Source organism: Pezoporus occidentalis, unplaced genomic scaffold (genome assembly GCF_034315485.1).
Source record: "Pezoporus occidentalis ecotype Australia unplaced genomic scaffold, CSIRO_AGI_Poc_V1 ctg68, whole genome shotgun sequence".
NCBI lineage: Eukaryota > Metazoa > Chordata > Aves > Psittaciformes > Psittacidae > Pezoporus > Pezoporus occidentalis.
In genome coordinates this window covers 3,689,713-3,813,544 of record NW_026916030.1, presented here as the reverse complement: position 1 = coordinate 3,813,544, position 123,832 = coordinate 3,689,713, and the positions used below count along the sequence as shown (strand labels likewise).

The following is a 123,832-nucleotide window of genomic DNA, read 5'->3' as shown; positions in this document are numbered from 1 at the left end:
TTGTTTACAGAAGGGCTGCAGGGGTCGGATGCTGTCCCTACAGCATCCCTGGCCCCACAGAACTGCTGGGCTATGGCTGTCCTGGGCACAGCACTGGCTGCCCTCATCCCCCCAGCTTAGTCACTGCATCCCACGCTCCGCAATAGGAAGCATCATGCCTTGCACATGTGGGAGCTGGAGCAAGCATAGCAACACATCTCTGGTGTCGAAGCCAGAGTGAGGCAAGTGGTCAAGTTCATTAGGCATTTATCTACAGACAACAAGAGTAGCTTGCTGCAAATGAGAAGCTAGTGAGAAACTCAGCACTCTATGTCTCTAGCACATCCAGGGTCTCCAGCCTTGTTTGGGAATGGGCAAGCAAGACTGGGAACAGCTCCTAAGCACTCAGACATAGCCACAGCTCTGCTGGGGAGCCAAAGGCTCCTACACAACAGTGCCTGGATGGAGCAGCACCGCACACACAAGGACCACGGGCACACCCCAGCACCCACAGAGCAAACCTCTCCTCCCCCAACAACTGCACAGTAATTTAAGGGCCCCCTTACAGCAGTAATGATATTCTGGGTGAAGGCTGATGCTTCTCTAACAGCTTATGGTAAATATGGTGTATGTTGTCAGGGTAAGATTTATCCTTTCCTTTCATTCTACCAGCTGTCAAATGTGTTTGATTTTTCTCAAGCTTTGAGTGTAGCAGGAATTTAGCCAATAAATACAACTGATGATGATTTTCACTTCGGTTTCAAGCATCTGCCATTCATAACAAAGCCTGATTAAAAATGTAAGAAGATTATTTTTAGTTTTAGAATGTGGCAGAGCCTTGCTGCAAAACATGGTGTGAGGCATGAATAATTAACTTGGAGAAAATCAAGGTATATCCAGCCCCATAAAGCCAATGAGCGAATCCTCCCCGGAGCGCTGCCTGTGCCCTGTGTGCAGCGCAGGGTAGCAGACGTGCCTCCTGCACAACAGCCTGTTCCTCAGCTCTCATTGAGATCTGTGCTTTTTCTGTGCCTGATTGCCAGCAAGTTGCAAGTTAGTGACTCCCTGCCCCGTGAACAACTTCAGTTTGGGTTTACAGCCTATGAATCCTTTGGAAAGAGGAGGAGGAAATGCAAGAGCCACTCTCCAGGTGGTGGCAGAAGGAGACAGGGCTGCTGGAATTCAGTTTTTCTCTCCATAGGGCTTGGTGGCTCTGCATAGAGAGAGGCTCCCCTGTCTGCCTCTCTCTATTTTCACAGGGTGGATGTTAAAAAGTGCTTTTCCTAGAAGCTGTGCAGCAGGTAGGAAGCTGTGCCACAGAGCGAGGGCTGTGCCAGGAGCCAGTGGGCAATCCCATGGCATGATGCAGGAGATGCTGTGAGAAGACAAAAGATGGTGACAGGGCTGCAGCCCTGACTCTGGTGGTGGCTGCTTTTATGCCTGTCATACTGTTTACTCCCAAATGTTAAGTATATGAAGAGGTAAACAATGAGGGTTGGTTGTTTTAGGGATTCACTTACTTTTACTCATGTTACAAAACCACCTCTTGTCTCTTGGAAGGAGTTGACATCGACAGGACTGAATTGTCTGATAATAAATTTATCAAGATGTTAATGATCATCAGCTTCTCTGTGTACTACTTGGCAAAATCACTACAGGTCTTCCTATTAGCTGGAGCTGCTACCCATTTAGGGCTTGCTTTGAAATTTTATCTTTCCATCTTGTTTTCTGTTTCCTCTTTTTTTTTTCCCTTTTTCAGAGACCTCATCTGTTTGCCAGCATTCTCTGATCAACATCTCTCATGTGTTTCCTATTAAGGCTATGATGTGTCTAGCCATTTTACTTCTCCTGCCCTTTTAAGTGGTGTCAGTCTTTTTGCTTTGCTACTAGTTGCCTTTTATCTCTGCAGTCTCCAATTCTCAGCGCACATCATTACCTAACTCTTGAACTATCTTTCTCTTACTCACTATGACAAATCTCAGAGGCCTGTGGCAAACCCTTGCCAGGATGTAGCTAACGATGCTTGACCGGCCATCAGGAGAGGTGGCTTCCCATTAAAAGTCAGAAACTCCCTGATTTTGTGACTTCAGCTGTGGATGCGGGTGTCTGCCAGGCATCTCTGGTGCTGGGCATCATCTGAGCATAAGCTCTTTGCTAAACTTCAAATGTCTATTGGGACCACAGCACAGAAACCTGCATTCCTCCTGCCAGCGCAAGCTGCTGGTGGATGTGGCACTGGGGATGGCAGCTCTGCCAACCCATGGGTGCTCAATCCTGTCCTCAGTTCCCCAGACTCCAGGGTGTCAGGGTCTGCTCCATAGCAGGGTAGCACACTCAGCTAGCTTGGGAACTCGAGATGCACCTGAAGGCTGGAGCCCCCAGAGACCTTGCTTATAAAAGGAAAACTCCATCAAACATTATCCAGGATTGATCAGGGGGGTCCTTATGGCCCCATGAGCTCTCAGAGTGTGAGAATCGAGGTGTCTAGTTTGGCTAGTCCCTATGCTTTCATGATTATTGTTGTTCCAGGCTTTTTCTCACTGCTTTCCTGCATGGTGCACAGTGTACAATCACCTTAATGTCTGGCTCATTTATTTATATTTCACACTGCATTTAGTTCGAAAGTGGTTGTCACTAATGATCCACAGACACCACCACAGAGCACCACATAAGCTCAATCTGTAACTGACTATGGATAGTGTTATCCTACACCGTTACTAAGAATAGCCTCTAACTATAATAACCAAACCCCAGACTCAAGGGCCTCCCTCATCTCCAATGACTGGTAATCTTTCCATCCCAGCTGTCACAGCCCTTCTAGTGGCATTAGGCTCTGACACTCTGCCAGGGACTGTCCCTGAGCTTGCAGGTGTTATCTGGTATCCGCATGGACAGGATTATTACAGGGCTCATCTGCAGGCAGGGGACGTACGTTACCAGCCGCTGTCTCTGCAAGTCCATGGGACCATGCCAGAGAAATCAGACACTGGCATTCCCTGACTCCCAAAGCAATGCAAGGCTGGGAACTCAGCTGGTAGCACACAGCAGTAGAACAGGCAAGAGGCCACATGCATGGCTCCTCATGAGGCTGCTGGTGATGGACTCAAGGTCACCTTTCACAGGCTGGCAGAAGTGAGCAGAAGGCTCAAAATCATGACTTGGAGTTAATACAGCAGCTTTTCCCATGCCCTTTGCAAAGTAGTGCACTCTCCTGAGTAGGATGGTGTTTTATAGCCAAGGTGCTGGATATCGCTTAGAATCAGCTAAAATTCAGTCAAAACATGGTTGGGTTTTTTCTCAATTCTGAATTGAGAAAAAATTATGAAAAAAATCTTCATTAAGATAATTTCAGCATAACCCCATTTGTTTTTCTCACACTAAATTATAAATTAAAAAGGCATCTAAAATCCAAACGCAACAACAATTTTAGAGCTTTATTTCTGAAGGAAATCATAAAAATCCAATCAGAACTGACATTTTCCACAATGAAATTAGTTTAAAAAAAATCTTTTGCAAAATCCTGCTTCTGGCATTACTTGAGTTCTAACAGCTCGGTTACAAATGCCCAATTCAGAAAATGCCCAATTCAGAAAATGAAGAGAAAGCATTCTGTGAACAAGTCCCTGTCATGCTTACACTGGTACTTTCCTTCCACTGACATGAGCCAGCACTTTCTAAGCAGCCTTGTGTGAATGACAACTGATGGATCTCCTGCTGCAGCTACCCACGAGGGATGCACATAAAATCATGCTGCTGGTTCATGTGCTGAGAGCTGGTTGCTGCTGTGGGAAGCTGCAGGAGAACCCCAAAGGTTGTGACAGCATCAAAAAGCTTGTGTTGCTCTGGGTTGGTAACAGCTTATTTGCACGCTTCATTCTGAAAGCAAAGACCTTCCCCTCTGTCCATAGTTGTATTGGAATCCTGCCCCCGTAACTCAGTCACCGGTGAGGCTGTCACCACTTGTCCTGCAGCAGCTCGGGGCCATGCTACACCCATGGGAGCTATTGCTGCAGTGTTAGCACACATAACTCTCAGCAATCCCCTCCTGCTCCTGGAAAGGGCTTCTGTCCCCTGCACAGCAACACCGCAAGAGGATGAGCCTGCAAAGTCCCACCACCCATGGCCAGGGATGACTGCACACCAGCATCCCTGCTTGCCATAGGGACCAGATCTGAGCCAGGCCTGCTCAATGCACCCCTGCCTCTGCTCCCCACGCAGCCCCACAGAGAGGGCTCCTGGATGGGTCTGCAATTACACCTTCTTCTGCGCCAGCATTCCCAGCTTCAGGAGCCCAGGAAATCTCCTTTGAGAATACCCAGCACACCACAGCAACTTGCCATTTCACCTGGCACCCCTCACTGCCTTCTCCCTTCTTATGAACTTGCCAAGCTTGTGCTTTAAGGATTCACAGATACTAAAGTGGTAATTGGAGTAAAAGCACAGACCTGCTTTTGCTCTAGTTGGAATAAAATCCACTCATTACTCCTTGGAAAAAACCCCAAAGCTTTCTATTTTTATAGGAATAGGAGTAAGTGAAGTAGAAGGCAGCAGATAGCCTCTTTGCATGGCTCTGTCTTTAGTGGGCAAGTGCCCTTAGTTTCACCATGCACCTGGGTGTGCAAAGCCTCTGGCATTTCTCACAATGCCACAGGAAGGGCTGCACAGTGACACCGAGGACGCTGAGAAATCACAAGACAGTCCTCATTTCTCAAGTGCAAAGTGAGTGATAACTGCTTCAGAATTCAGCCCCATACACTGAACCAGAAAGGTGTTCCAGCTCAGTTTTCCAGGGGGTATGAAAAGGATTTCCTGCAGTGTGGTTCATTCAACTCACTTTTCATAAGCTAGTTTTCAACAACATCATCCAAAAGCCATTAGTTTCATTGTATGTATCATGCAGGGTTATTTAGTAGGTCAGAAGGAAAATTTAAATGGACAGGTGCTTTAAATTACAAGATGGTGGAGGTGGTTAATAAAAAAATACTAGAAAACATTGGTAACCTTATTTGGGGCTTGAAGTGGGTTCTGTAACTGATGGGCAAATGGCTTGGAGAAACACCGAGATCTGTCAGAAGTGGTAGGTTCAAAACACGTTCAGGAAATCAAGCTGCTCCCCAGAGATCAGAGTGCAGTGTGTGCTTCCCAGACTTCACGCACCTTTAAAACTATTTATTTCCTCTTGGATATTTGCACCGTGGGGACAGTTAATTACATGACGTGAATGTCCTTTATGTGTGACAAGAGAGAAACCTCAAAACACTTGTATTTCTTGTCATGACCTGAAAGGTGTGAGAACCGCGGTGGGCTGCCTCCAGGTACACTGCAGTTGAGATGGGGAGGGACCAAACCCATCTCTGCACTTGTGTCTTGACTGCACAGACATGAGGAAGGAAGAGGAGACTGTCCCAGTCTCAGGGTGCTGTAGCCCATAACCCACCTCCATCCTGCTCAGAGTATCCAGCTTGTACGAAGACTGTGTAACAGGTTCTACCATCTAACAAGAATGAAGCAAAAGGTTTCTTGCAGCTGAGCATCTGTGGTGTGCACTGGCCACCCAGCAAACGACCTCAGCAACAGCATATGGATATAGCACATACACAAAGGCAGAGCGGGGCCATGATACAAGGACACAGGCACACACATGTGCCACTGTACACACAAGGGATGTAACCACTCAGAAATCCAACCAACGTCAGTGAGACAGCTCAAGATGAGAGGTACTCACACAAAGGAGGAAAACACAGGAAGGATTTAACTGGGAGATGATTTAATTATTCTATACATTGGAGGCTACTTATGGAGATGTCTACTGAAAGATCGGTGCTTGTAACTCGCTTATGTATACAGCATGAAAGAAGGGAGAGTCTGGTTTGTATAAGCATTCCCCAACATCACCACATCTTATCTGATTCCTTTGGCTCAGAGATCAGGCTGGAAACCTAATGGGAGTCAACTGCTTTCCAAGATGCTTGATATTTCCTAATTATTCCAGGTTGGAAACATGTCAACAGTTAGAGCAGAGATGCTTCAGTATCTATTAATTCCTGGCCAGATTCAGGCTGTTCCTCTGTTTTGAAACTCAGGGCACAGGAGGAAGGAGGAAAGCAATTAAGTTGAAGGAAAAACAGTGCAGCAGGTAGTAACAGAAATGGGCAAATCACTGAAAGCATGACTGGCAGCCAGGACAGCAAAAGGTTTGGGCTGCCCCTCTGTTGCTTTCCACCCTGACCAGGACAGCTCAGGACCAGGGAATCCCCCCAACAGGGTTAAAGACTCACAAACCCCTTCCACACATGTGCTCTGCAGGAAGCTCTCCAGCTTCAAATGCTATTCCCTTCATCTTTATTTGTCTACAGTTTGTCTTGTGGGACTGCAGAAAGCTTAGCATTTTCAACTAGTTCTGTTGCTGTTGCTCCAACCTAACTGCCCTAGCAAAGGCCAAGCCTAAACCTTGTTAGGATCTAACCTTGAGGCTGTGCAGAGAGGAAGTCATGAACAACAGGAAATAAAAGGAACAAACCCCAGTATTTTTCTGCCTTGGACACCCTGGTGATGTAGCCTCAGATGATGATGATGTGCAGCCAGTGTTTAGGTTAAAGGAGAGGATTACTGTCTGAGCCCCAGAAAGCGAGGCTGCGTGCTCTGTGCTTCATTAGACCACTCATCCTGCGAGACATGCTCCGGACTGCATGACTTGCAGTCACTGGAAATTCCAGCTTTCTTCTTTTTCCTCTGCATCTTTCCCCCCTGTGTGCATAGTTTGCATGCCAGGGGATGAGCTCTCTGCCTGCATGCTTTCCTGACTGTTTGGTTTGTGGACATGAAAAGATTGAACAACTTGTGCCAAGGCGTCATGGAAACTTCTGAACTAATGCTGCAGGAGAACATGGTGGTTTGGGCTTTGGTCTGGAAAAGACACATGCATGCATATTATGATATGGTATAGCATGCCTAATGTCACCTCCTTTCTAGCAAGAAAGGATGGAAGAATCTATAGGATGCCTTTGCTTCAAGCAGTGCAGTGTATATATGTCATTATGCAGACAACACATACTTTAGAAATGGATACTACATGCTGCCAAAACAACAAACGCATTCTGTACCCAAGAAAGCAGCAGTTTAGTCTGCCGTGGTGAGCCAAATCCCTCTGCTGCCTGGTTATTTGGGGTTCTGATGGCATTGGTGAATTGATTTGAAGCTTGAACATACAGTCTAGTTGTGAGATGCTAAACACAGACTTCAATCTTACTGAGATGCATCACAATAAGATGAAAGGGAAACGCCATTGAGGATTGTATGGTTTTGAGGAGTAAATATGCTTTAGAAGCCAAACTTTGCTTATTTCACCCCTTCTAGAAACCTATTGAAAAAACTGTGATATTAAATAGTTGAGAAAGGCAGAATTTGGCCTGGAATCTGGATCTCATATCTGAGGTTTTTAAAATCAAAGGAACAGACACAGTAAAATAAAATCAGCCTTTTAAAATGAAGGAATAACACACACAATTTTCTAGTGAGCCCCTTCTAACACTGATTCTGACTTCTACTCTTATTGCAGGAAAAACAATTCCATTATTGCAATGGAACTGGTCAGTGTTGCCAGAAACAAACTGCAATCTACCCTAGAACTATATTTGTTCCTAATGAAGCTTGAAAATAACATTTCCTTCTTAACTACTCAACTCTGGGGATAACTTTCCCACCTTCAGATTTTAAACATCCTGAATATAACTCGTACTTTTGCTTTCACATCTAAATGTACTAGCATGTGTCAGATCCCCAGATATCATCTACTTTACATCAGTAATTCAATGCTGCTGTGAATACTGAAAACTTTCAGCTATGTCTGTGAAAAAGCAGGCAGTATGCTGGAGTTTTAATGCTGTTTTAGTGTCAGGTGTAACCTGAAGGGCTAATTCCTTTCTATGAGGTCTCACACAGCTGATTTTAACACAGGGACAGATTCTGAATCTGTCTCTAGGGATGCTGTGACCTGCTGGCTGCTCCTCACCAGTGCTGGTCCTGCCTGTCCCATGGACTCAGGAAGCACTTTCCCTAGGCTGGGAGCACCCAGGATGCCCCTATGGCTCAGCCGCTGCCTTGCCAACCTCAAAGCTGCACCCTGGGAGTGTCCCCTGCTGTCTCAATCCCTTTTCCCCCATCAGATTTACACAACCACACTAGATGTTCCTACTCTGATCAAAGAGCTCGAGCTGCTCTCATGAGAGCAGTAAATGAGGCATCATGAACATGACCAATTATGAAACTGGCAACACTGTTGGGCAAACTCCAGCACCTGCAGCTGGGGTTGGCCTGTGCCTGTCTCCAGCACTGATGAACAAGATGGAATGAAAAGGAAAGGCAGGGCACCCGCAGGGCTGCCCCATGCTGTGGGTGCCATTACGGTGCAGGGGGGGAAAAAGGGTGGCCCCTAAGGACAAAGCCAGTGGTGAGATCTGCTCCCAGTCCTCACCTATCACCCCAGTCATGCCACAGCAGAAGTAGCCATCACCCTGACAGTGAGCCCATCTGCCTGGCCTCAGGGCATAGAGATTTCACAAGGTTTTCATTAAACTTAGTGTGCAGGAGTAAAACCCAAGCAGATTACACGTAGGCACAGATACTGCCCTGGGCAGCATCCTGACATGTTTCAAAGTGAGCCTAAACTAACATGGGATCATACATGTGTTTTGAATGTTTCTGGCATTTCTGTAGCGTGCTCACAGTGTTTGTACTACTGAACTACAGCTTCCTTCTTTGGGGAAAATAAGAACATCAGGTATTCCTCTGAGCTAACACAAGCAGAAAAACAAGTCAGATGCATTTTGCATCCTGATGGTATTTAACTGAAAGGCTCAAGCTATCAGGAAAGTGCAGCTTTGGGTCTGCTCACTGCAACCACCCAGCATGGATTCGTGGCTGAAAAGGGACCTGTTCTCTGGTCACACTGCACCACCACAGCAGCAGGGCAGATGCTGTGAGCTGAGAGACAAGGGATGTTAGAAACCATCCTGTCTGATAAGAAAGAGGGTTTTAAGCTATTTCAGTTGGGGTTCAAACATGAACAATGAAGCTAAGTCTCTGAAGTTTCCCAGGTTAAAATCTGACATGGGAACTTTAGTGTGCAGAAGAGAAGAGGAAAAAACCTCAGTCTATATATTTTCCTATGTTTTATCCTCAGAAAATGATTTGGAAAATCTAGCTTCAGCTTTCACTGATTTCTGCACTGATTTGGATAAGTTACACTTGCATTAAGGTGAACCTGTGCCTCATCTAGACTTGAAACTACCACAGAAAGCAGTGTTTGCCCTGTCTTTTGTTATGGTAGAAAAGCTTTGTTACTCTTACTACTACTACTACTAAATTATGTCTTATTTCAGTGCATTTGGTGTGGTTGGTCTCCTAGCTCCACATGCCAGGTAGAAGTTGTTGAAACTTTGGTTAAATAGTTTGTTTTCCTTTTCTTTGTTGTAGTTGTTGAAACATTCACCATTATGTTACACTTCCTGAGAGAAAACATCCTGATTTTCACAAAACATTACTCTGAAATGAACAACCAGCACTGCTCAAAATGCTGCATTTACATTTTGCATTGTCATGCAGCCAGTCAAATAGCCTTAAACAAAGGAAAATAGGTGCAAGAGTAGCTGCTATTTTTCTGTTTTTTAAAAGCAAACAACAAAAAAATATTACTTCCTCTCCCAGTTTTCCTCATGGAAAAGGGAAAGAAATGAGACCGTTCTTCCACTTCTTTTCTGCAAGTTTCTCTTCCTCACTAAGTATCCAAAAGGAGAACACAAGTAAAAATGCAGTAAAAATGATTTTGAAAATGAGAGATTAATCCTTAATACAAATTTTATAGTAATAAAGCCCTATCACAAAATGTATATTCCTGCACAAGAATTACTTGAATGTAACAGGATGCTCTTAAAAAAATTTTCTTATGGCAAATGGTTAGATGGGGGGGGGGGGGGGGGGGTGTTTGTCTGAACAATCATCTGAGGTGGTTTTATTCCAAGCATAAAGCATCCTCTGCTTTCAAGCATCCTCTCCTGTCTGGGTGCCTATGAGTGGTCTGAACCCTGCCACCCTCTCCACACCCCACTGTGGTCCTTCAAGTCCTTAGCACTGGATGACAATCCCATGCCTGTGTCATGGGATGGAAAGAGGGTAAAAGGCGATTTAGAAGCAGGGAGCCGGCACACAAATCCCAGACAAGGAGAACAGCAGCTATCCTGCCAATAGCACTAGATTGGTACCTTCATTGCACAAGAAAGCATCTTATGTACAAGAAACCTTGTCTCTCTTATTCCAGTAGTATTGCAACTGTAAAAATCACACCTACGAAATTTTATATCAGATGGATTAAGAGGAATTCACTTCAGTAAAACTTGATGAGAGTAAATCTTGCAGTTTTATGGTGTTTATATGTGAATTTTCTGTTCTCTTGATGACTGTTTCTTGCTCGCAACCAGAGCTCAAACTTGCACTGAGCTGGCACATGATAGTGACTAAGTACATCACCAGCCTGTTGTGGCTTAAGGCAGAAGCCAACCCCAGGGCAGCTTAAGCCAGCAAAGTTCATCCAAGGAGGAACAGCCTCAAATGAATGGTTTTCAATCTGCCTCATTCAAAAAGGCCCCCAAACAGTGAAATCCAGAGCCCTCAGACTTGGTTTTGTGTATCAAGCTAAAAATAAACCTAAAATTGAAACGAAGGATCGGGTGAAATCAGTTAATTTTGCCTGGTTTCCATCCAAAGCTTCAAAGCCACTCAGGTCATACCAAAACTCACACAGGTTCACCAAGAGCTCACCTGGTTTCCAGTTTCAGTGTCAAAGTCCTGCATAGCTTTATAGGAATCCCAATTAAATCTTGAGTGAATCCCTTGTGAAGCCCTAACTATAATACTACTATATTCTGCCTTTTTTAAATGCCTATACCCAAATTACTGCCAAATCAAGGCATCTATAAGGATTGGAAACACTTCAATTATTTAAGAGTACATGCACAGTGGAGAGTCAATTAAAATCACTGACGTGGGGTTTTTTTGTGTTGTAAGTGTTTCCATTTGGAAGCAATTCAACCTGAATTCTAGCAAAGCCCTTCCGAACATATTGAACTGATTTAAGGAGTTTGCATCCAAAAAATCTAAAATTCAAACAATGAAAAAAAAGAGGTTAAAAGGCACATTAATGGTTGTTTATAAATCATGCCCTCAAATGTTAAGAAAACACACTACCTTCCTTAGGAGAATAAAAGAACATACAGTAGATGCACAGATGTGGGCAGGGGATTAGGTGAGGCCACTGTGTTCTCACTTGTCTCTATGGGGACAGCCGGAAGCATGGCCATGCCATCAACCTGCTGGAACCCATTTTTGGGAGATACGTTAAACCCACATCACTTCTGCTATTCTAACATCTCATTTCCAGACCAGTTGAAAGCAAGCTCCACCAAGACAGAGCCTGAATCCAAGAGGATAGTATTAGCACACCTGAACAGTGGTTTTCTTTCTTCCCTTTGCGTGCACTTATGGAAAATGAAAGGGATCTGCTTTCATCTGCCTGAAAACAACAATTTCCTATGAAAGATCTTTAGCCCTGGGGGTGCTGTGAATATCTCTGCCCCTCCCCATCAATATTCTTTTGCCTGCACAAATGCAAAAAATTGGGGCAGCCCTCAGGCTATTAATACTTCTCCAAAGGTTTCTCTCAGAACAAAAAACAAAAGCATAAAGAACGCCCCTAGTGACTGCTGCACATTATGTATGAAAAATCCAGAGACTTCCCAGAATTGCTCCAAATTCAACCCCCCCTGGGGAAACAGGCCTTGTTTTATAACTAGCACTGGAGCTGGTGACTCTGAAAGGGGTGGAGGCACACACGCAGAGACACAGGAAGAGATGGAATTGAGGGAATTCACCCACAGGCTGCGAAGGGGAGGGAGAAAAGGAGGGACACGGGGAATGATCACAGACCTGCTCCGGAGCTCATAGCAAGTGATATCTGTGCCTTTTACTCACAGCTCTTCCCCATGGGCACCATCCCTACTACTCCCAGGGCTGTATCAGCATGCTGCCAGAGGGACTGGGCAGGCAGGAGGGCAGTGTCTGCTCTGACAGAGCAAGACAGAGGTGCATGTCAAGGGCTGCCCTTGTTCTTCGGACTGGGAATGTTCGCTGTTTCCAACAACTGTCTTGGTGCTCCTGGCACCATTGGAAATTAGGGACCAAGACTTCTGGGGTCCCAAAATTAGAGGCAGCTTGGAAAATGTGCCTGTGGTTAAATAAGTGACTCCCATGGCAAGCACAGCAAAGCCTCCATCTCTCACTTATGCCCTTCATGCAAACACAGTTTTTGCTTACACACATCTTAAGCTGCTGCTAGGCATTCTGCTGACACCTTTGTGTCTATTTGTGCCTCCTGCAGAGCTGCATAATTACCTTTCTAACAAAAAACACTGATGGAAGCTTGAGGAAAACTCAATGCTTTTCTTGTTCAGTTCTCCCTGTAAGTACATTTCATTACACATGAGGACAGATGCACAGGGAATCACCCCTGCACTGGGACAAGGAGCCCTGTTCCCTGTGCATCCAGCTGCTCCCTTCCTGTTAGGCAGCTCTGCCTTGGTCCTACCTGCTAGCATTGTAGCAGGCAGGTCACCATGCTCCCCAAACCCCTTGCATCAGTAAGAGCCGCAGTACCTCCACAGACATGTGCTTCTAGTGTTAACAAAACCGCTGCCGAGACCTCCAAATCCCTCCTGCATGCAGAATGCCATTACCAGAGCAGTCAGGAGACAGCTCAGCTCCCTCTGTCTGGCTACAGCACTCCTCTTCCTTTCCATAGTGTTTCTCCACTGGAACTTTGCTTTTCTCACAGCTTGATGAGTGGAGGAGTGACTTCCTTTAAGGGTATCCTGAAAAGACCAAAGCTGCAATTCCCCCCCTATTTCTTTGCTCCCATCTTCTCCCATCCCTTACCTTTCTACTTATCATCAAAAGAGGGACATTTCTCCCCAAAAGAATAAAACAGCAATCTGCAAACTGATAGTTTGCAAATCATCATTGCAAACAATGGTGTAGTGGGCTACCGGCACCAGCAGACCCTCACAGCTCCAAAGGTCTTTGCAGTGGGATGTTCTGCCTCGTGATATCCCAAACTGGGCTAGCTAGGATTTAACACATGGAAGATGGAGGTCCCCATGGTTTCAGTGCTTCAGGCACGTGTTTACTCTTGAGACAGGCTCACCAACAGCTTACCAACAGCTCTGCTTACAAAGCGGTTGTTTCATAGCTGGGATCAGAAAACCACTGAAAACTCACTTTGTGGTGGATTTCCTGGGAAAATCCCATGGTTTCTGAACAGGAGATGCCTAAGCCAAGCCCTGAAACCCCCTGTGATTTGGCATGACAAACAGGGACAGCTACAGCACTGGGTGATGCTTCTGCGTGTGCATAACCCCTACCAAGACACCGGGGCCATCCTGCTGTGCAAGAGCCACGAGCAAACATCATGCCTGTGCTGAGTCTAGCACAGCGCAGACCTCGGCTCTTTAATCTGCTCCCCTCCTCCTCGCTGTTATTTATAACTGTTTAAAGCACCTATTGAGCCCTGTCTGTAAAAGGCCTGGGTGCTTTTTGATCATGCCATGAATCTTTTCCTCACAGACTTCTCCTGGACCTACGCCGTTTCCCTGCAGAGCTGCACACACTTCTGTTCTTTTCAGAGGAGGAGTCCCAGGCGAGGATTACGGAGCTATAAAAGCGGAAGCGGGCTGCTTGGCAGAGCATTCCTTGAGATTTGCCAGCCTAAGCGCACAGATGTTTCTCAGATGGGTGAATTTGGAAATGAAGATCTACGTGGCATCTGTCAAAGGGCTGGTGTTTCTGATCTGTGACAAACACTGCACAGGATCCTGTCTGTCCTGCCAGGCTAAGGCTGCACACAGCAGATCTGCCCCTCGCTGGAGCTAATCTCAAGTAATTTATTAATCTTCTTGTGCACACTCGTTTGTACCTCATAATTCTCTTGTCCATAATGAAAAATTATCTCTTGTTGCAGTTGTCCTTCCAGAGCCAAGGAGACCTGCAGCAAAGGCACCCAAATGCTTTTGGGATGATAGACCACCCCTTAACTACATGTTTGTCTGTACAGTAATCCTCCATGTGCCTCAAGGCCTTGGAGGGAGGTGTTTCTGAACTGTAGCTGCAGCAGCTTTCTCAAGGAGTTTCTCACAGAGGAGATGGGCTGCTGTTCTGTCAGACCCCAGCAGCACACCCAGTGCCTGCTGCTGCAGGAGAGGGAGCTTTTGGGTCTCCAACCAGTCTCACATTTACTCCTCCCAATGGTCTTGTTCTCACTGAGGCACAGGCATTCACCCCAAGCTACTCAAGTGGTGACCACACTCAAGGCTGAATCACTGCTTGGGGCTGATATGGTGTTTAGGGTCCAGGGCAAGGGCAAAATGGGTACAACAGAGGAAACCTGTGCTGCGCCCACTAGAGGGCTTCCCCTTGGTCCCCCCACTGCTGAGGGTCCTGTGGGTCCTATCCAGCAAGCTGGAATGTGCCTAGAGCTTTCATCTGCTCCCAGAGCTGGTTTGCTCAGGGAGAGGGCAGCACCTCCTGCTTCACCTCTCACAAGCACAATGAGAAAACTGCTTCAGTAGGTTCCCTGCTCTGAGCTACAGGCAGGGGCACAGCAGATGAAAAGGATGTACAAACACCAGAACACATTTGCTCACGGCGAATCCCGAACCATAATTCTTCACTTTGGAGTACGCAATAAAAACCCAACTGCAAAGTGCTTACAGTTGTTGTCATATTCAGTAAATCACAAAAGAAAGAGAAAAGAATTAGGCTACAGGTTTCTGAGGAGTTATGAATAATGGATTGTCAGCCTCAGTTCAGGCCCATGCTAAAAGTCTTTTTAACTAATGCATTAACTCTTTCGCTGCTCCTGCAGATGAAAGCATTAGGGTCACAAGATGTTACAGCTTCAACATCCTGCTCCATTTCATGCAGATATATTGTAGGCGCCTGTTGGACCCAACTCGCCTTTCTACAGTGAGATTTCACATTCGGAGCTGCTGAGTGTTAATTAATCATTAGAGTATTGCAGAAAATCAGAGGGAACTCAAGTGCCTACATAAAAGTCTGCCAAAAGTCATCAAATGAAGCAACCATGAAAACAGGAAAAGGACTACTGCTAATCCCTCATAATGATAACTCAGCCTGCAACATGCAGTGTTTGCACAGAGGCTAAAATAATAATAATTATCTGTAGTTGTTATCCAATGCTTTGTCCTCAAACAGTGCTGCTGAAGGGCTCCTGTGGTATACTTCAGGATGGCTTTATATCTGCTGATGAGACAAACACCCACAATGAAGAGAATTCCAGTCCTGCCTATGCCCTACCCGCATGACCTCTGGTGTAGCCTCGCACCATGGGCTGTAGGAGCAGTGGACACGTCTCTGCCTTTGCTGGGCTAAAGCTCAAACAGATCCACTGCCCCGAGAGCCCAGTTCTGTGCCCTTGGCTGCAGTGAGGAAATGGGCGACTTCCAGCAGCAGGTGAGGAGATGAGAGCTTCCTAAGGTGACCTTGCCTGGCTGCTTGTTTCTCACTGTTGGAAACCCCATTAGCTTCCTGGAGCCCCTGAATGCTGGTGTCCTGCACTGCAGAGCCTGCCTGCTCCCTTCAGGAAGCCAAAAGGCAGCCATGCAAGCAAGGGTGAGCAGGGGCCTGCTGCCAAGCAAGCATACCAGACAGCACGTCTGACCTCAGCAGTACTGATTAACATGGACATGACTGTCTGCAGAACGTCTAGCAAAGACCAGTGCTGAATTTCATTCATAAACATTTTTTAAGAGGCATAAATCCATCTGTGAGCCTACCAAGACTCGCACTGTGTTCACTGCCCTCCTTCCCCATAAGTCAGCCTGAGCACTGGGCAGGTACCAGTAGCAGAGGTGATGTCTGCTTGGTACCACTCCCCTCCAACCACCCAGAACCCCACATGTGCCTTCAGCAGTGTCAGTAAACACATTAAATATTAAAATAGTATACTGGCAATAGTAAATTGCCATTGAGGTTTTGACCTCACACACTCTTTGATCAGGGGATAATAAACATTTACAAACTGGATTTAGTGAGGAACAGGCCCTTCAGTGTCAAGTGCCTCTGCTCTAGACCACACTCTCACAGCTGAAGAAACCCACAATATGTTTTTATTTCTCTTATATCTTTATGTCTTTGACCTGCCAGAGTTCATTCTCCAAGTGTTACAAAGGACCACAGTTAAAGACAGATGTGGCTAATAGGAAGAGATGCTCAGAGCCCCATGCAATGGAATATGGGGAGCTTGGAAAGGCCACCCCAACTGATAGGTCACAAAGGATGCAGCTGCAGGATGAAGTGATGACTCCAGCTGAACAACTGTCCCTGGTGCTAAAGTAATTTCTGATTTTGAAGAGTACTTACACCGCTATTGTAAAGGCTGCTGAAGAAGCAGCTGCTTGGACTGTCATTAAGGGCTCGATCACTGAGGCTTGGTAACTTGGTACCTCTCACCTGCATCCTCCAGCCAACAGCATCACCTGTCCTTGCACGTTTGGGAAAGGAGCAAAACTGCCCAGCCTCTGGTTCATTGATAGAAACGGGGATCCCGGCACTCATAACTGGGAGACAAACCCGGACGTGTGCCACGACTGCTTTCAGGTGGCTTCTTCCATCAGAGCAGCATCAGCGCGGCTCCGCGGGGCGCTTGGGCAGTTCACCCGACAGGCGGTCAGAGAACGCCTCCAGAGCCCTGCCGAGCAGACTGCAGAGGAACGCGCGGGTACCAGATCGCCGTGGCGCGCTGCATTCGTTACTGGGGGCTATCGCAACAGCCGGTGCTCCTCCGGAGGACCCCCCTGGGCCGGGGCTGTGCAATGGGAGCGGGTGTCCCGTGTCCCTCACCGCATTCTCCTAGCCCATCACCGCACTTCGCGGCTCCTCCTCTCCCGCAGCACCTCCACCCCGGCCCCGACGCAGCCGTCCCGCCTCTGCCACCTAGCGGCCGGTCCGCGACATGCACCGCGCCGCAGCTGTCACCGCTCCTGTGCCGTGCGGAGCCGGGTCCCTACGGACGTCCCCTCCGCACGCCCGCCAGCACAGGAGGATGCGGGAAGAGCAGAGGGAATCCCCCGCCCTGCCCTTAGCTCCCATGGGAAGACGAACTGAAGTTCTACCCACATCGTTCCCCCCCCGCACACGTTGGGATGAGAAGGGGCTGTGGCGAGTTATGAGCACAAAACTATTCTCCCACATCACAAGTAAAAAAATCATAGTAAATCAAAGACAAAACTAAGACCACCCAAACCAAAGTTGTACGGAAAATGTTCCGTTCATTCGTGTTTAAGTTGCAGTTCCCTTCCCTGGCAGCTTTACAGGTACACAGGGAGATTTATGCACATTCAAATCTTGCCTCTCCTCCTCCCTTCACTGCTCTCAGAGCCTCAGAAGAGGCCTTCTGATGAACCACAAGATGTGTGTTATCACATTGAGAATCACCCTGTATCATGTTAGGAATCAGCTCACAATTTATAGGAGGGCTTTAGGCTCCCACAGGTCCCACATTGGCCTGGCTGTGGTCAGTGCTAGAGAACTGCCTGGATGCAGGAGATCCACTGATGGATACACCGAGCAGCATGGGGGTCCCAGCCCACTGGGGGTAGGCAGGATGGATGCCCTGTGCTGGGGGCTGAAATGTCTGGCTCCTAAAGGCTGCTGGGCTACAGAGCCTGCACCCAAACAGCTCTTCTTGGTAAGCAGCTGCCCCTGAGAATCGTGTCCTGCTGGACTACATATCAGCCTTAGCACCCTGGCTCACTGAAGGGTCCCAGATCACCTTGCGCCACAAATGAAAGTATTTTTGAGACCGACAATTTGAGATTCCTCTCAAAACTGAGATTTGAGATGGAATTTTGAGATTCCTCTCTTGGGACGGACAGAGAAATGAGAACAATAAAGTACCCTGCATTTAGCACAGCTGCCAAGACCTTGATCCCTGGCCATGGGGCTGCCTGGAGTGACACACATGGGAGCACCAGCATACAGCTATCGAGGGTCATGATATTCTTTCATGGCTCATTTCCCACCCAGAGGTTAGTGAGCACTGGATATAGGAGTTGAGGGGAACCATCAGACATTTCTCTAGCCTCTGATCTTCCACACAGGCCTTTAGCTTCAGTTATCATGGACAAAGTTAGACACAAACCAAGTCTCCTCCTCATCCACTAAAGCACAAGTGTTAGTGTCCTTTCCTCAGGGATACCCCCGGTCAGATGAACACTAAGAAAGCCTAGCACCTCTCTGACAGAAGGTTAACAAGATGTCCATCTAGCCAGATGTTACCTCCAGCCCATGCAGCCCCAGCTGCAGGTGCCAAACTGAACCTGCAGCAGAGACTTGGCAGAACCCACCCAGCAGCATCACTCAGGAACAGGTACTGCATAAAGCAATCTAATAGGCAACATATGCAATTATTATTACTTATACCATGCTAGAAGCATGCATGCTGCTTTACAGATTAATAAAGGGAAATTCTTTGCCACTGTGGTTTGCAATTGTAGAGATGCTGCAGTGGGAATCAGTAGAAATAATTAATACAGCTGGTATAGGAGAAAGTGGAAACACATGTTCTGTCTGCAGCATACAGTACTCCCACTAAAGTTATGTTATTTATCTCTAGGTACAGGTACAGAACTGTTCTAAGACCATATTCCTGGCAAATATATCTGCTAGTAAGCACCTATGAATTTTCATCCCTGTGGCTGTTTGGGCTCAGTGGTGCTGTGATCCCCTAAGTGAGACAGGGCTGGTCCAGTACCTTAAGATGGTCAGGACACCCCTCTCTGTTTGTAAAAGGCAGGGACGGTATTTCACACTGGAAGCCAACAGCTAAAGCAGAACTCCAAGGAATATCAGACTTGCAAACCCAAACTGATTTGGGGTTTAATTATTAGTAATTTTTACAAATTCAATGAATAAAATATTCCAAAATAGACCCCACACATGTCAGCAGCTGATGGTGCAGAGTCTAATCCAGCCTGGCTGTTAATATCCGAGTGACGCATTGGTCATTCTTATTCATTGTGATGTTCATTAGTACCTGGGGAATTCATTACTAAACACATACAGGTTACCTCCATTGTAGCTACTGGAAGAAACAGGCACTTCTGTCCTCAGTTATATATTTTACAACTGCAGTGACATCAGTAAAAGGCATTTTTTGGATGGGGTTTCAAACTGGAAAGTCAAGGCAAAGCTTAGATGCTGCAGTTGTGAGAAACTGCCACAAATACCTTCAGCAGAGCTGGATATTAAAACCTGTGAGCTTGTTTGGTCAGAGCAAAGTAATAAACCACTATGTTCAATCACATTGGAATGCAAGGGCTGCAGTGAGCATGGTGATGCCTCAGTGCTGCCATGCCCCTTCCATCCGCTGCTCCATGCAAACTTCCCAGCAAAAAAATCTGCAGGAAAAGTAAACTCTCATGCAGAGAATACACAAAACAAAGTTGCAAAGAGCAGCAATGACCAAAAACTAATCATTGTGACACTTCAGCATGTATGAGCGCAGAACAAGAGACCTGTTGCTGAGAGGCAAAGGGCAGCTGGGCTAAATTAGCTGAGCAAGTTTGAGTCTGGATAGTGTCATTAGGAGAAAAGCAGAACTATGCCATAAACTCTAATGAATGCATTAATGGATGGCTTGTGCCTCTCAAAAGGGGAAAAAACGGTTTAAATAAAGTTATTAACACAGCCCACCTGTGTTTGGCTCTTGGACTATGTTGTTTAAATAGCCCATTAACTCTTGGAGTAACTAATCTTGAAAGTGAATATAGCCTTTCTGAAGTAGACATTTAACTACATTCATATAATTCAATTAGATTGAGCATTCTTAGTCCAAAGCCAGTATTCTATGCTTTCATCTCTAATGGTGCACAGCAAACTCTGTTAACACAGTGTTAAAAAAGGAAAATTTGTATTTGTAATGGTAGCCAAAAAGAAATTGTTGGACTGAACCCTGAAATATAACACGAAATTTAAGTGGTGTGAGTTGGCATTATTATAATAATACAGATTTTAAGGCTGTATTTTATTCTAAAATCAGTATTACACAAGGGAGCCGAGTTTCATGGCTCTGCCTTAAAGCCCAAAGGAAAAGTAATGATTCTTTTTAAACTGATATGGAGGCAAAGCTTTTTTTTGTGGGTACCAGAGCTCACACTAGTTCAGAGACAATACCCTGGACTGCTTCTGCTTGGGTTTTTTGGGGGTCAAGGGAGAAGAGGAGGGAGGCAAGGAAGAAGAAAAACAAGTCACGGCCTGAACAAGTTCAACCAGTTAATAAATAGTTAAAACAAATTCATTAGGAAACAGGAATTTTATAGATTTAGTTAAAGGTTTCTTCCTATTTATGTCACTGAGAAATGATAAAATTCCTTTTATCACTCTACAACTTGTTAATGTTTTACCCCAGGACCACTTCATCTGTAATAAACATCTTAACAAAATATGCATCCCTAGGGAGGAACCGTTAATTTCCTTAAGGCCTCACACATGTAATAGGTTTTTATTGCATGCAGGTGCTTTGTGAAATTGCATTGACTTGTAATAAACGTCCAGTAAAGAGCAGGTAGCACCTAAAAGGGGGAAGTGTTTGTGCACCTGTCTGAGGAGAGACTTAACACACCCTAATCCTCCACGGGCTTCTTCTGACTGCACATCACCGAGACTCACCTTCTGCTGCCTCTAATCACTGCAAGGTAAATGCTTGGATTTTTACAGTTGTGTTTAGCCAGCTTAACAAATCAATGCTAAGTGAATTTAATATATATTCAAAGATATTTATTGCTGCTTTGGTTAAAATTGCAGCATAAATTACAATCAAACACACTCTAAAGGGCAGGGGAAATAACGCATGGCAGATTTTCCTTTTCGTTTGTAGGAAGTTGTCTGTGTAAGGCTCTTAATGGAATTAATATGTTTTATTAAACTGTTCAGAATTAAGTATAAAGAAAGTTTAATGTAATTAAAGGTATTTCAACAAGGATAGCTTTGACTAAAGTGTTTAATTTTGAGACATTGTTTTTCAAAGCCTATTTGAACAAAGATGCACCAATTATTTTCCATGGATGCTTACTGAAAAGGTCTATTTTACCTGTCACAGTAATTAACCAGAATGAAAACTGTGTTTCAAGGCATCTAGCAGCAGCATGTATCTATACTGAAGCTCTTTCTGGCTCAAACAATCACTTTGCCAATTCTCAGTGCTCCATTGGAACACTCGCAATACCTGTGAGCATGGAGATTGCTCCCCCTCCTAACCTAGAGGGATGCAATCGGTATGGACAAGAGTCACGGAAAATCAGGGGGTTTGTGTTTTTTTTAAATCACCATTTGAGGCAATACAACAGATTTTGTACCTTTGAGGAATTTCTGAGTTTAGTTACAAAGTCCAGAGCTCACCCTGTTCTTCAGTAAAAATCTCTGCTTATTTCCTTTCTCTCCCCCCCTCTATTTTTATCCTTTCTAAATACAATTCCTCAGTGACGGGAGGTCAGGCAAAATTGCACTAGAAGCCAAATAAATGGTTCTGGGGATCTCAAATAGCTCGGATTAGAAATCGTTGAGATGAGATGGGATCAAATGCCTCAGTCTGAAACTGCCAAGGCTACAGGGTACCAGAAGCCACTTGCAAAGGGCACTGGTACAAGCACTCGATGCACCCCTTGGTGAAACACAGGACAAACTTTTCCAAGGGCTCCTGAGACACTTAAAATCCAAGTTTAGTTCAATTTTTCACCCAAGTGCATAGGAGAGAGCCTTTCGACCTGTAACAGGGTTATTACTAAAACACCCAAGATGCTTTTTTTCATTTCAAATTTGGACATTTTGGAAAACATATGCAAGATTAAGAACTTAAACATTTTGACTAGCCCAGACAGAAGGACATGCACTCCACAGTCCAAAGCATCACCCGAAACAATTATTAATGACTGAAGCATTTAAGCTCAGCAAAAGCCTGCAAGAATCTGACAAGTATTTTAGGTGTGTTTAATTAAAAAAAATACCTACTTTTCACCAACACCTTCCTGAACTGGGTACAGAAAGTGAAAACTCAGCTGTGATGTTATTGAAGTCAAGAATAACAACAAATGAATATACTAAAATGAATTCTGACTTCTTGAGGGGAAGGTAAACTTACTCATTGCTGAGTTATAAGAAAACTATTCCTATTGAAGTGATTAAAAGAGACAAATTTAAAGTGAATAAATAATAAGGGGGGAAAATGAAGTAAAAATTATTTAAAAGCAAATACTGAAACGGTGAATTCTGAAGAAAATCTCCTGGAATTTAAAAGGCAGAGGAAAAACAAAGAAACAATAAGTAACCTCACACCTGAGCTAAGATGGCAAAGAAATAAATAGCACTGCAGAAATCAGGAAAGCATTTAAACACATAAGTCACTCATCCGCAGCCCCATTAAGCTGGCAGGGGCTGTGCACACACAGAGGGCTCTGCTAGAGCCAGGTCCTTGGCTCTGACCCCTGCGGAACACCACATGCCCAAGAAAGCTGATGAATTATACGCACAGCATCTACGAGGGCTCATTAGAACATATTGCACCGGGCTGCAGAGGCAGGAGGTCCTGGTGTGCAGGGGGTGGTGGGTGAGCAAATGGGGGGATGCTGTTGGGATGCTGAGAGGCTTTGGGGGGTCTCCTACAGCGGGTGATGCTGGGGATGCGGCTGTGCAAAGGGGCTTGAGGGCTAGTCACTCTATACTTCGATGCGTTGGGGCACTGCTCTCCTGTCTCAGGCTCAGCCAGGCCAAGTGGGGAGAGCCAAGAGCTGGCTATCTGGGGCTTTTGGCCAGGAAAATCCACCAGTGCTGGTGATGGAGCTGGAGAAGGGGCAGCTCAGATGTACATCATCACTGTGCTGGCAGTCCCACTCTGTCCTGGGAAGGGGTGAGTGGTGGAGCAGGGGGTGCTGGGGGGATCCTGCTCTCCCCAGCTGGGATGGGTGAGAAATGACTCCCAGGACCGAGCCCTGCTCAGCTTGAGCAGTGTCCTGTGCTGAGTGTGGTGCGCTGAAGCAGAGACAGGCCAGTAGGACCTAACGATGAAAGGAAAAGAAAGCCTGTATCGTCAGTAGGCAGCATTTCGGCAATTCTTTGCCCCCAGAATGATCCTAAGAGTATTTCTCTCCACTTGAGCAGCCCCTGGAGGCATCTCCAGGCTGTGCCGTGCAGCCCCTCTCCCGCATCAAGCCACAGTGAGACGAGCAGGCAGCCGGCACCCCAGGAGCACTACGCGGCATTTACTGTGATTCCTAGGGAGAAAACCCCCTATTCCTGCTGGTTGCTGGCTCAAACTCACCTCCTTTTCCCCCACGCCCCCCCCCCCCCCCCCAGGATTTCATTCTAAACCACTGGCACTAGAACAGAGCATGGCTGTCACGGAGCAAAGCGACGGAGCCAGCCCCAGCACGACGAGAAGGGCAGAGTGGTGCACCGTGTGTGACGGGGCCGACAGCAGCAACACGCGCTTCCTGTGGCTCTGAAGAGCTGCTTTTTAAAGGGGTCAAATAGTAGGAATGAGCATCTTCAAAGAGAGAGGATTTATAGATACTGCCAGGTCCCAGGCTTTGCCCATCGGGGCTGTAAGCAGATGGATGTGCTTCCTTCCCTCCAAATCTCAGCTCTATATCTCATGGAGCTGCCCTGAGAGCTGCTATTGCCGAATCCCACTGATTGCCATTGCAAATATTCCCTAGGAAAAGCCTGACGCAGCATCTTTGTTTTCCAAAGGGAAAATGACAAACCAACCAAGGAAAAGGCAGCCCCCCTCAGTACCGAGGAAAAAAATAGAGACAGGAGTCATAGAGGCAAATGTAATTAGGCAACATATGAGAAGATTCAAAAAAGTTCAAAAGAATATGAGAAAGGAAATGTATAAAAAGTAAATAAAACACATTGTTTAAAAATGTTTCATATTAGACTTCCCCTATAAACATTTTACTTTTTATTTTATAGATTTCATGCTATTCTAATCAACTTTATTTTTGTAACTTCACAACTGAAACTGTAAACCTTACAGCCTGTTTTCACATTTCTGGTGTGTCCTGTCAGTCTTTTATATCTCTCGAGATGGGGGGAAAATAAAGTCAATGAAGTGAGCCAAAAAATTCTAATTTCAAAACTTTTATAGAAATTTCTCCTGAAGAAACTCAGGCACCACATCATGGAAAGATCATAAAGGTTTGGTGAAAACAGTTCCAACTCCCAGACAAATCAAAGACTAAATAGTTTACTATTGCTTATGAAGAGCATGTAAACTTGTAAAGGATATTAATGAAGGTGTAAACTCTTACTGAGGAAAAACAAATCTTTGCTGTAGAGGACTGGGGTATTAAAAGAAAGCAAACACAACACCTCATCTGCCATGCCTTAAACCGCACCAGAACATCGGAATTAGAGAAGCCAGGTAATCTAAAAACCAATTTAGAGATGCAAGGCTTTTGCTGGCCTGCAGTCATCTGGATGAAGGTCCCATCTCATCTTTACAATCAAAGAGTTAACTCTGATGTCCCAGCACACAAATAAGTAAATGTGGGATAATTAGGAAACAAATTCTGCAAACATCTTGAAAGGGGCTGGAGACCTTTGATCTTTATAGAAAAGAAAACATTACAATACAGTCTAGCTTTTGGGGTCTGCACACATTTTATACCAAGGCAGAGGATGGTATCTTTCTTAAAAATCAAGTAACACCTAATTCCATCATACCCTAATTATCTTAACTGATTTCATATGTCTAAAGGTATTTCACCAAAAGATTAGAGTAGAAAGAGGGACTGACAAAATAATTAAATATGCAATTTGCCAAGCTTGGGCAATATGGCTTTGAAATCACCTTTTCAGGAAGTTTTACAGCTTGTTCATTGACATATATATTGCAGCCTTCAGATTCTTATTTAAGCTCTTTTGATTACTTTAATGGATTAATACCTGAGTACCATCAATGTAAAGTCTAATACTCAAGCCTGTTTCTAATTTGCCAAAAGTTGCACCAGTTTCCTTTTGGTGTTATGATAAGAAAAAAAAAAATAATAATCTGTATCTTGATACATTTATTTATTTTAAAAATCATGAAATTCCTTCATCCAGAAGAGCTCTGTGAACACAGAAGTAGGCCTCTGTCTGGTGTCCTTTCTGGTTACATGAAGTGCTTTCATGTTTTCTAAGGTTTTGGTGACCTAACCAACATACACACCACCATCAATATAGGCTGGTTTTACCAAAAGAGCGCAGATTCACTGCTTTAATCCTTTCAGATGTATTTTGGGTGAAAAAACTTGTAAATGAGTTCATGTCTGCAGCCCTCACCACTGCACCATTTGGAAGGGCACGCCTATCCTGGTGCCCCAGCCAAGAGGTCCAGCTCCATAACCATTGCCCGCTCTTCCCTTCTGCCCCAAGGATGCTCTCACTCCCAAAGCCACCACATCCCCTGCACAGGCAACACCAAGGCAGGAAGACGGCCTCGACACATTTCCAGGTCTGATTTCCAGCCAGCTGCAGGGGAGGACATTTCTCTGTCCACATCAATGACAATATTCCTACTTCTCCAAATCTTTAATGATGCAAAGTTTCCACCTAGGATCTGTGACCTGCTAATAGAAGCCATGAAAAGCAACCACAAGAGGTCAAAGCAAGAGTTGTCCCACCAAGACTCTCTGATACCGGCCAAAGCAGAGCACTACATCCCATGGACTTCCCCAAGACACAGGTGGGTTCTGCATCTAGCAGCCCTCCGACAGCTTCTTCCCTCCCAGCTCCCATCACAACCTGTGGTAACACAGTTCACAGTACAGCAACACGCTGTGTGAAGAACCACCTTCCTCAGCTTGCTTTGCACAGCACAAGACAGAAATGACCAGCATGTGCCTTCCATAAGCACACAGTTCACCGGCCAGGCATGGCTCTTCCACCCAGCCGAGGCACAGCAGGAACATCACTGGAGTTGGAAGACATTGTAAGGAAATAAAGTGAAAATACATATCTGAAGAGTTCAATGATTCGGTCGGGGACACCCAGAAACATCACTATTCAGACACAATTCGAGCATGATCCAACCAATTGTGCAGCAGGGAAAAGGCGGCCATTTTCACCTCAAGCAGTAAAGCTCACTTCACCCAATTCACCCACTGAGCTTTCTCGCTCTGCCCCGAGTACACACAGCCAACCATCCAAAACGTCTCGGGAAGCAAATCTCCTTTGAACACTTGGTTACAAACCTTGCTGGGTACCCAGTCACCAGCCATGGGCACTGTAAGTGTTCCTACAGCCCAGGCCAGTGCAACCAGGGCTGACCCAGCTTCTCCTCCCACAGCCCCCACCATCTCCAGTTCAAGTTTTGTGAAACCAAAAGGACAAAACAAGCTTTAAACACTTAAATAGACAAGAAACTCAAGCTTAGAAACACTCTGGGCACTGGAAAGGGCTTCAACCACTTCTCCAGAAGCCGACACTTGTTCTTTAACAGTCTTCCTGGAGATTTAACACCACAATCCAACCCAAACCAGCCCAACCTTCGCCTCTTCCCAAACAATTCCAACATAATCACAAACTTCCTCTGAAAGATGAGAAAACAGAGCAGGTACTCACCGTTTGGGAGAAGACGCAGGCAGGAGCGGCCCTCACGCAGCCACTTTAACACCAAAAATGGCGGCTAATTGGCTCCCCGCCTCAGAGATAACTCGTAATGGCTCCCCTTCAGGTGCGTCCAATTAGTGTCAGCCGGAGCCGCGGGCTCACACCTGCTTCATCTGCTCCGTGCACGGTCACTCCGGTTCAGTGGGACCCCTGGGTGCAGCGTGCCAGCGCCCTTCATCCTCCTCCACAAACAGACCCGGCCCGGGTTCCTGCCGTTGTTTTCCCATGTTTATCGTTCCTCCGTTACACGTTATCATCCGAGGCCATCAGAACTGACCCAGGATGGAGAAAGGGCACTTGCTGACCGCAAACACGTGTGCGGTGCTCTCGGCTCTGGGTTACTTGCAGGTCTGGGAGCAGGGGACAGAGCAGAGCTGCTGGGCTCTGGTCCTTGCTGCCCGTAGGGCACTGCTCTCCCTGCTGAGGAAGCAGAGGGTCCGCAGGGTGAGCACTGACCTGGCTTCTCCTCTTCCAGGGCAGAGGAATGGGTCTGGCCGTGCCGGGATGCGGTGCCCGAGGGCTCCTCACCCTGTGTGCAGCAGGAGGAAACGGGGCTGGGACGCTGGGATGCCACCAGCACAGGGGCTCCAGGGCTGTTCGCCTGCACCTCTTGGGCTGAGTCCCCACTGAGGGCAGCCTGAGTTTGGATGAGCAGGACCGGTGCTGCTGCCGTGATGCTGCCTGCTGTGATGCCCATCATTGCTGCACATGGGTGGCTCTGCCTGTGCCATGGCCTGGAGAGTACAGGCTGCCAACAAAGACTGTCCCTTCAGCAGGGCTGGGAAAGCAGGAAAAGAATAGCGCTGCCTTGACACAGAGACACAGTTCAGGGCCTGTTTGTTTATTAGTGCCCATCAAGTTTTGCCAAGTGACACACATTAGGATTAAACACATAAGTGATGTCAGAAATGTTCCCTGGAAGCCACAGTTCAGCAGACATCTTTAAAAATAACTAATTGAACCACAACCGAAAGACACCAAACTGACCCAGTCCTTTCCCCTCCTTAAAATCAGGTACATACACTATATTTCAGGGTCAATTTATCACAACATGCCCCTTCCTCACTGGTGCATAGCAAAAGCGAGTGCACAGGCATATTTATAGCACTCACTGCTTATCAGATGGTATAAATATGTCCGTGCTAAAATAAATCAGGACGCGGATGTGAAGCTCAGTGACCCACAGCGAGAAGGAACTGTTGATGAGCATCCGGACTACGGAGCCTCTCCTGTGGGCATGGACAGGGTGAGCTCCCCTTGGCAGGGCAGAGCAGGGCTGCTGAACACTTCGGTAGGGAATGGCCACCTTGTTTGCTTTCATATTTTGCATCAAGGAGCAGACGGAGAGGATTAAAAGGAGCCTTCTCTGTATTCTCTTATTCTGAGCATTCCCCTGTAGCTGTTTAACCAACTGCATTTTGGATATAATGAAGATCCCCCAGACAAGGGTTTGTCTCAGTTTATCCTAGTCAGGTCTTGGACCTGCCTCCTGTGACATAGAATCATAGAACAGTTAGGGTTGGAAAGGACCTTAAGATCATCCAGTTCCAACCCCCTGCCATGGGCAGGGGCACCTCACACTAAACCATCTCACCCAAGCTTCGTCCAACCTGGTCTTGAACACTGCCAGGGTTAGATATCAGTGATAAGGCACTGGTTGAGGCATGTCATGCTCCTCTGCTGAGCTATAGAAATACTAACTGGTTCTCTTAAACTTCTAGCTGTCACTAAGTTACTCTAATCTCCTTGGCACTGTTGTCCACATTCTGAACATCCCTGCAGCTGAAAAACCCCAAGGAAGCTTCCAGATAATATGGGATTACATAAAAAAAAACCAACAAATTGGGTTCTCCATTAGATATTGCTTTTAGGAGAGTAGTATTTAGTGCATCCCCAGGTACAGAAATAGGCCCAGCAGTGCACAGGAGAGGTGCAGGGAGACTTTGGATTCAGGGTTCTTTCTTGCTCAATTGACCATCTTGCATCCCCTGCAGCCTTGGGAAATTTAAGGTTTGCCAAACTGAGAATACAAACCTAATGATGGGAAAATTGGTTTCATTTTTAAACAGCAAAAGATAATAACTCACAAATCAGCAGGAGGCTTGGGGCAGAGCTGCCGGCAGTGATAAGCAAAAGACTCACAGAAACTGCACATATTTGGTGGGTTAAGAAGACAACTTAGCAAGCAAAAATGTCAGCAAACACACCAAGATAGAGCTGTTATGTTTCCTTACGGGGAGCATTTAAGATAATGCCCACTCCTGTGCCTGGACAGTTGGGGCCTTCTAAGAATAAACTGATTAAAGAACATTTTGCAACCTATAAACCTGGTGCAGTTTAAAAGAAGTCTTTTAACCTTGGAGGTCTTATTTTCCTTAATAAGAAGTTGGGAAGCCCTTGCTCTCCCCAGTTTGATCAGCTCATTAACAGACTGACAATACCTCAGGAGCTGCTGATACTCAATGCTTTAATAATAACATCTGCTGACTTCCTCAGGGCCCTTTCAGAAGAAATTAGGTGCAGGTTTGCATGCCAAAGAGAGCGGGGATGTCATGAATCTGCATCCAGCTGGGAAAACCAGACATAGCCACACAGTCACCGCCCAAGCAAGCCCTGGCCAGGGGAGGCAGGTTTTGTCTCCCTCCCTTTGTACCAAGAGCATAAACCGGGATTGCAGCGCCTGCTCCACGGGCCCCCCAGCCCCGAGCATCACCCTGTGTGAGAGCCGGGAGGGGGGAACCACCAAAAGGGCTGGTAACTGCTGTGGGATTTTTTTAATCTAGTTTCCTATGAAAACAAGGTTCCTGTGATCCCTGTGTGCTTGTCTGTCTGCCTGTCCTGCCCAATAACTTTGAACTCTTTTCTTTACTGATTTGAACCAGATTTCGCAGAGAGGTAGAAGTCTCAAGGATAATTAAGTTCCGAAAAGTTTCATAGAAGGAGGCATTTGGGCAGAAAGAGGAATTTAGAGTTAGAACAGGCAAAAAGAGTTTGCATTAAGGGCTTTGAGTCCATCGTCTGGCTTCTGCCGCCTGCGACAGGTCAGTGCCGGGAGACTGTGGGAAAAGTCTTATGTATAGGTGGGAAGAGCAGGAAATCTCTGTGTAATTCAGTTAAAAATCAGTTGCAGGGAACCACCTCCATTACCCCCAGTGAAACAAACTGACCCTCACGTATCCCCAAAGCTTGTCCTTGGGTTTTGCCAGCAGCGTGGCCCCAGCGATGGTTTTGCCCCAGTCAGGGATGGACTCGTTAGTCACTATGAAATAGAGAGGTGCACGCACTGGAGCCCAGTCGCTGCTTCTCTTGTTCATTGCAATCCATGTGGCGCAGCCCTTCTGCTCCCAACGCAGTCAGAGGGAGGTGGGGTTACAGGGCAGTGGGTTCTGTGCCGCTCGGGCTGTTTGTGACCTGGGGAGGTAAGAAAAGCGTTGTTCTAGAATCCCAACCTGGTTCGGGTTGGAAAGGACCCTAAAGCTCATCCAGTTCCAACTCCTGCCACACGCAGCGACCCCTTCCACTAGAGCAGCTTGCTCCAAGCCCCTGTGTCCAACCTGGCCTTGAACACTGCCAGGGATGGGGCAGCCACAGCCTCTCTGTGCCAGTGCCTCAGCACCCTTATAGTGAAGAAATGAGCCCAATTTAGCAGCGAGTCTTGGTGTGCTGTCATCAGGTCCCTACCCAGTGCATCTTGCCATAGCACTCATGCTACATCCTCCAGTGCCTGTGCCACACACCCTGACCAAGGCCTCAGGTGCTCCTACCGGACACGGTACAGGAACAGCAATATCAGGCTTCTTCCACTACGTTCAGACACTCCTGCTGGAAGCATTTCCCTGGCAGGGAAATGACCTGAAATGACCTTCTCGGGCTCCCTGTTTTCTTGACACTTCAGTGACTCTGCAGGCACCATCCCCCAGCTTCCCGCAATCCCACACATCCCAAATCCCAACCCTTTGCCGTGACCGTGGGAACAGCCCACTAGTGTGCTCCCAGAGGCAGGGCATCGCTGCACTCCCCACCCCACAGAGCCTCAGTTGTACCCCGACTGCTCCCATGAGTGATTAACAAAGACTTAGACCTGGGACAACACGGCCCTCCCAGGCCTCACCTGTTTCCCCTTTAGGAAGTTTTCCTAATATCCATGTGGATTTTCCTTGTTACCATTTAAACCCTGCACTTCCAGTGCTAAGGAGAGGAGACCCATGGAGGATTATGGGCCCATTAACAAGGAAGTGTGTCCCTCCTCAGCCTCTTCAGCTGATGCTCCAGCAGCTCTGCACGTCCAGCACCATCCCATGGCCTGGGCACCCCTAGGTCAGGAACATTAAACCCGCCACAAACCCACCCAAACCTGGCCTAATCAAACACACATCCCTGCTCTTGGAAACCAGTAAAACGTTTTAAAGTTGAAAAGAAGATTTTGGTTTTTTGCTTGGCAAAATTTGGTCAGTTTGGTCCAAAAAACCCCTTTTCTAGATAATTAGTATCCTTACTGTTCCACACCAGATTAGTTTAAATTCTAAAGCTATAAACCATAAGCAAACCTCAGGCAGACTCACCTGTTTGATATAGGTGTGAAGCTGTCTAAGAGAAGAGCACAGCCTCTTCTTGTCCTTGCTGCAGCCAGGACCAGGCAATGCCAGGGAGCATGAACCCTGAACCAGGCAGGGCTGTGGCACTCAGCAGGGGCTCTGCAGCCTCAGAGGGCACTGGGCTCTCTCCACCTCTTCTCTCCCTCCTCCATTTCCCAAATGCTGGATGAACCAGTTTGCTGATTTTTTTCAGTGAGAACCAACAGTAAAATTTACTTAAAATTTAACTCTTTCTTTTTTTTTTTAATATCCTCTAAACTACAGATTTAGAGGAAAAAAAAGGTACCAGTTCCTCGAGGACAGAGGTAACCCATGGGGTTTCACAGCAGCGTTTTCTTCACAGGTCAGTTTATGATCACTCTGTGAATGATCCATGTAATTCCCAGGGCTTCACACTGCACTGGCCAAAACCAATTGTGTAGGAAACTGCCCAGCATCGATTATCCCTTCCTGTGTAGTACCTTCCCTGCTCCGTAGCACCAGGAATTCCGGACTGTGTACGAAACACGTGTTATCTGATTCCAGGTTTCTTCACTCACCCGTGTCTGTTTTGGAGGAACCCCTGAGGATTTGCTTTGGTCCTGTTGAACAATGGGTGTTAAATTGGGGCCTTAAAACATATAACTGTAGCTAACCTGTCAGCTGAGCATAGAGCGCTTAAAGGCCCATTCCCATAAAAGAGGATTACCTGGAGTTTGGTTTGGACTTCTTTTACCAGCATCACATATTGGCGAGTGGCAGAGAGCTCCTTTGCATGTACAGGCATAGAAAGCTACGATACAGGATGGTCTCCATCGTAGGAATTGGTGGGAAGGCTGTAAAACAGTATCTGGCAGAGCAGCTGGATGAATACTCAGTTTAATTTCAGATCCAACACTCACAAGTCAAACTACAAAGTGGTCCCGCTTGGGTTTTGGTTGAATCGAGTGGAATTCTAGAGGTCAGATTTCATCCTCAGCAGAAGTTTGTCACGAGACTTCCAGCATTTCTGGGGGGAAAAACCCCAGCCTAGAACCCCGTTTCCTCCAGGGAATTGCACTGGGTTTGATCAGGCTTTTTCTCCTTGACACATCGCCCATTGTATTAACTTCTGCTTTGCTTTAAAAAGAGGCATCTACCGTTTTGCTTCCCTGAAGAAGCTCATAATGTTATAATTCAAGTGTCAGGACAGATTAGGTTAAATGTACTGTGTGATTCCCAAAGGAAAACAAACTTCCAAACATACTCTATTTGCCTTGTTACATGTCATGGATTGCATTAGAGCTGAACATGTAATTCTGTCGCCTAATGTGTTAAAGTTGGCATGAATTTTATTCTCTGTGCAAGGTGAGAAATTACTTAGCTAACAAAACATTTCGTTTCCCCCTCTTTGCGTTCCTGCTTTATGAGATTCTGAATGTGACATTTTCACAAAAAATCCCTGCACTTATTTGTGAAAAATGTATATTAAAACCAAAACACATCAAATGGAAAGAAATCACAGATGGTTTTATTCACAAGCAGTAGAATTAATGGCCCTCCCTACTCTTTATAAATATTGGAAGCAGATGAGTTCATTACTATTTCACTCTAATAAAGAAAACCTGCTTTATTTTGACAAGACATCTACTTATCTCGTGTTTCTACCGAATAATAAATCTATTTGCTTTGAAAAAGAAAGGAAAGGTGATCGATAAACAAAAACCGGCCTGGAAAGTTTGTCAGTGAAGAAAAACCAACCCCCAAACATCTCCATTTGGGGAGAGTGCAGAAACAGAGCTTGATGGATTTTGAAATGTCACTAATTTCCAGCACAGAAAGTTTTGAGATGTTTACTTTGTGGTTGTCTTCAATTTTTACATCTTTCAACAAAGCAAGCAGAAAAGTGAAAACATCTGAAACGGCTTTTGAAAAGAAAAGAGTCAGCACAAGCGGGATAAAGCTGTGGGCTCCTTTATCTTCAAGAAATCTGCACACATGGAGCGGAGTTTAGGACTCCCTTTTTGTTTAACTCTGCATTCAAACACTTCCCAGTTCACAATCCCGGCTACGCCGTTTGCCAGGCCTTCAAAGTACCACTGGCAGCCTTTCCTGCGCTGGGATAAAACATCTTACCCTAGGGAAGCAAAAGCTGAGTCATTTTTAACCCCAAACAACATTCACTGATGTGGTCATCTTGTTAGTCATGGAAATCCTGTGTTAGCTCTATTTATGCTTCTTTCAACACTTATTAACCAAGAAGCGGGGAGGCTTCATTTTAAACTGCAGAAGATGTTTATCCTCTCCAGGGCCATGACAATCAGTTACATGGCTTATCCATCATTCCAGAGAAAGGAAAAGAGTTTGAGAAACTCCCCAGGCAAGTTAATTTTTAAAGCTGTAGGAGGGAGAGGGGGAAAAGAAAACAAACACCACCACCAAGCCACAGGCACACAAAGCCCAACACAACCCTCTAACGCCGCAGGGACCGCGGCTGGCTCCTGCCAGCCCTTGCGCCTGCTGCTTCCCCCTTTGACAAAAGGAGGATTTCCCTGGGGCAGGAATGGCCAACCAGACACCTCGCTGGGGACAAACGGCTGCTTGGCACCAGAAAACCCCTTTGTTTGTCCAACAAGGAACAAATGCAGGAGGAGGAAGTGAAATAGCAGAGATATCCAGGTGAGGGGCGAAGGATGGTTCAGTGGATGGATTTATGTTATCCTAACAAAGGAAATGCTGTTCAGGCACTGGTTCGGCCTCTGATGGCACCGAGGAATGTGGCAGGTGAGGCTCTGGGTTTTCTTTCTGTCTGTTTTTATCATCTCCACCAATCTGTGTTTTTGAACAGCAGGTCGATGCTCCAGCTTCGGTCCGTGAGCAACACACCTCCAGCCAAAGCACCACACAGTATCTGGAGGGGCTGACAGGGGTAGGCAGGGAAAAGGGGGGAGGATGCCTTTGCTTCCCCAGGCTTTGAGCATTGCTGTTGCTCCTCACGATGGAGATCCCCTTCCAGCTCATCACCACTAAAAGCAGCTCTTTAGGTTACTGCTGTTTTGGGAGAAAAACTGCAGAAACAGCACAGAGATATGGTGAAGCAGTAATATATTTTAAACATTCAATAATTACCCCAGAAGTCTGAGCAGCTGAATTAGGAAATACGAAAAGCAAAACAAGGGCTGGGGATGAGGCTCTTCCCTGGCAGGCATGCCTGGAAGCTCGGCTGTATTCCCAGGCAGCGGATGTGCAGCCCCATGCCATTTCCCATGCCACAGATCCGAGCCCATGTCCCGTGGCAGCAGCTAAATAGGCAGAAGTGGCTTTGATGTCCGCAGGCATCACTCTCTTGGCGATGGCTCCGAGGCAGCTCACATGCCTGCGAGCTGGTGTGCAGGACAGGCCCACTCTGGTTTATGTCCCCCCTGCGCCGTTTCCTCCCTGGCCGGGATATTCAATCAGGTGCTGGTGACGGCTCCCACAGCAGCTCCAAGATGCAGTTCCTTAGGTTTTGGTGGAACAAGTGGTACTCACTTTGAAAAGGAGGTTATAAAAACATGTGCCTGAAGAGAATGTCGGGAACTTGGGTATTAATCTCCTTTAATTCAAAGACCACTCAAAATAAGTGAGACAGAAATATTGGCTGGGGTGAGAGAAGATGCCAGAGGTCGCATTGTGCACCACCAGCTTGGGTCAGGTCCACAAGAATAAGTTAGCACAAAGAAAAACAATTTTCAGTTTTAATGCTGTGCTATCGGCCTCTCTCTAGCTGAGAAGTCTGCTTCCCCTCCCACGGCTTACTGCCACTGGCCATGTGGGTACCTGTCTGCAAGGACACCAGCCCGGCAGCCACTGCAGCAGGACCCCACGGGAAGGGCTCTGTGACCAGCACAGTCCCCGCACCAGGTTTTGCCCTGTCCTGCCCATAATGAGGCATCTCCCCACTGGCCAAAGGAACTTCACCCCCTGGCACCGCATGAACAGCAGGCACCAGCTCCCATCGCTCGAGCTGAAGCCTGCCCCAGCAGCATCCCTGCAGTGCTCTTAGACCACTCAGTGCTCGGCAGAGTGCCAGAAAAGCAAGGCCACGCAGGACACATCTGTCATAAAAGCACAACACCTCCCTTGCAGCTCACGCTTCCACCCTTAACTGCCTCTCTTAAAACACGGCTGTATTTCAGAGTTAATCATAAAAACCCTCTTTATTTCTGCAGAATCCCACTTTATAATATTTCTAAGACATAAGACCATGGAGTCCTGAGCTAGGCAGAGCCACTCAGCCTGCAGCAACTCTCCCTCCCCATCCATGCACAGCCTCTGTCCCATCAGCTCCAAGACACAGTGCTGCTGGGGTGGGGAAAGCCCTGCCTGAGGTGGGGAGGTGTGAAACACCATGCAAGGTGCATGCCGCTGTCACCCACTGCATGCTGCTGTGATCTACTGCATGTGGCTGCAGTGGTCCATTGCTGCTCCCAGCAAGAGCCACCCTGAACTGCAGTGGCACCAGCATCCCTGGCATGGGGCAGTATGCTGGTACAGAAGGGCTGGGGGAGGAGCAGTCATGCAACCAGTGTGCACATGTTAAAAACAACACAGAAAGCTGATGCTGACAAGTCAAACCTGCAACAGCTTTTCCAAGCTGAGGCCAACTCCATGACTTTAACTTGACTTCCTCCTAATTACATGCAATGCAAATTTTGCAGCTGATATAATTATGAGTGACTAAAGTTGTTAAACTTCATAGAGGATAAACAAGGTGTTTCACTGATGCTGCTGTCACTTACTATAGTGGCATACTTACTGAGACATGCATTTGGGACATGGCCTGTGAGGAAGCCACGTGTGGTCCCTGGCTCCAGAAAACGCTGAAGTTAAGCTATTTCGAGTTCTGTGTTTTGACTTTGCAGCACACCTTCTGAGAGAGACATTGTGGACAGACATTCCACAGCTTTTTACATCTCATTTCCAAGGACAAAACCCACACATTACCTACAGGGTGATGATGCTGTCACCTCTCAAGCTGACCCCTCAGATCCATGGACAGACTGTAGCTGCTTTGGTCAGCCAAGAGACCAGCCAGGGCCACAGGCAATCACTGCTGTTCACCAGGAAGTTGAAGCTTCACAGCCCCTCGTCCAACTCTAGTGATGCTTCTGCTCCCATTTCTTTATTCTTTCTGTGCCTGGAATCAGGTCCCATCTTTTGCAGCATCCTTGGCCTTCCTGGGCAGCTTGAGAGCAGAGGAAAAGGCATCTCTGGTCTTGGCACTCACATCCCACCAAAACTGTGCAAGGAGGGTTTTAAACTTCTTAAACTCCAAATTTAAGACACAAAGTACAGAGAATAAACTGATTAAAACGAGTTTTATTTAACAAATTATATTAAGAATACAGACTAAGTTATCACACAATGAAACTTCCCTTTGTAAAATACAGGAGGGTCATCTAAAATAAATATAAAACGTAGTAACATTCATAAGATTAATGCACAGTAAATTCACTTCCAATAACCCAACAAAATGCATAGCATCTTAGAAAAACACTTTGCAACTGCATAAAAGGTTTCTCTGTTCCATTTGCAGGATGACATTTAAACCTGTTGCTGTTAGGAGACGATTTCACAATAAACAATCAGAATATCCAAACGGTTTGGTTTCCCTGTATGGAACGAATTGAGCAGCACCTTACTGAGCTTTTCCATGCGCAGGGGAGCACCCTCCCTGCTGCTGTCAGAGTGGGATGGCTCGGGATAACCAACACCGAGGCCGCTCTGCTGCCGGCAATCCCTGCCTGTTCGGCAAGGCTCGAAGGCTGAGGTAATTATGTGAATACAGCGAGACTCCATTGGGAAGAGAGGGATGGGCTTCCCAGGGAGCTGCTCTGCCAGCACCCATGGGATGCACCCATGGCCACCCTGGCCATGCTCCTAGGGATGCTTTGGGAGAGTGGCTGGGGGCAGAGCCCATGTCGCCTGAGGGCAATGGGGAGGCGAAGGCCAATGTGGGACCGACTCCAAAGGTGCCACATCCCATTGTTCCTCCCCCAGGTTGATCTTTAGGGCTGCACTGAAGGTGCCCAGACCTGCGGACGCATGCCCTTGCCACCAGTGTCCACATGGCACATGTCAGGCTCTTCTCTGGGCTCTGTGGGGTGTGGACTCATCTGGATTGCTCAGGGAACTGGGGGGGAACAGGGGTGGGTGTGAAACCAAACAAGCCCAACGCTACAGACCGACAACAACCTCTCACTACACAGGAGGCTCACGGGGGATCCTCTTCTACAAACACACCGCGGGCAAACTCGGTGACAGTCACAGGAAAAAAGCTTGACAAAGTTTATTCCTATGGAACTACAGCTATGGAGATGCTCCCCCAGGGAAGGCACCTGCTACGACTGTTCACACTTGAATTGTATCACAAAGTTCACACTCTACATTATTTTCTGGACTAATTTCTTGCCTTTCCATTGTTAACACATCAGACAGCACAGCCTGGCCTGGATGGCCCACGAGTCATCTCAATACGTGACCTGCTCTTTGCCGTGAGAAATCCAGGAGGCAGCGTGTCACCACTAATTCACATCAGAAGGTGTATTTTACAGTAAGCAAACCCCTCACTGCTGCTTTGCTGTCTCTGTTGCAGATATACGATAATTCAGCAAACTAATTTCTCCATCAGCCCCAAGATTAAGACACCTAGAGGGTAGTTCTGTTCTAGAAATAGAGGCAAGGTAGCCAAGCACATCTGGTAAAGCTCTGCAAATCCACTTCTGCTGCTTTCCACTGACTCATCCCTTCCCTTATGCTCCAGAAGGTTTCTCCACAGCCAGACACCAACATCAGGCTCTCTGAGTAGTTACTGCCTGGGCTGATGCTACCACAGCACCTTTTGGACAGGGAGGGAGGGAGATGCAGAGGGATGCTGGTACTGGCTATGGCACATGCCAACAGGGAGGACTTGTGAGGATACAAGGACCAGCCTTGCAGTGAGTTGCTGTGAGTATAAAACTTCACGGAACAGCAAATAAAACCTGCCTGTGGAAACACTGACCTGATGCCCAAGATCTCGGGAATTCAGAGGTGCAATAAAAAAGCTTCCTATAATGACTGGACTGAGCAGATGACACACACAGCAGCCACCCTGCACTGCATATCTCGCTGGGCTTCCAAACAGCTCTCTCCCTTTGGAAATGCCCAGCCTTCAGTAGCCAGCCAACTCAGAAGCTGTAGCTCTTTGCTCTAAACACCTCTACTGCATTTGTACCACAGAAACTGCTTTTGTACTATTCCTGCTTACAGTACAGGGTATTCTTGCAGTGCCACAGTGCAGAAACACACTGTGAAGATCAAACTGACCTCTCAAGTATCTTTGCAGATGCACCTCTGAAGCAGCTCAGCTAGGCCAGTGTAAGAAGAGTGAGAACCAACTCTACAAATATATCCTGAAGATTTCTTAGATGCTTGTCCCAGCTGCACATCCCATCAGTGTTTTGAGCCATCCAGTGTTTCTTGTAGGTACTGAAGAGAAAGCTGAGCTCACCATCTCTAGGAAGGCTGAGCACACATAATTTGCTATAAACATTATTAAAGCACCAATTTAATCTACTGCTGCTCTGTAAGCTGAATCTCACAGTAAGGACTTGAGGCTATGGACCCATTATTCTGAGATGTTCCCACTGATCGCAGCTATCCAAACCTGCTCCTCCTGGAGTGCTCCAGCTGCTCCATGGTCAGCCCTGCCCTTGGTGTGGGAAGATGTGGCTTGAGGAAAAGCTCCTGGCAGCCCTCTTCCCACCTCCCAGTGCCAGGAACTGCCCCTGGAGCTCTGCAGACTCTGCACTGGCTGCCCTGCACCTACCTGCAGTCCTTGCTCCTGCACCACCAGGAACAGGAAATGTCTCTGCAGCTCCTTCAGCCCAAAGCCACAAGGAATGCATTGCTGCAGAGGGCTTCTACCTACCTGCAATGCCCACTAAGCCACAGGAGAAGCCCTAAACGGGTACCACAGAAAACTACAGAACAAATTACAAGCAGAAAAATAGGAAGACAAAAGATGGATGAGATGGGCATAGTACTACAGCATGGAGTGGATTTGAACTTCAAGTGAACCTGAGCTGAATGACCAGGCTGCCATGGTATGTTCATTTGTCGATGTCGGCATCATCAATCTAGCCTTTGTGAAGCTTGGCAGTGAGGTCTGGCTTTTCTTTCCTGCAGGATAAATAAGGACTAAAAGTGGTGCTGCAACCTCCAAGTAAAAGAGCACTTCCAGGGGGTCACCAACGCTCCGGAGCTGGTGCAAATGGGATAGCTTTGAGTCTTTTGCTCAAATACAAGAAGACACCTGCAACCACATGAGCCTCTGCTTCCCAATGGCAAAGCCTTGCCTTACAGAGGCAGTTTCAGAAAACAATTTACCTGACTGGAAGAAGTTGAAGCAAAGACTTGAAATGAGTCTGTCCAGAGTGGTATGGATTTTGTGCTCATTATTCCAGCAATACAGCATGGTGCCTTAAACCCAGAAATGAATCTTTGGACAAGAAATATTTTACATATGTACAAATAAAACATACAAGCTGACAGTACAAAACCTAGTCACCATTAGTGTTAGTCACCATTCTGGCCAGCTAGAAAAAGCAAGATCAATCAAAAGCAGTGCAAAGCAGGTCAGGGCATACGTACGACCCAGACTGAGAGCGACAACACTGTTATTTGTTACTATGGCAATTGCATTTCAATAGGGTTAGGTAATCAGTATTTTACAATATAAAAAATCGGTATGTTTGAACACTTACTTAAAAAATGCCATTTTGCTGCCATGATGTAGCTTTGTTCTACAGCAGAGACTTGAGAAAGCAGCATGGAGTCAGATGGGCACTTCTAAATAACTTATTACAGCAACAGACTTCTCCAAGACATGCATTTGACTCAGGAGCGAGCTAAGGTCAGCGATCACAAGGAGGCTGAGGTCAGGGTTTAATGCATCCCACTCTCATCCTGCACTACGTCAGAGTTCAGTGCTTCCCCGTGAGCACACGAGGGAACAGGCACATCTCTTTTGTTTTAGCAGCTAGCGGGGCAAGTATCAGAAAGCTGTCCAAAGTGACAGGCAGGTGACAGCATCCAAGTTGTCAGCAGAGCTCCAGCTCTGCAGGAAGCATGGCTGGGGGTCAGCTGGAGCTGCCAGCATCCAGCCCAGAAAGAAAGACAGGATGTTCGTCACTCTTGGTCTGGACAGATACAGGGACACCCTGTGCAAAGCAGAGGTGCTTCCCCTCAGGAACAGCAGTGCAGCTTCTGCTCTCTGCACCCCTTTGTCTTGCCAGGGGACAGAGCCCAAGGCAAGTCTGAGCAAGCGACCCCAGCTCTGCCAGCTGTAACAGAGCCAAGTGATCGCATCCTGGGTTGATCCCGGCCATGGTGGAGCTCTGTGTGCCCAGACCTTGCTGGAGGCAGACAGGGCATCTGCTGTGGCTCAGTGCTGCCTGCTGCAAGGCGTTGAGAGCCCATCAGCTCCATGTCAGCTTGGGCACGCTGCTCATGGGCTCATGGATTAACCAGCCATACAGTTTGTTCTTCCTTACTTTTAGGGCTCGCTGCTGAGCATTTCTTGATGGTTCACGAGCTCACGGCTCGCTGTTCGCAGCACTTTGATACAGCTCTGGTTTTTAACACTGTCCTGCAGCAATGGGTATGAAGAGGGGATGACTGAGGGGCTGCCTCAGGTTCCAAGTCACATACTCACATGGAGAGGAGCCCGCAGCAGCGAGGGAGGGTGAGGGCAGCTGCCAAAGGGTTGTGCAGTCCCAAGGCGTGGAGCAGTGTGTGCAGGAGGAGGTGGTGCAGCGCAGGGAGGGCGGCGATGCCCGGGCGAGCGGAGGTCTGGGATGGCCCCGGTGCCACATCCTGCTCAGTAGTATGCACGCACATCCCGCTCCAGCGCCGGCCGTCCCGCTCAGGACTGCGGGACCGGCGGGCACCGCGTGGGGCTGGGTGGCAGCCGGGCTGCCGCGCTCTGCTCCGTCCGGAAGCTGTAGTCGTACTGTGGGCAAAGCAAGAGAGGGAACCGTGGAGCGCAGCCTGGGGCAGCGTGTGCGGCCACGCTCCCCAGCCCATGCCAGGACAGCACAACAAGCAGAAGAACGAGGTAAGAACTGGGCCCGGCAGCACCCAGAGCTGTGATCTCCCCGGGTGAGCATGCCAGCATTACCTGACTCCACGGTGGTAACTGGATCCATTCCCTCCCCTAAAACCCAGCCTACACAACACCCTAAACACCAGCATTAATACAGACATGACCACATGCATCCTGCACATAAAGCAGCTAGTCAGAAAGGCTCCTTTTTTGCCGTCCTTGCTCACACAAGCTGGTACCACAATTAACATTGTTGGTTTGGCGAGGTGGGTGAAAACTCCTGTATACATGTCCCTGCTCTCCACAGATGTCCCTGCAGTGGATGGACGCAGCCGTGCAGGCCTGGTTGCTGCAGCACACGCCGTAGCAGTGCCATCTCGTGGCACCTGCTGGGCCGTACCCCGACAGCCCCTGGTCACCCTGGATGCTGCTGTGGTCCCTCACCATGCCATAGCATCCCCAGGAGAGGATGATGCTGCAGTGGCTGTCCCATGTTGGCTGCTGGGAGTGATGCCCTGGGGCAGCTTGGGCACCCAGGCCTGCACACACACTGCTCTGCCTATGGACAGTCCTCCCCTGTGTCTCCATGTCCCGTTTGTGGCTTCTGGGATGTCACCAAGATGTTCCCTTGGACCAGGCCCATTTGTCACAGCTCCTCACCAGCCAGCCTAGGGCATGGGACATGCTTCCAGTGGTACAACCCCAAAAACTCAGTGACTTTGCCAGTGCCTGACCCCGGCCCTGTGCATGGAGTGAAGCCACAGGGATGGCCGGGCTGGCTGCTCCAGGGATGTTGATGCTAAGAGCCCCAGGCACTGTGCGAGGGCCTCATGCTGAGCTGGACCAGCACCTCCACTGGCTCCCAGCAGACGCGGCATTGGCCTTCCCAGCTTCAATGCTGAATCCATCCTGGGTCTCCGAGCCCGCTGCGGGGCGAGCGAGGCCACCGGCGCTCCCTCTTCCATCACCACCGGGAACACGGAGCCCGAAGTCACCAAAGCGGCCGCTCCACGGGGGCACCAGCGGGGCCTGCAGGGAGGCGCGGGGCCGGCAGAGGGCGCGCGGGGACCGCGGCGGGACCCGGAGGCACCGGAGGCACCGGGGCCCGGAGCGGCGGCCGGGGGAGCACATCCCGGTGCATCCTTGGCCCCCGAGTCATCCCCCTTCCGGCCGCCGTTCAACGGGCAAACGCGTCTTCATTAAGTGCACCTCAATGTCAGGATGTCGCAGCGAGCAGCACCAGCCCCGAGCTAAACACGCAATAAGCCTCATTTTTCAACACACAAACACATAAAGATGTCAGCTCAAACTGTTTACTAATTAACACTTAAAAAGACACAAATTAGATATGCGTGGCTAAGAGCAATTATAATCAAGACGAATTTCTCTAGTCATTTGGGAACTGAAAAAAATGCCTAATTGCTGGAACCAATGTTTTAAAAACTGAAATCATGCCAGTTAGCAAATATGTTCATTTAAAGAACATTTCATGTGACTACACTCTGGAGAACTGACTACAAACATGAGAACAAGGAAAAATATTTCTGTATAAAATTAAAATTTTAAGCTCCCTTAGATTTACAACTTCTTCTTTGAACATATTTGCAAGGAGCAGCCCATGAAAACTTGTAGCGACTAAGTGGTTAAACGAACTGCCTCCCTTGTCAGTTTAAAAGGAATGATTAATATTAGATGCTCACTCTGCTCACTAGCCTCTCTCCACACTTTTGCTCAATGCCAGCCTAAGATGAAGATGGGGCACACACCATGAGCACAGGAGGCCCACGGCAGCCCAATGGCTGCCAACGGTACCCACAGCCACATGGGACAGCAGCATCTGCTACCAACAGAGCCATGAACAGTCCCAGCGCCTGCACTGCTCTGCACCATACAGAGGCTGCCTCGCCTGCCGGGTGACATTCCCCATGCCAGGAAAAGCAGAAGAGCCAGCAGCAGCACTGCCAGAGCTCTGCTCCGCTCCATCCTACATCCACCAAAACAGCCGTAAGCAACCGATGCCTGCAGTTTAAACCTGACATCACCCACTGGGCTTCACCACCTTGCACACCACCACTTCACTCGCTCCTCAGGGCACAGCAGTGCAATCCCGGCACACAAGATCCTGACTTCAGGAACAGCCTGCATGTGCAGTACAGGATTTGAGCCTGTTCTCAACAGTTTTCCTGGAAGTCTTTTCATTCAGCTTGCCTCGCAGCTTGGAGGATGGGTGCATGAATCTGCAAATGTGGCGACAGAGAACAATAACTCTTGGAATTCTTTGGGAATACTTTTTTTTTTGCAAGGCATCTAGCTCCAGGGAGAATGTTCTTGCTGCTTTGGAAATCCAGAAGATTTGCTGTAATGGTGCTATTGCTTGCAAGGGAAATAAAGCCATGCGGAAATTCACAATATTTATATGCACAGCTATCTATGTGCAGACAAGATGCTTCATCAAGGAATATGGGCTGCATAATTATACTTTTCATTACTCTGAAACACACGCAGCCTTGACGGAACAAGAGGGTGTGGGGAGAGCAGGCAGGTATCGACCTCTCCTCCCAAGGCCACCCAAATGACTCTGGTGTCGGTGTCCCTGGAGGCCTGCATGGGGCAGGGGACAGGGCTGCACAGCCCACCCCTCTAGGCAGCATACCAAGCTACCGAAACCCCAGTTGCACCAGGCAACACCCAGAGGGCTGCGGAAGGAAATCCAGTTCCACTTTGCTTCCCCTTAGGCAAAAGGGACCCACTGCCCTGCAGCCAGCTTTTGCCAAGTGTTGGGAAGACATCCGGCATGCACAGGGGCTGCCAGCCCTGAGCACCTCTAGCTCCCAGCATGCAGGGCCCTTGTCACAGATGTAGGCAGCCCCGAACAGAAGCATGGCACATGTGCAACATGGCAGGACTAGAGTGCCTGAGGCACCGGGTGCTTTGGGCAGCAATGGGCCTTGTTGGGCAGTGCCTTCAGAGCACGGTCACTGCTCCCTTGGCCTGCCAGGTGCCTGGGAAGCCCCTGGCAACCAACCACCTTCTGGTACTCAAACAAAACTTCCAGGCAGAAAAGGATGGATTTAGGAAATTGGACTCACAACGGTAATCACAAAGTGGAGAAGCCATGAGGAGTCTGGAAGTCTTGCTTTGCCATCTTCTTACTTTGCTTAACCCAGCTGGTCAGCACAAGAGATGATGTTTGTGACTGATGATGCCTGAAGAAGCACGTGCTGCTGAGACAAGTTTCCTCCTGGTCTGCAACTTCAGCTGAGAAGCACCCCTTGCAGAACAGGCGGCTCCCCAGCACAGTGCATTCCAAGTTATGCATGTGCCAAAATGCTCACTTGGGAACATGAGACCACCCTTGATTTGATGGCTGTCTCCTCCCCAAGCTCCTGGAAGACTTGGGCTCACTGAAAGCCCAGCCTGGTTTTCCTGGTAACACGTTACCAGCAGCATCAAACTGAAAAGTGATGACTCGGTTTACCTGACATTGCTTAGTCAAGTTCCTTTGCTTCCCTGAGATGCAAGAAGCAACCTAACACAAGCAGCTTGTAGCATGCTTTGTTAATAAATGAGAAAGAAAGGTTAAATAAGACAGACATCTGGAATTAAACAGAGGGCAGCAGACTTTGTCATTAGATTCAACACCTAAAGTGTCTTGACCTGGATCATGGAGGACATCCCTAACTCTGAGCTTACTTTTTGACTCCGCATTGACTTTATCCACCAGTAGTGACTTAGGAAAGAGGGAATTTTTCCGTAAGGGAAGGGTTCTTACAGCAAAGTGAGCACAGCTCTCATGATGCTTTTGCTTAGTGCCTGACTCGCTACCTACCTCCTTTTCGATTTCTGCAAGGGTTTTGATTGTGATGCCCAAGAGATCAACTGGCTGCATCTGGCAAGAGAAAAAGAAACAGAAATGTTAAATTTAGGGTTTTTTTTTGGTTCTAAGTCAGCAAATACTCTATCACCAGAGATTCGGAGGCACCATCTGTAAATGCATGCATAATCCTGTTTCTCAGTTCCCTACAAGTGTGGGTTAGGGATAGCAGCTCTAACGCCTTTCTCCCTAAGCAGGGACAGCTGACACTCATATTGGTGTCACTTTGCACAGGTAGATCTTTACCCATCTCCCTGCAGCAGGACGCCTGTTACCAGCACTCTGTAACACCCTATGGATTTCATATGGACTCAGCACGTAGGTGTGAGCAGTGCTGACTGTGGGAAGCCCCGACCAAACTGACCATATGGTGGCAATGGTGTCTAAAGGATCCGAGGGGAGGATTAGCACAACCTAATCTCTCTGCATTTGTCCTCGCAGCAGGGACTCCAGCTTTCTGGGAATAACGGCCCATAAACCACCCTTTCAGAAAGCAATGGTTGTGAAAACCATGTCCGGCTGCACATGCAGGTTGTGTCAGCAGGAAGAAGAGAGCACAAACTCAGATACAGCTGACGGCTCAGTGTTTGCCTTAGCAGCTTCTTGTAAACTGATTTTTAAAGATACTGTTTTAGAATTGGGTAGATTAGGGAGCTTGCAATGGGATGCTGAGCCTTTGGAACTAGATCTTTAAGGTTCCTTCCAACCATTCTGTGATTGTATGGTTCTATGAAACCTTCAGCTCCTGGGACAAATTCAGTTTTAGGAGCGATCTGGCAAAAGCCATTCCCACCCCATGGGAAACTACTGTTAAGTGCAACACTGGGTCATTTCAAGCATTTATGTATTGGGCCCCACAAAGGAAAAGCTCACAGAAGCAGGTGATTTGTGTTGATGTTTTGTGACTGCTCTCCATGAAAAGATGCATTTTAGACACTGAAAAAACAATGAAGGTAACTCACCCCTTCAGGAGCACAGGCAAACTTGTCTGAAATCATGAAAGGCACTCCATCCATTGCTGAAAGAGACAAAACGAGCAGTCACATTTCAGCTGACTTCTGACATGCAACTTCACACGTTCCCAGTGACAGATCAAGTATTCATGGCATTGACACATGGCTGATAGCTCGCAGAAGTTATTGCCAGCCTTTTCTTCGCTCGAACCTGCCAGTGGTTCCTCTCTGTTCGAGACACAGCTGGGTTAGTCCCTACCAAATCAGGAATCCAGTGAACCCTCCCTGCTCTATCCATATACAATTTCATGGTCTCAATTTTGAGTCTTCCAATTTGGTTCAGCTGCCAAAGCAGACAGTATATGAAACTGAAAACAAACACAAACATTTTAAGAGGACTGAGATTCATTTACCACTACCACACAGAACCACCTGAACGAACTCAGCAGTGTCTGAGCAAGACAAGGAACATGCCCAGTATAGGTGCCTTTTACCCCCCAAGTAGTTAAGTACTACAAACACCAAGGGCCAAGCACTGTCTTGGCCTGGCTGCTGCCAGCACAAACTCAACAGGGAGCAGCAGAGCTCAAACACTTGCAAATCACAGCAGGAGAATGGAAACCAGTGGAGTGTGAGGCCAGACACAGGGACATGACAGCTGACGGCAAAGCCTTGTGTCACTGGGCCACGCTCTCTCTGCAGCACAAGCTTAGTGGTACTGTCCTCTTAGATGCTGCAATGGCTTGGTGTCTGTGTCTTGCTACCACCACCTCAGAAACTTCACAGAAAGCCTCCCACAAGACGTGTCAGTACAAGGGAGACACTTACTTTCCAAACATGTAACTCAGCAATTTCCACACCAGATGGAAAAGGGCACATCTCTAAGGCAGAGTGCAGCCCCAAATACACCCGCTTTATTTTAGGTACACCTTTAAGATTTTAAGTCCTTAAATTGCAGCTCTGAAAGAAATAAAAACTTCAAACTAGAGCAAATTTAAGCCCTGAAATGCCCTCAAGTAATCTTCAAATAGGGTTTTCTTTCACAAAGCATCTGCACCCACAAACTCAGTGTTCCTCTGCCGGCTGTTTGCAACTTCCGTTAGCACCAGTGAGTTACCATGTTAGTGATTTACCATGGGTTATTTGAGAACACATAGCACCTTACATTTGCTTTTTATATTTTTGACTTTAAAAAAGCTCCCAGTTCTCCACTGGAGTCATTTCATTATCAAAGGTGCTATGCGGCAGCCACAGTGCTGTGCGAACCAAAAGGAAACAGATGAGAAGCAGCATCACCAAATCCAGGAAGTTTTGAACCTGGAAGCCCATCTGCATTTGTTATCCCGACAGAAACCTGCTTTGATCAGTCACACGCTGGCTTTGCTAAAGTAATTTAAAGACTAAGCCACGATGAGCATGCCCGTCCACCCGTCCTTCGGTCCTCGTGCACTCCAGCCCTCCCAGAGCTCAGAACTGCACAGCAAAGCAGCAGATGAAAGCAGGGTGTGCCAAAGGCTCAGCAGCGCAATTAGCACTCTCCTAAACAAACGAGCTTCAACAGAGCTGTAATTAAGCAGGCCTGTAATTAAGTATATGCCCTTTATCATAACGATCATGCTTAAAAATGGCATGATGCATGGAAGTGTGTTATTAATGCTGCGCTCCCAAAGCGCAGGAACGTGCACAGGAGCCGCGTATCAGGCCCGTCACCAGCCTGCTGGTAAAATACATTAAAGGCAGAAATCAGAAAACAACACGCTCATTCAAGAGCCCTTTTCACAGCCAGGCACTGGGAGTCACGAGGATTTAAATACCCACCAATTCAGGAAACCTTACCAAAATAAAGCACCAGGCTGCCTCCCAGCACTGGCAGCCTCTGCCCCTTCACCCTGCGTCTTGGTTGGGCTCCAGCCTTCCAGGCTGAAAGATGGCCCTGGGCAAAGCAAAGGCTTCCAAGGAAGCACACCCCTGTGTCCTTCACCTCACCCTTGGAAGTGCTGCACACTGTCCTGGAGTACAGGTCACAGAAAGAGAGACTGAAAGCTACTGCTGCTTTTGTCACGGTCACGAGGACATCAAGGGTGAGGCACCCAACTTCCTTTTAGAAATGTAAATCTGAGTCCAAGAGGAACAACAAATGCAGTGGCAATTTGCTCCAGCACAACAATGAACCATCTCAATGTTAGCTTTTACATCCCGTGGATAAGACTGTGTTGTGCTATGCTTCATGGGGGTACCACACACCACGCTGTCCCGAACAAAATGCAAGCTGCAGCAATGCATTTCTGCAGTGATTTCACAGGGGCACCCTTGCACACCACACAGTGATGGGGCTGAGTGCTCTCCCAAGGCCACACTGCAGCACTGGTCCTTCCCTGCGCTCTGGCTCCATCACACTTGGTTCAGCAGCACACCTCCCTGCACAGAACCCACCTTTCCATGCTTCCCATGTGGAGCATGGCCATGCCACATAAGCCATGACAGGGCTGCACATGTGCAAGCTCAAACTCACCACTAGTGCAGGTTGAGCCCTTAAAAGCACTCCTCCATCACACACCAGCTCACTGAGACTCACAGAAAAGGGATGGAGGTAACTGCAGGGAGCAGCCTTCAGGGCCACGCATCTCCAGCAACAAGCAGGAAAGAGCTCCCATCGTTGTGCCACAGTCTGCTGGGATGTCCAGCACCAGGGTCTGGGTGCCATCGCTGCTGCTGTGCACCATGAGACAGTGCGCAACTACCTTTTACAGCAGCCAGTTAATTTCATAATAAAATTAAATGGAAACCAGAACTGTAGGAGGCTTTTAATTCCATGTCCCTTGTTCTGATGTTGTGCTGTAAATAAACAGCAGCAGCAACCTCTGGTTCCTCCCTTTTTTCTCCCCCCATCATTGCTTTTGAAGCATTCCTGGCAGTCTCTGATGAGCAGAGTGCTGTGCTGAGGTTCTGCCTGGTGTTACTATTTCCATGGGCAGCATCAAGACTTACCAGCCTGTCTCTGGCCTGGAGCTGCAGTTCTGGTGTTAGTCTGGCCAAGAGCTATTCAACTCTTAGTTGTGTTACCTTTGAGACCAACAGACAGTAACACAAACAGATAAAGAATCTGATGCTGGTTAAGGACCAAATACAGCTCTTTCCAAAGGCAATGTGTACTGATTCAGAACAAAAAAGGTGGCAAGGCCCTATCTTTACAACACTACCACTGGCAACATCACTCACACCACATAAGTAAACTCACACATCAACCCATGTAGGTTTAACATTTTCAAAAGGTGGTGACTTCAAAATATTGTTAAAGTCCTGTGAAACATTTGCCCCTTGCATGTTTCACATAAAGCCTCCTCGCACAAGTAGGCAAAGCTGATCTTGCTTTGTACCACACTGAGCACACCAACAGGAAGACAAGCTCACTCCTAAACCAAGCCCTGAAGGATGGAGTCCCCATGAAGACCTGACAGTAGCCAGGAGGAGGCTGGACCCCTCCAAGTGAAGGGTACATGAAAGGAATGAAGCGCCACCCCCTTCATTAGTGCAGGACCACTGAAAAGCACAATCAACTTTTAACTGGTGCCTACTTCTTCATTATAATTTACTAAGACTTACTCTCAGCCTTTAAAGGGCAGGCCACAAAACTGTGCTCTAAAAATACAACTTGTTAGCTGGCTCAGAAATTCTCTTTTTCATCTGAAAAAGTACTGTCACCCTCCTTTAAGCACACGATAGATGCTGCCTTCTGTGCTGTAGACTCCAACTAAATCTCAGTTGTCAAATTAGTAATTCATCTTTCTTGAATAACTATATTTTTAGCAAAGCTACCAGATTTAAATAATCAGACCTGCCAATGCTACCCTAATTTAAACACGCTGACGAACTTTCACAGGCAGCATCAGCTAACATAATGAGTTTCTGGATGACAAAGAACTTCAGACCGTAGTTCTCTACACTACCCGGCGTAATAAGCACTTGTTCTTTTCTACAATGCGGACATAAAAGAGGAATCTAAATAATAATTGCTGTAATTATCTTGAAAAATATGTGGTGATTAATGGTGATTATGAAAATCTGTATAATTGTTCATTGAAATCTCCAGTGATCAGATGCTTTCTTGAAGCAGCCGTTAATGAAGAACGCAGGAACACAAAAAGCATCAAAACTCAAGCCAAGCTCCTGCCCGTTTGAAGCGGGTGAGGATGCGACAGCGCACACGCCGGCTCGGCTTCCGCCCCTCCCATGAACTCTCTGCAAGAGGTTCCAAGATGTCCACGATGCGACGCACATGTCATTGCGGTTCAAAGCACGAAGTTCAACCTGTTATTTATGCAAATAATTAATTACTCTTGTACCCAACTAGCAGTTTGTCATGACACATTAATGACTTGATAGACTTCTATGAACTAGTGAACACAGGACAGCAGAGCGCTTTTATCGTCATTTAATTTAAAAACGATCCTGTGTGAAATTATCTAGTCGTGAGTGATGGAAGCATAAAGAACAGACTCAGCAAAGCTTCTTTTGGATCATTGCTTTATTAATGGTAACGTCAGGGAAATGAAAAATGCTAACATTGTCATATTTAGCTCCTGGGTATAGATGAATAGCTGCCTCAGTGCTTGGCGGGTTCAGTTTGCATACTGCAGTGAGTGCTAATTCTTCACACCACTATTGTGGGGATACACAGCCATGGAAGAGTTTATATACCTGAACTCCCCAGGAAATAACAGCTGCTTCTGCATCTAAATTCTCACCATAAGCTTTTATAGCTTTGGATTCCTTTACTGCTATTTTTGCATGGCCTTTTACACTTGAATTTTCAACTGTTGATATTAAAAATATTTAAATTAATAAATCCCCTGCAAAACACTTTCCTTCCTGACTTTGAAAGCTGAGCACTGCTAATCCAAACCAACAAAAAAACCCCAACAATGAATGTACTATTGCCGCCTTGAAAATTTAAATGATCTTAGATTTCAGAAAGAGCTTTCTGCAATACTGCACAAGTCCTCAGATTTTCCCCAGACCCAAAACACTAGCAGAGTGTTTATGTTTTACCAAGATGAACATCTAATAAACCAGCTTACAGCAATACCATAAACCCAGCACAGCTCACCTGCTTTGAGAAAACTTCATTTTTAGCTCAATTAACACCAGAAGCACTTGGAAGTGGGTATGGACCTGGCAGAGGGCGAGCAGACCAGAGAGTGATGCGAGCCCCTGTCCTGTGTGGACATTGAGGGCACCCACCAGCATATAGCACAGCCTTGGGGCCCCTCTGAGCAACATTTCCACGTATGCAAGAAAGCACAGCCCATGTGTGCTCCCATCCCCAAGACAAGGAGGGCTCTTTCCATTAGTAGCAAGTGCCCTGTGCAGGCTGAGGCTGCGACTCGGACACAGTCACCCCTCAGCTGATGGAGACGGCTCTTCCCTGGGGAACACCTGCTCTGCAGTCACAACTGTTAACCAGGGGTGATGGCACTAGGCTGATGCTTTCCAAGGAACAGAACAGGCACTTCCCAAGCCCTTGCAGGGCAAGGAGGCTGCCAGGTCCAATGCCTGCCTGCCCAGTGAGGCGGCTCCTGACAGTGGCATGGCCCTTCCTGCCTAACCAGCACACCAGGCCTCCCACAGCTACCTGGCAATGGCAGGTTGGTCAGGCAGGGACCAGGACATCCATCACCCCCTTGACACCCTGCCCAGCCCCTGCCTGTCTGCCACAGCCACTCTAACACCCCACATCATGCACAAGGTTCTGACTCCCATTCACACCAATCTGCTTCCCACCAAGTACCCTGGCAACATCTCTGCACACTTGAGCCTTTGCACCCAGGCATGGAGGATGGCACGGGACACCTGCACGAACCCAGGCGCGTTGTGTGATCTCAGTACAAGGGGAAAAAGTCATTCAGAAGTATGGAAAAAAAATGTTTTACAACAGCCTGCAACACATCAAGAGAAGGATGCAAGCTTTTCAAAATAAACCACACTCTTCATAATGTACAGCTAAGCCTCCTACTTCACTGTTTCTGTACATAGTAATTTAAACAGCAGACTGAATAGTAAACATGTGTGTGTGCTCTCTGTGCTACCGTGCACCGAGTCCCAGATGGAACACCACCACTCTGCATTTCCAAATCACTAATGATAGCAAAACCTCAGGGGGGAAACAAAAGCAAACCCTCCCACGAGCTCCTGCCAAGCCAGCTGCAATGGGGAATGCTGCAACCGCCCCAGGCTGCAGACACTGCACCCAAAATGCACACACTTCATTTAATAAAGTACCCAAATATTAGACAGTGATCCCATTTCCTCTGGCTCCTCTCCAGTCCCTTTTCAGCCTACCCAGAGCAGCCCTGCAGTAGGGGAGCCCTTGGATGAGGGGCAGGGGAAGGCATAGAATAAGGGGAAGTATGTCTCCAGGACATGCTGCAGTTTGGGCTGCTGCTTGGGCTCACCATCTGTGCTGCTCCCACAGAGGCCACCAATGCTGGCTGTGCCAAGGGGATCAGCAGGTTGCCAGCCCTTCGTTAGTCAAACACACTGACGAGGCAAGACCAGAGTGGCCAGGATGGTCCAATGCTCCACTGAAACAACGTGCACTGTGGGCTGTGCCTGCACAACCAGCCCAGAGGTGCCTCCAGGTGCATGGCTCAGCTTCCCTTCTCCAGCTCCACCACACCAAGGCATGAACCCAAGCTCAGGAGAGCACCCAAAAGCATTGCAATGGCTCTGAGGGTAGCTGCTTGTCCTACAGCTCCCAGTGGGAGCTTGCACCAGGGAGTCATTGTGGGAAGCAAGGAAAACAGTACCATAGCCCACATGGAAGCCCATGCCTGGCGTCCAGGCAGTACAACAGCAGCAGCACCAAACCACATGATGCTCAGCGAGGTGAGCAGGAGAGCAGGGGCCTCCCGGCCTGTGGAAGGAAACCTCTGTGATGGGAAAGGTTTACAGCTTTCCTGTTCGTCCTGAAAGCTCTTTGATTAAGAAAACAGACCTGGACTACATTTTCATTTTTGCTAATTTGATTGTCAGCCTTGATTCTGTCCATTTCCTGCATAGCTCACGACACAGCACAATTAGTTCTTTACTGCTAGATCAAGCCACGAAAACACTTGAGAGAATACTCCTGGTTTTGATTATTTTCTTTTTTAAATAAAGTGAAGGTTAAGTACTGCATGGTGACGGCTAAGTAGTACCTCAGCGCTGCGGCTGTATCAGCACCAGAGAACATGGAGAGACTTCAAACAAAGCTCTTCAAATTGCAAGTGTTTAGGAGCTCTTGATTTTATTATTTTTTAATAAAATGCCCCCTTTGAAGTCTCCGCACCACACTAAACTTCAAAGATCACACCTAAGCATGTGCTACTTCCAAGCAACAACCCTTAATTAATTAGACCAGAGCAGATACAGAACAGGGCCCTCGCGCGGGGCTGTGCAGAGCTGGGACAGGTCCTGCTCGAGGACAGGGAGGTGAGGTGGAGGCACTCGCCCCTCCAGCTCGCACTGAAGAGAAACACAGACGCTTTTCAATTACTTTCAGCTCTGGCTGTAATGACAGACAGACTCCTTGAAGTCATTAAACATGTACCGTCTGTCTGCCGCAGAGAGGCAGGGAGGCGCAGGCAGGGCTCGGGCTGGAGCAGGCAGTTGCAGAAAGCATCTCAGGAAGCACCCACAATAGCTGCAGTGTTCCCCGGCCGGCAGCTGTAAATTTCTCCCTCTTGATGAGAGAAACATCCTGTTGGGTAACGACCGCTTCCTTCCAGCACTGGTATTTTCTGCATTTCAGTCATTTCAGTACTGCAGGTTAGGAGCAGGGGACGTTAAAGAAACAAGCTGCATTTTGTTACAACAGCTTTGATTTTTCCTTGCTAACAAAACTACAGAGGTGTGATTTCATACTACAGGGACAGGGAGGTTGTCACTGCAAGGGTATGGGGCTCCCCAACTGGAAAACCTCCCTGGACAGGGGCCAAGTCACTGGGCAGCGGCAGTGGTCACACTTGCAACGATGGCTGTGACCCTGGCCAGCAGCAACAGCACCGCGCAGTGTCCAGCTGTGCACTGAGCAACCAACATCTGTTCCACTGGGCAACCTGGGGAGATAAGCATGCACAGCACCCTCTCTTAACATGGTTTTGGTTTAGGGTACTTTAGGGTTTCTTTTAAACATACAGACAGCTTTTTGCTTCTAATAAAAGAGGACAGAAGACAGATCAGCTGACCTGAAAGCATCCTGCTCTCCATACTCCAGTGAATGGAAAGCAGAAACACACCACGAGCACACCTGCAAAGGACATGCGACTCCTGTCTCCCGCTCACTGATGAACAGAACATGTGCTCATAGATGTTAACTTATCTAGCCAGAAAAGCCTCAACAAGGACCCAAAGCCAAAGATGGTCACTGCAGGGGAGGATGGCAAGGGTGATGGCTGCGCTGCATGAGATTCCACCCATCTGCAGGAGGCTGATCCTAACACCAAGGTCTAAGGAGCCAAAAGGACAGGGAAAGGTTTCCTCATTCTCCCAACAGCCAGACCATGGAGCCATGGCCCTGCAGAGCCAAATGCTCTGAGAGGAGGAGGAGATCTGCTGTGCCACTGCACAGCAGCGCAGGATCCAGATCTCCTAATGCAATTTAATTTTTGAGTGCTCAGAGTCATTAGCGGAGCCACATATTTCTATCAGGTAAATTTCATTTGCATATGCAAATTATATCTAAATACACAGCACCATTAATATGATCACTAATTACATAATAATAGTCACCAATCTCCACACAGATCAAACTTACAGTTTTGTAGCTATTAAGGAAATTGTGCTTTGTAATTAAGATAATCCTCATTTCCAGATGCTAATTAACTATATAATAATTAGCTTCTTTTGCTAATGCAAATTAAGTATTTTCATCCTTATTGGTAAAAGAGTTGCTTATCACTTAAAAAAAAAAGAGAACCCAGAAATAACCCCTCCTCCCCCTTAGAGGTGAAAAGGTAACTCCATTTTTATCAGTCTCATTTGCAAATGCAAATTAGCCCCGATTAATCAAGTCACAGATAAATGCATTCACTTTGTAGTGTGGACACCTGCCTGGCACATCCCTCCTGCACTTGGAGGACCAGGACCAAAACCAAGAAGAGGAGCAGGACCACGCATGGCCTGGTTCTGCTGCTCTATCATCAGTGCATGGCTCAAGGCTCCTGGCAAGGTCTGGAGCAGTGTCAAGCCCCGCTCCAGCATCCTCCAGCTCAGTGGAGCACCCAAAAGCAGCCAGGTGCTGGTTTCACAGGGCTCCCGGAGGTGCTGGGAGCAGTGGTGGGTGCTAGCGCAGGTTGGAGGTGAGTACTGAGCCCAACACCAGCGCCAGCCTGGCTGCCTTGGCACAGCTTGGCAGCGGCTGCAGCACATCCATCAGCTGCGAAACCAATCCGCCTGCTTCACACCACCATTTGTCATTAATTATGCTAATCAGCAAACCATTACTCTCTGATGACACCACAGCACTTATTAGCTAGTTACAGCTTTTCAAAAGCACAGCTTATTGTGTATGTAAGTGCCGCACATACATTAGCCTACAGGGAAGAAATGTCCAATTATGAAAAGAAGAAATTTGCCATTATCTCCTTCTAACAAACCAATTTACTAATTATAAAAGTCTCTGAACTCAGAAGGATTTTTTAAGAAGAGCTGAGTGATGAAACCAGAGCAGTTTGTTTGCAATAACTTTCCAAGTTGGAACTAAAGTGACAATGGGGGAATGAACAGTTTTTATTATCATAATTATAATTCTTGCATCTTAACTTTAGATGATCAGAAAGCTGAATTTATCTAAAAGCGTGGCTTCATTTGGCTCTTTCCTTAAAGTATGCTTATTTCAGTAGATACACAACCACATCTGTGTAACGCTGCAAATATTTACACAGGTCTGTCCTATTCTCAACCTGCAGTTCTTTACTACACATGCAGTTATATGAGCAACAACAACCCCTGCTACACCCTTGAACGCCCATGAGATGATGTATCAACGAGCAGGTCCAAATGACATCACTGAGGCCGAGGTATTACATGTTCTGGGAACACGGCGCAGCGGAGCTGGGACACAGCCCGGTGCTGATGGAGCTAAATGGGTTGGAGAAGGCGTCTGAAGACGCGGTTGAAAAACGGCCTTGTTGGAGCATCCGATTCATTTACAATTCCTAAGTTGTTTTGCTCACTGCGAGAGGAATACCACTAGTTTTAGAAGCTTAATATGTGTTAAGAGCTCATTAATATCATCAGAGTAAATGGGCCTATTAAAACATCTTTAAGCAATATCTGAACATAAATCTCCCTAAACTATATTTAATGACTGTACTTAAGATACATTATATGCAAGTCTTAATGAGACATTAGATAGCATTTTGAAGATTAAAATTACAGAATCCATATAAAGTCTGTCCACTTAATGTAGCCTTAAGCTACACTGATGAAAAGCATTACTACCAAATTATTACTTCATTAGAACAAACATTTTCTAATCATTTCTGATTTATGCCATTAGTTGTCTCCATATATATTATTCGTATATATATATAAGAGTATACACAAAACAATTTCCTAGTTCCACAGGAGATGGGAGAAATTTCGAGCTTTCTAATGACTGAGTTAATTACTTGCCTTTTTTTCTATTGAGTTAAAAATAAGCACTCTTTATAAAAGTCCATTTACTGTATCCCCACATTTCTAATTGAATTGGAGATTATAAATTCCATTAACCAAAAGGTCATTCTTTAAACATTTGCTGGTTTGCTTTTCAAAGAAGCCCCTGACGTGGCACAGCACACACACAACACCAAAATCAGGGCCTAACGTTACTCCTGGACAGACTCATGGCAAGACCAAGGGCAGCACTGGGAACCCCTGCCCATGGCATACCTGCCACCAGGACCCACCATGGCACAACCAGGACAGCAAGGCAGCAGGATGCCGCCTCCAACCACTGAGTCACCGCCAAAATGAATCGCAATAAACTCATTAGCAAGAGGGCTTTATGTGTGGTTTATTTGGTATAAACAGCTTTTCATTAGATAAATGAAGCCCAACAACCTTTATAAATGTTTTCAATTATGAAATTACACCATTGAGATATCCGGGTGACGATAATCAGGGAAAACACCAGTGACACCTCCTGATCGCAGTCGGAACGTGCTGCCTGGATGACTGCTCCTCCCAATAAAACAGAGCCTAGCCCACATCAGTCATTAAAAAAAAATCCTTCCTTTTTAGATGAAATCTGTAGCAACAAGACTATTTTCATTTGTTCTGCCCAAGTCTTCTATCCAAAAGAGAGAACATCTCATTGTAACAGTTTTGCATTTTTAACTGTGCAAATTAAGCATTCTTCATAAATAACAGCCTGGTTTTCTGCACTAGAACTCCTTTTTATTAGCAGCACAGTAACGAACAATGAGCAATGTGTTCTATTATTCTTTGTCAAATCACAGAATGCTACATTAGAATAACTCTGCTGGTCAATGTAATATAGTAGATTAAATTCAACTTCTGTGCAAAAACCACTGTAAAACAGCATGATAAGAAGGCTATAAAAAATTTAATTTTACTCCAAACTCCATCAGAAAAAAAAAATGGTGTGAAAAGTAATTTTGCATAATCAGTACACGCCATCTGGAACAATTAACCGATTTCTATAGAACTATGAGGATCAGTCATATCTGCTTATTAAAGATCAGAAATTATACAAGTAATAAATCCTTGAAAAAACTAAGCGTACTCCCGCCTGTCAATGCTATTTTAACTTCAAATACTGAAGAACGCCTGATAAGGCTGAAAAGAAGAGATTAATATATGCAAATTACATCCAGCATTTAAAATCCCCAACAACTGTCTCCGGTTTTCTGTCCCTTATTGCTGCCTTTATGTTTTATTCATACACCAACTCACCTGTCACTTCATAAGCTATAATATTATGGGGGTATTATTAAACAGCATAAAGCCGTGCTTTAATTGGAAAGCTTCATTGCATTTTCCAATTATTTGGAGTAAATTAAAAGCAGATGCACATAGTTTAATAAGGAGTCTAATATCAGTTCCGGGAAATCAAAATTCATTGTCATTACTATGCCGTGATAGTTTTGCAAACTGTACTCAATTTCAGAGGTTTTGAAAAGAAAATCTGTCTATGCAATCTGTTAATTGTCATTCGGTTAATAACTGTTTAAATATCCAAACCACAGAGCAGCTTCCTATTTAAAAAAAGAATTAAACTATGGCACTTAGAAAAGCAAAACAAATACAGCACAGCCCGCCTCAGAGGTTGTGCTCCGCAAGCAGCAGTGCGAGTCCCACCAGCTCATCCTCATCCAGCAGCCCTGCTCCAACAACTGCTGCAGGGAATGTGGAGCGAGGGCAGAGCTGCACCCTGCCCTAACCTGGCTCCACATCATCGGCAGGGTCCCCTCCAGCATCACCCTCCCTCTCCATACATCCTTCCTCCAGCATCAGGCGGCTTTCCGATGCGCCCGGCTCAGAGCTGCTGGTGTCAATGCCTTCGCCACCGCCCATGCCATGGGTACACCTGCTCATACATAATTCAAGGCTTTGGGGTAGCAGGATAATCCTCTCAACAGAGATCAACAAGCAGCCTCCTCGGAAGGTGATGTGTGATCTGAGAAAAAGCCTGTATGTGTGGTAGATTACAGCAGGGCTGTCCGTGCCGGCCCGCGGCTTTGTACCAGTATGCAGAGTGAGATGATGAAGATAAAGAATGCCACTTCAGACGACACCAGGTTAATCAGAAAAATCACATGTCTGAGAAATTACACAGGGGGAAGAACTCATGGCTTCATCTTTCACCATTGGACCGAGCACAGCACTGATAACATGGCGCAGCACATCGCAGTGAGCACGCAAAGAACCTGTGTACCACGGATGAGCTAGTTTAACAAGAAATACCTTAAATATAGTATTAAGTAACACTCGAATTTCCCTTTCTGAAATACGCAGCTGCAGCATTTTACTTGAGACTTCAGTCTCTCTGAACTGTTGGATATTAATAGAGCCTTTTATATTTCAAAGATTATCTGGGTCTCTTAGTCCAAAGACTGGAAATTGCAATAGGTAAAGAACAGGCTGACTTTAATCTCAGCCTCGGTAAAGAGGTTTCAATGCAGAATAAAGCTGGTGTCACAACTTGTCTGGTTTTGGACCATCCTGATTAAAATTCAGTGTCACAAAACATAAATTTAGTTCCGCTTCTATTCTTAAGCAAAGAACATACACGTGGGAATCGGGATCGACAGTAAAATGGAGCACAGGGCCTCCCCCTCTAGAGAGCAGGGTGTACTGAAACACTTCAACATACACTTGAATACAAGAGGGTATCACAAAACCACCAGAAACTATGCTGGAAGATGAAGATAAAAGCAATTCTTGTGCACTGATCCACAAAATAGCATCTTCCTTTTTTTCAGAGTTACCTGTTTTAATAAAGCAGGCACACTGTGCCAAGTGAACCATTTAATTACCTGCAAAAATGATGAAGCAAAACAACAGTTTGCAAAAATAAATGACTAACCCCTGATTAAAACGTCTGTCCTCATTACACCCAGATAAAAGATACAGTATCTTTTAAAAGAAAATGTACATTGGAGAGAAGTAAGTGGCAGCTGTGGCATAGATAACCTGACATTTTGCCACAGGAAAGAAGCTGACGTGCAGGCAATGAAATGTAACAAAATCTTTAATTTTTCTTCCATTTCTTAATCGAGAAAGTCCTCTGAAAGAAACTTCTGTCATTTAAAAGAAAAAAAAAATGGATTTTTAAAACTATGATTAAAAAGAAATGGACTAAAATAAAGGTGTGTGTGGGGGGGATATATGCAACAAAGCATTCCCAAATCAACTGCTGAGCAATGGGACACCAAAGCTGCCAGCACCCACCCCAGTCAGCCCAACTACCACAGGGCTCAGGCCAAGCTCCGGAGCCAAACTCAGCCACATTGAGCAAATCGACTGAGCTCCAGAAAGGAAAGAGGGATCTGGAAGCAAACTGCTGCCATAAGAGCAGAGTGTGAAATAAATGCTTCCAACAAAGCTACCCAGACAAATTACAGCTCCCCCCTGCCAAGCTCTGCATTATCCAATACAGAAAAGCAACTCAGTTTCCTCTTCAGGAATTCACTGCTTTGATGTTTTTCCAGATCATTAACATCAGTTTCCACTCTCTGCTGCCTCCAGAGATCTGGATTATAAACCTGTGTGGAATGAACATCAAACCTCCCTGCGTTTCCTAGAGGAGCATCCCTTCCTCCCAGTGCTGCGTGGTGGATGGACCCTGGCTCACCTTGCCTTCACCACTGGACTGAGCCCCCAGCCCTGCAGGGACCTGGCCCAGGGTCTCCTGCCACTGCACAACAGCCGCCTGCCAGGGAATCCTGCCTGGGTGACCTGGCAGAGCCACCTCTGCCTGGAAACTACGCTTGCAAACATCCCCTTGTACAACCACAGCCTGACTGTCCCGCTTCACAATGGCAACTGCTTCGGCTTGCCTGCTCCAAGTCACTACCTGCCATCCATCAGATCACAGAATGGTTTGGATCTGAAGGGACCTTAAAGCTCATCCAGTCCCAACCCCTGCCACAGGCAAGGACCCCTTCCACTAGAGCAGCTTGCTCCAAGCCCCTGTGTCCAACCTGGCCTTGAGCACTGCCAGGGATGGGGCAGCCACAGCTTCTCTGGGCACCCTGTGCCAGCGCTTCAGCACCCTCACAGGGAAGAGCCTCTGCCTAAGAGCTCATCTCAATCTCCCCTCTGTCAGGTTAAAGCCATTCCTCCTTGTCCTGGCCCTACAGGCCCTTGCAAAAAGGCCCTCTCCAGCTTTCATGTAGCCTCTTTAGGTACTGGGAACTGCTGTAAGGTCTCTCTTCTCCAGGCTGAATAAGCCCAACAGATACCACAACAAACCATCCTGCTACCCAATCAGACCACGAAGTGCATTTGACCTTTCTGGAAAGTGCCTTAACCAGCTAAATAAATGAAATATCCATCTATAAAACATAAAAATAAACAAGCATTTTAGTAAATAGTTACATTTAAGGTAAATTTAAGGTAACATCAGTGCATGATTCCAACATAAACAAATTAGAGATGGGGAGAAAGAGACACCTGCAAAAGCTGCCCACGAAAGCATCCTCATTTATGGTAAATGTGCCAGCCAACACCAAGCTGGCAGCTGGCTGTGCTTCCCTTCCTTGGTGCTCAGCCCAGTTTCTCTGGGAAAAATACTTCACACAAGTAACTGTGTTGATAATGTGGTTAAAGACAATCACAAACCAGTATAAAATAGTACTTTTAAGATAAGAAATACACGCAAACGCACTGCTGCATCAAGTAACTGCTTTGATGCCTGCCACTCCTAAGCAAATGAATGGCAACTATTACAGCCTTGTACACAAACAGGAACATTGCTTTATCGGTAGATAAAGCACGTGGCTCGTTTCTGGATGTGACATCTAAGCTCCTACCCAAAGGACACGGCCTTTTTTCTTTGAAAGGGAATGAAAACCTTCGCCTTCAGTTCAGTGTCAGCAAAACTGGAGCCATAATCACAGACAGTCTGAATGTAAAGAAAGGATTCAGTTAACTTTTATATAATACAAATAATATATGCTTCCAGATACTGGTTTATTTCTATGGATTAACATGACTTCAGGTACTGAACTTATGGATGACATATCATCATCAACATCAACTATTTCCTCCTTTAACTATTCCTTGCACAAATGTTTTAATTACTTTGGGCTGCCAGCTGGCAAGTATTATTTGAAAATGCTATCAAACAACATCCATCAAAGCACATTCTGCTTTTGTTCTGTTGCTTTTTCAGCACAATTTCCATATTTAAGTACTCAAAAAATGAAACTCAGTCCCTTCCAAGGGTAACTCTGATCATCTTGTTATCTCCCAGTTTCTGCTAGAACTAAAATCCTCAGAGATAGGTTTAAATGACTGAAGCTCAGTCTGGCTCTATGATGACAGCTGTAGTAGTATCTGGAAGTTCATACACTTGTTTCATGCAGAAAATTGGTACAAAGAGGCTTTAACTACTTTGTGCACACATCCTGATGGGGTTGCGCAGTACTATCTGACAGACTCCATGCAATGCGATTTCTGTCTTGACAGTCTGACAACAGGTCAAGAGAAGGTACAAGTACTGACTGTCCTATATTTAAATGACATAAATTTGTATGCTACAACCAAACAGGTCTATCTGCAATATGATGCTGAAGATGGCTACAGTAAAATTTCAGGGGGGAAAAAAAACCCAAACAAGATAACCTTGCTCAGCACCGTGCAGAGTCACACATTAGAGCTAGCCATGGCTTTGCCCACCTGACTTCAGCCACCAAAGACCACAGCTTGGACCAGCCTGAGTGTCCCCAGAAACCACAGCTGAGACGCTCAGTACCTCATTTTTAAACACCACATCCTGCCATGTGCTCTGCAAGGTGATTTAAGCCTTTTTTTCCATCCCTAACTCTTTTCCTGAGACGAGCAGGTTGAGCACGTCTCAAACTGGCAGCCTGAAGGGAATCTGGAAGTGCAATCAAAGGTTAGAGCTGGTGCTGGTGTAGGCTGGGCCTCCTGCTGAGGAGGTCCTGCTCAGCCCCAGGCAGGAGACAGATCTCCCCTGTAATCAGAATCTGGAGGGGGCTTTTGATGGAAGATTTTGTAATTCAAAAGGTTTACGTTTCAGTGGCACTTCCATGGCAGAAAACTTATGGGAGGCAGGATCCCCAAGAGGCATCAGCATACTGGTCTGAAACACACTGTTTATTAACTTCAGAGAGAGCTACAGTGGTGTTAGAGCCCATCCAATTAGTGAGGCCGGCAGGAATACCTGCACTCCTAAATCTCTTGGTTTCTGAAAGGGTTAAAGCTTATTATTAGCATATAATTTACAGGTCCCTTCTCCCAGGAAAGAAATAATGCACAGTAAATGCCACATTCATTTTAATAATACATGTTACAGTCTGTGCCCAACATCTGCACAAAGGTAAAGCAGACAGATTTTTTTGACATGTCCCACTCTGCCATCCAAACACAGGCTTTTTGTTTCTTAAGTGACGGAAGGTTTAATCAAGAAAGCAGGCAATTCATCAATCGAAACAAGGCTGCTCACACCACCCTGACAGCACACACATGGTTTTATACGGAAGAAACCTGGCCACCTGTCAGCAGCACCTTTTACATCAGGATATACAAATACACCGAGTGATCAATCCTCCAGCTCTTCCCATTCATTTCTTCGTTTTCTTATTATATTTTTCTTTATGCTAGATGTTGCCCTCATTCTCTGCAGGGATAGATGGGAGACAAGGCAAGCTATGGCTGTTTATACACTATCATAAAAATTTATATACCCTTAGAGTGACTTATTTCCCTTCCATTTGAGTACCATTATTATAAATAATTTTTCACTTCATTCAGGATTTTTCCCTGTACGTTATTATCTGTGGCTGCCTGAGAGGGCTCCCTCTCTCTCTCTCACTGTCCTTGTGGCTCTGATAAGCCAAAGCAATATGCAGCCAGAAGATGCTTAAGTCTGAAATGAAGGCAGTATGCAGTCACAACAACATCTTAATTAAGCTGAAGGCCATGAAGAAAGACTATGCTGTGAAATACTGAGCAGTGTCTGTCGACAGGTCTGTCTGGAGCAAGGCATTCTTCTTCCAGCAGCTGCCCGTTCGAACATGCATATTAAACCTGTCAGCTCCTCAGCACCATGCTCCCCGCATCACCCAGAGACCTTCTGCAGATCAGCTTAGAAGTAATTCTGCCTTTTGGTCTTGGATCCATGGCACAGGGTAGGAGCAGGGAGTCTGCCAGGCCAGGAGGATGATGCTGGCAGTGCTGCAACAGCACGTGGCAGGTTCCCACTGCAAGGTCTGGGCAACGCTTTCCTAAATGCACCCTGTCAAAGAGCTACTCATTAATTCACTGTACCAAGAGTCGTCTCCCTACCTTTCTGGTCACCCCAATGTCTCATTGCCAAGACTAGAAATGACAAAAGGCTGGTTAAAAATTGTAATTACTACTTTCAGGATCATTTTTTCTCAACTCTAGCATGGTGATAAAAGTGCATTACATGCCTCAAGGAGTAACAGGACAGCCCCAGTGGGGATATGGCAATTTCTGCTAAAATGCATTTTGAGATATAGATTCAACAGCCAGTATCTATTTCACCTTTCATAAACAGGCTGAACCCAAGCTGGAAAGTGTTGCTTTCACTGACTACTGAGAAAAACTTTGGTGTCCCTATGCTCCTTCCCAGCCCTCCCTCCCTAAACAGCCCATCCCATCCTCACCACAAGAGATCAGACTGCAAAACTGGAAGATAGGAGACCCTTCATCACAGCTTTTGTTTCCCTGCTCCAGGAAGCCTTCCATTTTGCTAAGAGCCAAGAGAGGGAGCCCGCAGGCCTGTCCAGCAAGAGGCAGGACCAGAGGGAAGTCCTGTGCCCATCACAGCCCTGTGTCACCTCGCCTGCTCACCTTCCACACGTCCCCATCGTCCCCATGGGCCCCGCAGCACGCTGCGGCTGGGACCCCACCGTGGCAAACCGCATCCCGGCAGAGCAATTAGGGCCGCCGGTGGAAGCGCGTTCATCAATTTCCCGTTGCCATGGCACTGCAGCAAGGCGCTCGCACTGCGGCACAGCTAAAACGGACCGGCCGCAAACTACACCCCACCTAACAGGAAACTTCGGCATGGTTTCCACAGCGCGCCTGGAGGCTCATCTACCTCCGCAGCGTCGAAGCGCACAAAGGGGATAGTCACAGCACCTCATCACAGCTGCTGAGAAGGCAGCAGCGGTCAGGAGTTATGCACGAAGATCCCTGCCAACGCACAGGATGTTTCATATGACAAAGCCCTTTCTTCAGAAACGGTTTGCAGCTGTAATAGCCATTATGGCTCATGTATGCACAACAACTTGTGTCTGGCGGAGAATGTGCAGCTGAGGTGGAAAAAGAGAGAGTTATATACTCTGACCATGAACATGGAGGACGAATGCCTTGCCTGGTTTTGCAGGCCCGAGTTGTGCTGTGCCTATAATTGTCTGGTTAAGTACTCAGGTTCTTTGCAAACTAGGTCATTGTCCCAGGCGGCACTGCAAGCAGAGGCAGCCCATGGGTAGTCTTAGAGCAGGGTCACCCTCAGTAACACTCCTGCAGAGCTGTGCCTCGCAGTTGGATGCTTTCTGTCCTCCACGCAGGACTGTCTCATGTGAACACAAGAACATGCCTTCTCTTACATTTCTAAATCTATTAGAGCAGAGGAGTAACAAGAAAAACGAGTACTGACAAGAATTATGCAATTGTTATATTCCATCTATTTAGGAACCCGAAGCTGCTGTTTCAGTCAGAGATTACCTTTTAAATAACCCTTTGATTATGGTACATGAATTAATGCCATGTTCCCATGTTAGAAGTGTCACTCACTATTAATAGCAAGAACCTGTGAATGGCACATTTTTGCCATCTTCTCTTCCCTGATTATGCACCAGCACTGCCTATTTATTGTACAGCCCACTGAATCCACTGCTGCTTTTCCTGGGTTTCCAAACTGTCCTGAAAATCTCCTTCAGCCAGATGAAGGGACTGCACTTTCATGATGTTTTCACAGAGCCAGGTTTAAAGCCAGTATTTTCCTCCTCTTGCAAAAGGACGTAACAAAGAGAAAACTGTGGCTAAGTGTGATTCTACCCTGCCTAGCACACTATTTGTTCAGGTGTAATATTACTCCAAAAAAAAAGAATTCTAAGGAAAACTCTTGCACCCCAGTGCTGCTCAGCTGAGACCCAGCCTCTGAGCTGGCCCCACAGGAGAGGAGGCAGGTGAAACGTGCTGCTGCACCACAGCTGCACCTAACCACTTGTCTTCAGCTTACAGAACCATAAGTCCTTTTGCTGTGGGTTATGAATAGCTTCCAGACCACACAGTTCTCGGCACATCCAGCAGTGACAGACTCCATGAGGTACAATCTCTGTAAAGCATCCTTGTCTCATTCCCAAAGGCATTCCTTCCTGGGCCTTGGGAATCGGGTTACCTCCCTTTTTAGCTTACTCCTCCTTCAAGAAAGCCAGCACCAAGAGGCAGGACTGCTCTAGAGGCCTCAGCTCTGAACTGAACCCACTGCATAGTCCTGAAGCACAGTAAGAAGTTACCTGCAAGGGTAAAGGAATGGGCTTGTTCCTCACCACTCTATTTAAACACACATTTTCCCTGCAGACTAGTACTAGTTAAAAATAAAAGCAGGCAGTTATTTTCCACACTGACATCTGGAAACTATCACTAGCTCTAGCACTTGTGTACTAGCCTGGAAGGGTGAACAGAGAGAAAGTTGCAGCTAGAGACCAAGTGTGCATCTGCAAGCACATGCTTCTTAAAAATAATACAGACACCCATTCAAATCTGAACATCTATGTTCAAATTTGCCCTAATACCAGGGAAACAAAACTATGCAGTGCAGTGTTCAGAATATAGAAATGGGAACAAGATCCTATCTGTTTTTAATGAGTATATTGAGTGTAGCAGAGCAGAATGTGTAGGAAACTCATCCTTGCTAGGAAGGACAAAGCTTCCTGTGAAATGGGCAGAGACGTGGTCTCTTGTGACTCACCTGTGATGACCATGACCAACATAAGGAGCAAAGTTTGTATCAGTGTTGCTTTCCACCAGAGCTCTCACTGAGCACCTCCATAGGCAGCAGCATCCCTACCCAAGGCTGTGATCTCCCCAGTGGTCAGTAATGTCTGCTGCCAGTGACGTGTGTTTGAGCACATTCTGCGATCCCTCTGCCCTCAATGCTTAAACAGCACTGACAAAGCTGGGTGTAAGTTTCCTGGGTACCACACACCCAGCCGTTTGTACAAGCAGGGCTGCTTTACTGGGTTCCACTCCTGATTCCACAGAGCAGCAGAGAAAGCACCGCGTGCGCAGCTTACCTGATATGGCGTACAAATTCGAGTGCTGGTGCTCCAAGTCCAGGCGAGTGCTGTGACTTTTCCCTCGAAAGCTGGCAGGGAGCGTCAGCGAGATATGCCTGAGGGAGAGAGATGGGAAATGGACAGGATGTTACCACAGAGCAGAAAGTGCTGCTGCTGCCAGCTCGCTCTTCCCCAATGATTCCAGTCAGGTTAAGCAACAAACATCACCCTTAACACTGCTTCCAAAACCTGGAGTGGGCACTAAATGTCAGGGGGAGACTGAGATGGCGATACAGCCATTATAACCAAGTGGTGGTTGAGCTGCTTTACCTCCTCATCAGTCCAGCTGTGAGCAAGACTGAATACACCCCACCACAAGCCTGCTTTGCCCCACCAAACACCAGACCCAGCTGACTAACCGAAGCACTACAGAGGCAGCCATCCACTCTCCAACAGGACACAGCAGCTCCTTGTGAGCTGGCACCCATGGACAGATTGCATGGCCTCTCCTCTGCAAACACAAGTCTCAACAGAAGGCCTAGAGAGTGCCTGAAAACCCTGCAGCACTCAACTGAGTCTCCTTCAAGGCAGAAAGCACTAACATCAAGAGCCAAAAACTTCTGAGTACATTTGTAAATAGGATCTTTGAAACTCTCTTGATGACCAAACCCTGCTCTAGACCTACCCAATGCTAGATGCAGGCTCCCATGCTCCCCAAGGCAGGGGGTGATGAGCTGAGCTCCCCTACACCAGCCCCAGAGGAAAGGGAAGCCAAACTTCACTCATCACCTCCCCGGCTGCAGCAGAGCTCTGCCCAGCATTCCTGCAGCAGGGAGATATTTTTACATCTTCCATTAAACTTTCCTATAAATAGGAAAAAAATGGAGCTCATGGAAGTGAAGCTGAAACCATTTTCAGTGGCTCAGGGCTTATTAAGGGGAAAATACAGCACCCAGCAAGCCTGGACAGAGACTAGAATATAAGGTGGGTGACCTTCCCCCCATGTGGGATGGGAGGGCAGAGGCAATGCCCTGCTCTCATCAGGCACTCGGGAGCTCTGGGGCTTGGTATAGCACCAGTGAGGCTGCTCAATGCAGTGGACGCAGTTCTCCCTCTCCCATCACACTGCTCTCCCTGTACAGCCAGTGTGGCTGCCCAGCCAGCAATGGAGCTGTGAGAAGTCTGCCATGAGAGCAGACTTTTTGCTAGTCATCAGTTGCTGATAGCCCACAGATTTCTATGCTTTGATGAGAGATTCGGGCTTTTCCCGTTTAATTCAAATATGTACTTTTCTAATGCTGATCCCAGTGAATTTTTATACAACATTATCATTAATCTTCTGGACCACATTGCCATATGTAATGAAGATGCTCCCTCTTCCTAAAGGAACAGCAGATTCCATTTCACATGAGGAGAGCTACGGAACACAGCAAGGCCCTTAGCATCGTTCCCCTGCCAGGAAAACAAGGTGGCCTTTGTGTCCTCTCCAACACACCGTATCTGTGAAACAGGGCCCTGCATATCCTCCATCAAATACACATTCTTAGCTAGCAGGTTTTATCTATCGAGCAAATCATCTGGAAATTATCTGCCTTTAACAACCTGGACACATTTTGTGAAGAACCACGTATTTTTAGCCCTCGATGCAACTGATGGTGAACAGCACGGATAAAATAAGAGAAAGCAAATACGAGTTTCAATTTGCTTGTGCTTCCCAAAGCTCCTTCTAACCAAAAAAAGATGGTGTGAAAATAGTTCTGAATTTGGCTAACGGTTTGCTGTTTAAAACACAATCCATATGAGACTCGTTGCGAGCAGAGGCAGGTTTGTCATGAACACACTTTAAAACAGAGGACTGCTGCCTGTGGGCATTACACGCTTTTCATTTGGTTTTTAATAGCAGTATCCAAAAATACTTTCCGAGGCATCAATACAGCTAATGGGAAGACTTTTGAATTTCTCTTGCTCGTCCAGGGGACTTTCTTCACCACAAACAAAACAGCAGGAATTGTTTGGGAAGTAAACAAAGCAGATCCACTTGAAAGGCACATTTCTGAGCAGAGTATTTTAGAGGTTTCCACCAGCTCCCGCTGCAGGTGAGGCTGACCCTCTTCCCTCTGGGCCAGCACAGGCTGCGAGGGAGGTGATGAGCATCCCTCCAGTCACAGGACCGTTCCGCAGGGTTCATGGTGGGTGATGTGGAAGCACTGCAGAGGAGCCATCAGCTCCATGGTGCGGCAGCTTTCCCAGCTCTGAACCCTTAGCTTGCAAAAGACTTTGTGAACCAAGTCCTCAGTCAGTACCAGCATGCCTGGCAGCTCACATGAGCACCAGGTTTCACAAGTGCCATATGCTGAAGTGGAGCACACGTTCCACGTGTGTAATTAAAATGAATCACTCGCCATCTGAGGGATGCTGACCACACACTGGTGAATACAGCAGCAGAAGATGACTTATTTCTGCCTGATTCCACAGGGTATCCTGTTTGCTCTCCACTTCAGACATATCGCTATTAAGAGGTAACTGTGAGTGGGTGCAGTAACACTGCTTTCACTCCTGCAACCTACTGCAAGCAGAACTGCCTATTCAGCTGCTGCCAACACTGGCCTGCCAGCACCAGGGTCTGAACATGGGCTTATGAGGGTGTTTGGAAACAAGGGCCCTCCATCCATGGCCACTTTCCATTTCCAAGGTAAGACAAACGGGCATTTCATCACTCCCATGGAGCTGCTCCAAGAAGAGCCAGGTCTCTCCAAGAACATTTAGCTGCAAGACCACAAGATGGAGGGCAGCGACTGCTGGAAGGAGATCAGCTCGCCTCTTTTCGTTTTAAAAAGCATGACATTGTAGGGAAAAACCAGGAAACAAAGTCTAACTTATTTCAAATTAATGCAAACTTTGGCCAGGATCAATATAACTTAAACCTACTAAGTTGATTGCATAATGCATTTTCCTTATGTGTTGTGAAAGCCAAATCATTCTGCATTGTAGAAGACAAAAAACCAGAGAGGCTGCCACCGAAAAGCAAGAAAATCCCAATTACAAAGTCCCCAAGTTCCTAAACACATATCGTGAAAGTATGTGCAGCTCTGCGGCATATGGCAAATCAATTACTAGTTTAAATTTTAAAACAAAAACATGGTAAATGTGTTGCACAAATAATCAAGAACAACGGTTTGGGCTAGATTACAGCGGCCACTAGAGTTTTGAATACAATTAATCATCATTCCAGGCAATGGGAAGCCATATTGACACTTATTCCTAATTTGAATATTTAATTAGGGTGAAGTTCTTCATCAAATTATCACAGAACTGGGAGGAAAGCCTAAAAGATTTAAACAATTACTACTTTAACCCTTCACCAACTACTCACCTGTGAGCACAACAATCTCTTCCCTGCTCTGCAAAGCAAGGATATGCTCAGGCAATACCAAAAGATAGTATTTAAGACACTACAAATACACTGGGACTACAAATGCACATGGACATTTGGCATCCTGAAGGGCTCATTCTGAGATTCCAGATTCTGACTGCCTTTGCTCCTCTATCTTTATCAGAGCAAAGTTTTCAGGCCAGATCTCCAGTGTAGCATCAAGTGTGGTTCCTACCAGGGTTCCTATGGTTTTTCAGTTGGGTTGTTTTGTTTTTAAGTGAAGAGCATACCCAGAATCATCTACCAGGTTCATGTGCTGAGGATACTGCAACACAGCCGCCTGGTTCTGCCTGGGAGGCTTCCCATCCCTGCTCTGCACCAGGAGCTCATGGGATGGGGTCAGACCCCCTGCACCTCCCACCACACCGTGGGCATCCTCCCTCTGCACAGCTCTGCTTCAGATCGCTCAAACATCCCTTTATGTGCTGTATTAATCCATATAAGAAAATCTCTTTTAATGAGGAGTGATACAGTTATGAACTCTCTAGAGCCATAATTAGAGCAAACTAATTGAAGTTGTGTTTTGACACACTTTCCAAATTCACGGGTACTGCATGACATATTCACAACACTACTGCTGCACAGCCATGGTGACAGCAAAATCATTAGGCTAATAACGCTTATTTGCATTCTTATCATGCCAGCAGCATGCCGTTAAATACTGCTCCAACCAGCGCTCGTTTACTCTGAAAGTTTCCACTGAAAGATATTAACAGTAATTATTAGTACTTTAGTGGAATCTCTGATGTTAAGGAATGGCAACTCACATTAACTATCCCCATGCCAATTATTTTCCTTTTGAACTGTCACAAAACATACTTTTCTTCCTCTTCACCGAATGAAAGCAGTGAAGTGGATTTGGTGCTGCGGGAAAGATGGATGGTCCAGCCCTAATGAGGCCACCATCAGGGCTTTCCAACGCTGAAGTCCAACCCACACTGTTCCAGCATGGGTTAAACACAAGGAATAGTTCTCCCCAGCATACTGTAATTTGCAGGCAATTTAGGATGAAACAACTGCAACAGCACAGTTCAGGACTGGGCAGATTTAATTACTCTCTTAGCTTCAGCTTTTCTTTTAGTCATTAAATCTATGAAACAAGTCTACATAGGACAGAAACCGAAGAGGCACGTGATGAGAGAGACCCTTTACATGTTAGCAAAGGCAGTTTGAGGTCTGTGCACATTATGGCCGCTTTCTGACTGGTTTTGGAGAGAAACTCGTATAAAACAGGCCCAGGAATGCCCAACAGTTCCAAACCAGTTATTAATAACTGTCTGCAGGAAGGTGATGAACTGCTTTTGAAGTTAGAGGGCAAGTACTCATAAAAAGTAACAGAGGATCGTAAGGGGAAATGCCAGATATCAAAGGATGCTTCATAATTCATATAAAAACATCAACCAAGCACAGCAAAAGACCAACACTAAGGTTTTGCTTTCCAACGGGACTCGATGAGTGTGGTAGAGAAATAAGGCAAAAACTTTTAACTGCCCCACGTTATCAAATGTATTAGAAACCATCCTGCATGCTGCAGACTGGCATTGTCCTGTTCTTTGATTACCACTGCCATGATTGCAATTTAAACGAACTCAAGAACAGTGCTGCCAAAACTGCAGTCTCATAGGCATTACCTTCAAATAAAAAGAATTGTGTCTTCCATGATTATGCAAAGACCATGCCTTGTGAAACACTGAGGACAGAACAATTAAATTCCAAGCTGTGGAAAGCTGAAAATACACCTACAAGAAGTTAGTATGAGGCTGTAGCTCTAAGGAATGTAATCCAACTTGAAAGCTTTGCCTACAGAGGGAGGAAAAAGCCCATTTCTAAGAAACACACTGCTGGAGTTCCACTGACAGACATCAGAGGACCTCTCAGCAACTGCTCCCTTTACCAGAATGCATTTTCCAAACTGCAGCTTGCAGACAATGCCAGAGCAGGTATCTATAGCTCCAGCGGTGTCCAGAATCTCATCTATGGTATTTACTCAGTCCTTAACTTTTCCTGTGCTCAGGCACAGCGATGCCAGAACACCTACCTCATACCCCAAAGAACTGCAATGAAAAACAAAACTGTGAGGCAAGAATCACCTCGGGTAATGGACTTCATTCCAGACAATCTATTCTAATCGTGTAAACCAAATATTTAAATACTTTCTAAAACCTCCCTGACCCTTTCCCTAAAACAAGCAACATATGGGCTTTGCAAGCATTTCATCTCATTCCAAGCTACTAAAATATCCTGTTTCCTAAAAATCAATGAGAGCTGGTGCTGCCAGATTCTGATTTTTATAAAAGCCCAAACAGAATGAAAAAGGGAGCGAGTGATTCTTTCCACTTTTAGATTTACCCGTTTCATTTTCCCAGCTGCAGAAAGGGAAGAGGCCTGCCCACAGCAGCCTCTCTGCATCCCCTCCTGGCACAACCGTGCCCCAGAGACAGGGGAAAACGCTGCTGTGCTATTCTGTCAAAACTAAAGCCATCACCAGCCGAACAGAACAAGCCCCAGCAATGCTAACAAGGGAGCATGATCTACTGCAGACCAGCAACCCAAACTGTAAGGCTTAATGCAGAATGAAGCTCCTGCAGCTTCCTCTGTACAGGGATTAATTTAGATCAGAGGATTTAAGTAACCAGGATAGAACAGCTGCCAAACAATAGAAAAAACCTAAGTAGTTTAATTTACACTGCTTGAAAGTCTGAGCTGCAGCCCATTAAATTGTTATAGGCAGAGGACTGCATCAAAGAACTAAGACCTCATACTGTAAGCATGAGGTGCTTATGAAGTGGTTGTCTTAGATGAGCAGCGAGGCGTCTCTGGAGGCTGCAGTGGGAAGCGCACAGCTTTCCACATCCTTCACTAGCTACTCTCCAGAGTCAGGAGTTTTCAGATAATGAAGCAGTAGGGAAAAATTGCCAAACAGCAGAAATACTCCAAAAAGATAAATTACACACGGTGTAAGCCTCCTCGGTTAGGATTTTAAATTCTGTCAAATTAATCAGCACAACAAAGCCCAGGCTCACAGGTCCACCAGCAGCATCTCTCAAAGGCAAGCCCCTTGCCAGGGGGGGACTGCATCCCAGCAGACCCACAGCACCAGGGAGCAGCAGCACCACCCCTGCAGAACCTGTTAAACAAATATTCCACATAAAGACTCATTTGGGAAGAGCACGTTGTCAGCACTTTGCCAGTAATAAATAATGACAGTCCGAACACTTTACTAAAAGCAATAAACTCAAGAAGTGTTTTGGAAAATGGTGAAAGTGATTGATTTAAAGAAGGAAATATCTGAACACAACCACATGCACTTCAGGGTGAAAGCACAGATTACAAATCAACAGTGGCAGAGATCATATTAAATAGCAGACAACACAGAAGTTTTAGGGGAAAAACGCTCAATTCCCCCGCAGGGCTTATTTAACAACTCAGTGTATAGCTTCTTTGAATGAATACCTTCAGCTTCTACTTAATGACCCTACTCTATACCCTAAAGAAAACATGCCTCCAGGAATATTACTATACCAGGAACAGGGCTCTATAAAGAAAAATGACTCCTAGGAGATCGAAGCCTCTTTGCTCAGAGCACTCCCCAAATTTTTCAACGCATCCTCAAAATCAGCTAAATCCATCAGACTTCTTCTAACTACAGTTAATGTCTCTCTCGGCTGCTGCAAAGGATTCTTGTGCCTGGAAACCACTCGTATTGTTTAAACATTTTTTCCTAATCATCATTTTCTACCACTAAAACATACTGGAATGTGACCAATTTTTGCACGTCTTCATCCAGCTGAGCTGGACGCAAGCCATATGGTCAGTGCAGTTTCATAACAAATTCCTTATGGGAAACAGACTCTGGATAAATGTGTGCCAGCACCTTCACCCGCTCAAACCAACCCTCATGCTCAGATTTGCACACGTATATGCATCACTGACATTTCATCCTTACGTTCTGCTTCTTACCATACCTGCTGGAAAAAGTCTATGGAAACACTTCCTCCTAAATTCAGGTTATTGTTTCAATGTCATTGGGTTTTTTAGCCATAGCTACTGGGATGTGAGCCCAGCCCTTGTGCCATCCTTAGCCTCTTGTAGGGTTCGTAATTTAAAGATAGGAATACTGTGCTGTATTTCAGGATAGAAGGGATTTGAGCATTCAAGCCAGAGAATAGGCTTTATTAGTTGTAAATCAGAACGCAGTTTTACTTTAGAGCTCTTTCAATGAAACAGATTAGAAAATACAACTCCATCAAGAAGGAAGCATTCTGTAGAAAGGATAAGACATCAGAGATCCCACTGGCAATATTTTGCAGAGCACTTTCCAGTCAAGCCAGAAACATCCATCCCAAAATACTCGCTATCCAGCAGCATTTGGTTCTGATGAGGGACTTTAAGGCAGAACCCCATCACTCTGTTACAGCCTCCTGCCCATCCGGCTACCAGTGGTGTCTGCCTCCAGTCCACAGCAGCTCCCCAAGTCTTGGCTTTGTTCCACACCAGAGCAGAAAACCATTCAAACCCTGGAGCCTTTTCCTCTACAGACTTTCCTTAAAAAGTTATTTTAAATGTCTTAAAGAAAAAAAATAAAGGTTATTATTTTTAAATACTATTGTTGCTACTTAAAATAACAGGGAAGCTACTTCCCTTCAATTAACCCATTCAATTCCCTTCAATTAACCCAGCCTCACAGAATGAGGCTGGCTCACCATCAGGCCAAGTTCAGGTCTCCACCATGCAGGCTTGGTGCTGCTTTATTAGCTGCCACCTATTGCACATCATCAGCCTCCAGCAGAAAGCCACACACTGATCACTTTCCATGCTTACATGACCAAGTTCAAACACCATTAATAAATCAATTTGAAAAATCAGACTTCCCTGCCTAGAAAGGAAATTCTTACATTCCTCAACATTAAGCTCCACTGGGAACAGAAAACAGGAGCAAAGTATTTCCCTTTTCTAAGGAGGAGCAGTTTAACTATTTAAAAGGTAATTGGGAGCACAAGAAGAAAATTTACACATCCTGCTCTTATTTCAGGGGTTTAAGTAGGACAATCGTTACCTGCTTATCAAAACCAGAGCAGCACTTCCCTGGTGCAATGCTCCTGCCAGATCAGGATTTCAAGGCCTGAGCACCTGGTGGCACAGACTGATTGCAGAAAGGGATTCTGCCAGCCCTGCTCAGGCTCACATATGAAGAGGTTTGAGCTGCAGCACTTCTGCAGCTTATTAGCCATGTGGATCAGGGAGGAATTACAAGCACAAGAAGATGTACGCTGGGTCCTCAGGTCTGGTGCCTCTTCTTCTTCATGGGCACCTCAGTCAGTGCCCATGATGGCTTGTGCCTGGCTGTGCCAGGAGCACCTAGTGTGAGAAACCCAACTGAGCCGCTCAGGGTTCCCAACCAGGGAACAGCATCTCCAATGCTACTGGAATCTCCTGGCCAGGCCAGCCATTCCACCAGCTCTGCCACCTCTCCTGGTCACCAGGCTTGCTTGGAGATGCAGCATTCAGGGTCAACACTGTTTTGCTCACCCATGCACCTTTATGGTCAGTCCAGAGCATGAGTGACCCTCCTGGATGGCAGCAGGCACTGTAAGCCCCACTGAGACCTGCAGCTGCCCCAGGAGGGTCCTGCCCTCTCCCTTGTGGTCTCAACTAGAACAGCCACAGAAACATGCCACAGGCATCCCAGGAAGGCACCTGGAGGAGTTCTGCCCTTTTGAACCTGAACACTGAGCGCCCAGCCATGCTAGCGCATGATACGAATGCAGGCGGATTGCAGCAAGATCTTCCCTCTCCCTGGTAAGCCATTAACCTTTCAGATGACAGCCCTGCAAAGTAAATGACTGAACAATTCCCAGGGTCAGCACGAATCTACATTTTCAAAACCTGACATCAACAAGTAAAAGTTGTGACTGAATCCCAGTCTCCCTGCGAGGAAGATTAAACGCCTGTGACACATTATCTGCAATCAGAGTGCTCCATTTCCCAAAGTATCCGTCACAGATTGATAACATCCACGCAAAAAGTTAAGTGCAATTATGTCTGTCACTGTAAAACACACTTCAGCAGCACTGACTGACATCTTGCTTGCAGCTGACAAATTGTGAGAGGGCTGTTTGAGCAACGGTGGTGGAGACTCCTGCAGCACCTTGGGAAGGGATGTAAAACCACACAGGCTACGTGGGCTCATAGAGAACCATGGCCGTGATGGAGCCATCCCACAGGCAGCCACAAGGCAAAGTAGTTCAAGGTTGGCTCTGTGTGCATACACAGAAGTGGGGACTTGCTCCCAAAGGCTGGAACTGGACTCAGGAAGAGAACATCACACACAAATCCTACTCTAAGAGAGCTTGAGGCATGGAGGGCTGAGCCCCAAGACATTGCTCATATGCTTGTAACATGCATTTTTCTCCAAGTCCCCAGCCTGTGCACTGGCGACAGCCAATCCACAGGCTGTGTGAAGCAAAAGCAAAAGGTCAGGTGAGTTACCCATCACTAGCACCTCTTTTGTGGGGGGGATTACCTTCCTGCTCCCCAAAGGGATGTCACTGTGTAGCACCGGTGAGCGCAAGCCTTGAACACAGAGCAGAGATTCTGAGGAAAGTTACAGTGAACTCCCACTGATGACTCAAGTCAACAAAAGCAGTTCTTTCGTAGCAGCCTTCTAGGATGGGAAACTGGAAGTGCATTTCTCCAGGCTGCCATTACTGCCAAGAAGCTGTCGCAGAATTTGGAGAGAAAAGACAGTAAAGCAGCTTGATGCCTTGCGCAATGGCACGGTTGTGCTCCACAGCACAGCATGCCATCCTCACTGGAATGTGCAAGGGCTGCCATTAGAGACCATTAAGCCAGATGCCTGCAGTAGGAAACACCAAGGAGAAGAAATGGCTGAAAAATAACATATGCAGTCCAGCATGGATATCAGACAAAGCCTCCCCTTGTGCAGTTCTGACTGCGAGCCATAACCCTGCAGCACAAGCGGTGGAAGCAGCACTGCCGATGTGCAGCAAGCTGTGGAGGTCAAACCTATGACACATGACAGAACTGTGATGTGCTGCCATCCACTGCCATCAGTAACTTACATCATGGATCAGAGGAGGAAACACAGCTGGAGCAGAAATAAACATCTCCCACAGTAAAAAGTCTTTCCATTTAGGAAGGTTTTGCTGTGCAGAAGCTCACTGGTGTGTTTTACTGGTTTAGTTTATATCCCATGCTAGCAATTGTTCTGAAGCACCCAAGCATGCCCTCTTGATTTAAAATTATTTTATAATGCCAGACAGCAACTGAACAGCTTAAATATTTGACCAGCCTATTCAGCACTGCTCATGGATTTCCTCTTAACACTCACAGCAGCATCAGAATATCTCCCTGCTGTTCCTGTCAGGATATATCCACATGGAATAAAACAACAAACTGTCTACTAGTATAATCTCATCTCTCTATGGTGACGTAAAAATAAGAGGTTACTTGTGACTACAATCTTCCACCAACATTAAATGTTGAGTAACTTACCACATTGCTGATAAAGTATTAGGAAAGGCTTCCAAGTCGTATGTGTTCCCCATAATAATGAAATATTTGCAAGATACATTTTTATATACATTTCTATTTCTTAAAAAATATATTGGATAATAAATAATCAGAGTGAAAAAAAAACAGACATGAAAGATGCTTTGAATGATCAGGCTGGTGGTGTAAAAGTTACCTGTAAATCACGCATGGGGCATGAGAGTGGAGCTGGCTACAGACAGGTGGTTTTTACTAGGAGGCATTAATGTAACATTCAATTATTCCACTGCATACTGGCTGGTTTAACTCAGCCAAATTAGAATACATTTTATATTGACTATTTTGACATTTGCTTTATTTGGCAAGTAAAACAAAACTGATCCAATTTCCTTGCAGCCATTGTAAACCATAAACTGTACAACAAGAGGTTATAAAATATATAAGCCTTGTAAACACTTCTTTTCAGGCTGTCGCCGATGCTCTGAGCTCTAATTTTGGCCCTGTTCCCAATAGCTCTGACACTGCTCAACAGCCTTCCCTGCTCAGCCATAAAGTGACCCTTCCACACTTAGTGATTAAGCACTTCCATTGACATTCTCTTGCTATGATAATTTTTTCTCTTTATTGTGGAAATCTGCCCAGGCAGGAATTTCTTGCAGACAGAAAATGAAGATCTGTGCTCTAAAAAGCAAGACATCTTTTTCTCTGATGTCGCATGCCCTGTGCCAGCATGTAGCTTTATGTCCAGTGGAGCTTCAAAACAACGTTATCAGCTCCCAGTGGGACAGCCTGAAATCTCCAAAAGACTGCTGGCTGTTCATCTCTCAGAGGCAAGACAGCATCCCTGCCTGCAGCACACCTGACAGTATAGGATAGCTAGCAGCATGCCACAGCATGGCAGCGACTGAATAAAACTCTCAGTGAAAGAAATGCCCAAATACTTTGGAGAGCTTGAACAGCCACCACAAGACAGCAGATTTAAGTCTGGGTCATGGGTGAAGGCTCAAGTGTACACACCTGCCTTCAAAGACACCCAACAGCTTTTCTGAGAACAGTTCAGAGCAGTTTAAGCATCACTCTCTGAAATGACCTGTAAATCAAGACTCTGAAGGACAGAGGTATCACCTATATGATACAGTGACTTTTACATAGAAACCAATCCCCTGGGAATTTCCCTCTGCAGTCTCCTTTGTAATTCTAGCTCTTAACAGTTATTGTAATACTGTAAATGTATCTGCAGTATACCACATGCTTAGTGCAAAAATACGTGTTCACTTAATTAAGCAAAGGCCCAAAGGGACCATAGAGAATGTGCTACCCCCTGGCAATAACCCAGCCCCAGAGTTCAGTGAGTGAGCCTCATCAGGAAGAGCCCATCTCACTCTAGATGCTGTGCTTTCATAGCAAAAGCCAGGAGCATAAAGCACTCAGTTTAACCTCTGTCTGGGTTGGTTTGTTGCTTAACAACACTCTATTTTGCCCTGAGAAATTCAGCAAGTAAGCTGTCAATACACAGCTACTGTTATATGCAAGTATACACACAAGTGCATACATTTATACACACACACACATACATTATAACACAGGGAAAACAACCTGGACAGACACTATGCCAGCATCTGGCCAGAAGCATGGCTCCTGTCAGATAAGCAGCCTGCTCTGCATGCTCAGTGGCAGCTGCAAGTCTGCAGCACTGTAGCCAGGTCCAAGAAAAGACAAAATAGGGCCAGTACTTCAAACTATGAGTGCACTGATTCTGAAGAATGAGCAGAATTGTCTCCCTGTACATTAAAATCTGTATGAATGCTTCTCCCTCCCTTCGGTCAAGGAGGGAAATCATCTTGGCCACTCTCTGGGCTACCCTCTACGGATGATTCACACATACTTGTTGGAAACTGTAACGTTCCACACAGTTTAAAGCAAAGAAAAGGTGCAGTCGGCCATTTCCCTTGCTCTGCAGGCTTCTTCTTTCTTCTGACTCCTTCACTTGTATGTCTTTGTACAATGACAGCCAAAGGAACTTCCATCGGGCAAATACTTGAAACAATGACACATTCCCTCATTATCAGATCATACCATGTAACCATTCATATTGATGTGGAACCTTGATTCCATCAGGCAAGGTTAGTAACAATACATCATGCAGCATCAAGTAGAAGGGGCTGGAAAGCAGAGAACTTACCTTGGCAGGTTAGGAGCGGGTGTTGAAGATGGTGCTTGTGAAGGAGGAGTTTCAGGCTGCGCAGGCTCATGGTTGCGTGGAACTCTGCCCATCCGGTACCAAATGCCCATGTTGTTCAACTCCCTGTGCAAGCAACACAGAAGACATTAATGCCACTAGCAAATGACACACACAAGTATGCATAAGTATGAAGCACTGACATGCTCCACGAACACCTTGTTTAGTGAGAACCAGCCTAATAGGGGGAAAAAGGAGGTGGGGGGGAAGGTGTTAGTTAATGCCTACATCAAATCAAGTAACACTTGTACTTATGTAAACTCTTCTAATAACAAGCTTCAGCTCTTACAAACTACTACTTAGTAATTACAGGAAAACACGGTGCTTAGCCTTGGTACAACTGAATTTAGGACATCTCCTGGAGTGAGGGATACGTACCCTATGAAGGTGTACTGAGGAGGGGCCTGTTTAGATCTACCCAGGATTCGGATATCACAGATCGCTGCCTCTGTAGAATCTCGAGGGATGAATTTAATGCACAGCCTCTTCTTCCTGAAAGCTGTTTCTTCTGCAAAAACAACCCAGGACATGGGGTATTTTTTTATGCAAGATTAGAGTATAAATGTTATTTATTGTCTCTCCAGATATTAGGGAGATAATTATGGCAGGAACTGGAGCAAAGAACAGACATACGTCAGCAAACCAGACAGTGTAGTGCCATTCAGTGGCTGGAGAAATCTTCTATCAGGAGCAGTCTGTACACTGTGTGAGATTTGTTATTAGGCATTGTGATAAACCAATACTCCCTACTACCCTCTGCAGAGAAGATAAGACATCACGTATGCCACAGCACCGCAGAACAGAAACGGCAGGTGATTTTTCCACTTCCACATACTTCTCACATTCACTTTCTCTTTCCATAGTAATGTTTGCCTTACTGGCCTGCATAGTCGTGTCTAAATATTCCTCCCACAAGCACTGCCTCTAGGAACACACCTGGAAGTTGCTGACACAACCGGTCAGTTTATTCTGCCAAGTGCTTCCAAACAGCCAACCAAAGAGGAGCAGCAGGCAGGAAAACAGACCACCACGTAGAGTGGCCAGCAGTAAAAGCTGTCTGCCCAAGTCTCACACATCCTACGTGTCAGTGACCTCTCCTGACTCAGTCAGCAAGCACTGAAATGATACTCTGCCCTGGAGTTTTCATGGGGATAAACCAGATTTACAAAGCAGTAATTGCTAGGACCTCCTATGGAGCAACTGTGCTCCACTGACCTGTGTTCAGAGGGTGGATGAATCTGCTGCATGGCCCTTTCCTGCCAAGCATCACAGAACAATTTCACTTGTTTCCATGTTATCCATCAAGAAAAACTCACGCCATCAGAGTTAAGGCTTATCTGTATAATGAATTCATGTATATGCATGCTGTCTGCACACAGATACAATCCGCATCCAGCTACGGGTCAGTCGCATGACAATGGGTGGCACTGGCACACAGACAGATCTGTGGTGCTTGGAAACCACTGCTTTATCTCACCCTCGAGAGTCTCAACGTGAGCAAGGTGAGGTTTCTATTTGTGAATGCAGGCACTTAAAAGACACAACAGAAGTCTATGGATAAGCTGAAAATCTAAAGTGCACACACTGAATGAAAACCTGGAACCAACCAATAACTACAAACAAGTGCCTGCAAAATAAAAACCCTTCAGGTTAACATGAATAAATATCCTCCAGCTTAAAAATGTGCTCTCACTTCGACAGATGGCAAGCAGCCCTGTCTCTGTAGGCTCCTCCTGTCTTGTAATCCACACCTTGGAGAAAGCAATCCGTCCCAGCCTCTGAAATCTGCTGTCACACCAGCACCAACAAATGTCCAGCCAGTGAGAGGTGTGTCACCATACAGCATCTGTGCATGCAGCTTTTCACTTCCCATGCTGCTTTTTAGAGATGCTAAATACCTGAATCCCTAAAGTCTAGTCTCTCCTGCTCTGAAAAACTGGGGCTTTTATTTGAAGTGCTAAAACTGATTTTGGGAGCCCAGGGATTAAGACTTCCACACCTGGAAATTTCCTCAGAACATAGTAAAGAGTAATGTATTTAATGTATTTACTACGAGTCAACTGTCACTTAGAGCAAGAGCACAGAAACATGTAACTCTGAACAGAATCAGTGTCTCTCATTTGACTTTCACAGAAGTACAGAGCTGACTGCTTTTGTCTTTGGTCTCTTTCACACTTGGCTAGAGTCTGCAGTCTGTAGCAAACTTGGTTTAGGAGCTGGATTCATTAATTACACATGCTTAACTAGAGTTAATTTTACGTAAACATATTATAAACAGTCAATGGAAATGTGTTCATTCATGCTAATGGAAACAGGGATATGCACTGCTTCATTAATACAGACAGGGCCTCTGCTTTGAAGATGGTCTGGGTTGCCATCTAATGCATTTAAATTAATTCTGAAGTCCCCTTCCACCTTTTCACCAGGACTTTCACAAAAGTTACAGCAGCTCATGGTAAGTGTCTAACACTCCCAAGAGTGAGCAGGATAAACCTGTGACTCTTCCCCAACTTGCATGTGCCCAGGAATTCTCCAGGGAAAAGGGATGAGCCAGGAGAATGGGAAATGGGCTGCAGAGCCTTTCACTTCTAGGTCATGGGTTCAAATCAGAACCAGGTCGATAGTGACTGAAAAACCATCCTCATCTACTATAGATGCAGATGAATGAAAACCTGCAAAGCAAGAACTCCTTTCTACTCTTAACTACACTGGATTTCATTACTGACGAGCCTGGTACCAACACTGCTCCTGAGCAGTAGCTGTATCAGCACATGGTGTCCTGCAGCCCTTCCACACTCAGCTCCCATGGGGCTTATCCCCATCCTCCACACTGGAGGCCCAAAATACCTGATGCTGCTCCAGAGCAGAGTGCTGCGACCAGACGTGGCCCCAGCTGCTGCTGCCACAAGGATCCGAATACACTGTTTGGGAGCTGCTGGCTTAAACGTTGCAGCAAAGTGACTTCAGTCTTGTAGAAATGAGGATGGTATTTTCCCTGGACGTTCCATTTGTGCCTTCTCTCAGTACTACCTCAGCACTACCTCAAAGGACGTTTTCCTTCAGTTATGCAAAGCTGTCATGCATGAATCCTGCACCACAAGCACATGCCCTTCCCTTTGGTATGCATTTGTGAACATGCCTCAGGACAGCAGCTCTGCTCCCACTAGGCCTAGCCCACACTCACAAATGAGAACATGAATTACTCCTTCCTGCTCTAGCAAGCGTGCTGGTAACAGCCAGGAAGCAGTGCTAAGAAACCTGGAAGAGTACAGGAAAATGGAAGGCTGTTCCACTGCAGTCCAGAGCTGCCCCAAACACGCACATGTAACTCCAGAGCACAGCAATGCTGAGAGCATCCCTCTCCCTGGGACACCGCTGCCCACACAGGCACTGGTGGAGAGGCTGCTCCCAAAACATGGGACTGAAAAACAGATGTCAACTTACGTGTATCAGAGGTCTCCTGGATGGGAATGAAGCCCACCGGTAAAGTGTCCTTGATATCAATGAGCTTCATATCAACCAAGACGTTGCCTAAATGACTCTTTGGAGAGAGAAAAAACAACAGTTAACTATGACAATGTCACCAAATTCAAACGCAGCTTTTCTCACCTGCTGAACCCCAAGACACTGTCATTGCATCTGACCACCACCTTTAAAAATGGTAAGCTGCAATCCAACACTTGCAACTGTCTCCTCTGCAGGAACTGTGTGACAATTGACTAGGAGATACTGGACAACTGTCAGCATTTATAGATTCTTACACCTCATCCACTGCCATACTCCTGGATCCTCAGAAGCACAACCAAATTCTTCCCTTTGGAAACACAGCAGTTCAAAGTATTACCTCTGCTACCTCATCCACTAAGCAGGTCACCTTAGTTCTCACACACTCTACACCTACAATAGCAACATGACATTTCTGTGACAGTAACAGCAGAAAGCATTACGGGAAGATGGTTCAAGCAGACACAGCCAAAGTTATTACATGCATTAGCTAATTAGTACTGAACAGACATGGTTCTAGCTCCAAATACAGGCACACTCCAGAAGAGCAGGCCATTTGGAACAGGGAACTTCATTTGGAGTCCATATGAATTCTGAACTGATGCCTCGTCCTATTAATCAAGGCTTGAAGAGCTCAAAACACAATTCAGAATGACAGCCTCCACAATTGTTTAGAGACCAGATTTTCTTTGCAGTTCTCATTAAAGCCAGCACTCCTGCCAATAATCTGGATTCACGTATGGGAGAAAAAACACACTTTAGTTACTGCACAGCCTTTATAAACAGAAATGCAATACAGAACAATTAAAATTTCATCCTAAGCCATCAAACCATGTCAGTGTTTTTTACTGTTACTGGTCGATAAGAGTCTCCTTTAGTTTTTATCTGGCAGAGTATTTCAGGCAAACCTCTCCTGTGATTATTATGCTGAGCTATTTTAAAAAATATTTAAATTTGCAGCCTCTGAAATAAGGGGAGATCAGGTCTGAGTTTATTTTTTGGATGTTCTGCGTTTCACGGTCAACTCCTCATGAGGAAGGCCACCCACATGCATCCATCCCACTTTGGCCAGGGCATCTCAGAGCCAGCAATGCTGGATGCTGTGAAGCCCGAGTATATCAGTTACCATGGTCCTGGCACAACAAATGGTAGATGAAGTGGTCGCTGCCGATTCATCTTTCATGTTTTATTTATCCAAACTGTCTGGCTGTGTTACATCAACGTGCAACTTTCAGCTGATCATTCCTCCATCAACAGCAGACAGGTAGGAGAGATGACCTCTGTTAAGTTTGTTAGTTGCTGCAACACTGGGAGTCAGCATCAGTGCTCTGCCACAAACACAGGAGAAAAGGGCAGAAAGCCTCCCCGTTTGCAAGATGCACCATTCGGGGCCTCCTCACCATGACACTCAAATACCAGCAATGTCCTTATCTGTCAAATACTGTAAGCTGTTAAGAATGATGGTTCTGATAAAAAGACACTACAAACTGTCTCCGTTATAAGCCAGGTATCTGAGGGGCAGCTGGGACCGGCAGTCTTCCCCATACACTCACTTTAATTCACTCCTCATCAATATGAGGAATGTATTCCCAAACCGTGCCGAGCAGAGGATTCATGCCAAAAGCCCAACAGGCACCGACTGAGGGTATTTACACTCTCTGGTAGCCAGCAGTTGCTACTACCTATAATGATTTCTGACAACCTCACATTTAAGGTAGCCACAGACAAACCAAATACTCAAATCACCATTAACCTTTCTGTTTAATGCCCTCCCTGCATATTCTGGGGCTGTTACTCCTGCTAGTGCAGGTACTCCAGGATGAGAAGCGCAATTATTGTCCATCTACCCCAGGAAGCGATATTTCCCATAGCTCTGAAGCTTTATTTTAATGTAGAGGCAGGCAGGGAAGCGGATGGAATAAAGGTCAAATGATGGAAATTGGCAGCCCCCAGCCTTTCTGTCAGGACCAATGATCAACCTCTGAGGTCGCAGTCACTTTTCTGTTCCTGTTGTCACTGAAAGCACAGGTACAAAATGGTATCTCCATAGCCTGACAACTGAGTCACTGTGAATATCCAAAACACGACAAAAAGCAGGACTACCCACTAGATGGAGTGCATTCATTGTGGAATTAAACAGTTCCTCCACAAAAGGGGAAGTTTTCACACTAGCCTCAACCAAAACCACTGTAGAAGGCATCGGGACCTCATTGCACATGGTCACCTCTCCTCTACAGAAGATGTGGGCAGATGACCACCACTAATCAGAAATTAACAGATGCTTAACAGCCACACTAGAAGATCACAAGAACACTGTATGTACAACATGGGCAAATTTGCAAGAATCAGCACCAAAAACAAAGAAGGGGAAGCTAATCCTGCAAGAAAGTATCTATGGTGCCCCAGGATTCAGAAACTACTATTTCCTTCACCAACATTCCCTGCAGCATTTGCTTCTCTAGGTAGAGTTAGAAATCCATCAGCATCATGAGCACACAGCACCCAGTGCTAAAACAGGAAACACTAAAGTGAGGGGGTTTCTGAAATGCAAGTGTTCCCTTTTCTGCAGCTTTTATTGCAGATTTTGCCAGCAATTTCTTTCCATGAAGAACAGACAAAATGCAAATATCCTGCCGCTGCAGTTTGCCTCCTGACTCGCCCAAACTCAGTGAAGTGCCTGCCTGAATTATAATTGGCTCCATAAAATGAATTATCTTATGGGTAAGAGCATGCCAGGCACAGATGCAAATCATACAGACACTCAGCAAACGGACTTACATTTTCTTTTGAAAACGATCTCGTGAAGCACAGGTATCGTGTGACCTTGGATTTAAATAAGCCATCTTTCCAGAGGTCAGCATCCAAGCCATCTGCTGTTTGTGCAACCTGGAAAGAAGAGAGAGAGGGGGAGAGGAGACATGTGAGCCAAGATAAAGTTAATATATGTGCGGTACTTCTTCCTCAGACCTCTTCTAATTAACGGTAGCCCGAACTCTCACAGCATCTCATTAGTTTCTTCACAAGGTGCAGTGCAAAGAACTTCCAAGAGGAGGTATAAAAAGAAGTTCTAAAAACGCTGTCTCTTGGGAGCCCATTGATTAAAGATGCTCTGACAAAGGCTATTCTAATGAGGAAAGAGCAACTTTGGTTACAGTTTCCAAACAATAGTTTGGGAAAGTCAGCATATCGAGGCTCTCATTACCACCCTACAGGCAAGGGCACATTGGGGCAAGCTGGGAGGAGGATCCATGTAGACAAAGCACAGAAACTGCCCAATCTCAGTATTATATTCACAGAAGAGGCAGAGGAATTCTGGTTCCAGGCAAAAAGGCTGCTTCCAGCAGCTGGGGAAAGCCCTGGTCACTTGTGGACTTCAACAGCAGTGCTGTGTGTGAGGATGCACCCTGAAAACTTCCCTTTCCAATGCATCTCTATGCCCAGTTGAATCAGTGGCACACACACGGAGGGCCAAGGAAACAGACTATGGGTCTGTCTGATCATCTGTCTGACCCTCAAATCACATGGTGTCCTGAAACCACAACACATGAGCACATGCAAGAAGAGAAAGGCAGAAGATTTCACCTTTGAGCTGATTCAACACGAGGCAGCATCATGCCCAGGGAAAGGACTCTGCTCTACTAGCAGCTGGGCACTCACCCTGCACCAGAAGCTGGTAAGAGCCCCTGCCACTGAAGGTTTGTTGTCAAATAAGAGAGAACACAAAGCAGCACACACAAGGGTAACAGAAATAAGATCACCCCACCAGACTAACGCCTGACTGATAGCTCTCAACAGAAGACTCCAGAAGCACAGCTGAACTTCTGCCTAATGCTTCTCAGATGGGGGCAAACCATTCCATTGCAGCTCTTCCAAGTCTGATCTTATTGAGTAAGACCTTGGCCCCAGAGCAGCCAGATAACAAAGAGCTGACATTTGTTGTCACTGTTTGCACCCATGTTTTGCTGAAGAGAGACTCTGTGCAGGGCACAGGAAGCAAGAGATGCGTGCTGACAAGACCCTCCAATTATCCCAAGTACAGGAGAGAAAAGCCTGTTTATTGTCTGTTCAAAGGGAGCAAAGTGCATTGGCTGCTCTTCGCATTTCAGCAACTGCTGTTTCACAAGCCCCTGCTCAGCTCAAGCCCTTGCAAGACACAGCTTTTGCAGTCAGGTTTCTGCAAAGAAACAGGCATCATTTTTAAATAGTAAAATCTGAAAACAGGATTTTGGTGGATTTTTTTTTGCTGCTTTATTATTCCCTGAATTCAACTGTTTCCTAAAGTGCTGCTTTAGGAACATAACAAAATCCATGCACATCTCCTTCCCCTATGGTTAAGTCTGGCCTGGTGAAAACATATTCAGGCAACAGACTGCTTGGAAAAACTGTTGGCATGCAGGGACCCTTCACTTGGACTCCAGCCCTGTTTAGAAACTGTTTTTAGAAACCATTTCTGCTTCTGCTGAAATGGAAGTCACAGGTGACATTAACCCCGAGCACCCTGCCTGCACATCTTCCTGCTGAAGTCTTCTTCCAAGCCTGGGGAACATAAGCATGCATTAACTTGTCAGAAAACTCATGGGGAAAGAAAACAGTGCAATATAAACAGGAAACATCTTACATCATCTGCTGGGCTCCTGCAGGCAAGGAGGATCCCCACCACCTCCTGAAGCAGAACTCTGCCTGAGCAGTGCTGCTTCACAATGGCAGAGTGCCCTCAGTGGGGCAACACAGGAGGGCAGCTGGCCTGGAAAGGCCAAGGCAGACCTGTCTATCCTGTGCAGCCCCAGCTCATCAAGTGCTCTGCTTGGCTAAGAGACAAGTAACATGGGATGGAGGACATGGCACCCAGCACCAGGACCCAGTGCCCCAGGTCCTTCTTTGGAGCTGACAAAGCCACTCCTCAAGCATGTGCTACAAACACCAATAGTGCAGAACCATCCCTGCTCCAACACCGCCCTGGGTGAGCAGCATGCTCAGGCTCTCGCCCCAGAGCAAACCCCACATGGAGCTGACATTCAGCCTGCAGCAAGCAGTGTGGTTGCACAGGAACCACACCTCTCTCCTACTCCAGGCTCCCACCTCTCCTCCCTTTCCTCCCCACCCATACACTCAGTCTTGCCAGTTTGGGCAGATTTTCAGGAATCTAACTTCAAACACACTGTACATTTTGGCAAAATCAAGTCTTTGGTGCTTCAGCTGTTAAAATACCTGGCTAGTCAAGACAAGTTGTTTTCTAAACAGACACTACGGCAATGGAGGTTTCTAATTAAACTACTGAGGGAAAAGATCTCTGACCGTTTGCCAAGCTTCCCCTGGGTCTGGTCCCCTGGGCTCTGCCACACTGCCACCTCCAGCTGGGCAGGATGCTTGGACCTGGGCTCCATGTGAACCTGGGAAACAGACAGGAACATCCCCAGGGCATTTAACTTACACCTGGCCTGAAAGCACCCATGCCTTTGCTTGGTTTGTTTTAAAGAGAAGCAAGGGAAAAAGGAAGGAAAAGAGTGTGCCAATGGCTGGTTGCTGGAGAAAGGATATGAACAAAGAGGAATTTGGGCAAAGCCTATAAATAACATCACGGTCTCAGAGAGAACTGGATACTTCACCATCACAAAACTCAAAACTATTAGTGAAACTACATGATCTCAAATTCACCACTAATAAAAGGAAATACTTTCCCATGCAACTCTGAATCCACCTGTAGAACTGAATGCTGCAGGATACTGGAGCAAAACGCAAAGCCATCAGATCCCTACAACATCCCAAGAGAAACAGGGATTTCAGGAGTACACTTTCAGGATAGAGCTGCCACAGCTGCCTTCATCAAAGCTTTACACCCTGAAGTAACAATTAGCTGTTGGTGTCTCATTAGGGAAATAGAAGAGGAAACACAGCCCAAGACCGCCCAAGTCCTCACGTTTCCCACGTCTCAGAGCATGACTTTCTCTACTGCACTGAGAAGGGCACTTCTGCATACTGGGCTTCATGCCTTTAGGCATAGCAGACTTGAGTTCCACAGAGGTCACAGGGAAGTGACAACCCTGCATACCACACAGTGGTCCAGAGCCCAGACTCATACAGAGGAGCCACCTTACCAGACATCCAGGCAAGAAAAGTAGCCCTGCATGCCACTATCCTTTGGGTCTGTGCACCAGGACACCCTGTTACATCAGGGTGGCACCCTGAGCAGCTACAGTGAAAAAGATACTGACCATGGCTGGAGCTGGACTGCTGATGTGCCATACACAGCTGAAGTGTGTGAAAGCTGCGCTTAGGGTAAGACAGCTGCAGACGGCAGGCACTTCCCCACGGCCTGCAGCAGAGAATGCTGGCCCCAAGGTCAGAGGAGAGCTCCTTGTAAACAGAGAGGAAGGCAGAAGAACCAGAAGAAAGGCAGCCTCCTCTCTGTACCCCCCAGGAGAGAGTGACCCACATTCGCAAGCATTATTACAACACCACTGTAATTGGATTAAGCCACATGAAGACTCTTATCTTGCTTAAACTGCGTTAGTGCTGGAGCTCCCTATTAAAGCACAGACAGGCTATCTGGGGTGAGCGCGCTCTCTGCCCAGTCGTTTAAGCAGAATGCAATTCTGTTATCACAACTCTCACATTGTCCCATGCTCCTTTATCAGGGTAAGCAGCTAATTACACAGCCTGGCTCACACAGGTAATGAGCACTCAGAAAAATGCAGTAAATGCAAAAAACCTTCCAGGTCTTTTAAGCAGCCTTTTCACAATTCCCTCCCTTGTGCCCCTACTTCAGCCTGATCCATTTTCTTCTTTCTCACACTGAACTGGGTATGCAATGATCCAGAGCTGAAAAGGTTGAGCAAAACCTCAAGTCAACTGGATTCCACTCCCAACCACACAAGCCGTGCAACTCTGGAAACCCAAGGTGGATGTAGCACAGTCAGAGCTGGATACACACAACAGTGAGCAGAATGACTGCAGGCCAAACATTTCCATATAGGGCTCCACAAGGTCAGTATTTTAAGGTATTTCACTGCTTGGGACACTGATCTATGAGGAGAAAAACATGCTGTTTGTTACACAGCAACTAATCCATGGAATAAGCAGCTGTTAAACGTGACCTCCCTTTATGCATTCACATACTCATCTCTGCTGTATCCAGCTGCCTTTTCCTGCTGCCCAACATCCTGCCAAAACTTAGTTTAGAGGTTTGCATTCTGTCCATCAAAATTATCCCTGCAATTTCAGCTGGATGTGAAACTCTTTGCTTCCCATTCTGGAGCTTCTCATCATCATTGTGCAGTGCTGATATGTGGGATTAAACAGCTGATGTGGGATCCATTTACCCAGAGATATAATTTGTGCAATACTTAAGACTCCTTCAGGATGAATGTTACTAGGATTATTAAATTTGCATGCCACAGTGGCCAGCTGTTTCTGAAAACCCATCCTCCAGGTAATTATGCTCCTCTGGAGTGGCACAGATGAAGTAGCACGATTGCACCCACAAACCTCCACCAAGGGAAAGCACTAAGTGCTGTGGGCTGAGAGGTGGGCAGCTGGACCTCAAATTACTTCTTAAAGGACACATCTGAAGGCAAGCTCTCTCTGGAAGAGATGCTGATCCCAGCAAAGTAAAGCCTCATTAATGTAGAGCCAAAGTATTAGCAATGGCAGCTGAAACAGCTCTACTTACTACATCATAATCTGTAGGTGCTCGGTTCCGGGATGCAACCACACCAACACCGGTGATGGGATCCATCGGCAAGTCGGGCAAGGCATCGGAGAGGTCTCGCACTTCAGGCATTATGGACTGATCCTGAAAGAAAGGAGGAGAATTAAAGGGCTGCTCATCAGAACACCCCAGCAGAAGACAGAGAGCACCAAGAGAGCCTGCATGCATGCCACAGTGCCTGTGCTGACACACCACAGACTGCCAAGTTAAACAAGGGATTAGGCCAGACACACCTTCTGCACTTTCATTTGCTTTTGATAAGAGGGTACATTTGTGCAATGCCCAATAGGTTTGGAATTTGGGCCTGCAGCCTCTTCTGAGATCAATTTTGTTGCTTCCAGGATGCTTAGCATGGGCTGGTCTCCATCTAGCAATGATGGGAAAACCCGAGCTCATTCCCTTCCCTTCCAAACAGAGGGCAAATTTCATCCCAGATGAAGCAGCTCTGCTATTTCAAGCAGCAAGAAATCTGCTCCTAATGGCTTGATTGGGAGGGTCCCCATCCACTACACGTGTTACACACACTGGGGGTTCCCCCACAAGTCTTCAATCCCACGCACCCTCCTGAACCAGACCATTATAATGTAGCAGCACAGATGTATCTGGCGCTGTACGCAGAACTGCACTTGCTGCAGAGAGCCTCAACACCAGGGAACACAGATGAAGCAGCACGGGGTGGTCTGATGCAAAGCAGAAAGAGGCCTTGAAGAGGCCTGAGCATCTTCCAGGAGAAGGGACACATCACCAAGTACTTCACAGGAAGGAGATACGCAACAGGGGATAGAAGCAGGTAAGACCAACCGATTCTGGAGAGATGCTGTTGCAGGAAGCAGGAGAAGACAAGAGAGCTGCTAAAACTTGTTGAGGAGGGTGGGGAAAGGTGCCACTGCCTCAGCACGTGGTCTCCTGCAGAGGCAGCCAGTCAGGGCAAGTCTTCTCCAGCTTTCAGGCAGGAATGCCCCAGGAAACCACCACCCCCCCCGGGAACCCCAAGATAAAAGGGCAGTGTTTTGTGTAAACAAGCGTCACTGCTGGGCAGCCAGACAAGCCGTGAACCAGAGCTACCTAATTCAATTCCCTCCTCAGAGCAATTAAACCCCAGCATTTCGAGGCCATGTAGACAGCTGGTTACTTACTGCTTCTAGAAAAGGCAGAGGTGAGTGCTGGTGCCAGTGGGACCTGGGTTTACACTTCACAGTGCCCAGTCAGAACAAACATCGTGCTGCAGGCAATAAGAAAGATCAAGTCTGGGCCCTAGGTAAATAATAATAATGTCACACGAACAGCCAGACTACCTGAGGAGTCCAAAACAGAAGCTAGGAACTGGTAATGGCAAAACACTATTGCTGATGAACCAAACCCAGTGGAAAGCTCTGCCTGTGCTGCTCCACCAGCTCATCCAGATGCCTTGCAAATCCAGAACCCACTGCCTAAAACGTGAAGCACCGAGCAAACATAATGTGAACTTGACAAAGAACTTACAATCTGTTCTTCACACAGACACACATTTTCTGAACCTTTTCCAAGTCACTCTCAGTAATGTGATGACTTGTTATTACACATTGGGAGGAGCTGGGAGATAATGAATGCTGATAGGAGCTTCTCTTAAGCCATTTTGAACTGAAATCCAGGTAAGTGACGATATTCCCCAGCACACTAAGAACACCACAAGGCAGGTTCCAGCATGGCGGCAAGGAAGCAGATCTGCTCCTCCAGCCTCCACCAAACCCACCCTGACCAAGCACTGGCTTGCTCTGCAGAAGCTAGTGAAGCAGGGGCAGCTGGGATGGCACTGACACCTCAGGGTGGGAAGCAGGGGGGCTGTGCCCCCTCTCTCAAGCCCTGGGAGAGCTCAGGCATGCACAGAGCATCCGGTACTCCCTCCTCTTCCACAGCAGTGATGGCAAGGATGGGGCTTATGCTGCTGAACACCGACTTCCCTGGTAGGATCCTGAGCTGCAGCAGTGCTGGCCTGGGAAAGGTTGAGGATGGGGCCCTGGGAGTCCCTGGCACCCCTGCAGGAGCAGGGTGGGTGTTTTACCTGCAGCCCAAAAGCACCCTGACCTCAGCAGGAGGAAAGGGGAACATTTGTGGGGGCCGTCTGCAGTCCCGCTCGGTGCAGCAGGAGGAGGAGAAATTAGCATCAATCCTCACTTTGTGCTGGCTCACACAAAGCCTCTCTATGGCAGCGGCAGCGGCCAAGCATGGAGAATGGGGCTTTCTGCCTTGAGAGGCCGGCAGGTGGAAGCCGTGGGGCAAGACACAGTGCAGCACTGGTGCAGGGCCTGGAGCAGCACCCCACTGCAGCACCCCACTTCAGCAAGGGCTGAGTTCCCCACAGCCACCACCGCTGTGCCCAGTGAGCCTGGCACCCTCTTCTGCCTCATGCTCAGGCCTTGGCTGTGCCCGTGGCCAGACAGGACGGGCAGGCAGACAGCATGTGCACACAAAACAAACCTCCAGGTCTCCAGGCAGTGCAGAGCACCCTGCTCTGCAGCACTCAAAGACGGCTGGGCCCGTGTCTGGCCACCACAGCACAGCAAGGCTCTCCAGCAGCTTCCTGCTGTGCGGGTGGCATGGAGGATGCATCTGGAACAGATATGGAGCAGCAGCAATCGGTTTGCACACTCGGGTAAATGTTTTTGTGAACTCTGCACAGGTCAGAGGGGAGTCTATGGCTGGGCAATCATACAGACGATTAGTTACATTGCCCTACTCCCCCAGGGCGCCTGCAAAGTTTGGTTTCTTTTCTATCATGCCTTTGAACTTAGAACCAAAAAGCAAACAGTGAGAGAAAAGATTAAATTAAGGAGCAGGATTCTAGAAATACTCCTATTAGACAGCTTGTTATTTTAATGAAGCTCTCTTTAAACAACACAAGTTTGACCTATACACCCAACTAACATCATGGTGGCTGAAAACTCAAACCAGCTGACCAGGAGATGGCCTGTGTCCATCCTGTGCTCAGCCAAGCTCTGCTGAAGGGCCCTGTGCCGCTCTGCTCTGTGGGGTTATTCTGGGAGCAGCCCAAAACAATTAGAACATTTTTCCCACCAGTTGGGAGCATGCTCCCTGGAAATGATTCCCAACTGCAGGGCCACATCCAGCAAAGGAAAACCGGATGCAGGCTCTGATGCAGGAAGAAGTCTGCAGGGCCACTCAGACAAAGCCAGCAGGGAAAGGATATGGTTCCACCAGAGAAAGTCACTGTGCATCCTGTCAGCACCAGTCCTGAGCAATGCACAGCAGAGTGGAGTGGGATGGCTGCAGGACAAGATGCAGAGAACATATGGCTTGACACGCAGCCACCACACTGCTGGCTTTATCCCAAATGCCTTCTGTCCCCCTTGAACTGGCCATGCTGTGAAGCTGGAGACAAAGCAGAAGACTGGGGATCTTGATGCCCAGCTGTAGGAGAGACCTTCAGAGCCTCTGCCTCAGCCAAGGCCCTGCTTTATTGTCTTTGCCTCTTCCTGCCCAGAGTATGGGGCACCACTTGCTCTGTGTGGCACCAACCCAGGTATGGCCAGACACAGACCAGCCCCAACCTCTGCAGGTATGAGGCACAGTCCCCATCCTACTCCCTCATCCTGCCATTCCCCAACCCCAGATGGTGACAGCCTTCAGAGCAGGCTACCAGGTACAGGCAGGGAAGAAGAGCAGAGGAAGTGCATGCATCAGGCAGTGACATTTAGTCAGGAAGCCATATGTGTGCAGCCCAGCCAAGGTCTCGGTTTAACCTGTCACCACACAATGCTCACCAGTGCTCCACTCCGACTCCTCCCTCTGTGAAGTACCTACTTCCAACAGGCACAGCGTGTCTGCTCCCTAGGAGATGTGTAACACAGGGCCCGTGCTGCCCTGGCAGTACAAAGCCCTGTGCCAACTGGCAGCACAGCTCCTTGTAGCTGCCTCAGCACCCCAAGCCTTGTACCTTTTGGAGACAGCAAAGCTGGGGGCAGCTCATCACCCCCCAGAGTGCTGTCCTGCAGCCCATGCCCACAGTCACACAGACCTCCCCTTCTCACAGCACTCCCAAGACTGTTTGCGTCCTCACTTGCTCTCACCCGTTTTCTTGCTAGCTCATCTCTGCTTTTATGTGTTTATCCTAGGCATACTTTTCTGCTGGTTCCACTGTCCGTTTCAAATATTCCACTGAGGTGACTGACCACACGAGCTGCTGTGCTTTGGCTCGGGCTATCTATAACAAAGGAATACATTTTCAGAAATGAATGTATTATTGGGTTTGTAGAACATTTTTCCCCCTCGGCATTCCTTTTCAACAAGTTAGGCAAGTTCAAGAGCTGGTGGGTACATGATCAAATCAGGCCTGATGATGTATTTGCTACAGAAGCATCACGCTGCCAGCAAAGCGGGTCAAGTTCTGAAGCTAAATAGCAAGGGACATGGAGAGAATGGGCTTATTGTTTCTTCCTTCTACTACAAGCCCTGCACTTTGACACTGACTTGTTCTTCCTACAGGCAGAAAAGTATGAGCTAAGCCAAAACTGGAAAAAAATTACCAACTACCTCACTGAGTTCCTGCACCCTGCGGGAAATAACCCCATCAAAGCAAAACCGACACGTTGCTAAAACCCTCGCTCGCATGCTTGGGCTATCACTCCATCACTTTATAAAGGCAGTAGGTACTGCTGGCATGACACACGTTGCTCCGAAGTTACACTGCCATTCTCCTCTGCACGCCCGGTCCTCCCACTGCGTCCGGGAACAGGACACAGCCGAGGCAGTTTTCTATTTCTGTTCATGGACTAGGACACAGTTTCAATCAGAAAACAGGAGACCATGACAGGACAAGGGCTCAGGGCCCTGGGGGCCTCCAGCACAAGCAGGCAGAATTTCAGTTTCATGTTTCTCCCCAAATAAAGGTATGTCTGGAATCACCCCCGCACCCAGGCTCCCATCTTCGAGACAGCTGCCCTGTCTCAGCTGCAAACTCTACAGTTTAACTGACCTGGATGGAAACAGGAACTTAAGTCATGGAATGAGCAAAACTGAGATCTTGCATTGCTTCACAGCACGTCTAACTGTGGACACACATCTGTGAAGAGCATCCTATTTCAAACCAAAATAGGCTTCCATACACATCCAACCCATCAAAATTTAAGCAACATGCAGTTCAGTTACTTCTATTTTGGCACATGTATGAGCTGTGTGGTCCCTGGGGGCTACAATAACCCTTGGGCCTGGGATTCATTTTGTCAGAGCAGCATGCAGTCCAAGACTGAAGCATTGTGTGTTTTATTTCACACCTCCAGAAGCTCAAACTAAGCCTTCATCCCAGCATGATGAGAAAATGTAGCGGGTAAGGCTACCTCAGCTAAAAATTACCGGGATGACACTGCCAACCTGCTCCACGATGCATTAAGGTATATGTTAGTATGTTCTCATGCAGCTAAAATAAAACACAAGATGGAGAAACCTAAGTTTCAGCCCAACCAGCTGAACACCTGCTGAGGCCCAGCCTGTCTTGTTTCAGCTGAAGGCCTCATCTTGCATTACTATGACCAAGCACAGAAAACACTGAAGCCTGGTAGGTCTTTGAGAACCTTCCCAGAAACCACAGTGGAAGCTCAGGAGTCTCAGTAATGCAAGAGGTGAGTACATGAAACACAGGCAACCCAGTTATTGCTGCTCTGGCCAATGCTGTAAAGAGAAGCGCCCACATTATCACCTCCAGATAGCAGAAACATGAGAGCAGGCGAGAAAAATGGGTAGTCATGTAAACCCACGCTGTAAACGCTTGCTGCTAAAGACCACACAAAAGACAGGGGTTTGCTATTGTCTCCAACCAGTCACTAATGACATCTGCAGTAACTCCTGAGGTCAAGGTACCAGGGCTTTACCCCACCGCTGATCCCTGCCAGCGACAGCAGAGCGCTTTGGTCTTGCATGGGGTCACCGGGGAGCTCAGGACACGACCAGGGCTCAACGAAGCCTCGGTCTACTCGGTACGCAGGCACCGGCAAGGCCGCTGCCCGAGCGCGGGGAGCCCCCACCTGCCCCTCCTCAGCGGGCAACCGAGCATCCCGGGCCGCACACCGGGCCCTGCGCCCGCCCCGGCCGGGCGGGGATCCCGGTCCGCCCGCCTCGCCCGGAGCTCCGGCCGTGCAAGCGCTCCCGCCGCCGTGCCCCGCAGGGCCGGGCCCCCCTCTCAGACGCGCAGCCCCCGCCGGACCCCCGAGCATCCACCGGGCCCGGCCCCCGAGCGGGGCGGCCGCACCGGGCCGGGCCTCGCCGGGGGTCCGCGGCGGGTGCGGGGACACTTAACTGTTGCCCGTGCGGCGGGCGGCGGGTCGCGGCTCCCCCGTCGCAGGCAGAAGCAGCTCCTCATCGCCCGGCGGAGCCGGCGCGGCGCGGCCCGGCGGGAGGAGCGGCGCCGGCGGGGGAGCGGCCTGCGGGCCCGGGCGGAGCGGGGCGGGGAGCGGCGGGCAGGCCGCGGCCCGGCCCCGCGCGGAGCCTCACCCGGTGGGGCGCGTTGTGCCGGGGCCCGGGGCGCTCCGGGGCCGCAGCAGCGCAACACAGCGCAGCCGGGCTCCCCCCGCCGCCGCCGCTGCTGCCGCCGCCGCGCAGGCTCCCGCCCACCCGCGACCGGACCGCGGCGCGCAGGGCCCAGAGCCCGCCCCGCACCGCGACCCCCGCGGCCCGGCCCCGGGGCACTCACCGTGCGGCCGCGCAGCTGCCTCCCACTGCCGCGGCGAGGGCCCGGCCTACCGCGGAACCGGCCCCGCCGGCCGGCACAGGCGCCCGCCCCACCCACGGCGGGGCCCTGGGGCCCCACTGCCACCCCTCGGCCCCCGGAGCTCTGCCCACCTCCGGTTCTGCCCAAGCCGGGGCACAGGGCTCGGAGAGCGGAGCCGACCACAAGAATCCGCCCCCCGTGCGGACAAGGGCTCCCCCGCTGCCCTCCGCCTGGGTGGGGAGCGCTCAGGTGCTTGGCCCGCCCCAGCCGGGAGCCTCTGGAAGATGGGAAAGAGCTGGATAATTGCAATTTAACCAACAGCACCTCGTTCCTTCTGAAACAAATGGCATGTAGGAGACAAGCACCAGGTGCCGTGGACTGGGGAAGGGTGAATTGTGTCAAACAAAGCCAGTTTTATTCTTGAGAGCACAGTCCCTGGGGTTGGGGGATAAGCAGTTTTGGGAGCTGCCTTGACTTCAGTCAGGTGTTTGACACTTCCTCTTGCCACGGCCTGAAAAACAAACTAAACATACATGGTACAGAGAGGTCAAGGGTTGGCCGGGCTGGCCGGGTCCACTTGCAGCACAGAACCCATCCTGACCTGAAAGTCTGCAGTGGTCTGGTTCTGCTGAAGGTTATGGCAGTGATGAAATTGAGAATGTACTTATTAAATCAGCAGATGATGCAAATCACAACGTGGAACAGTAGCATGGCCTGTTGCCATCACCACAGGAACTAATCCTCCAGCTGCCCTGGGTTTGGTTTTGAGCACCTTACTGAAGGAAGGTCATCAGCAATAAGCTGGAAAGCAGCAAGAGTGGTGTAGGGGTTGATACCAATGGTCTTTGATGCAGGACTGAAAGAGCTAGTAATCTAAAGAAAAAGAAAAAAATCCTGGGGTGAAGAATGAAATAAAGGAGGGAGGAAAACACCTTAGTTTGTAGGTAAATTAAAGGGGAGGGCAGTAGCCTTCAATCCTTGACAGACTAAGAGGTGATGGGTGTGAAGTACAGCAAGAGATCCTGCAAAGATATGGTGAAAAACTTCAGTATAGCAAAGACAGTCAAACAACTTGGGGAGTCTTTATCTCACTGGTCACCTTGAAAGCACTTATCTGACATCCCCTCGGGGCAGGGACCAGGCAAGACAGTCTCCTAGGTCCCTTCTGGAGCTGGTTTCCTCTGTGTTCCTTGATATGCTGCCTGCTCAGAGCCACATTTTCCTCTGTGCTGGAAATGTGGCCTCTGATTTATAAGATGAGAAAGATCTCACTCAGATGTCACCCAAATTTCCTCCCAGTTGTCCTCTTTTGCCCTAACAAAATCAGGTGCCACCTGAAGGTACATTTAATGGAGCATCCGTCTTTGTGGTTACAGGGTGATTCCTTTCCTGATATTCTGCCTTTACACCACTAACTCACTGATTTCCTCACCCTCTCCCATATCTTTTTGTTCAGATTTGCTCATCGTTTGAGGAGCTCTCTTCAACCTGTTCTTTTCCTACCAGGATGACTGTTTACTTCTTCCACCTTAGCTGGACTCTCTATCTACCTCCCTTTAGCCAGGCTGAGCTGAGAGGAGCGGTTGAACAAGCAGCCCTTCTGTTGTTCCAGCTCCTTGCTCTTCATTCTGGTGTGGTTAGACTTACTACCAAGAGAAACACTATAAGCTTTGATTAGTGTGTATTTGAGAGGCTTGCCTGGAGAGCAACAGGCACATTAGTGGTTTTGTACTCCTGTCCATAAAGCAAAGTGTCCTGCAGCAGCAGGATCTTGGTATCCCGTTTAGTCCTGGATGCAGCTCTGGGTTGAGGCCAAACCTGTTCTGGCTGGTGGTTCTCTCCAGTAAACCATTTTAGACTGGTGCTTGTTGAGCCATGGTGATAACTGGGTATTTTTAACTACAGTTCTGTTCCCTACCACTCGACCAAGGCTTTCTGGCTTCTAGCGCATACAGCCCTGATGGCTGGTAGTGGCTTCTGGGTCTAAAGATTAAAAAAAAAATATGTATTTTGAGCAATAAGGAATACAATGCTTTTTTTTTTATTATTTGGAGAGTAATTTAGAGAGAAGGAAGGATGATGCCTGGTGGAAATGAGAAATATATGTCCCATACATAATATATGCCCCACATGCCCTATTAGAAATACAACAAGATTTCCTGAACTGGAGATGGTGTTACACATTACAGTGTGCTAATGCTCCCCCACGGAGATGCTGATACTGAGAGAGTCTTTAGTGTAATAATATTAAAAATCCTAGAGTTTCAATAAGATCCTCCCTGCTACCATGGCAGTAGGAAATGAATTGATTCCAAAGGAAGACTCTAATTGCTGCTTAGTATCCACCAAATATTCTAAGATTCACTGCAAACATATATCCCAACATGTCTGTGGCATGATCTGTAATAACACTTTTTCCAAGGAGACAGTCACTTGCCAGCACAGTTTAGCTGCTGCTCCAGTTTTACCCTCCGAGAAGCTGCTTGAGAAAGCTTCATAGACTTGCACAGCTCAGGGCAAACTCCCAGCCCTTCTGCCTGCAGAGACCTTTAAACCTTGTCAGAGTTCAGAGGCTGGGGAAAGGCACCATCATCATCGTTCACAGAGCATAAGCACAGGCTCTGAATCAGCAAATACTTGTGCACTTGGTATTAGATACATGAATAACTGAACTGGAGTTGGTTAATCTACCAATGTAAAGTTACTCAAAAGCGTAAGTGTTTGCAAGTATAACATTTTCCTCTGAATATTTTCCATAAAGCTTCTTCAAAATGCATTTATTTACTGAGAGCATGTATTTTCTTATGAGTTTGGCAGTCACTTACACACTGTCCAGTTTGAGCCAGTGTCTTGTTTTCAGGACACTGAATAAGAGGAATTTCAGTCACTCTTGGCCACAGTGCTGGAGCTGTGGCTGAATGAACACAGCTCCCTCATCGCCGAGTAGCTGGACACCAGGATTCACATCCTCCAGAACAGAAAACAGAGTCAGTATCGTGGTGTCTCCCACATACCACAGGGGAGCTGCTAAATCTGCTCCTAGGGGAGAGACTGGACTGAGATAAAAGATTGCAGTTGAGCCCCACCACCCTCTTTACATTTCAAGCTTCCTGTAACAGTAAAAACTGTCCATTCCCAGATAACACCTCTGAAGAGCAGCGCAGTGCAGAATAAAATGCAGACTCCTCATTTACTATAAGCACAGTCTGTGGTGCAGCCTGTGATGCGCTGCTCCCAGCTCACTTGGTAAGGCACAGCATAGATGGTGCTGCACTGATGCCAGAATGGGGTGTGCAGCACTGAGGGCTGGTGCAGGGGACACTGGCCCAGCTCTGTGTGGAGCAGGAACTCCTTGCAAGCACTGGTCAGGCTTCACCACCAAATAGGATCCCGGGGGACAACCCACAAAGGATCCTGTATCCTCATCCTGACCGTCAGCTCAAGTCCTTGTTTAAAACCCTTTATGTTGCAGGAATTCCTCTCTGTCACCACATTTCATGTAGCAATGAAATACTGCTGCACGTACCATTTTTTCCATGCCTGCCTTTAGAGAAAAATCAGCCCAGAGTTTAATTTCATGCTGGAGCTGCTGCAGGTGGAGGCTCAGCTACTGCCTGGCTTTTTGTTAAGCTACCTCTTAGTGCACCAGAATGTCTCTTTACAGCTACAATTTCCCTTCTATATTCCTGTTCTAAACTTGGCTTTCCTAAAAGGAATGAGAAGGGCCTTGTATCTCCCTTAATTTAGGTACCTCTAAGTGGAAAAGGTGTGGCTGCCCATATGCATCGCTCCCTGAGAAGGCTCTGTGTGGTTTTGTTTCTAGCAATACTCAGGCAAGATCTGCCAGAAACCCTGTGACCCTCCATCCTTGTGTCCTCAGCAGTCCCCAGTGCCCGGGGCACAGCACTGCCCTTGCAGATCAACAGCAGCAGGGCTAAACCTCCACTTCTATAATAGCGGCAAGTTTTTACCTTGCCAATGCAGGATTGCAGCATACACAGGGCTCTTTACAGCACAAAGCTGCAACGCTCAGCCCCACTATGTATTATATTATGGAACATAATATTTAAGTGGCCTGGATATAACCCTGTAACCAGGGTTTCTTGACAGAACAAGCATTGCTCAGCACATACTTAGAGCTGTCTGTAAAACACATTTACGAAATGTTCATAAATTTCCCATCATAGCAAACCCCATGTCAAGGCCCCCACACTGATCCCAGACCTTTTGAACAGGCAGGGACTGCCCATTCCCCTGGGCTCCAGCCTGCCCCAGAGGAAGCTTTTCCAGCTGGGATATCAGTACAGAGAATAAATAGCCCTGCCCGTTGAGCTGTGCATCCTCATCAGTGTTTCTGTCCTACCTGGTGGACAAGGTGCTCTGGGGCCAGGAGCACCATCTTGGACCTCAAGTGTGGATGGCCCTACAGCAGAGTGCTCAATCCCTCATGCTTCTATTGCAGCTATGACTCCCATGCATGGTCCCTCATGCTTGTGTTGCAGCTCTGAGTCCCAGGAGATGCTGCAGCTCATTCAGGAGCCTGCATACAAAAGGACAAAGCTGTATTTAGTATTATCAGCTCCTCACTTAGCTCTAGGTCAGGGAAGCACTAAAAGCAAGTGCTCAGGCTCAAGCACATGCTTAACCAGCTTCTGAATTAGAAGAATGTCTGCGGGGTCAGTGACTTAATGGCAGCCCCAAAGGAATGAGCCTGCATGTGCGCTTGCTGCAGTCAGAAGCACACAGCTGGAGTGGTGGAGCCACCACCATGTCGCAGCTTTGGCAGGCTCACACACTGGGGCAAGTCCCTCCCAGGGTACCACACAGATGTGGGGTACAAGAGTGATGCATCCTTACCACAAGTGGATGGGATCAGAGACTGGTGGGCGTTGAACAGAGGCAAGCAGGGTCCTGGTTTTCTGACCCTTCTCCCCAAGGGGATCATCAGACACCCCAGAACAGGGGAGGAACTTACACAGGTCAACATCCTGCTGGTGCCCGCAAGTGTGTTTCCAGGACCTTGCATGGGAACCGGCTCTGGCTGGCAGCCAGCTTCCTCCATTCCCACCACACGTGTTTAGGAAAACGTTGTTTGCAAGTGTATTCACTACCTGGAGCATTACACTCATGGGTCATGAGTGAGCAACGCCTGGAAAGTTATCAAAATAGCCTCTGCAGAAAATTGCTCCGAGCTTCTTGTTTGAGGGATCCACTCTGGAACAGAAAAAGTGATCTGGAAAAGCCACTATTTTTTCATTTCCTGTTTGCTTTCCTATCTTACAGTTGTTATTAAATAACACCTATTTACTACAAGTAAGTCCTCACATTTGTATTTTAGTCCCCCTTTCAGTTATGATGTACATATGACACTGCTAGGGAGAACTGTGATTTACATAGAGCCCAGTAACTGCTCCCATCAGGACAGGCATTTAGCTTGCTCCTCCTAAAGGGGTTCAAGGAATTGCTCAACTGAGGAGGTGGTCAAGGAGGAGGGACTTTCACCAGCCCCCCTCCCAGGACAAGGAAACCAGGGCCCAAAGCACCCATCACTTGCCTGAGTCACAGGGAGCCACTGCCCTGAGGTGCACAGGATGTCAGCACCATTTAACAGCACAAGTCTGAATTCACGATCCCTGTTTCAAGGCCCTGCAGCCAGGACCAGCCCTATTTGTTCCACAGAGACAATCCCAGGGTTGAGGTACAGCTGCTGTTCCACCCAAATGGAGGGCAGAAAAAACCTCCATGCAGCTTAATTACCAAGGAGAGCCACACATCCAGATTCCCATATTATGAATAATAGCCACAGCGAGATGGAAACCTTTGCTTGAATAATTTTGAATGATGAACACATTTGAGGAAATAATGTTTTCTTTGCAAATCTCCTCTGATGAAATGCTACTGCTTGCCTTGCTTTCAGGGTGGGCACTGTCCCAGTGCCATCCCCCAGTGCTGCCCCAGGCCTGGGCCGGCACACTGCTTGCTGCTGTGCCAAGACATTCCCTACGGATACGTGCAGGGAAAAATCCATGGTGTCTGTCAGGGCTGCAAAGCTGCTGCCAGAGGAACACTCTGGCAGCAAATAGCATTCAGATGACTGGGTGTTTGCCCAGAGGAATGCCAGGGAATGAGTTAATCGGTGACCAGTTGGCAGGCAGCAATGGGAAGTCGGTCACAGTTCAGCTGCCTTTGCAAGGCTTTTTCTGTGTCCCTTCTCCGTTTGGATCCCCAAAATCTGGTCTTCAAACTCCCCAAAGCAGGGCCACAGCCAGCACCTTTCATTCCTTTTAAACCAAAGGAAACAGTTAACATAGTGGTTTAACTGCTGCAGCCAGAGGATTAATGCCCCCATTTCAGCCCCAAGTCATCCTCCCTGCCCTGCTTCCCACCATCACAGTGTGTGCAGGACCATAGCAGCATCAGGTAATACCAAGGGCTCTATTCCCTCTGATAAGAGCACGTCGGCTCCCTTCTTTGCAATTCCCAGGCCAGCTGGCAGCATTAGACACTGTTGCTTGGCTCCTTGGCTACTGCAGCTTGTGCACATTAGCACCCCAGCGAGTTTCCCATCCGTCTAACAGGACTCAGTGTGGATAACGGTGCCAAAGCCAGTCATAACTGGACAATTACAGCATCACTGGGAGATCAGAAAAATTGCAATCCAAATATCCTTAATGAAGAGCCAGCAGGAACAGCGGGAGCCTCGCCAGGCTGTCCCCAGACACAAGGTCACCTCCCCAAGGGCATCACAGCACCCTGATGAATTACACAGCTGAGGCCCAGGACCAGAAATGGGGTCTTCATGTTAAAACCTAAACCCACCATGACCAGCAGTGGAAGCAGAAGCCCTGACTCTTCCAGGAGGTTCCAAGCACCACAGTGCAACCACAGGCAAAGCCTCCTGTGCAGGCAGCTACAGTTATTGCAGGGAAGAGACTGCACACTCAGCACCTGCTTAACATCCTCCCAACTTTACCAGTACCAGAAGCATCACATCTATAGGATCCCTTGAGAAAAACACACTTGATCCTTGCAAAGGGGCAGATAAAACAAAATGAAACACATCATGCAGCTCCCTCAGAAGGATTTCTGCAATGTTGGGAAGTACAGGAGGATGGGTATCATGTGATGGGAGAATCTACAGATCACCCAGCATCACTAATGAGAAGCCAGTCTTTGAATGCATAATTTGACATCCCACTTTGCTTTCTTTCCAGCTTTGCATTTACTCCCACGTAAGTTTTGAGGGTTTTGTTCCAGAATTACAGGCCTGTGGATCCCTCAAAGCACATCCTGAGAGCACAGACACTTCTGAAGCAGGACCGCTCCCCTGCTGCCGAAATCATCCTTTTCTTGCTAACCAAAGGGAGGCTCAATGCAAAGCCAGAGCAGCTTTGCTTTCAGGGTGTATAATGTGCATCAACAACACAATGACGAGCTGACATTGGAAAGAGAAGGGCTCTTCCAGCTCCTTTCTAGCTGAGAGGATGCTTGTGCCAAGCACAGCTTTCATATGGAAAGTGGTGCATTTTTTTAGTGTAAATATTTTAAGAACAATGTTTTAGAAGAGAGGAAAAAAACCTCACCTGAGTTTAACAGGAAGACCTGTTCAGTTTCTTCTTTCTCTGTCAAAGACCGTGCTGCAGGACGCTCTGCTGCCTCTGTCTCTTAGGTAACCATGGGATTTACTGCAGTAACTTACCCTGTATTTCATTTCTTGGCTGTTCTGTTTCTCCTGTCGGTGCTACTCTGCCCGCCAAGGAGGGGAAGAGCCCATGCATCAGCCTTGGCGCTGTGCCAGCCAACAGGCACCAACAAGCATCTTCTCAGAGCTCGGGTTGGGAGCAGGTCCCTGTACCCCAGGGTAGCAGCAGGGCAGTAAGTGCTTGGGCAAGCACGTGCACACACAGAGATGCTGGGGCCCTGCTGAGGCAGTGGGGCAGGGACCCCCATAGATACCAGAGAGGAGGCAGGCAGGGATTGCCATGGCCAGGGTCAGGTCCTCATCCAACCATCTGGAAAGTCCATGGGATGAGACAGGCCAAGCTGGGAAGCTGACCCACAGGTCAGATCATGTCCATGGGGACAATGCAGGGCCAAAGCCAAGCCAGTTAGGGGCTGGATCCACAGAGTCTGTGAGGCCTAAGTCTGCTCCAGCACAGCTCAGGCAAGAGCTAAGTACCCAAGAGCTGAGCTTAAATGGGCTCCGTGGGTGCTTGACCCAGATGGGGCTCATCACAGCCATTAGGACAATTAGTGCCCTAGGCTCTGGGTGGAGCGTTCCAGGAAATGCTGACATTTCCCATAGGTGTGATGACTTGTGCCTGTTCTCAGAGGGACAGAGGAGGTTGGGTGTTGCTGTGACAGCCCACTGAAGGAACCCCAGTTCTTGCCATGCTCAGGGCACCCTGCCTGCCCTTTCCAGTGGCACAGTGACTGGAGATTCTGACCTTATGTTGATAAAAAACACCTAAACTAATCAGAGATTAAACCTCCTGAAGTCCTCGGGATGCCCCTGCAGATGGGAATCCCATTGTGCTCCAGTCAGGTCTGGGCAGCAACTGGGGGAGAGTTTGTGTGGCTGGAAGCCTGCACAATCACGTATCTGGACAGCAGGGGAATAGGCTGAGAAATGCCTTGTCCTATCTGGCCCTGTGTATTGCTGTTTCCATCTTGGAAGTGACAGTAAAACAGCATCCATATTACGGTGACATTAGTAGAATAGCTGCCACAGGGTTGCCTCCTGCTTTATGCTTTTCAGGCAGAGGCCAGCAGCAAGAGATCAAAAACTGTTTTTATGTTGCTTCAGAGCTGTGTTGGCTCAATGAGCCAACAAACCCTGCAGTGCCGGCGTGCGTCCTGCTAGCGCTGCTTAGCACTCGGAGCATTAAATTATTGACAGGATGCTGCTTGTGAACCTGCAGCACTCCTGACCCACATACTCGTCATCACTAAACCTGGGAGACAGAAGTCTCCAAAATGTCAAATTCGCTGAAATATTCATATTGTAAATACAGATGGTATAAAACCTCCAGCGAGGTTACAGCCTGCGTATTTACTTATGTCAGCTCCACTACCGAGAGCGAATGAGTCACAGCCACTTTATTAAATTCACACGCAATAGCAAGGAAGGCGACGCACGATGTTGAATGGCTTTAGGTGACACAAGCTCCTTGCATACATTACTGCTCCCAAGGAAAAATGCTCCTCTCTCCTCTCCGCTCTGACACGGTATTAACTCTGCTTTCTCCATTGCCCTGCTGGAAGCAAGTCAAAGCTGCAGCATTATTTCCACAACAGAAGGTGCAACAAGCAAATGGGCATTAATCCTGAATAATGGATCCAGCAATGTCAGGGACGAGCACCTCCCGCTCGTAGGGAATGCAAAATCCTGGAGGAGGGTCCCTGGCCAAAGCAAGCTTTCGGAGCAGCACAGCAGAACTGTCCTGCAGGAGTTAAATGCAGCTCCATCGTGGGAAAAGAGCCTCTGTCCCAGGAGGATGCATGGGAGCAGATTTCAGACTTCTGTGTCGAGCCTGGCCTGTATCTGCCCTTCCTGCTGCCTGAGTATTTGGGCAGGAGAAACAGGGGACCAAACCCAGATCCCCTGCAGGGATGTGGAGTTGGGCCAGTCCCAATTAGCACACAGGATCATAGAATGGCTTGGGTAGGAAGGGACTTTAAAGCTCATCCGGTTCCAACCCCTGCCACAGGCAAAGACACCTTCCACTAGAGCAGGGTGCTCCAAGCCCCTGTGTCCAACCTGGCCTCGAACACTACCAGGGATGGGGCAGCCACAGCTTCTCTGGGCACCCTGTGCCAGTGCCTCAGCACCCTCACAGGGAAGAGCTTCTGCCTAAGAGCTCATCTCAGTCTCCCCTCTGGCAGGTTAAAGCCATTCCCCTTGTCCTATCAGTACAGGCCCTTGTCAAAAGTCCCTCTCCAGCTTTCTTGTCAGCCCCTTTAGGTATTGGAAAACTGTTATAAAGTCTCTCCTGATAAATTCTTTCTAAGAACTCCATAGCATGGCCATAGCCACAGCACGGTGTATACCATGCAAAGAGGCTCATGCCTTCCCATGGCTGGGTACCCTGGCCAGCAGCAGCATCACGATGCTGCCCACACTCACTCAAGAAAAAGTCAGGTTAATTCCCCCCAACACGCTGGGGAGCTGAAAGAGTCACCATTTCCCAGGAGACAGCTTTGATGGAAGCAATGATGAGCAGCACATTGGATCTGCTCCTACCAAATGGTTTCCCAGGCATAACGAAGGTGGGCTTGTGCAAGGTGTGGGCACACGTTAGCAGAGGATGCATGGACCTAACAAGAGGGACCTCCGTCTACATGTGCAGAAGTGCTCGTGGGTGCTCTGCGCAACTAGGACCCTGGTCCAGGGGTGCACAGGGGCACGGCAGCCAGGCAGTGGTACCATGGAAGGAATGATGTGAACCCTTCCCTTGCCTGCAAGCAGAGGGTACAAAGTGAAGCGCTCCAGCTGCCTGTGCCTCGCTGCCCTTGTGCAGTTGTCTGCCAGTTGTGTGTGCCGATTGCTATGAATGCCACCATCTGGTGTGCCACGTGGACATCATAATCTTTTCTTAATTACATTAGCAGTGCAATCAGTTACTGCATTACAAGGCCGGCGATGAGCTTTTAAATCTTGGTGGAAATCATAAATAATTGCACTAAGTACCAGGCGCCAGATGTGAGTGCCAACTTCAGTTGCTCTAGATAAATAGTAACCTTACAACAGTGTTAGATAACGGTCCAGTCACTGCTTTTCATGGCTTAACAGTGGCTGCACTCCCATTTTTTTCCAGGCAGGATCTATCCCCAGTGGTAAATTAACAAAAAAGCCCAACAAAAACCAGACACAAAGCACAAACAGGATTTTTCAAAATGGTAAAAATAACAGTAACATGAAGGAAAAATATGTTTGGGTTTAACACAGTGGATGGGTTCCAAGTATCCCCGCCTTGCTGTGAGCCCCTCATGCAACTGCTGGGGTAGGAGGAGAGTCAGCTGAAATCCAGTAGGACAGAGGACAGACACCTGGATGTATGGACATGGCAATGGCACCTTCTCATTTCAGGGAAACCTGTGATTTTCTTTTGTAAAAAGAGGATGTCTGAATCCTACACAAAGTTTTTTTCCAATTTCTTTGGAGCCAGGAAATTCACTGACATGAACCTGCCCGTAAATAACATACGGCCTGAAGGGAGAGTCTTCATCACACAGGCAGAAGAGCCTCACATGATTCCCTGCATCCCAAACGGGCTGCCATCCCTGTGGCTGCCCTGCTCCCAAGGAAGCACACGGACACAGTTGCTGAGGTCAGCTTTGCCATGGCCATCCGTGTGCCCATTGCCAGGAGGATGCCGCAGCACAGTGCACTTGAGAGGAATCAGCTCCTTGTCAGTGAGTGCGGTGTTCCCAAGCTGCCAGCGCAGCTCCATTTGCCAGATGCCATTCAGGAACCACCCGGTGCCTGGTACATCACTGGGGAGCTGCCGTCCCCGCACGTGCCCGGCTCTGTGCCAGCCCTGCTCGCACCCAGCGCTGCTCCAGCTGAGCCGAGGGGGATGCTGTGTGCTCAGCATCACTTGGCAATGGCAGGAAGCGTCACGGCTGTGGCAGTGCTGTAGGTGTGACAGGGGCATGTCCCCAGGGGCTGCCATCCCTTGGGAAGCAGGATGCTCACCCCACCACTGCATCCCATGAGCCGCCAGCAGGTGCTGTCCCATGGGCACCATCAGGCACTCCGGGATCCATCCTGAAGGAGAACAGGCGCCCATACCCTTGCAGTGTTTAAATAAGCAAAGTTTTTGTGCAAAGCAGAGGTTAATGTACTTTATTGTTCAATGTCATGTTTATAGTGGATTGTTGGAGGAAAAAAATGTGATTAATTGCCCAGAAACCCACGGATCTACAATTATTTGGTTGTTGTGAACAAATAAAGGGCTACAGTATTCATCATATTCAAATGAGGCAGTAAAATAAATGATGGCATGCCGTTTATGAACAAAACCTAGCCGTGTTCCCTCACAATCTGAAAATGTACTCGAAAAATTGTAAATGAGATACAGCCATTGTCGAGGGCTCACTGGTGATTTGTCTTTGTGTAATGTTTTGCAGTGCTGACCCATCACTTGCCTGTTTTAATTTATGTCACAATATGCACCTTCATTATGCACTTTATGAAAACGAAGTGCCAATTTGTAATAAAGACTTGTTTTCAATGAAATCTCCTCTTTTTGGTAGGTGTTCTGCTTTTCATTAGCACCCATTTCACCAGGCCTAGTTAAAGAGCACAGGTACAGACTAAATATGTCCGATCATTCATCATAATTTTGCTTTCCACTTTGTCACAGCTTGGGTATTTAAGGAAGATAGATGATACAAGATGTTGTCTCCTTTTCAGACTCTTTATGCTCTGGTAAGTGTGTCCGATGCAGAATTATTTTGCCACTTTATTATTTTCTAGTGAGTGTTTGTCACAGCCCGCTCTGCCTCTCGGTGCGGTGCTGGTGTTTGCTGTCACTCAGCAGCGTCTCACCGGCCACGGCAGGGCTCGGGGCCGCACAGCATCCTCGCTGTTGGCAGCTCCATGCAGAGCTGAGCCCAGCACCGTGCTGCTGCCGGCGCTGCCCGGTCATGGATGAAGCCAATACGCTGGAGCCTGTTCCTTGGGGACCTGATTCTTCTCACCTTGGGCAGCCATGTGTGGGTGACACAAATGCTTGCAGGCAGCTCTGTCTGAAACGGTGTTGCACGTTGCTGGGAGTGCCCAGCCCTGACTCAAATCCATCCCATGGACATCACAGAATCACAGAATTGTTTGGGTTGGAAGGGATCTTAAAGCTCATCCAGTTCTAACCCCTGCCACGGGCAGGGGCAGCTTCCAATAGAGCAGGTTGCTCTACCTGGCCTTGAGCACTGCCAGAGATGGGGCAGCCACAGCTTCCCTGGGCAACCTGTGTCTCTTGCCTTGGTGAGCATCCTCAAAGGATGGACTCACATCCCACACCTCCCTCAGATATCTCCAGCAATGAAGGAGGGAGCAGCTGGCTTAGCTTTCTGTTCCTTGGTGGCTGATGATGGCAAAGTCAGGAGAGCAAGCTTGTCTCTGGGCTGCTGCACTGGAGCACCAGGAGCAGATGAGTACGTCACCTGCACCCGCACCTTGCACCCCTGCACCGTGAGTGCTATTGAGCTAACAACTGCCTCACAGGTTTGGATAATGAGCAGCACGCTGGAGCCAAAGTACTGCTCCTGACTCCGGGCACCGCGGCACAGCCCCTGCGTGCACCAGGACAGGCGCATCCAGGCATAACATGCTCTGAAAGCTCTCCCATCCTCTCCACCTGGGAAAAGCTTTTGGCTGCAGCTGCTAGGCAGTGTGGTGTGCACAGCGGGACCCAGAGGATGGCGGCTGCGGGGCTGCAGGGCTGGCTGTCCCCCATGCTGGCATGCAGCAGCGGTGGCACAGATGTGCGAGTGCAGATAGAGCTGGAGAGTAGAGGTGCCAGGAGGCTGGAGGCTGTGCCAGGGCTCATTGTGCTGCGGTGGAAAGGTCGCTGGCGATGAGCTGCAGCCTGCTCAGGGCAGCAGCGATGCTCTTCACAGCACAGTCCCAGCGGCTGTCCGTGGCTTTGTGTTTTTAATCTGCTTGTCGCCACGTTCCTCTGGTCCTTCCCGGCTCCTGCTTTCCTGGCACGTGTGCACGAGCTCATCAGGGCTCATGATGTAGCACCAGGTATTTCCACCCACTCCTGTTATCACCAGAGCTTTTATGTTGCAGGCACCCTGCCTCTGCACGTACAGTGGCTCTCCCCAGTCAGCAGAAGCAGAAGGGGAGAGAGCTGGGACTCCCTGAAGGATTCTTCTCATGCCTGGAGCCCTCCTTGATATTTAGACACTCACCAGCAGATGCACAGGCAGTGCCCAGAAGTCCCAGGCAGAGAATGGGGTTTGCTGCACAGGAGAAAGGAGGCGGAATACATTTTTCCATTGCCCACGCTTACTTGGTCTGTAAAACTCAAAGAGAGATGTATTTAAACTCCTGAGGCTGTCAGGAATGGGAGGTCCTCAGGCAAAGAGTGCTTCAGGGTCAGCAGCAGGGGCTGTGGTGCTGAGGGGCAGCTTGGAGGGGGATGCTCTGCTCCAGCTGGGCCCAGGGCTTGCAAAGACCACAACCATGGAGCTTTGGCCAGGGCTGAAGAGGGGGAATGTGGCTTTGAGCTCAGAGAGGTGTCACACGGGGGCTGGTGCCAACCTTCAGGACAGGTTGGCTCCTATAGATCCTGCAGCTCCTATAGCTCTTCAGCTCCTGCAGCTCCTTCCTGAGTGCAGCACAGACTGTATGATCATGTTAATTCCACTTCTGAAAGTGTGAGGGGAAAAAAACCCCATCATCAGTACAGCTCCCAGCTCTGCTCTTGAAGTATCATATAATTTAGATTAACAGATATTTTGCAGATGCCACCGAACTTGACAAGATATAATTATTTTTAACAAGAAAAAGTTGTTTTTTTCAGCTGCTCTCTGAATGCAGGGCTGTTCCCAAACACTAATCATGCTGCGCGTTGTGCCGGAGAGAACAACTCTTGTAGCAGAGCTGTAGAGGCTCCATTTCTGTTTGCATGGAGTGTTTATGCTAATAAATAAGATGTCCTTGAAGAAACTGCGCAGCTCCTTCCAGGGGCTGAATCTCTGCGTGCTTCGAAGCGGCGCTTTCCTCTTCGGCCTCATCCTGCCGCAGATGGGACTCACAGGATGGGCACAGGGAAACGCCGGCAGCATCCCAGGCAGTGGCTGGGCAGAGCGCCCAGCTCCTTGGAATAACCAGCCGATAATTAACCTGAGCGATGGGAGAGAGGAGGGAACAGGACGGGGGAGCGGTGGAGGAAGAGGAGGAGGAAAGGCAAGAGGTGGAATAAGGGGGAAACCCGGAATTGCGGTGCCGGGGACCCGCGTCACCCTGTCACGCGTGCGGCGGGCAGTGGCCACCAGGGGGTGCTGTCGAGGGCCGCCGCCGGCGCTGCGGGGCCGGTGCTGCGGGGCCGCGGTCTCCGGGGTCCCTCCGACACCCCCCAGGATCCCCCAGAGCCCTCAAACCCTTCCCAGACCCCCTCTCCGACCTGTCCCGATGCCCCCAGATCCCTACCCTATCCCAGCGCCATTTGGAAGCATCCCCCCGCCTCCCTGCCGTGTGCAGAAATCTCAGCTTGAAGACCCCCATTAAACCATAGATGATGCGACATCCAGAGACGTGACAAAAAGGGTGTCTGGTTGGGCAAGATGAATTTCACCTAAAAATTGTGACCAGTCCTAATGAAAATCCATCTTGTGACGGTTATCATTTGACAAAGCTACCTGGGGAAGCCGTGAAGCTGCCTGCCCTGTACAGGTTGGTGGTTTGTTGAGCAGATCAGGTGCTTCTTCTTGAGGACCACCAGAAAAGCATCAGCAGAAACATATCCCACAGCACTGCAGCTCTGGCAATGCAGAAACAGCCAGCTTTGGGGATTTCTCCTTTCCCTGAGGTCATCTGCATCATTGCTTCGAACGCTTTGCATTTTGATCTCTGTAACACGCCAGATGAGAGGCAAAGGCAAAACCAAAATCAGCTCTTTGAGGAGAGACAAAGCAAACCCTGGGATGATTCACAGCAGGGAGGGAGGGAATCCAGGGCCATTCCCGTGCCAGGGAAAGTTGCAGTCAGCAGCAAATAGAAAGGGTGAAATATGACTGTGTGCTTATGGCTAATACCTGCACAGCTCAAACCTCTGCTATCACCAGCATTTGAGCCACATCCTAACGGGAATGACACTGGAATGCTATTTATGTTTATTATGTGAACTATTAAATCTAACAGCAGCACAGGAGGAAGAAGCAGGAGCACACACAGGTTCCTGTTGCCAGCCCTGGGTCAGACCAGGGGTTCCCCCACCCCTGGGTCCCCCCAGAGCATCCCAAGATGTCCCATCTCATCCTGGCCCCCATGAGCTCTGCCTGCCCATGTTTGTTGTCCCTGCAGGTAAAACCTACCTGTGTTCAGTGCAAAGAACAGCACAGAAGTTGTGGTTAAACCCCAGTGCACCCCACATCCTGGGCTGGGTCACCCCAGAGCTCCCCTAAAGCTGAACCCAGCAGCAACACTTGGGTTTTCTTTTCCTTTTCTTTAAGGAGAGCAGTTTTCCATCAAGGAAAGCATTTCCATTGAAATGGAAATCCTCGGGGGGATGTCAGATTTGATGACACCTTTGATGGGAGAAAGATTAAACAATTTTTTCTTCCTTTTTATATTTGGTTGAAGATTTTGATTTGATAAGGTAAAATATTAAAACCCAAACACACTCACTGCTCTTACTTGAATTACTCTGGCTTAAAATGGCGTATAATATTAAATATTTAGCATTATAATATATAGCATGTTGTATTTGATAATACATTTTTATACACAATGAAACAATTTGATATTATCAAGAAGGCAGCTCAGATGCTTCTAAATTAAAATTGGGGTGTTTTTTTCCCTGTTTATGGTGAATGTTTAAGACCTGTTCCAATTGAAGAGGAAAATGCATTGTGGAGTGCTGCTGTGTTTCATAGCCCAGACGCGCTGTTCTCTGGCCATTTCCAGTCCCAAGGAATTGGGATTGGAATTGTTCCCAAGGAACTGTGCCTTTAGGATGGCACGTCCCCCACGCTGGGGCTTGCTCTGCCTCTCCCCCCTTAGTCCCCCTTGCCTTAGTACCCGCCAGACTAAGGAGTAATGTTATGCAGAATGATCTCAAACCGTTGCTTATTAATAATCGTGTATTATGTGAGATGTGTGGTACTGATTTAAACCCACGGGGCAGCATTGGGTAGAGAAGGTTTAATTTATAGAAACGCTGATGTTTGATAGCAATAAATAATTAGGGCGCTCGCAAAAAGAGGGTTCATAGGGCGCTGCCCTCCAACTCCAGCTGGCTGCTCTTGTCCTGCTAATAAATTGGTTAATAAAAGGCAAGAGAGCACGCCTGGATTCTGGGGTTATAAAAACAAGCGACATTTTTGTGTTGAGTGGACAGGGAAGGAGCGGGAAGGCAGAGGAGTCAGCCGGGTGCACCAGGAATCACTCCGTGGTTCGCAGCCTGAATTCCTTAATGACATTCTCATTAAAAGTTCTCACTGCCAAACGCTGTTTGCTTTCGCCTTCAGAACTGTCGGCATTAATAATGAGTAACTCCGCTTGGAAGTTATTTACATAAAGTATTGTTCTCATGTCACTGCGCCGACAGCAGCGCCAGCCTGGGGAGGGGGACAGCATCCGGGGAGCCGAAACAGCAGCGCTTAGTGCTTGAGATGTGTGATCCCATTCGGACCAAGCGGCTGTGCTGGAGAAGGATGAGGTGAGTGGGTCCGAGCAGTGCGGTGGAGCCACCCGAGGCTCCCCATGCAGGGGCTATGGGCAGTGTCCATCTCTTGCCCTGCAGCAGGGTTTTATGGGTGTGAAACCTCACAGAGGATCAAGAGTAGCAATTCCTGTGCCCGTGGGGATCCCAGCCAGGGAAGCGACTTGTTATTACATAGAACAAAACTGTAAGACCCTTTTCATATGCAAACTGCTGATATTCCAGCAGCCTCTGCACTGAGATTGGGCCATGGAGGTCCCTGCACAGCCCAGGGCTCCCACCAGCACCCTCCTTCCTGCCTCACCTCCCCCATGAACCAGACATGCACAGTGCAAAACTGTGCACTGCTTTGGAACAGAACCCAAGCGCTTGGCACCTTGGCCACCAGCCCATGGGGTTTTGGGGAGCAGGCAGCCAGATGCTGCTGTTTGTTCACACACCGGAGCAGCTGTGTTCATCTGCTCCATGTGTCTGTGACTTGGGAGAGGATCTGTGTGTCAGAGACATTGGAGCAGTGTTTGGGCTCCTTCTGCTTGTCAACCTGAAGGATGCTGGAACACCCCAACAGGGGTGGGTTTTGGGAATGGGGTCCACAGTGCTCAGTGGATGAGGAGGAGCTGAGGCTGGGATGAGAAAAACCCAGGGCATGGTGGTCCAACTGCAGCACAGCAGTTAAATTGTTAAGATTGACAGGGTTAATGGTTTTCCTCCTGGGACCATCAGAATCAGCTCTGCCTGCTAAGAATAGAAACTTACTGAGTTTTGAAGGTTCCATAATGAACAGAGAGTTTCGACTGAATGGTCATGAGCAGGGGAGAGAACCTGAGGACCATGGGGACACTGCACTACTACTCTGATTCAGGAGACACACATGATGGGTGCAATTACCTGCAGTGATGCCTACCCTCTGGAGCCACAGCACTGGAATACGCCACCAGAGTCAGCATAGAGCGCTTAACAAAGTGATGTGAGGGATTGTCAGGTAACAGCACTGCTGAAGAAACCATGGTTTGGGACTGCCTCGACTGCAGGATGGGCCATAGCGCCCAGCCATGTATTGTCCTCTCGCCTTCTGCACCCACTGATCACGCACGATCGGGGTCCCTGCTGCAGCACCCAGTGCTGCGCTGCTGCTGCACGCTGGCAGAGCAGTTAATGTGTCCTTTTCCAGGGACAGCATCCCATACCCTGCAATTATAGCAGGGGGATGGTACTCAACAAACCTCCTTTTAAGAGGTTATGCAAATCATAATCGGCACTGCGGTACCATCACTCTGACAAGCTGCAGACAGCCGAGGCTGAAGCACTACCCTGGTCTGCATCCATCTCTTCTGGAAGCTCCTACCAGGTTTACTGTCATGCAAACACAATCTGAACTGGGCTCATACATCCCTAGATAATAGTATCATGTAGTAGTGTAAATGTTGTTACTTACATTACAATAAAAATAGCAACCCCAATGGGAAATAGGAGACCCTTTTCCCAAGCAATAAGCTGGTGCAAAATGGAAAGCCAGACCTCACCATCCAAGAGACTAAAGCTGGGCTGGCAGAGGAGCAGATTCCTGAATGGTGAGACTGTTCTGGAATCTTCCATTGAACAGAACTGTGTGAAATGTCTAATTTCAGGTCAGCAAAATGACTTGCTTCAGGAAAATTTAAACTTTTAATTCCAAAGTTTCATTCTATTTACATTTTCAGCACAAAATTGAAAGGAAACATGAGGCTGAAGTGGAAAATTGAAATGTCCTGCTCTGAAAAGGTTGAAGCTGAATGTTTGACCTTATCAGGAAAAACCTCCCCCCACATCCCCAATTTTTCTTTCAAAACAAATTTTTGTCAAAGGCAACACGTTCCTACCAAACATCTTGCTTTGATGAGCTGGCATTTCCCAATGGAGGCTGCCCAGCCAGAGCATCCCCCACAGCTCAGCCAGAGCCCTCCTCACCCTGCAGATTGATCCCCATTGGGAGAAGCACAGAGATACCCTAAGGTGCCACCCATCACCGGTCTCACCCCATCACTGGGTACCTGCAGAGAGAGCCAAGCCATCCTGTACCTGCTCTGCAGCATCACCTGTGTGCCTCAAAGCTGTGGCATTCTTTCCAAATACATTCCCTCAGCTTAACCTTTCCCTGTGTTTTACCTTTCCCTGCAAACCTGCCCTTGCCATAGGGACATCAACACCTGGAAAACAGCACCCCACTGCTATACTGTGAAACCTTCCTGAGTACTGGCACAACCGCAACCAGCATAGACTGTACTGAGCCCCAGACCCGACTCACCCACAGCCAACGTGAGACTCCTCCTCCACGAGCTCCCCGAGGACCATCACTCCAAACCTGCTCCAGCAGGTGCTGGGGATGTTAATGCCCAGTAAATTGTGATGCATTGTGTTTACTCCTGCTCTGACTGGCAGCTCCGTGCCCATCCCTGTGGGTGTGCTCCTGCATCACCTCCCGAGCACGCACCGTGGCTGCTGCCGGCTCGGTTGCAGCTGAGCACCATCGCCTGCCTCCCCAGCTGCCTCCTGAGCCAAGAAATCACCTTCTGAGTCCTGCAGGTGTTCTCACTCCTGCTCCTGGCACGCTCTGCCCAACCACCCCAGCCACTTCCCAGCCATTCCCACAGTGATAGCCCCGCACTGCTGCCATACGCACACAGCTCTGGGGGCTCTTTGAGAGCCCTGGCCTGGAGATTTGCCATTTCAGCATCCTCAGTGATGCCATCAGCTTACCCAGAGCATCACAGTTACTGCCAACCCTATGGTGCTGTGCAAACACAGTGTGGGGCTTCACAGATCAGCAATCAAGAACCTGCAGGCAGGGAAGGCATGTGCCACCCAAAAGCTGCTGAACACCCTTGTGCCCTTACATGGCTCACTGGGGCAGAGTGAGCTGAGCATAGGGCACCCGCTGTGCCCGTGCAGGGAGCAGAGTGTGCTGTATGCTACAATGCACATGCAATGCACACACAATGCACATGGGATGTACATGTGTGCACGGGCAGACACAGCCCATCTCACGGCGTGCCCGGGTCCCTGAGCCATGTCAGTGGTGCTGCTCCCCATCCATGAGGAAAGCTGCGCACAAAGGGCCGTAAGGAATTGCCCAGATGCAGTGAGAGATTTTCATGGCAAGAAATCAAATAAAATGTTCCTGGTGATGAAGTGAAAAATAAAACATGCTTTCAGAAAATGGTCCTTTTCTTCTCCATGCCTGGAAGGAGTGGGGGACCTGAGGGGGAACAAAGACGAAGGTGCCGAAGGTCTCAATCATCTCACCACTTAATTATTCCATCTCTCAGAAGGCATCTCCAGGCAATTAGAATAATCATTCATGCCTGTGCTTTAGCAGGGACTCTTGCATTCTTCCTGTGAAGCATCAGAGCGGGATTGTAATATGGGGTTTTTTTTTAAACTTTAGCAGTGACCTGCAACTAAAGGAAAAATAAAAGTTTTTTGAAATATTAGTTTAATAAGACATGAGAATAATATTAAGGATATGAGCCTCCCTTATTTATTATTTATATGCATAGTGTGATTTAGAGATGCACTTGAACCAAACAAGTCACTACCAAAGAGTGGATCTATCTTTCTCTATATATATTAAAAAAACCCTACAATATTCGCCTGGAGATTCTGTCCACATATTCGGAGATTGTGATTTAACATACACAGTTTATCAAGGCTGGTGTGCTGCACAGAGAGACTGGAGTTTTATGTAAGGGTATAAATAATCAATGCACATAGCAACTTTAAATTACTGCTAATGTGTTTTACTTATGTTCCCACTAGAACGATATGTGAAATAACAGGGAGTTGCTAGGCGCACACTTGACAAATAATATCCATGAGTTTCCATTTTTATTATTTTTATACATTTCTTATTAAACCAAGCGGGGTAGTTCAAGCCCATGCAGCCAGCCCTTACTGGTGGATCGCAGTAAGCATGTGAAATGGGGAGTTAATGCTGCGTGGCTCAGTGCTGCCATAGGGCTGGGCCGGGGCTCCGAGGGCTGCACCGGGATTGCTGCAGGCACGTGAGCCTGTAAATCCATCGGCAGAGCCAGCAGCCGACCTGCCTGCTCCGGAGCATCCTTGTGTCTGAGCTGCTCCATCACTCCGGGAGGATGTGAACGTTTGCTGCTCCAGTGGGTTTGGGCTGCAGCACCAGGGTGGTTTCAGACAGGAGCTGGTCCCTGTGGTTGCTGCTGCTGCAAGCGGCCCTGATGATGATTACGTTGGGCTCATGGCTAAAGTGATTTCTTGCTTTTAATTTAATTTTCAAAACTGATTTCTTCTCCGCTTTTCCTCTGTCAGGGATCCAGGACTATCTGCCTGGCCAGGGCCAGCCCCTGATTTTGGGTGATCCTGTGGAGAAGTCACTGCAGCTGCATGATCTGTCTCTTCGGTAAGGAGGACGTTTGGATGCTGTAATGCAAAACATCCCCTGATGTCTCTGGATCAGCCTGAGGGTGCAGCAGTTGTGGGGCAAGGGAGAGGTGAAGAATAATCCCATAGGCTTCATGGTCCTCAAGGGCAGCCAGGGCTCCTGCTCCCTCTTCACTGAAACCAGAAGAGATTGCCTTCAGCAGAGTTTCTTGATGGCTTTTTCATCTCCATTAGGGCCTTGGCACAAGAGGAGTGGCACATGGGCCCCATCTGCCTGGTGCCTCCATAAGCTGCTACCTTGAAACCACAATTCCCCTTTTCTCTGCTGCTGCCTACTTTATACAGCATCTGCAAACATCTTTGCTGGACCAGGCACTGCTCACAGGGGCTGGAGCTTGGGGCTTCTCCTGGTGATGGCTTAGTCCTCTCCCTGCTGGGAAGGGAGCATTTAAAGTGTCATCTGTTGCAGGAGCTGACATGGATATGTATTGTTTGTAGAAGCACAGCCTCACCAGGCGAGCTTGAGAGATGCCATCCACAGAAATCCAAACATTAAACATGGCACTGATAGGAAAGACACTTGAATAGGCGGCAGGAAGGATTTGCTTTAAAGCATGCAATCATCTGGTATTTGGGCACTGGAGCTGTTACAAAAACCTTTTCTGTGCCTAAGTAATTGGCACATGAGAAGCAAAGAGCATGCTGCTTTGGGACTGCCCACCCTGCATCCACAGCAGCACTGTACCAAACGCCAGCAGGGAGCTTCCCTGTTTTCCATTACAACTATTTAACAAACAATAACTATTTCTTTGTAAACAAGTCCTTAAGTGTTTATTACTATGTCACTATCAAAACCATGTAGCTTTGTGCTGTGTTCAGTGGAACAAAATTAACAGAGTGTTTTAAAACCCACTCCACTAAGAAATGCTAAAGCGGCAAATGGATTTCCCAGGGGCTGGCAGGTTGGGGTTGTCCCTGGGAGCACAGTGGTGCCTCTGCTGACATTGCCAGTGACACAACATCCCCCTTGCCGTGCACATAAGCAGTAAAGGACCAGCAGCCTTTGCACAAGATGCTTATTGGCAAACCAAGTGTCATTCTTTGCAGGGAGAACAGAGCCCAGTCCCACACTATTTATGTTAATTGAAAATCTTGCATTAACCTTAGTGAGAGCAGAGGCAGACTCATAAATACAAGACCTAAATTAAATGATTGTCATCTAAGACTAGTAGCTTACAGGTCCTTTTTGCAGTGGATGAGCTAGCAACTGCCAATAAAAGGTGTCGCTGGGCTGCGGAGCTGGGAGCAGCAACATTCATTTGGTCAATATCACTGTCAAGATTATCCTTAAAATGCTTTTCCAAAGAGTGAGCAACTGTGTCCATCCACCACGGCAAAGCATCGCCCTCACTGCAGGGAACGGGGCAGCTCAGGGCTGAGCCACGCCAGCGCCAGCATCTGATGACAACGGCCCTGTCGGGCTGCGGGGGCAGCAGCAGCTATTTCATGGTGCACACGCAGCGTGGAGGGAAGTTATCCTTCAGCTCCGAATTTGGAATGGGGAGGGAGGGGGGGAAACCCCTATTCAAGTGAAAAGCGGCTTTGGATCTTTAATTAAAAATCAGGGTTCACAGCACCAGGGCATTGACTTCCACTAGTTAATCTCCATCACTTCATTTCACCACCAACTTCCATACTCTACAAAACTGCTGGAGACAATTTTTATTGATTGCTCTTCAAGCCGTCAAAAGCGTCCCTGGCTGATCATATGTTACCCCCAGACACCTTGTGCATTTCAGATAATAACTTGGTGCTCTAGAGAAGAAATGAATTGGATGTGCAGTCAGTAACTGTCCAAGTGAATCATGTTACTATATGTCAGCAGCCCAGGCTCTGACTATCATTTTAACAGAGAGAAATCCGCTATTTTCATGGCTGTTTGAAATTATTTTCCAGATGAATAAGATATAACAACAACTACTTACAGTAAAGAATAATATGGGGAATCCATTTGCTACTTGGAAGCAAATCTTTCAAGTGTAATCCTGTTAAATATTATTTAATCTGTAACTGCAAACATGAAATTTGGAAACTGGCTTTCATGTAGTACAGAGATCTCGTGATGGGAGAGAGTGGGAAGCTGAAGCTGCTGTGGGCGCTGGGTGGTATTTTGTAGCTCCTAATTGCAAATATAGTAATTCATACAGAAAATGGAACATTACTAAATACTGTCGGCATAGATGTACGCTAATGCCAAACAGCGTCAGTGACAGTTTATTTTGCATAAACAATTACCATGTACCAAGACTATTCCCTTGTATCAGGTGTGTTTGTCAGTGTATGTTTTGCTTAGAACTGCTATAAACAGCTGCAAATGGATTTTGTGATGTTAAAAGAGGCAAATAATGTAGAGGCTGTTAACAAACCGGTAACTTTAACTATATAAGCCTTACATTTGTAATAGAGCTGTATTAATGCTGTCTGTTTGGGTTTCAAGCTGCATGGGTGGCTTCCCTTTGTGCCCTGCTGCAGACACTGCTGTGCCCAACTTCTAAAGGATGTTGAAATCAAACCATGAGCATCTTCAAGGATGCCATTTGCAAGTGGCCAGGACGTGTAAGGATGTGCCCATGTGCCTGCATCACCATGGGGTACTGCATCTGCATCTGAAGGTGCTGTAAGCATCGACCCTCGCTTGGTGGTGTCTCTTTCAAAGCACTTTTAAGAAAGATGGGAAGAACACATAAAATACCTACATTAAACAAATGCAGCCTCTAACTGCAGCTCACCCTTGCCCAGTGTTGGCAGGTTGGCTTGTGGGGTCTTCAATGCTCACCAGGCAGTGCCGGGTGTTAGCACAGAGATGCTGGGCAGGAGCAACTCTCAGCTCATGGGTGTTTGAGCTGCTGGGCATCAGGAGCAGGAGCCAGCACAGGCACTGCCTATGGGGCTGGACTCCAAGCACCCGCTGGCAGCCCGAGTCTCTCCCCGGGGCTCCCTTGGGCCGAACACAGGGTCCTGGGTGCCCTGGTGCAGATGGATGAGCGGTGGGAGCCCTGGGCTCTCACTGCTGCCAATGGAGCTGTACCTGTGCCTGCTGCCAGCACCTTTCCCATGGGAAAGTCCTCTGGCACTGACAAATCTGCTGCAGGAAACCCCCACCCACCGCACAGCCCAAGGAGCAGCTGTCCCTTTCACTGCCTTATCTCCTGCTTTACACAAGACTAATGAGAGGGATTATTTGACTGATACCGGCCTGCTTTCCCCGTCCATCACATGTGGCTTCCTCTCCAAGGGCTGCAGGCTCTGTGAATGGCTTTACAGCCCCCTTGCAGGCAGCTGCCTGCGGGCTCCTGACTGCCCCATCCCACCCTGGCTTTTTGCAGGAAAAGGGCACAAAAAAAGGATGCTCCCTTCCTTACTATAAGGGTGCTGAGGCGCTGGCACAGGGTGCCCAGAGGAGCTGTGGCTGCCCCATCCCTGGCAGTGCTCAAGACCAGGTTGGACACAGGGGCTTGGAGCAAGCTGCTCTAGTGGAAGGTGTCCCTGCCTGTGCCAGGGGTTGGAACGGGATGAGCTTTAAGGTCCCTTCCAGCCCAAACTCTCCATCCACATCTACAGAGCCCTGAGGGGCTGAGCCCATGGGACCCCACGGATGCTCAACCGCACAGCATCCCATAACCCTGCTTAGCCCCAGG

At 47.7% G+C, this 123,832-nt stretch overlaps 1 protein-coding gene and 1 long non-coding RNA gene across 14 annotated transcripts; both read right to left on the bottom strand.

The window, feature by feature from the left end:
• Positions 1-32,816: 32,816 nt before the first annotated feature.
• On the bottom strand, positions 32,817-98,482 carry MVB12B (multivesicular body subunit 12B). Of its 13 annotated transcripts, XM_062641194.1 has the most exons (12): positions 97,936-98,062; positions 95,714-95,847; positions 92,783-92,900; positions 91,608-91,730; positions 86,717-86,824; positions 83,879-83,975; positions 80,813-80,942; positions 80,378-80,500; positions 67,269-67,366; positions 46,273-46,328; positions 45,266-45,325; positions 32,817-36,588 (listed from the first exon to the last, which is right to left on the bottom strand). In XM_062641194.1, exons 4-12 carry the CDS (start codon positions 91,716-91,718, stop codon positions 36,493-36,495), a joined length of 879 nt encoding a protein of 292 aa, XP_062497178.1. In that variant the 5' UTR covers positions 91,719-91,730; positions 92,783-92,900; positions 95,714-95,847; positions 97,936-98,062; the 3' UTR covers positions 32,817-36,492. The 13 variants fall into 13 exon arrangements, with proteins under 13 accessions (XP_062497178.1, XP_062497177.1, XP_062497179.1 ...); XM_062641193.1 differs by lacking the exons at positions 95,714-95,847; positions 97,936-98,062 and adding an exon at positions 98,329-98,450; XM_062641195.1 differs by lacking the exons at positions 95,714-95,847; positions 97,936-98,062 and adding an exon at positions 98,329-98,392 and having other exon boundaries at positions 92,783-92,868.
• Positions 98,483-104,119: 5,637 nt separating this feature from the next.
• LOC134175355 (uncharacterized) lies at positions 104,120-106,495 on the bottom strand. Its single transcript, XR_009968983.1, has 2 exons — positions 105,930-106,495; positions 104,120-104,627 (listed from the first exon to the last, which is right to left on the bottom strand). It is a non-coding gene; the product is annotated as an uncharacterized LOC134175355 (long non-coding RNA).
• Between the last annotated feature and the right edge of the window lie 17,337 nt (positions 106,496-123,832).

Excerpts from the sequence above, each read along its gene's own strand:
- MVB12B (XM_062641188.1), bottom strand. The coding sequence starts at position 97,998 with ATGAGGAGCTGCTTCTGCCTGCGACGGGGGAGCCGCGACCCGCCGCCC. Across the intron at positions 91,731-97,935 it reads CGCCCGCCGCACGGGCAACA|GATCAGTCCATAATGCCTGA; the intron begins GTTAAGTGTCCC and ends CCTTTCTTTCAG. Across the intron at positions 86,825-91,607 it reads CACCTACAGATTATGATGTA|GTTGCACAAACAGCAGATGG; the intron begins GTAAGTAGAGCT and ends TCTTCTTTCCAG.